This window comes from Pseudophryne corroboree, chromosome 11 (genome assembly GCF_028390025.1).
Source record: "Pseudophryne corroboree isolate aPseCor3 chromosome 11, aPseCor3.hap2, whole genome shotgun sequence".
Taxonomy (NCBI): domain Eukaryota; kingdom Metazoa; phylum Chordata; class Amphibia; order Anura; family Myobatrachidae; genus Pseudophryne; species Pseudophryne corroboree.
Genome location: NC_086454.1, coordinates 308,170,007 through 308,314,185, shown reverse-complemented (window position 1 = coordinate 308,314,185; position 144,179 = coordinate 308,170,007). Strand labels below are relative to the sequence as shown.

The following is a 144,179-nucleotide window of genomic DNA, read 5'->3' as shown; positions in this document are numbered from 1 at the left end:
GTATTACAGTATGTATGGACGCTGAGAGTGGGCATCTCAGTCCTTATACAGTCATACGCATGGATGTACACCAGGGAAGGGCTTTTTAGTGGCATTTCCATAAAGTGACTGACAAAAGCCGCATGGGCAGCCACATCTGAATCAGGCCCTATATGTGTGGGGTTTGTATGTTCTCCCTTTGTTGGTGTGGACTTCCTCCAGTTTCCTCCCACATTCTAAAAACATACTAGTAAATTAACTGGATTCTGTTGAAAAAATATATAACCCAAGTGTGTATGTGTGTCCATGTGGTAGGGAATATATATTGTAAACTCCATTGTGGTAGGGACTGAGGTAAATATTCTCTGTACAGTGCTGCAAAATATGTGTGCTCTACATACACTCTTAATAAAGCATTACATACAGTGGAAATCTCAAAATCAATTCAGCACAAGTCCGTCCACTAGTCCCATGTGCTGGCGGTTTCTTGCAAAAATATAGTCTGTGTCCATCAATAACCTACTATCGGTAGTTATACTCCCGACCAGTGGTGCAAGTAGAAAAAATGTCTTATAGGTACTGTGTGCGCGCTCCCAAAAAATTGGTGTGGCCAAATGCCACATGGGGCGTGGCCAATGAAAATGGGGGCGTGATACACATATGGGGGGGGGGCGATACACATATGACCCCAATAGTGCCAGATACACATTGCCCCACAGTGCCAGATATACATTGCCCCACAGTGCTAGATACACAAATGCCCCCACAGTGGGAGATACACAAATGCCCCCATAGTGCCAGATACACAAATGCCCCCACAGTGCCAGATATACATTGCCCCCCAGTGCCAGATACACAAATGGCCCCACAGTGCCAGATACACAAATGCCCCCACAGCGCCAGATATACATTGCCCCACAGTGCCAGGTACACAAATGCCCCCACAGTGCCAGATACACAAATGCCCCCACAATGCCAGATATACATTGCCCCACAGTGCCTGATACACAAATGCCCTCATAGTGCCAGATATACATTGCTCCACAGTGCCAGATACACAGATGCCCCCACAGTGCCAGATATACATTGCCCCACAGTACCAGATACACAGATGCCCCCACAGTGCCAGATACACAGATGCCCCCACAGTGCCAGATACACAGATGCCCCCACAGTGCCAGATATACATTGCCCCACAGTGCCAGATACACAGATGCCCCCACAGTGCCAGATATACATTGCCCCAGAGTGCCGCCCCCCCCCCCCCACCGCTCACCGTTGTCTCAGTCTGTTGCTGCTGTGTGAGGGGAGGAGTCTAGCGCAGCGGCAACTTGCAGGGCTGGGGTCACTCAGGGAAAGCCGCATTAGACGCTACCTTAGGAGCACCGCACGTCAACCCCCAGGGTCCTGTGTGCCTGCCGCCCCAGCCGCGGGGGCGTGATTACGTCACGATCACGCTCCCAGTAGGCTGGGAAGAGGAGACGCCGAGGCGAAGGCGGCAGCAGCACACAATTGGTGAGTGCAATGAGCGGCAGCCCAGCGGTGGTGGGTACGGCATACCCACGGCTAAATTCTTAATGGTACACCGTACCCGCCCGTACCTGCCAACTTGCACCGCTGCTCCCGACCCTGTCCCAGCATGAAGAAATGTAAGGCCTGATAACAATCAACTGCATTTGGAACTGGAAAATGTTTCACAAGATATGATACCATGTAGTGCGTTAGATCCGTCCTCTGCAGTTCTTTTTGAATAAAAACCAATGTCCACCATAAGTAATGGCTGCGATCAAAACAGAAATAATTTAATCTAAAGGATACAGATCATCAGAATGATTCATGTTTGTATGGAATTGCAGAGCCGTAAAGAAGCGGCTGTGCAATTCCATCTAATTAAAATTATAATGCAGCAGAGGGTGTCAGTAGGAGATAGAAGCCTCCTGTTAGCATCAGCGGGAATCCAAGTACTGTGTCCATCACCTCATGGTCGCAAGTCGCGATGTTTACAGGCAGTAGCGGATCTTGCCACGGGCAAGCAGGACTTTTGCCCGGGGCACCGCCTTCCGGAGGGCGCCGGCGCCATCCGGAGGGCGCCGCACCGTGGCAAAATCCGCTACTGTGCCCCCCGCCGCTGCGCCCCCCGCTGGTCCCCTGCTCTGAAGGGAACCAGACGCTACGCGTCTAGTTTCCCTTCGTGGAGAGGACCTTTGCTGTCCGGTGCGCGATAACGTCATCGCGCACCGCACAGCATTGTGGCACAGACGCTAGGGGTCATAATTGACCTCTAGTGTCTATGCTGATCCGAGGAGAGGAGCGGCGCCGGCGGCTGTCTGCAGCGGTCTGGATCAGGAACGGGGATAGTAAGTATACTTTTTTTTTTAAATTCTCTTCTAGCGGCGCTACAGGGATCACAAATCGGGGCGTAACTGACCACGCCCCCATGTGAAGCCACGCCCCTATAGTTTTGCCCGGGGCGCAACAACAGCAAGAACCGGCCCTGGTTACAGGCTCAGGCCAGCCTGCGTAAACCGAAACATACTCAAGCTGGTCATAGGATACGGACAGTAGCGGATCTTGCTACGGGCACACAGTACTTTTGCCCGGGGCACCGCCTTCCGGAGGGCGCCGCCGCCGTGGCAAGATCCGCTACTGGTGGTGCCGCCCCCTCTCAGTGCCGGTACTGAAGTCATCGCGCACCGCACTACATTGTGGGAGCGGCACTTAGACACTAGGGGTCATGATTGACCTCTAGTGTCTATGCGGTTCTATGGGAGAGACGTCACAACGTCTCTCTCCAATAGATCAGAGGAGCGGCGCCAGTGGCCAGAGACGGAGGGCAGCAGCGGTCGGGAATCAGGAGCGGAGATGGTAAGTATTATTTTTTTTTTTAAAGCGGCACAAACGGGGGCAATACTACTGGGGGCACAAATGGGGGCAATACTACTGGGGGCACATTGACCACACCACTTTATGAATCCATACCCCTATTTTCGCCCGGGGCGCCACAAGGGCTAGAACCGGCCCTGGATACGGACACCAGGGTTCAGGAAGTCTGCGTCCGATGACACAGACCCTGGACTCGTCACACCTTTAAATGATGATAGACCCATGTGGGGTCACTCGTCAGATGATTGACCCATGTGGGGGAGGGTCGTAATGTAAGACATCTGTGTAGTAAAATAGATGCAATATGTCTTTCCCATGCAGAAAGTTAATTAGTGAAGACAGAAAGGTCTGTGCAGTTGGTTCTATACTTAACTGTACTTTTCCTTTAAGTTCTTCAGTAGGTTGTGCTTGAAACTCTACCAATGGGACCGCCGCCTATCACTCTGTCTAATGTATCAGCCTTTAAATATTAATAGGGCTTCCTTACATAGAGCAGAACCGGCAAGAACGAAAACACGCAAGTGTTCTATATTGCTCAAAGAACTATCATCACATCCTATGCCGTTCTAATGAATGTAGTGACTGTAAAAGCGTTACTCAGACCACTAGATGAGAACGTGCATTGTTTCCACTTGTTCTTGGACATTTTCGTCATGGTACAAAAGGTATAAAGACTTGAGGATACACGTCATAGACTGCGAGATGCAGGAATCAGCTAGTTCCCGGCGAGTGTGCCCATTCTGGCGTCATGGTTTTGTCTTTTAAGTGATTGCCACTTTAAAACATGTGGCCTAATTCATATTTGTACATAAATGCAATTGCTATTTTCTAGACTGCGGAGCCGCCAATATTAGCAAATGAAGCTGCCGGACAGGAATAAAGCACTAACATAAACTAAGAAAGCACTTTACCCACAGTGGATGAAGTAACCGTGGGGTAAATTGTAAACCAATAGGCCCGACAGTGGTATGAGCTGGTCATTTATATAGTTTATTAATTTTGTTCCACATGAGTCACTTTTTTTTTTCACGCATAGTGGGGTGTGGGTGACCTTATGGGTGCCAAACCCCAAGATATAGTAGGAGGGAGATGGTGGGTCCATTTGGGTCATACCTCCATGAAAACCCCAGAGGGCTCACTCTTCTGGGAGAGATGCAAGAAACGTTGGACCCTGGGTAAAGACGCAGTGGATCCCAGGGTGCAGTAATCTCCCCTAGCCTTGTGGGCAAAGATATGTTTGAAACATCTCCCATAGGGGACTGTATGGTTACAGGGGGTCGGGATAAAGGAGAATGTCCCTTTTGAGGTTGGCCTAAAGTTCTGCACCCCATTGGAGCACTTTGTTTGCATTTTTTTACTTTTCTGAGTGCACTTTTGGGTTTTCCAGAGCGTCGTTCCAGGATTTCAATATAAAATGGTATGGGCTGTTCTGTTGGATAAATAAAGATTAGAAATTGCCTAAACTGTTAAAAGAGGAGTGAGCTACTGCGCAGACTCCAGTCTTCCTGTTCTCCGAGGAGGCTTCACGCCCTATCTCAGGATGGCCGCCAAGATCTACTGAGCATGTGCATGGGCTATCTTGTTCTTTACTGTGTGAGACTGTGTAGAGCAGGGATGGGGAACCTACGGCACTCCAGCTGTTGTTGAACTACACATACCTGCATGCCTTGCTACAGTTTTGCTATTTGGCCATGCTAAACCTGTTGAAGGGCATGCTGGGATGTGTAGTTCAACAACAGCTGTTGGGCCGTAGGTTCCCCATCCCTGGTGTAGAGTGACAGAGGTCTCCTGCTTTCCTCCTATGAGAGACTTGGTTCTTACCTGCTATGAAGCATACTTGCCTACCCTCCCGGAATGGCCGGGAGGCTCCCGAAAATCGGGTGACCCTCCCGGCCCCCCGGAAAGGTGGGCAAGCCTCCCGCTTTCCCCCTCGGCCGCCCGCAGCAGAGAACAAGCGGACGGCCCGAGGGGGTCCGATGACGCGATTCGCGCTGAATCGCGTCATCGTAGCTCCGCCCTCCGCTATGCAGCGGCTCGTTTCTCGGCACAGCACAGCGGGGGGCGGAGTCACGACGACGCGACCCTGATGTAACGCCCCCGGACCGCCCATCCTGCTGCCGGCCACGCCCCTGGACCGCCTATCCTGTGCCGGCCACGCCCCCCATACACCTACAACGCTGCCTCCTCCCGGAGGAGGAGGCAGCAAAGTAGGTAACTATGCTATGAAGCTGTTCCAGCATCCCTGCACCACTAACCGTTTGCTGCATACACTAACTGGCTGGTGAGCTGTATGAAACCTCACTCTGTTCCAGCTTCACTCCATCACCAGAGTATATGCAACAGTGAGTACAGGTGTATCTGCTATCAATAAACCAACACCACTGGTTAAGTACTGGGCTGTTTATAGTGTGAACCATCCACTGGTGTGTGCCTATATAACTCTGCAATATCAACACCTGCACACACATCATTCCCAACATAAATAAATGTTAAGTGTCAGTAAACATCACATTTAGGAGGGTAATTTATCAAACCATCTAAACAGGACAAGTGGAAATGTTTCTCATCTCACCCAATCAGATTCTAGCTATCTTTTATCTAGTACATGCTATATAACGAATTAACGATAGCTAGAATCGTTTGGTTGCTACGGTCCAACACCTCCATTTGTCATCTTTAGAAGGTTTGAAGAATCTTCCTTGATTCTAGAAAGATTATCTAAGGAACTATCGCTGCTAGCAATCCCCAGTACAGTTCCAATTATAGCAGCCGGCATTCCCCGCATCAGTCTGTCTACAGTCTCGATTGAGGTCTGGATTATACCGAAACGTTGACTATCCTATTGCGGCGGCCCTGTTTCTTAGTACAGGTAATACATTTTATCCATTGAAAAGTCTGATGAGGCCTCTTTTACGGTAATCCTCATTGGCAGCACTGACATTGCCTGCACTCCAGCATCTGTTTATCATTAATAATAAGATTGCTGACTGCTAACCTTATATATAAAGATGTTTATCCTCTGTACATAGCAGAACAGAGCTTTATACTTATGCGTAACTATAATGCACAGAAGATGGCGTGCGGTGAACTATGGCCCTAATTCCGAGTTGTTCTCTCGCAAGCTGCTTTTAGCAGCATTGCACACGCTAAGCCGCCGCCTACTGGGAGTGAATCTTAGCTTAGCAAAATTGCGAACGAAGGATTCTCAAAATTGCGAATAGAAATTTCTAAGCAGTTTCTGAGTAGCTCGACACTTACTCTGCCACTGCGATCAGCTCAGTCAGTTTCGTTCCTGGTTTGACGTCACAAACACACCCAGCGTTCGCCCAGACACTCCCCCGTTTCTCCAGCCACTCCCGCGTTTTTCCCAGAAACGGCAGCGTTTTTTCACACACTCCCAGAAAACGGCCAGTTTCCACCCAGAAACACCCACTTCCTGTCAATCACACAACGATCACCAGAACGAAGAAAAAAAACCTCGTAATGCCGTGAGTAAAATACCAAACTTCTTAGCAAATTTACTTGGCGCAGCCGCAGTGCGAACATTGCGCATGCGCAGTTTGCGGAAAATCGCTGCGATGCGATGAAAAAGAACGAGCGAACAACTCGGAATGAGGGCCCATGTCTTAAGCTCGGCTGCAATCCACTGACAATTTCTATATTTTTCTTGCTAAATAAGGGCTAACAGCTGCTGTAATTTTAAAGGGTCCGCTGAGAGCGTTTACTGAAATCAAGAAACCAAACACCTCCAAGCAGCACTTGTCTTCTGTGACTGCTGGCGTCCTAATGATAGAAACCTCCCTCAATTATTCATGGCCCATTTGGCTGAAGTGTCCTGAAACAGCCCGTCGGTGCAAGACTATGCATGTGCAGCCATTAAAAGACACAGCATGTATTTTTATCATATAGAAGCTTGCGTTTACATTTGTTTTATGCACAGTACAGATATAAACCCATCAAGCAGTGGGACAGCAATGTTCTGTAGAAGCCCCCCCCCCCCCCCCCCCCCCGGGATGGTATAAACTGCTCCGTACCAAATGTCTGCCTTGTTGAAATAATATGAGCTGCAGAATGAAATGTGCGGTATCAGGTTATACAGCTTTCAAGCTCAAAAAAAGTCAGTAAATTGAATTTATGATCCCTGGAAACCAACACCAGCTTACACCATGGGAAGAAGAGGCGCTATCTCCCCCCTTCCCCCCTCCCCAAAATACAAAACTGGTGACGACTTTAAAAGGACACTGCTGCTGGAATCTATTAAAGCAAATGAGCAGAATTTACATGACGAGTGTTTTTGTCCCTTTAAACAATAAAAAAAATATCTTCTTGCTCGATGTTTGTTTATATCCCAGAACAGGCTTAGGCAAACAGCGGTTCATCAGCTGTTGACGAACTACAAGTCCCAATATACCGCCAGCTGGAAAATCACAAAGAGACTCAAATTCCTTGGTTCTTGTTAAGACATTTTTTTAAGACATTAACTAAGAGTAGGGAGCCGTCACCTGTGGCCCCTACGGACGAACTTTGGTCAGCTTGTGGCTGAATCATACCTCCCAACATGACCTCTCCAGGAGGGACACAGTGCTCTGCTTCTGGACTTTTTTCTTAATTTGTGTTTGTGTGAGAGGTGCGGCTGCTGTGTGGTGGTGCCTGCTGCCGTGCAGGTGTAGACTCGGTACTCACCAGGCGCCGCTCTCTCTCTCACCTTCAGGTACCGGAACCTTCAACGGACCTGGAAATCTTCAGTCGGATCCGGACACGGCGATTCCCTCTCGGAGCTGACCGACGACCGAGCTGAGGAGAGAATAATATACCTTAAAGGGGGTATCGACCCTTCTTCCTCTGGAACAGGGGATACCCCAGGGGTGACCGCGACCTTCACCGGTTGGGTGAATGGTCATCACCGGCACGAAGCCTCAGCCACCCAGATTTCACACACTCGCGCTCTCGCACGTAGTGTGATGAAAAGGATTCTCACGTCCGTGAGCAATCCCGATTCCGGCGCTCGGGGACAGACAAGGGACAAACGCACACAGATGTTACTCACCGTCAGTTTCGCACTGCGAACGTCTTCTTCTCTTACAGGTCCCTGTAAGGAGGTAAACAAACAAGCAAACAGCCGTGCAGGGCCTAACTCTAACCTAGTGTCACACCCTATACTAACTACAACGGCAGAGCCCTCGAACTAGCTCTGTGGGTGTGGTGCAACAAAACTAAACACACTTAACGAGCTCACACTTTGCCCCGCACGGTAACATACATCACGATACACAATGCAAGCGATGGTACGGTCCCTTTAGTTACCCGACTCAGAACACCCAGTAGTGGGGGCCGCACAGCTCACCCACCTACCGTACTCTCTCCTTAGGGCTCAGGCCGAGCGGGCCTGCTTACCTAACACCTCAGGGTGGCCTGGGCCTAGTGCCCGGTGCCACCTTTATTCACCTCGGGGGCACTTGTTCACTGGGCCTAGCGCCCCCTAACTGCACACAGGCCGGAGGCCTGACTTCGCCCACGGGCCTAGCGCCCGCCTAACTTCCTGCCCATTGGGTGACCTGGGCCTTGTGCCCAGGGTCACCTTATATGTACCTACTGCCGAAATACACTAGGGCCTAGCGCCCTCTAATGCCCCACAGGCCTATCGCCTGATATGCCCCCGGGCCTAGTGCCCGCCTAACTGGTGCCCGTTGGGTGACCTGGGCCTAATGCCCAGGGTCACCTTAATGTACCCCTAATTGGCCACGGGCCTGGAGGGCCCGACTAAATGCCCCCACGGGCCAGGAGGGCCCGACTATGTGCCCACGGGCCGGGAGGGCCCGACTACGTGCCCACAGGCCGGGAGGGCCTGACTGTGCCCACGGGCCTAATGCCCGAACACCCGGTGGTCTAGGGAGGAGAGAAGGGGGCACCTTAGAAGGGCCTACCTGCGGTGGAGAAGGCTGCAGTGGGGAACTGCACAGCTCAATTGCTTCCCACCACTGCAGCGCTTCTCGGCCTGGATGAACTCTCGCCGCGTCCAGCCGCCGCTGGACATCTTCTTCCCGGAGCCGGACGTCTTCCGGCCTCTTCAGCGGCCACCGGAGCTCCTCTTCCCACGGCCGTGGTCTTCTCCTCGGCGCCGGACTATCTTCTGCGCTCCGGCGCGCCGACGACCTTCTCCGCTGCTCCCGCCCGTCCACTTCGCCGCTCTTCGGCGCGGCCTTTTCTTCAGGCTCCCGCCCGGCGTCTGACGTCAGACGCCGGGGGCGGGGCCTGTGACGCGGCGAGCGCCGATTGGCTCGCCGCGCCTGCTCCTGATTGGCCGGCGCCCCGCGAGCCGCGATTGGCTCGCTGGAGGCGCCGGATTCAAAAATCCGCGGGCGGCGCCTCTGATTGGCGTCCCGAGCGGCGCCAAGTTTAAATCGCCGCCGCGCCGCTCCCCGCCGCCGACAGCCTGGTGCAGGGAAACATCTGATCCCTGCACCAGACACCCGCCGCCGCACACTCAGCGCTGGGGACAGACAAGCTGCCCCAGCGCTGCCCCCAGCTAGGGACAGCAACACGGATGTGCCCACAGGGCACATCTTTACATTTGCCGGCACCTGTTTTGAACAGGTAAATGAATAAAGAAAGGTGTTTCAGCACAGGTGATAGCAATCATATATTAAGGGGGAAATCCGGGAGCAGAGCATTCTGTCCCTCCTGGAGAGGGTCATGTTGGGAGGTATGGCTGAATGGAGCTAGTAGTGTCCCCTGTGGCACGCAAAGGGTTGACAAGAGAGACGCAGTGTAACATGAGAGTGTGTTGTGTTGTGGCTGCACATTGTGAGTTGTATTTGCTGACGTTCCCATACCAATATGTTTCAGACGTGGCGTTAGGCAGTGCATCCTCATCAGGTGACAGTGAGTCATTGTGTTTTGGGGAAGGAATCCCTAGGTAAAGGCTGATGTAATCTCATTACAGCTCACACGCTAAGCTGGCTTGTCATACTTCTGGTATATTTGTCAGGAATCACAGACTATACCCTGTGGCCGTATTGAAGTACAGGTTGAGTATCCCATATCCAAATATTGCGAAATACGGAATATTCCGAAATACAGACTTTTTTGAGTGAGAGTGAGATAGTGAAACCTTTGTTTTTTGATGGCTCAATGTACACAAACTTTGTTTAATACACAAAGTTATTAAAAATATTGTATTAAATGACCTTCAGGCTGTGTGTATAAGGTGTATATGAAACATAAATGAATTGTGTGAGTGTAGACACACTTTGTTTAATGCACAAAGTTATAAAAAAATATTGGCTAAAATGACCTTCAGGCTGTGTGTATAAGGTGTATATGTAACATAAATGCATTCTGTGCTTAGATTTAGGTCCCATCACCATGATATCTCATTATGGTATGCAATTATTCCGAAATACGGAAAAATCCGATATCCAAAATACCTCTGGTCCCAAGCATTTTGGATAAGGGATACTCAACCTGTAATACTTAGCCCTCTCTAACCCACCCGCTGAAGGCTGTGCACAAAACTGCTTATCAGTGTTTACATCAGAGTTCTGCAACCCGAATAGTTGGGCTCTGCGCCAGCCAAAGCGTGTTCCCATGACCTGCCTATACGTACAGTTACATAGTATGGCTGCGAATAGACAAACGTTCATAAATTATATCAATATAAAAAATTGTGTGTGTGTGTGTATGTATGAGATGGGAGGGGGGGGGGGGGGGGTCGGGGAAATCCAAACCCCATTATGACTGTTTGGAATATAAGTTCTTCCTGACCCCAAAGATGGCAAATGCATAGATTCCCTGGATCAATTTTGTATTACCAGCTATTTATATAGCGCACACATATTTGACAGCGCTTTACAGAGTATTTAGTCATTCACATCAGTCCTGTGGGTGCAGAGTGTGAGGTGCACAGGAGACTGAGAGGTCTATTTATCGGGTGGTATTCATGTGACCGCCGGTCAGCTGACCGACAGTCACATGACCTCCTCCGTGAGCCCGACGGCTCACTATCCCGATGGTCGGCATGCCGACCAACAGGGACTATTTCCACTCGTGGGTGTCCACGACACCCATAGAGAGGGAATAGAACCCGTGGCGACCGCAGGTCGCCACCGAGCCCGCAGCGTGGCGAGCGCAGCGAGCCCGCAAGGGGCTTTCTGCACTCGCCCCTCCCCGCCGGGATCCCGGCGTCGGTATGCTGCCGGGATTCCGACGTCAGTAAGGTGACCGGCGGTCAGGAGACCGCCGGTCACCAGTACTACACCCCTATTTATCATCATCCGCAACTGATGATGCGGGTGACAGGTGAAAAACTCGACCAGACTCACACTGCGATAATTGAGTACATCGCAGGGATGTATCAATTATCGCATGCAGGGACAGAGCTTGCGGCCAAGCTCTGTCCCTGCGATGCCTCCCCACAGCATCATCAGGGTATTTCTCGTAAAAAATACCCGGATGTCCTGCTGCATGTGCGCCGCCCGTCGCGTCACTTTACTGCAACGGGGTCAAAGCGCAGCATATAGGGGTCCCAGCGCCCGGCAGCGCTCACCAGAGCAGGGGACACCAGATCCCTGGACTGGTAAGTATGGGTTTGTTTGTTTTTCAACTTTTTTTTTTTTTACACTGTGATCAGCTTGTGTGTCCATCAGACACACATAGCTGATCACTGAAGCCCACACAGCTTTCTCTGCCAGGGACCAGAGACAGCTGGGCATAGGCAGCATATTGCTGTGCTGCCCTGTGATCTCGCCAGTCTGAGCTGGCAAAATTATGCAGTGTTTTGGTTATTTTCAATTTTGTTTTTATTTAGTAAATTTGTCCACATCGCATTTCACATTATAACTTAGTATGCGGAATGCGATGTGGCTTACTAATAAAAATGACAATTAAAGAGTTTGGAGGAGTTTATCATGAAAACTGCGCCAAATGCCGGGCAGTAAGCAAAATCTATAGGTTTCTATGGGGGGCTGCTTTTTCGGTTGAATACGGGAGACTACAGGAGATCTCTCCGACCTGCTGCGTCCCCCTTGTAGATATATTTTGGGGATATTTATTATTTGCGGGTACCCCCCGTAAACTGATATTTTCAGGGGAGATATCCTGCAAATAATAATTGATGAATAGGCCCCTTTATCGTTAACCTTTTAATCAATTCTCTACCTATTTACGTACATTTCTCCTTAGTAGTCTCACCTTATGTACTAGCTTGTTATGTGGACCAGTACAGAACATGATCAGTCACATCACTTGCTGCCCCAAATTGTATCGTCTTACATAGATAAGACCAGCACTAGGGACAGGAGCAGGTGGGGGAAGTTTAAATTCCTAATTTTGGACCATACCAGCTACAGTGTGGCACATGGAATGCACTGAAGCAACTTACAGAGTGGCATGAGTATACTAGCCGGGACTGGTGTTTCCAAACTGGGTTCAGGATGGGAGGTGGACTCTCTGGGACAGAAGTGACCGGGTTGGACTAAGTTCTTGGACAGCACCGAGGTGTCGGCTGGTACCAATGCTTTTGAACTAAGTTCGGACTGAGCGGCAATCTCTGGGGGATGGAAGCGAGCTGGCTGAATGAAGTTCCTTCTCATGAAGTATATAATTGAAGACGTAGACATTGAAGATGAAGAAGAGGATGACGATACTGGATGTCACGATCCGGACTACTGGACATTATTTTTTACCTTTTAGGTGTCTTCTGAGGCTGGCTCAGCGTTCCAGGGCCGAGTCTCATTCATGTTGTTAAATGTCCTTACTTCATATTTCCTCTCTGCCAGTCTGCAGGTGCTGTCACAGGGAACTCTTAAATGGAATGGCGTTTCTAGCTCATCGCGGCCTCCGCCGCCATTACTATACTCTCAGCACTTGGATGGCTCTGCATTGCGTCTCCTGTCAGTTGCGGCCTCCGCCGCCATTGCTGCGCTCTCAGCACGTGGACGGATCTGTGTGGCGTCTCCGGTCAGCTGCGGCCATTGCCGCGATTACTACAGTAAAGCACTACAGGTCTGTGCGGCGCCTCTCACACGCTGTAGCTTCAGCCGCCATTACTGTGAAAGCTCCACATGGAATTACAAACCAGGTTTTCCTCCAAGAACCAGTATGGGTGCAGCCATGTTGGTTCTGATCACATGATGATAATTCCACCAATCTACAGTCTCGCCGAGCTCTGCCTAATTGCTGATCCAATCCCTGCACTGCTGAGGGTATAAAGGGACTGATCCTAGACCAGGAAGTTGTCAGTGATTTGGTTGTCATTACCAGTGTATCCTGTCTCTGCTCTCTGTGATTCTAACTGTGTTCCAGGTATTCCAGCTCCAGAAGTCTCCAGTTCTGCAGAGACCTGCACCAATCACCACCCTTCAGTGCCTGCCTGACTCCATAGTATCCTCATTGCCTTCTGCTATTGGCAGTGCTCCAAAAACACCAGCATCCAGCATTGGGCTTCCAGTGGTGTTCAGCTACCTATTGTCATCGGTGCTCCGCCATCGGTGTTCTTGATATCTACAGTATTCAAGTCATCTGTTTTCCCAATTCATCGATCTCTAGCATCACCAGTGTCATTCAACTCCGTTACTAACACTGGTTCATCCGCACTTCATTCACAGTTCTTCATTTTCCGTTCCATCCGGCAAAACCAAGTATCACTCATTTCACAGTACGTTCAGCCTCTGTACTACATCTGCTGACCAGTTCCAGCTTTCATCTACTCTACAGCACCTAGGTGTTGGTAAAAGGACTTTCCATCTCCTAATCCCCCAAGCTAGCTTTGTGCGGATACCACACCTAAGGGAATACTACAACTGCTATCTCTTGTGGAACTATGTACTGTTTTTAATCATTTCTCATATCATAACTGTGCAAATGCCGGTGTACCACCAGAACTGTGTTCAATAAACAAACATTCATTTTTATCTTTGTTGTCGTGGTCACATCTTCGGGCATTGGTGGTAGAAGTCATCTATATCTAGGAGTCCTATTCTGCCACCTAGATTCCCCTTTACACCAGCCCTTACAACAGGCTGTCCCAGACCAACACCAGCCCTCAGTTGTGAAACTAGAGAGCCGGATTGACTTTGCCGGGGTAGGCGTAGGAACCGGTACACCGTGATCAGAGGTTGAGTTGCTCCTGCACAGACTGAGGTGGTAACGGAGGCGGCTGAGACGGGATGACGTCAGCAGTAGACCACTCAGAGCCATTCGGATCTAGGAGTGTGGGAGTTAGGTAAATAACAGAACCAGGAGCAAGAGCATACACACTGGAAACTGGGAGCACAGAGCACTAGCATGCAGACTAGCTGCAGAAGACGTTGCCCTGGCATCAGAATAGCCCAGAATGCTTCCAGATATACTCTGCCTCTCACGAGGATTGTCTGCAGCAGGAATACAGTGAATCTGGCCTCTGTTTGGCCTTCCCTGGTCATGTGCCTATTTCCAAGATGGCGTTGCCCAGAGCCTGGCGCCACCCTAACTGCAGCCACACTGACTTCCCTCACCCCCTGCTCCCGGACCTCCGTCTGCTCCTTGCCGCCCGCTCCCGCCAGCCACCGCAGCACCAGCGGGGTTCCGTCCACAAGCCTCTGACGGGTAAGCCGCGGCTCCCTGGTGCTACACCTCTGACGGTCATGACACAGACCAGAAAATACGGCTGCTGGTAGCAATTCTCTATAAAGCAGCTTCTGTCCTTGGGCGATCCATCTTTTACATGGCTGTTGGATTACCTAAAATGCTTTAAAAAAACAGTTTGCTGGAGAAGAGATGAAGATAAAAAATACATGTGTGTTGGGAGAATGACTTATGAAGAGGTTTAGAGGCCATAAGCGAGACTTTGGGAATACATCCATATGAAATGATTGACATTCTAGAGGTCCGTGGAATTGTATCACCTGAGAACTGACAATCAGGATTAAAGATCTCTTCTAGCCACTTCTAAGGAATGTAACACTGTTTGCATATTTTCTGTTTGACATTAGTGAGCGCCTACATAAATTTCTCATGTTTCTCCTGATCTATCTATGGTATGTGTGCAGGGGCGGATCCAGAAGAAAATGATAGGTGGGGCACCATGGAAGGGGCAAGTACATTTGCGTGCGGCTTCGGTGCATGTGAGGTGGCGCTTCTTATACAATGCCCACAGTTGTAGCGCTCATTATGCAATGTCCACTGTACTGGTAGTGCCCCTTATATAGACAACATAGTAGTGGTGCTCCTTATGCAATGCCCGTATTGCCCCCAGTAGTAATGCGCCCAGTCATTTAGCGCCCTAGTAGTTATGCCCCCAGTGGCAATGCCCCTGCAGTTATGACCCCAGTAGTTTACCCCCCCCCACCTTTAGTTTAGCCTCCCAGTGGTAATGCCCCCAGTAGTTTGCCTGCTTGTAGTTTAGCCACCAGTAGTAATGCCCCCCTGTAGTTTGCCCCATTGTAGTTTAGACCCTGTAGTTATGCCCCCCTTGTAGTTTAGCCCCCAGTAGTTTGGCCACTGTAGTTATCCCCCAGTAGTTTGGCCCCTGTAGTTATGCCCCCCTGTAGTTTAGCCCCCAAGTAGTAATGCCCTTGTAGTTACGCCGCCAGTAGTAATGCCCCTGTAGTTACGCCGCCAGTAGTAATGCCCTCCTGTAGTTTGCCCCCAGTAGTTAGCCCCTTTGTAGTTGGCCCCCAGTAATAATGTCCCCCAGTAGTGTGCCCCCAGTAGAAGCCCCCCAGTAATAATGTCCCCCAGTAGTAATGCCCCCTAGGAGTTTGCCCCCAATAGATGACACCCCAGTAGATACCCCCCAGTAATAATGCCCCCAGTTGTAATACACCCAGTAGATGCCGCCAGTAATAATGTCCCCCAGTAGTTTGCCCCCAGTAGATTCCCCCCAGTAGCTGCCCAAGTAGTAATGCCCCCAATAGATGACCCCCCAGTAGTAATGCCCCCAGTAGATGCCCCCCAGTAATAATGCCCCCATTAGTAATGCCCCCCAGTAGTAATGCCCCTTGTTGATGCCCCCCAGTAGTAATGCCCCCAGTAGTAATGTCCCTTGTTGATGCCCCCCAGTAGTAATGCCCCCAGTAGTAATGCCCCTAGTAGATGCTCCCCCAGTAATAATGCCCCCAGTAGTAATGCCCCCCACCCACCCAGTAGTAATGTCCCTTGTTGATGCCCCTCAGTAGTAATGTCCCCCCCGTAGTTTGCCCCCAGTAGATGCCCCCGCTGCACTGAGGAAGAGAAAACAGAACATACTTACCAAGCCCCGTTCCTGCTTCCAGACCACTGCAGTCCTTCTCCTCCCTGGGCGTCCGCTCCTCAGTCAGCACTATGAGAGAGACGTCATAACTGATGTCTCTCCCATAGCGCACGCCGCACAGTGACAGCGCCGGAAGCCGGAGCTCAGTACTGAGCTCCTGCCTCCGGCTGCCACTGTGCAGAGAGACGGGCGCTCGCTGGTAACACAATCTCAGCGGGCGCCCGTCATCTCCCTGTGCGGCGCCGGCGCTGGGGGGGACGGAGGCCACAAATGACAGGGGGGGCATGGGCCCGAGTGCCCCCCCCCCTGGATCCGCCACTGTATGTGTGTTAAGTAAACTTGCTTCCATGTGCAATTACAGACATCATTTTCTGACTTATTTCTGATTGAAAATTACATTACATTTTGGCATTGACCCGGTTATGGGGGAGTCCATAAATATGAGAAATATGGGCTTATCAATTACTGGACTTAGGGCCTGTTTCAGCATGAGTTGCTGAAATACGGAAATCGCAGTCTAAGTGAGGGCGGTGACAGGGTGTTGTTGCGTTTTCTGGGCATCATTGCGGCGTTGGGGGGGGGCACGGTCCAGACAATGGAGGCGTGCCTGGACTGTTTGTGGGGCGGGCCGTGCCGGCTGCGTGACGTCACACGCAGCCGCTGCGACCCAAAATACGGCTGTCCAACGACTGTTTAGTGTGGGGAAGGAGGGGGGGACCCGGCGTGCGGGGCGGCCTTGCGCTGTGTTGGGCGGCCCCCGCATGCTAGTGGAAGAAGCTGTAGTTTTGCGAATTTTCGCAGAATTACAACTCATGCTGAATTAGGCCCCTGGGTGAATGCAAGCCTGCAATCAGGTTCTTTTTTCTATCCTAGTGTTCCCTATGTGTCACTGCACCCTCTCCTGTGTTAGACATGTAACATTTGATGGTTTTCATATTTTATTACTATACAACGTATTGTGCTGCCAATTTCTCATCACCGTGGTTACAGGGGAAATAAACCCATCTAATAAATCAACTTTTTTTTTTTTAGTTCTCTACTTAAAAAATGTTTTAGGATAAGACTTTTAGATTAGATTTTTAAATCCATGTTTCTTTCTTTTTAAACTTTATTTCTAAGTTGCACTTTATGAGACATTGCGTGTATTTCCTTAATTACTTTTCAGTCCCTCCTAACACTTGTTTTTTTCCGTTATAACCTACCAACTAATATTTACTGATTATTTAGTGTTCTTTTCTAAGCGTAACTGGAATCTCCACAGTGCCATCACAGGAGTGCCAAACTACCAAGCCTTCCAATGTAAACCACCTGTCTTCATGGATCAGCTTTGACCCAATGTGTGCAAAAGACATTGCTGAAATTGCCCAAATGTTGTGTCCTACCACCTGTGATCTTGACCCGGCCTCAACCAAGCTCCTCAAAGCCTCAACACCCTCACCCACTCTTCTCCATCTCATATATCTGACCTCCTCTCTCTCTACACTCCCACCCGTTCTCTTCACTCTGCTAATGCACGCCATCTCTCCTGCAACTCCTACCTACAAGATTTTGCACATGCTGCTCCCTATCGCTGGAATTCTCTACCTCTCCCTATCCGACTCTGCACCTCTCTACACAACTGCACACCCCTAGGGACCCTAGTGCCCAGAGCTAAGCGCTGCCAGCTAGAGAGGAGGGGGCTCAAACGGAACCTGCACACGGGCCTCCTCCTCTCTAAAAACACCCCCAATATATCAATCCTTCCTTTTCTAGGAAAGGTTATTGAGAAAGTGGTTTCAACTCAACTAGAAGCCCACCTGACACCAATGATATTTAGGATCCATTCCAGTCAGGATTCAGGAGAAGATATAACACTGAAACAGCCCTTGTAAGTGTGCTTAATGATCTTCTGATGGCAAGAGACAGAGGTGACTGTTCAATCTTAATCCTTCTGGATCTCTCTGCAGCATTTGATACTATGGACCATGGGATTCTAATTGAGCTCCTTAAAAAAGTCAGTGGACTGGATGGCACAGTCCGTAGCTGGTTCAAATAATTTCTCAGCGGCAGGTCGCAGACAGTTTCTTCTGGAGTATACTCTTCATCACCAGTGCCACTTCCAAGAAGTGTCCAACAGGGTTCTATACTATCCCCCATGCTTTTTGCGGTATACATGCTACCACTGGGTGAAATAATCAGACGTCATGGCCTGGTCTGCCACTGCTATGCACATGATACAAAACTGTACCTGTCCTTTGCGCCTGGTACTGAGAACCCAATAACAGTCCTAATTGGCTGTCTAGCTGAGCTCCAGGAGTGGATGGTGCCAGGTGGCTGCGACTGAACCCTGATAAAACAGAGGTCCTTATGATAGGACCTCAACATCAAAGAACAAGACTGCAGCATAGCCAACCAACTGGACTTATCCTTGGGGGTTCAGAACTGCAAAACACAGAATAGGGGATGAATCTTGGTGTTGTCCTGGATAGTGACTTGACACTTAAACATTGGGTATCAGCCATAATTAAATACTCATTCTTTCATCACAGGAACATACTGTAGCTAGAATCAAGCACTTAAATCCCTCAGAAGATCTACCTGAAGTCATGCACAGAGCTGGATTAAGGCTTTGGGGGGCCTGGGGTACTTACAACAGGGGGGCTCTAAGATCTAAAATTAAAATCATAATCACTACAAAGTATAACACACACACACACACACACACACACACACACACACACACACACACACACACACACACACACATATCTATGTCTACATTATATATATATATATATATATATATATATACACACACACACACACACACACATATATACGGCTCCCCGTGAACGTTGATGTGTTGCTATGGCAACCTCTCGGGACTGGAGTGAGTGACGTCATCATGGCCCGCCGCCCAGTAACCTCAACATGCGACCAGGGACCGGAGCAGCCTCTTTTTCACGTGGTGTGGGGTATAAGGTAAGAATCAATTACTTGTTGTAATGTTTGCTGTACCTTCCTGAAGACGGGGTGCGAGTCCCCGAAACGTTGAAGGATTAAATACTGATTGCTGTATCAGATCCTGCAGTGCCGTGTTTTGTGTTCTGCTGCATACAGAAAACGCTTGGACTCTATACAACTATACAAGGGCAAGCAGGCAGTTGCACATTTGTATTGGAGTACTGAACCAACTTGCGAACTATATATATCTCCTATATATGAGCCCAAGTCTGTGACTCTGTGCCTGGCCATAACGCTGGGCGGAGTCACAGATGTGGGATGATCAGAGTCACTCCCGCTCCCCACCTGAGCCTCGGCGCCTCTCCTCTGCCGCCTGCCCCAGCGAAGAGAGAGGCAACCCCCGCTCCTATTGCAGCCACAGCCCTCCGTCCGGTCCTCCCGGTACAGCCTGGCGGGGGGGGGGGGGGGGGGGAGGGGAGAGACGTGCCTGACCGGGGGAGATGTGCGGCTCATGCGGCAGCGGGGACAGCGCACACTGGTGTGCTCCCCGGCTGCCGAGGGACATGTGCCTGGCGGTGGGGGTCATTTGCCTGGCGGTGGGGGGCAGATGTGCCTGGCTGGTGGGGGGAGGGGGAAAATGTGCCTGGGGGGAGATGTGCCCAGGGGTGGGTGGGGGGGGGGGAATGTGCCTGGCTGGGGGGGGGATGTGCCTGCCTGGCAGGGGGGGGGGAGATGTGCCTTCCGGGGGGGGGAGAGATGTGCCTGCCTGGCGGGGGGGGGGGAGATGTGCCTGCCGGGGGGGGGGGGGGAGAGATGTGCCTGCCTGGCGGGGGGGGGGGAGATGTGCCTGCCTGGCGGGGGGGGGGGGGGAGATGTGCCTGCCTGGGGGGGGGGGAGAGGTACCCCACCCGCACAGCCCCGCTGCTCCTCCCGACCCCCTCCTCCATCTGCCCTCCCCCACCTGCCCCTCCCCCACGCGCATCGCTTCCAGACCCCTACCCCACCTGCGGCGCACTCGCCCCTTCACCACCCGCAGCACCTCCTGACCCCTTACCCCCCCCGCACAGCCCCGCTGCTCCTCCCGACCCCCTCCTCCATCTGCCCCCCCCCCCCCCCACCTGTCCCTCCCCCACGCGCGTCTCCTCCGGACCCCCTACCCCACCTGCGGCCCACTCGCCCCTTCACCACATGCAGCGCCTCCGGAGCCCCATCCACCAGATCCCCATACCTGCCCCTCCCCTACCCGCAGCAACCCCGCCCCTCCCCCACCCATACCGCCTCCGGATCCCACTCCCCCGCACATCCCCACCCGCAGCGCCTCACAACACCCTCCCCCATCCGCGTCCCCCCCCACACCCACTGCATTCTGTACAGTGTGCCCTGCAGGCGCTGTTCACACCGTCGCAAGGGGCTACGCCCCCTTCATCATCCAACTCCCTTTCATTGTGCAACATTTAACCACTCACAAAACTAGGAATGCAGGTAATACTTCATATAATACATATATTGAACGGCGTACAGGGGTTAAGGGGGCGTAGCCCCTTACGACGGTGTGAAGAGCGCCCGTAGGGCGCGATGAAGCACCTAGTATATATATATATATATATATATATAAAATAGGATTTTGATACCTACCGGTAAATCCTTTTCTCCTAGTCCGTAGAGGATGCTGGGGACGACATCAAGACCATGGGGTATAGACGGGATCCGTAGGAGACATGGGCACTCTAAAGACTTTTCATTGGGTGTGAACTGGCTCCTCCCTCTATGCCCCTCCTCCAGACCTCAGTTGTAGGAACTGTGCCCAGGGAGACTGACATTTAGAGGAAAGGAATTACTTAACTAGTGGTGAGATATCTACCAACTCACACCCTCTACCATGCCGCACACATGGCATTCAACATAACACACGCCAACAGGCATGAACCAATTGCAGCAACATGCTGAAGCCAAGATAACACAACTTGTGTAACTCTAATAACTAAACTGCAAGTAAAGTACGCACTGGGACGGGCGCCCAGCCTCCTCTACGGACTAGGAGAAAAGGATTTACCGGTAGGTATCAAAATCCTATTTTCTCATACGTCCTAGAGGATTCTGGGGACGACATCAAGACCATGGGGTCTATACCAAAGCTCCAGTACGGGCGGGAGAGTGCGGATGACCCTGCAGCACCGCTTGACCAAACTTTAGGTCCTCATCGGCCAAGGTGTCAAACTTGTAAAATTTAGCAAATGTGTTTGACCCTGACCAAGTAGCTGCTCGGCAAAGTTGTAATGCCGAGACCCCCCCGGGCAGCCGCCCAGGATGAGCCCACCTTCCTAGTGGAGTGGGCCTTTACCGACGTCAGTAACGGCAATCCTGCCGTAGTATGAGCTTTCGCAACTGCTGAGTAGCTCCCTGCGAAGGCAGGCGGCTACCTGCCATGTTTTTGGCCGCACTGGCTGTGTGTGACATCACGCCTGCGTTGTCCAGACCACGCCCCAAAAACGCTGCCACAACGCTGTCAACACTCCCTGCAAATACCTCTGCCTGTCAATCAGGCAGAGGCGATCGCACCAGTGAGATGCCAGGTCTGAATTAGCCCCTATGTTATTGACTGAAAACTGTACAACAGGATAACAAGCCATCAAGCAGATTAAATCACGGTTCTAGGCTGCATATGGTGACACATCTCCGGATTATAGTTTCCGAAAACATGCTTCATCAAGGCTGGTTTTAGCTTGGTGTCAGCAGGTTAACGGCTCGGGGCCCTAACTCCTACTCCCAGCATTTCCAATCTGCAGAATGCTGGCCACATTGTCTGTTGCAAATGCTCAGTCACTGGGAAGTATAAACATCTGGAGATTTGAAAGACCAATATACTGGGAAAATGCTGCATCAGTGGGCCTAGGGGCCTACAATGCTCACAATAGAATTGTATATTGTTATAAAGATGCTTCAAATAAACCAAACAATAGCATTCTCTAAAGCTCTCCTGCAGCCATTGTTTCCTTCAGACTGAAATTAAATGTTTGTTAAAATTGCTGCAAATAAATCCCACCCAAATCACCTTCTCATTCCGCTAAAGCAAAGACAGACCACTTGTGGCATTCCAGCTTCTCTAGAACAAGAAGTCCCAGCATGTTGGCTATTGTAGTTAGTTACACCAGCTGTCTGCGCCATGTCCAAAATAAATCTGGGCTGGATACACGATATTGGCCAATGAGAATACAGGACAAGATTTGGAATACAGGAACGATGAAGGTACTGTGTGGAGGGATTTTCATGGCAGCTCTCGGCAACATGCAGAGAGCAACTACTCTTTCACGTCTGATTCACCAGAGCCATTGGGGGTCATTCCGAGTTGATCGCTAGCTGCATTTGTTCACAGCGCAGTGATCAGGCTAAAAAACGGCAGTTCTGCGCACGCGTGACGTACAGGCACAACGAACTGCAGTTTTGCACAGGGTCTAGCGATGCATTTCAGTCGCACTGGTTGTCGCAGAGTGATTGACATGAAGTGGGCATTTCTGGGTGGCAACTGACCGTTTTCAGGGAGTGTTCGGAAAAACGCAGGCGTGCAGGGAAAACGCAGGCGTGGCTGGGCGAACGCTGGGCGGGTGTGTGATGTCAAATCCGGAACTGAATAGTCTGAAGTGATCGCAAGCGCTGAGTAGGTTTTGAGCTACTCTGAAACTTCAAAAATTTTTTGCAGGCGCTCTGCGATACAACCGTTCACACTTCTGCTAAGCTAAAATACACTCCCAGTGGGCGGCGGCATAGCGTTTGCACGGCTGCTAAAAACTGCTAGCGAGCGATCAACTCGAAATGACCCCCATTGTGACATTCAGTAAGGGGTAATAAGATACTTCTTACCCTCCTCTATCAGATTAAAAATATATATATATTTTCAAGTTTACTTTTAATTAAACCATGCAAAATAATTCAGAAACTATACAAACAAAATGGTTATTTTAAACGGCCTTATTTCACTTGTTTAACAAAGTTGATTTGGTTCTGAATTAGTAGGATAGCAGATCCAGGGTTATCTAGGGGCAAGGTTAATCTGCTGTGAGAAGTGTTTTCTAAATAAAGCCTGATTAATTATTTCCCCCACATGTTGTTTTACAGGCGGCGTCTAGAAATGATATTTGTAATAAGTACATTATAAACTGAGTTTCTGACTTAGACATTCCATTCTACAATAATAATATATTATACCTGTGTTGTTACTAAACAGAACCCAGCAGCCATATACACAGCAGCCCCTAACGCCCTCCCAGATACGGGGAAGTTTCCAGCTGCAAGCCGCAGCTTGTTCTAGGACCTGCCAGGTTTCGCTTGAAAACTGACATTGGTAATGGCAGTCAGAGGGGAGGACCTGTGGAAACTTTAGTTTTTATGAATTGTGACCATTATGGCGAGGAGTTCTGCATTATGTCAGAGTGATCGTAGGCACAGCTTGACGGGTGCTTATGTAAAGGAAAAACATATGTTTATTTTGTCGGGGGAAAAAAATCAGAAATCAGAAATAAGAGTGCGGCAATGGTATATAAATGATTATATGATAGTGCACAGACCATTACTCCACTATCAGCGTGATATTGGTGCATCGCAACGTAATGCTAGTGTTTCGTACACATCTTACACTTACTGTAGGTAAATTGTGAGGTTTGTAACGAAAGTAGAAATCAAAACAAAACATAGTAAAGCATATGCGCAGGTTTTATAATGCCCTCCGTATACTGCATGGCGTTACACACATTATACAGAGTGAAATATTACACTGCAGAATTCAAAGTCTAACATATAGGGCCTGACTCCACGCAGCGATTTTTTTTTTAATTCTATGCATGCATCCAGATAATGGGGGTGATTCCGAGTTGTTCGCTCGTTAAATTTTTTCGCAACGGAGCGATTAGTCGCAAACTGCGCATGCGCAATGTTCGCAGTGTGCCTGCGCCAAGTAAATTAGCACAAAAGTTTGGTATTTTACTCACGGCCTAACGAAGATTTTTCATTGTTCTGCTGATTGTAGTGTGATTGACAGGAAGTGGGTGTTTCTGGGCGGAAACTGGCCGTTTTATGGGAGTGTGCGGAAAAACGCTGGCGTTTCTGGGAAAAAGGCGGGAGTGTCTGAAGAAACGGGGGAGTGGCTGGCCGATCGCAGGGCGTGTTTGTGACGTCAAACCAGGAACGAAACTGACTGAACTGATCGCAGTGGCAGAGTAAGTCTTGAGCTACTCCGAAACTGCTAAGAATTTTCTATTCGCAATTCTGCTAATCTTTCATTCGCAATTCTGCTAAGCTAAGATACACTCCCAGTAGGCGGCGGCCTAGCATGTGCAATGCTGCTAAAAGCAGCTAGCGAGCGAACAACTCGGAATGAGGGCCAATGGTCCTAATTCAGACCCAGTTGCTCCTCTGCAAAAAGCAGAGGTCTGTGATCAGATAGTCGCCGCCCACAGAGAGTCAAAACCCGGGGCGCAAGTGTGCAAATGCATGCGTACGCCAGACAACGCACAGCTGCAAATCCGTTCGCAACTCACTCACCAGCAAATGATCTTTCCAGTGTGTGCAATCTGTGCGTAGCCCAGGACTTACTCCTACAGTGCGATACAAACAGGCTGTCCAGTGCCAGAGCTGACGTCACACACCCGCCCTGAAAACGCTTGGGAACGCCTGCGTTATTCCTGACACTCCCAGAAAATGGCCAGTTACCACTCCCAAACATCCGCTTCCTGTCAATCACTTTGTGTACGCCTAGCGATCTAAATTTTTGCACCAGTCTGTCGGTTTGGGCTCGCGCCTGCGCATTGCGATGCATATGCATGCGCAGACATTCGATAACCGGCCGCTGTGCGATTTCGCACAACAGCGATCAGGTCTGAATTAGGCCCAATGTGCGCACAGAGTCACAGTTGCGAATGAGGCGCACAGGAGACGCACGGTTTCAGAAATGCTTTGAAAATGTATTGGGAGTTCCTTGGCGGTGACAGCGAGGTGGCTAAGCGAACGCGTATTATGGTTCACATAGGAGGCCATGCTTGAACGGAGAGGCCGCACCTGCATTCATCTGTATTGCAGCATCTACAGATGGTGACAGTTTGGTGTCTCAGTCCTTGCACATTTAAACGCCTGGATGTACACCAGGGAAAGGGTTTGTAGTGGCATTTGCATACAGTCACCTTTACACCAACTGCTCTGCCCATACACTTGAGTACTACTATACTAGTGCAGACTATCCTGATTTCCTTGTGCTACAACCCAGTCTCACATTACAGATCAGTTGTTATCCTTATATTGGTAATGTTAGACTATCCTCATATTGAGTAGAAATCACACTTACCCTGTCTACCACATGCACCATCAGCAAGATGGCCTTATACCGACGTGTGTAGCCCCAGGATAATTAATGTGCCTGAAAATAAGCCTAGACTTTACAGAGCTACACACTGTCCAGTTTGTGCAACAGTATCTGCAGCAGTTTCTCTTCTGAATATGGTGTATGCTTGTATGCAGTGGCGGAACTAGCGAGCGGTGGGCCCAGGTGCGACAAAATGCTTTGGACCCCCCCATCCCATCCAAGTCCACCCCCTCACCCCTGGAGAGGATCTGGTGAGGGGGTCCTGCTCAGGGCCAGAGAAATGGATACCTAGCAACAGTGCCGTAACTAGACATTTTAGCACTGTGTGCGCAAGAAACGGCATCGAAGCCCCACCCCTGCATGCAAAACAGGGGCAGTGCACGCCGTAGGCGCGCGCAAAAATACATAGTGGCGTGGCTTCGTGGGGAAGGGGTGTGGCCACAAAATAATACCAATTCATAAAACGGTGCACAGTAGTCTCCATTATTCAAATTACGCCGCACAGTAGCACCACTACACCAGGTAGAGACCCTTTTACACCTTACGGCGGACAGATTCCTCTTTTTACACATTACAGCAGACAGCGTCCCCTTTTTACACATTACGGCAGACAGCGTCCCCCTTTTTACACATTACGGCAGACAGCGTGCACTTTTTACACATAACGGCAGACAGCGTCCCCTTTTTACACATAACGGCAGAAAGCGTGCCCTTGTTACACATAGCGGCAGACAGCGTACACTTTTTACACATAACGGCAGACAGCGTGCCCTTGTTAAACATAGCGGCAGACAGCGTCCCCTTTTTACACATAACGGCAGAAAGCGTGCCCTTGTTACACATAGCGGCAGACAGCGTACACTTTTTACACATAACGGCAGACAGCGTGCCCTTGTTAAACATAGCGGCAGACAGCGTACACTTTTTACACATAACGGTAGGCAGCGTGCCCTTGTTAAATATAGCGGCAGACAGCGTACACTTTTTACACATAACGGCAGACAGCGTCCCCCTTTTTACACATTACGGCAGACAGCGTCCCCTTTTTACACATTACGGCAGACAGTGTACACTTTTTACACATAACGGCAGACAGCGTGCCCTTGTTACACATTACGGCAGACAGCGTCCCCCTCTTTACACATTACGGCAGGCAGATTCCCCCTTTTTACACATTGCGGAAGGCAGATTCCCCCTTTTTACACATTGCGGCAGGCAGATTCCTTATTTTTACACATAGCGGCAGGCGGATTCACCCTTTTTACACATTGCGGCAGGCGAAAGAAAGAAAGAAAGAAAGAATGAATTATACTTACCCTCTCCGCTGGCTCAGGCTCCTCGGTGCAGCTTCTGACGATTCCCGGGCAGTAGAGGAGGAGGGAGGTGGAGGAGGGAGCCGCAGCAGCACTGTGTTATTGGTGGAGGCGCTGCTGCTGCTGCCCCTCTGCTTCACTATAGGCTGTTCTCGGAAGACAGCCTATAGTGAAGCAGAGGGGCAGCAGCAGCAGCGCCTCCACCAGTAACAAAGCGCTGCTGCGGCTCCCTCCTCCACCTCCCTCCTCCTCCTTACCCCCGTGCCGCTGCGCTCCTCTCCTCTCCGGGCTGCTGTGTGCTGCGGGCAGCGGTTGCCCGCAGCACACAGCGGCATGTAATGAGTCAGTTTGACTCATTACATGCTTTGGGCCCCTGGACAGAGGCGGGCCCCAGTGCATCGCACTGGTTGCACTGGCGGTAGTTCAAATGGGCCTATTTAACATAATAATTTACAATAGGATCCAAATTGCTATTGTGGTGTTTTTACCTATTTTACCGTACTTTGGGGGTCATTCTGAGTTGATCGCTAGCTGCATTCGTTCGCTGCGCAGCGATGAGGCAAAAATAATATTTTAAACCTACCGGTAAATCTTTTTCTCCTAGTCCGTAGAGGATGCTGGGGACTCCGTAAGGACCATGGGTATAGACGGGCTCCGCAGGAGACATGGGCACTATAAAGAACTTTTAGTATGGGTGTGTACTGGCTCCTCCCTCTATGCCCCTCCTCCAGACCTCAGTTAGAGAAACTGTGCCCAGAGGAGATGGACAATATGAGGAAAGGATTTTGTTAATCTAAGGGCAAGATTCATACCAGCCCACACCAACCACACCGTATAACCTGGAATATACGCAACCAGTTAACAGTATGAACAAAAAACAGTACAGGTTGAGTATCCCATATCCAAATATTCCGAAATACGGAATATTCCGAAATACGGACTTTTTTGAGTGAGAGTGAGATAGTGAAACCTTTGTTTTCTGATGGCGCAATGTACACAAACTTTGTTAATACACAAAGTGATTAAAAATATTGTATTAAATGACCTTCAGGCTGTGTGTATAAGGTGTATATGAAACATAAATGAATTGTGTGAATGTAGACACACTTTGTTTAATGCACAAAGTTATAAAAAATATTGGCTAAAATTACCCTCAGGCTGTGTGTATAAGGTGTATATGAAACATAAATGCATTCTGTGCTTAGATTTAGGTCCCATCACCATGATATCTCATTATGGTATGCAATTATTCCAAAATACGGAAAAATCCCATATCCAAAATACCTCTGGTCCCAAGCATTTTGGATAAGGGATACTCAACCTGTATCAGTCAAAGACCGATCTCAACTGTAACATAACCCTTATGTAAGCAACAACTATATACAAGTCTTGCAGATTTAGTCCGCACTGGGACCGGCGCCCAGCATCCTCTACGGACTAGGAGAAAAAGATTTACCGGTAGGTTTAAAATCTTATTTTCTCTTACGTCCTAGAGGATGCTGGGGACTCCGTAAGGACCATGGGGTTTATACCAAAGCTCCAAGCCGGGCTGGAGAGTGCGGATGACTCTGCAGCACCGATTGAGCAAACGCGAAGTCCTCATCAGCCAGGGTATCAAACTTGTAGAATTTTGCAAACGTGTTTGCCCCTGACCAAGTAGCTGCTCGGCAAAGCTGTAATGCCGAGACGCCTCGGGCAGCCGCCCAAGAAGAGCCCACCTTCCTAGTGGAATGGGCCTTTACCGAATTTGGTAACGGCAATCCAGCTGTAGAATGAGCCTGCTGAATTGTATTACAGATCCAGCGAGCAATAGTCTGCTTCGAAGCAGGAGCGCCAACCTTGTCGGCTGCATACAGGACAAACAGAGCCTCTGTTTTCCTAACCCTAGCCGTCCTGGCTACATAAATTTTTAAGGCCCTGACTACATCCAGGGACTTGGAGTCCTCCAAGTCGCCCGTAGCCACAGGCACCACAATAGGTTGGTTCATATGAAAAGAAGAAACCACCTTAGGCAAGAATTGAGGACGAGTCCTCAACTCTGCTCTATCCACATGGAAAATCAAATAGGACAAGGCCGCCAATTCAGACACCCGCCTTGCAGATGCCAAGGCCAATAACATGACCACCTTCCAAGTGAGAAATTTTAATTCCACCGTTTGAAGAGGTTCAAACCAGTTGTCACAACTGAGGGCCTGAGCTGACGGGAGGCAGCCTCAGTTGTAGGGGCTGAAACCTGGGAGGTTGTATCAGACCCCTGGACATGTAAGTTACACGTAGAGAGATTGCCCGAAGGCGTGACCACGACAACCAAGATAAAAGTCAATGATGTTTATTTGACAAACTCCATGCAACACAGCAGTAATAAAAGAGAAACGTAAAATCAGCAGTAATATAACACAGTTCCTGGGTACTACAGGATGGCAATGGCCACAGGGCTCTGGTAGTATGGGTACAGTTCTTATTGACCTCTAGATGGAAAGTCCTTACCAGACCCGACGGTAGTAATGGAGATAGCCCAGGATCATACCAGCTGATGTTCCATGGAAAGCTGGGCTGCTGTAGATAAAGTGGCTGCTGTGGGTACTGGTTGGAACCAGACAGATGTAGACACGGAGTGGATACTGGATGGAACCAGCCAAATAATAAATGAAGCTTGAGAGCGATGAAATACAAATGATAAATGAAGCTTGAGAACAGTGAAATATTAGTACCGGTGGTAAATGGAAATCTGCAGAAATGGTACCGGCACTTTAAGAAGAGCTGATCTCTGCTGGAAGCTAAATGCTGGAAGCAGGTGAATCTGTAGCTGGAAACAGATGAGTCCCAGAGGACTGGAGAGTCAGGCTGCACTGCAGGTGGTAGACTGGAGCAGGTCTCTTTAGTGGAAGCTTGGAGACAGGAACTGGAACCTGGAAAACAACCACAGGAGAGAGACAGACTGGAACAAGGTATGACAAACAAAGCACTGACGATTTCCTGACCCAGGCACAGGATACTTATACCTGCAGCAATGCAGGCATTGGCTGGGCAATTATGCAGATTTCCAGAGGCAGTGGATTGGTGGAACTGAGACATGTGATTGGATCCAACATGGCTGTGCCCATGTTAGAACTTGGAGGGAAAGCTGGTTTGGAAACCATGTGGAAACATAACAGTAATGGCGGCGCCGGCCGCAGAGGACAGGAGACGCCATGCAGGATTCAAACATGGCGCCGCTGTGACAGCGTCTCAGCGTGACAGGAGGGATATGCAAAATGTGGACACAGATGAGATCCGGCCTTGGAACGCTGAGCCAGCCTCAGGAGACATCTGAAAGGCAAGTAATGGCATCCAGATACCCGTCGTGACAGCACCCCCCCCTTTAGGAGTGGCCCCAGGACACTTCTTGGGCTTTAGAGGAAACTTCGAATGGAAATTCCGGACCAAGACAGGAGCATGGACATCTGAGGCATTGGTCCAAGAGCGTTCTTCAGGACCATAGCCCTTCCAGTCAATAAGATACTGCAACTGACCGTAACGGAAACGTGAGTCCAGAATCTTGGCCACCTCATACTCAACTCCCCGTTGAGTCTGAACTTTAGGAGCTGGAGGAAGTGCAGAATGAAACCGATTCAGGATCAGCGGTTTCAACAGGGAAACATGGAATGTCCTGGGTATTTTCAAGAAGGGAGGTAACTGGAGTCTGTAAGCAACGGGATTGATGACTTGTTCAATTTTAAAAGGATTGATGAAACGAGGTGCAAATTTCATGCTGGGAACTCTCAACCTCAAATTCTTCGTGGACAACCATACACGATCACCCACCTTGAGAGCAGGAACCGCTCTACGCTTCCTATCGGCAAACTTCTTGTACCTGAATGAGGCTTTAAGCAGGGCCGCGCGGACATTCTTCCAGTTATTTGAAAACTGACGCAAGGTGACATCCACTGCTGGAACAGAAGTTGCTGGAAGCGGTTGGAATTCTGGAACTTTAGGGTGGAATCCATAGTTGATGAAGAATGGTGTTGAAGAAGATGAGGAATGGTATTGATTGTTGTGGCTAAACTCGGCCCAAGGAAGGAGTTGAACCCAGTCATCTTGGGAGGAAGACACATAAATGCGGAGGAAGGCCTCCAAGTCCTGATTCACCCTCTCGGTCTGACCATTGGTCTGAGGATGGTAAGCTGTAGAAAACTTTAACTTGACTTGGAGGGCTTGACACAAACTTCGCCAAAATTTGGCTACGAATTGTACTCCACGATCGGAGATGATCTCTTCAGGAAGACCGTGAAGTCGGAAGATCTCTTGGATAAACACTTGAGCCAACTTGGAAGCTGACGGAAGACCGGTGAGGGGTATGAAATGTGCCATCTTGGTGAACCGGTCAACTACCACCCAGATGGTATTAAACTTGTTGCACATAGGCAGGTCTGTAACAAAGTCCATCGACAAATGGGTCCACGGTCGACGGGGAACAGATAATGGAACCAGTTGCCCTGCAGGCGACTGGCGGGAGACTTTGTGTTGGGCACACTTCGGGCAAGAAGCAATAAACTCCATGACGTCCTTCTTCAGAGTTGGCCACCAGTAGGACCTAGAAATAAATTCAAGGGTTTTCTGAATGCCTGTATGTCCGGCAAAACGGGAAGCATGGGCCCAATGCATGAGCTTCTTCCTTAACACCGGCTTCACAAAACTTTTCCCTGGTGGAGGCGTAGAGTCCATCCCTACCGTGGAGAATGCCAACGGATTAATAATAGGATGCTTGTCCGCAGACTCCGACTCATTTTCTTGCTCCCATGAGCGGGAAAGGGCATCGGCCTTGCGATTCTGAGAACCCGGACAGAACTGGAGTTTAAAGTCAAACCTGGAAAAGAAAAGTGCCCATCTGGCCTGACGAGGGTTAAGACATTGTGCGCTTTTCAGATATAAAAGATTCTTGTGGTCGGTAAGTATAGTAATTGAATGAGAAGCGCCCTCCAACAGATATCTCCACTCCTCTAGAGCGAGCTTGATGGCTATCAACTCCTGGTCGCCAATGGCATAGTTGCGCTCAGCTGGGGAGAACTTCCGGGAGAAGAAACTGCAAGGATGTAGATGGCCATCTTTAGCCCTCTGGGATAACACCGCTCCTACTCCAACGGAGGAGGCATCCACCTCTAAGATGAAAGGAGAGTCGATGTCGGGCTGTTTCAGAACTGGTGCAGAGATGAAACGTTGCTTTAGGAGATGAAAAGCTTGCGTAGCTTCTTCAGACCACTTGGACGGGTTAGCACCCTTCTTGGTTAATGCAGTGATAGGCGCCACAATGGTGGAAAAGTCTCGTATAAACTTTCTGTAATAATTGGCGAACCCTAAGAACCTCTGGACCCCTTTGATGGTTAAGGGTATCGACCAATTCTGGATTGCTTGTAGTTTCTCAGGATCCATCTCTAGTCCGGAACCGGACACAATGTAACTTAAAAACGGAATGGATTTAACTTCAAAAACACATTTCTCCAATTTGCAATAGAGATGATTGACACGGAGATGGGACAGAACCTCCTTTACCCAAAAACGATGTTCCTCTAGATTATTGGCAAAGATGAGGATATCATCTAGATATACCACGACATGGCGGTATAAGATGTCTCTGAAGATCTCATTGACGAAATGCTGGAAGACAGCTGGAGCATTGCTCAATCCGAAGGGCATGACGAGGTACTCATAATGTCCATCACGGGTGTTAAAGGCGGTCTTCCACTCGTCACCCTCACGGATCCGGATGAGATTGTAGGCACCCCTCAAATCCAACTTTGTAAAGATGGTTGCTCCACTGACTCTATCGAAGAGCTCTGTAATCAAGGGTAAAGGATACCGGTTCTTGACGGTAATGTCATTCAGACCTCTGTAGTCGATGCACGGCCGCAGACCACCGTCTTTCTTCTTAACGAAGAAGAAGCCTGCGCCAGCTGGAGAAGAAGAAGGTCGGATAAAACCCTTCGCCAGGTTCTCTTTGATGTATTCCTCCATGGAGTGCGTCTCAGGCAGAGACAATGGATAAGTTCGGCCTCGAGGTGGAACCTTCCCTGGAATGAGATCAATTGGGCAGTCCCATTCTCTATGAGGAGGAAGGATATCAGCAGAAGCTTTACTGAACACGTCCGTGTAGTCTTTTGATATGGAGGAGGTGGAACATCAGACGACCTGGGGAAAGAAGAACAAACAGGAAGCACTTTGGACAAACAGGTCTCAGCACAGGAGGGACCCCATGCTAGTATCTGCGTTGTCGTCCAGTCAATCGATGAATTGTGGAGGCGGAGCCATGGAAGGCCCAAAACCACTGGATGTGTGGCTCTTGGAATCACTAGGAAGGAAATAAATTCTGCATGAAGAACTCCCACTCTCAGACAAACTGGTAGAGTCCTTAGAGAAATAACTGCGTCAAATATCTTGCTGCCATCCACGGCAGTCAAGGAGATGGACGAGGAAAGTCTCTCGGTGGGTAGGGACCACCGTTTAACATAAGCTTCGGTTATGAAATTCCCAGCTGCTCCGGAATCGAGGAGGGCAATGACGTTCCTGTAACGTTGAGCAATTTGAAGCGAGACTGGGGGATTACAATCACGAGGAGATGGAGAGGAGAGCATTACTCCTAGCCGGCCCTCTCCTTGGCGAGCTAGGACTTGAAGTCCCGGACGTTTGGGACAGGCATTGATTGCGTGAGACGGAGCTGCACAGTAGAGACAGAGGAACTCGGAAAGACGTCTTCGGCGCTCAGCGGGAGATAGACGGGACCGGCCAATTTGCATGGACTCATCCTTGGATGGAGACGGTTGACGAAGAGGAGGAGCAGAAGATTTTGGAGCAGACGATCTTCCTCGCTCGGTTGCTCTCTCTCTCTGAAACGTAGATCAACCTTCGTGCATAATGAAATTAGCTCATCCAACTTAGAGGGCAAGTCTCTGGTAGCTAACTCATCCTTGATGCGCTCAGATAAGCCATGCCAGAATGCAGCATACAGGGCCTCGTCGTTCCATGCCAGTTCAGATGCCAGGATTTGGAACTGTATTAGATACTGTCCCACAGTACGTGTTCCCTGGCGTAAACGGAGAATCTCAGATGAAGCAGAGGTTACCCGGCCTGGCTCGTCGAAGATGCGCCTGAATGTTGCCACAAAGTCAGTATAGGAGGACAGCAGGGGATCAGACTTCTCCCATAAAGGTGATGCCCAGTCAAGGGCTGAGCCGCTGAGAAGGGAGATGATATAGGCAATTTTAGTACGGTCACTGGGGAAATTGCCAGGTTGAAGCTCAAAATGGATTTCGCATTGGTTGAGAAATCCCCTGCAGAACCTTGAAGATCCGTCAAATTTTGCTGGCGTTGGAAGATGAAGACGTGGAATGGAAATGGGCAAGGTGGGTGGGGTTACAGCTGGTGTCACTGTGGTGGACGCACCGGACGTGTCAGGTTCACGGAGGGTCATTTGAATCCCATCCAGCCGCGTAGAGAGATCCCGGAGACAGCAGATGATATGGCCTTGTGCAGCCTCCTGATGTTCAAGTCAGGCTGCTAGTTCATGCATCGGCCTAGCCGCTTGATCCTGGTCTCCGGCTGGATTCATATGGTCAGTGCTTACTGTCACAACTGAGGGCCTGAGCTGACGGGAGGCAGCCTCAGTTGTAGGGGCTGAGGTGTAGTGAAACCTGGGAGGTTGTATCAGACCCCTGGACATGTAAGTTACACGTAGAGAGATTGCCCGAAGGCGTGACCACGACAACCAAGATAAAAGTCAATGATGTTTATTTGACAAACTCCATGCAACACAGCAGTAATAAAAGAGAAACGTAAAATCAGCAGTAATATAACACAGTTCCTGGGTACTACAGGATGGCAATGGCCACAGGGCTCTGGTAGTACGGGTACAGTTCTTATTGACCTCTAGATGGAAAGTCCTTACCAGACCCGACGGTAGTAATGGAGATAGCCCAGGATCATACCAGCTGATGTTCCATGGAAAGCTGGGCTGCTGTAGATAAAGTGGCTGCTGTGGGTACTGGTTGGAACCAGACAGATGTAGACACGGAGTGGATACTGGATGGAACCAGCCAAATAATAAATGAAGCTTGAGAGCGATGAAATACAAATGATAAATGAAGCTTGAGAACGGTGAAATATTAGTACCGATGGTAAATGGAAATCTGCAGAAATGGTACCGGCACTTTAAGAAGAGCTGATCTCTGCTGGAAGCTAAATGCTGGAAGCAGGTGAATCTGTAGCTGGAAACAGATGAGTCCCAGAGGACTGGAGAGTCAGGCTGCACTGCAGGTGGTAGACTGGAGCAGGTCTCTTTAGTGGAAGCTTGGAGACAGGAACTGGAACCTGGAAAACAACCACAGGAGAGAGACAGACTGGAACAAGGTATGACAAACAAAGCACTGACGATTTCCTGACCCAGGCACAGGATACTTATACCTGCAGCAATGCAGGCATTGGCTGGGCAATTATGCAGATTTCCAGAGGCAGTGGATTGGTGGAACTGAGACATGTGATTGGATCCAACATGGCTGTGCCCATGTTAGAACTTGGAGGGAAAGCTGGTTTGGAAACCATGTGGAAACATAACAGTAATGGCGGCGCCAGCCGCAGAGGACAGGAGACGCCATGCAGGATTCAAACATGGCGCCGCTGTGACAGCGTCTCAGCGTGACAGCGTCTCAGCGTGACAGGAGGGATATGCAAAATGTGGACACAGATGAGATCCGGCCTTGGAACGCTGAGCCAGCCTCAGGAGACATCTGAAAGGCAAGTAATGGCGTCCAGATACCCGGATCGTGACACCAGTGAGAATTTAGGAACCTTAACACCATGTTAAGGTCCCATGGTGCCACAGGGGGCACAAAAGGAGGCTGGATGTGCAGCACTCCCTTCACAAAAGTCTGGACTTCTGGGAGAGAAGCCAATTCCTTCTGAAAGAATATAGATAGGGACGAAATCTGTACCTTAATGGAGCCTATTTGCAGGCCCATATCAACTCCTGTCTGTAGAAAGTGGAGAAAACGGCCCAGATGGAAATCCTCCGTAGGAGCATTCTTGGCTTCACACCAAGATACATACTTCCTCCAGATACGGTGATAATGTTTCGCCGTCACCTCCTTCCTAGCCTTTATCAGAGTAGGGATGACTTCCTCCGGAATACCTTTCACAGCTAGGATTCGGTGTTCAACCGCCATGCCGTCAAACGTAGCCGTGGTAAGTCTTGGAATACGCAGGGCCCCTGCTGCAACAGGTCCTCCCTGAGAGGAAGAGGCCACGGATCTTCTGTGAGCATTTCCTGAAGATCTGAATACCAGGCCCTTCGAGGCCAATCTGGAACAATGAGTATTGGCCCTCATTCCGAGTTGTTCGCTCGTTATTTTCCTTCGCATCGCAGCGATTTTCCGCTAACTGCGCATGCGCAATGTTCGCACTGCGGCTGCGCCAAGTAAATTTGCTAAGAAGTTTGGTATTTTACTCACGGCATTACGAGGTTTTTTCTTCGTTCTGGTGATCGGAGTGTGATTGACAGGAAGTGGGTGTTTCTGGGCGGAAACTGGCCGTTTTATGGGTGTGTGTGAAAAAACGCTGCCGTTTCTGGGAAAAACGTGGGATGGCTGGAGAAACGGGGGAGTGCCTGGGCGAACGCTGGGTGTGTTTGTGACGTCAAACCACGAACGAAACTGACTGAACTGATCGCAGTGGCAGAGTAAGTCTCGAGCTACTCAGAAACTGCTAAGAAATTTCTATTCGCAATTTTGCGAATCTTTCGTTCGCAATTCTGCTAAGCTAAGATTCACTCCCAGAGGGCGGCGGCTTAGCGTGTGCACTGTTGCGAAAAGCGGCTAGCGAGCGAACAACTCGGAATGAGGGCCATTGTCTGTACTCTTCTTCGTCTTATGATGCTCAACACCTTTGAGATAAGAGTCAGAGGAAGGAACACATAGACCGCCTGAAACACCCATGGTGTTACTAGGGCGTCTACCGCTACTGCCTGAGGGTCCCTTGACCTGGCACAATACCTCCGAAGCTTTTTGTTGAGGCGTGACGCCATCATGTCTATTTGAGGAATTCCCCAATGACTTGTTATCTCTGCAAAGACTTCTTGATGAAGTCCCCACTCTCCTGGATGGAGATCATGTCTGCTGAGGAAGTCTGATTCCCAGTTGTCCACTCCCGGTATGAAGACTGCTGACAGAACGCTTACGTGATTTTCCGCCCAGCGAAGAATCCTGGTGGCTTCCGCCATTGCCACTCTGCTCCTTGTCCCGCCTTGGCAGTTTACATGAGCCACGGCTGTGACTTTGTCTGATTGAATCAGCACCGGTAGGTCACGAAGAAGATTCTCCGCTTGTCGTAGGCCGTTGTATATGGCCCTCAATTCCAGCACGTTGATGTGTAGACAAGCCTCCTGGCTTGACCATAGTCCCTGAAAATTTCTTCCTTGTGTGACTGCTCCCCATTCTCGGAGGCTCGCGTCCGTGGTCACCAGAACCCAGTCTTGAATGCCGAACCTGCGACCCTCTAGAAGGTGAGCACTTTGCAGCCACCACAGGAGAGACACCCTGGCCCTGGGGGACAGGCTTATCTTCTGATGTATTTGTAGATGGGACCCTGACCTCTTGTCCAGAAGGTCCCACTGAAATGTCCTCGCATGGAACCTGCCGAAGGGGATGGCCTCGTAGGCCGCCACCATTTTCCCCAGAACTCGAGTGCATTGATGAACAGACACTCTTTTTGGTTTTAGCAGGTCCCTGACCATGTTCTGGAGGTCCTGGGCTTTTTCCATTGGGAGAAAAACCCTCTTCTGTTCCGTGTCCAGAATCATGCCTAGGAATGATAGTCGAGTCGTTGGAACCAATTGTGACTTTGGCAGATTGAGAATCCAACCGTGCTGTTGTAGCACTCTCAGGGAGAGCGACACACTCTTCAGCAATTGATCTCTCGATCTCGCCTTTATCAGGAGATCGTCCAAGTACGGGAAAATTGTGACACCCTGCCTGCGCAGGAGCACCATCATCCCCGCCATCACCTTGGTGAAAATCCTCGGTGCCGTGGAAAGCCCAAACGGCAACGTCTGAAACTGGTAATGACAGTCCTGTACAGCGAATCTCAGGTACTCCTGATGAGGAGGATATATGGGGACATGAAGGTAGGCATCCTTCACGTCCAGTGACACCATAAAGTCCCCCCCTTCCAGACTGGATACCACAGCCCGGAGTGATTCCATCTTGAATTTGAACCTTTTCAAGTACAGGTTTAGGGATTTTAGATTTAAAATGGGTCTGACCGAACCATCCGGCTTCGGGACCACGAACAGGGTTGAATAGTACCCTTTCCCCTGTTGGACCAGGGAAACCTTGACAATCACTTGCTGTTGACACAGCTTTTGAATTGCAGCTAATACTACTTCCCTCTCCGGGGAAGAAGCTGGCAAGGCCGACTTGAAAAATCGGCGAGGGGGCACCTCTTCAAATTCCAGTTTGTAACCTTGGGATACAATTTCCATCGCCCAAGGATCCACGTCTGAAAGAATCCAGACCTGGCTGAAGAGTCGAAGACGTGCCCCCACTGGTGCGGACTCCCTCCGTGGAGCCCCAGCGTCATGCGGTGGATTTAGCAGAAGCCGGGGAGGACTTCTGCTCCTGGGAACTAGCCGAAGCAGGTGTTCTCTTTCCTCTACCCTTACCTCTGGCGAGGAAGGAGGAGCCCCGACCTCTTCTGGACTTATGCGACCGAAAGGACTGCATCTGATATTGTGGAGTTTTCTTTTGCTGTGGGGGAACAAAAGGTAAAAAAGTAGATTTACCCGTGGTAGCTGTGGAAACCAGGTCCGCAAGACCATCCCCAAACAAAACTTCACCCTTGTAAGGTAAAACCTCCATATGCTTCTTTGAGTCGGCATCACCCGTCCATTGGCGGGTCCACAGAGCTCGTCTCGCAGAAATTGCCATGGCGTTGGCTCTGGAACCAAGCAGCCCAATGTCTCTTTGAGCGTCTCTCATATATAAGACTGCGTCTTTAATGTGACCTAAGGTCAGTAAAATGGTATCCCTGTCTAGGGTATCAATGTCAGCTGATAAGGTATCTGTCCACGCTGCAACTGCGCTACAAACCCATGTCGATGCTATCGCCGGCCTGAGCAAAGCACCCGTATGCGTATAAATAGACTTTAAAGTAGTTTCCTGTCTGCGATCAGCAGGATCCTTGAGGGCTGCCGTGTCTGGAGACGGTAGCGCCACCTTCTTGGACAGACGCGTTAAAGCCTTGTCCACCCTGGGCGAGGATTCCCACCGTACCCTCTCCTGTGCAGGGAAAGGATACGCCATAAGAATCCTCTTGGGAATGTGCAGTTTTTTGTCTGGAGTCTCCCAAGCTTTTTCAAATAATTCGTTCAGTTCATGAGATGGGGGAAAGGTTACCTCATGTTTCTTTCCCTTAAACATATGCACCCTCGTGTCAGGGACAGAGGGGTCATCAGTGATATGCAAAACATCTTTTATTGCAATAATCATATAATGAATACTTTTGGCCACCTTTGGGTGTAACCTTGCATCATCGTAGTCGACACTGGAGTCAGAATCCGTGTCGGTATCAGTGTCTGCTATTTGGGATAGGGGACGTTTTTGAGACCCTGAAGGGCCCTGTGACCCAGTCAAATCCGTGGATTGACTCCCTGCTTTTTCCCTGGACTCTGCTTTGTCCATTCTCTTATGCAATAAGGTCACATTTGCATTTAAAATATTCCACATGTCCAACCAATCATGAGTCGGCGTTGCCGACGGAGACACCACAATCATCTGCTCCACCTCCTCCTTGGACGAGCGTTCCGCTTCAGACATGCCGACACACGCCAACCGACACCCCCACACACATACAGGGTGATAAAACCTAATATATATCCTATATTAAACACTCTAAAAGGTTAATGAACACAGTACGCAATTGGCGTATGGAATACCGTAAGAGTACGCACGTAGCGTAACAAACGCTTAGCCGTGGACGAGACGCACGTGCGGCACGTTCGCTCACGGCTTAAAACGTAAAGGCAAGCATGCTATAGGCTGCCGGTTACCGTAATTATACGCTATCAGCGTAGCGGACGCTCGAGACCACGAGGAGATCACGAGCGGCGCTGACGCTCACAGAGTTAAACCTTTGTAACAGTGATAAGGTGTAAATGCAACACAGTGTAACCTTGTTAGTTTAAAAGCTGTATGAGCGACTCTTACGCTCTGAGAACCCTTTAGCAATATAATAAACACTCAAATACCGGTCTAAGGGTCTAACACCTTTTAAGGGAATGAATGAACGTTCAATCGCAAAAGAATACACAATACAAGTTATACACTACCAAACTAACATAAAATACCTAACCGAGTTACTACACATTAAAATACGACAAAGACATAATTACATTTAAAAGGGGGAAAGGAGAGAGAGAATGGCTTACAACAAAATAGGAGATAAATATGGTTGCAGAGAACTTACGCACAAGGGGAACAATCGCAAGCGCCTTTCTGGATATCCAGCTCCCGATTATCAGTGATGAGAACCGTTGAAAAGAGTAGAGAGCTGGCCCAGGTCGGCTTGTCTTTATATACACTTACACACAGTACAGTACAATGGTCCCTACATTCTTATTGTTCATTGGACACAGGAATCCGTCTCCGCATTATAACAAAAGGTCATAGGTTGGTTCATACAGGTGGGCTGTGACTATTTCAAACTGCTTAGGTGGGAGGGAAACTGGGTTTCCCACCGCATGGGTAATAAAGTGCAAATATAGTAAATGTCCATAAACTTCTTATGTCCATAACTATACGCACGAGCGAGTAATCCGCTTCAAACCAACACCGGAATATTGCTAATTATATTCTCTTCCGATGGATACTAAACACCACTGTGTAACCCCTGTCTGACCCTTCGTATCAAACAAAGAGGAATCTCTTTGTCCCCGAACATGCTATATTAACTAAACTTTCAGATTCTATCAAAGGGACCATAATCTACAAAATACATTATATGACTAAAATATGTTACGATTGAGTCGCCCGCTAGACGCACACAAACTCTACCGTAAATGCGCATACCGCGCGCCTGCGAGTGCACGCGACCGCGAGTATACGCACGCACGGGAGAGCTCATGCTCGTGCAGCGGGCACACGCATGAGGTGCATATATGGCAATGTGCAGCGTGATATTTTTCTGACTTTGACAGTCCACCCTTTGGCAGTCACCAATAACTGCCACTTCCTAAAACAGTTCAAAAAGAGAAAAATATATGTCATGTATAATACATTTCTATGATTGGGTAGGGGAGAAGAGAAGAAGGTGGGAAAACGGTATGACCTAGTGAGATAGTAGAAGCATGTGTGTATGAATCCATGTTCGGGGGGTCATGTATCATCGTGCCGTACGTGTTTTAAATCAAGCTTCGAGGTATTGCGAAGTATACATTTGAATTCCTTCTTATCCCGTGGTACGGGTCTGTGGATGGGCTGTCAAACTTTACCAAGCTCTTTTCGGCTTTTGGTTGCAACAAAATGGGGGAGCACATTTTAGTTGATGATACATGAATGGGGGGGATATGTGAGTGCTGATATCTGTGCCTATATTCCCTATCGACTATGTGTGTTATTACCTGAAGGTTGTAGAAATGAAGATAAAGAGCAATTATGGTAAATGCAGTCATAAACTATGTGAGTTTAATATACATTTGCCGATTGAGGTCTTGTCTTGTGTCTTGTCTTGTCTTGTCTCGATGTACATGTTGACTGTAGTCTCCCGATGCTTTTGCTATAAACGGTGTGCAAAAGGCTTTTTCAATGTCCATAGACTTACAAAAAGTGTTGGGCTAGCGTAAAATTAAAGGTACTAGGGATATGGGGGGTCTATGGCATAGTCCATCAGTTGTCTGTGTAAAAGGTTATCAAATTCTTCTTCCAAGCGGATGTCTTTGTACCTTGGAGGAAAACAAAGGAGAAACGGGTGAAAGAAACGGACCGTGGAATCACATTTTCATCACAACATTGTCTCAATAGTTGGGTCGTAAATCAAATCAGTCGTTGTTATTACAGTATCTTCACTTCTTAAACTCATCACTCGGGCGCTACGTTTACACTTTGTTAAAACCCGAACGCATCTAAATATCAGACCGACCAGTATGATGACACCCAGAATACACAAAAGAAATTTCCCTACATCCATGATAATTCCTTGAGCCCATTCTCCTAAACCAGAGAACCAATTTCGCGGGTTCAACCATGACACCCAACCGGTCAGCTCATTACCCACAGCGGCAAGGGTGAGATTGTGTTTCCTTCGGAACTCCCATTTTAATTGCAAAATGTCATCCATCTTTTGGTCTATGACCTCGGCCGGGTCCTCGGTGCTGTTTGTAATATACGTGCAGCACTTTATTCCATACTGAGTCGCTAGGGTAACACAATACCCGCCTGTCACAGCTGTGAGATAATTGAGAATCATCCTATGCTGAACCAGTTCTGTTTTATAAGCTTGGAGCTCCCTTCCGGTATACCTGAATGTGTCATCATACATTTCAGTGATATTGTCTAATAAATTTGCAAGTGCAGATATATATTTATAATTTATCACTCCTCTGGCGGTACGAATGATATCTAACGCGATTAGGAATTGAATCCCGGTGGATTCATGGATCAGGTCAGAGGCCGGATGCTCTGTTCTTTCTATCAGGTGCCGTTTAACGATGTGCTCGTAATGAATGTGAGTATAAGGAGCTTGGGCACTGCGGTGAATATCCTTCATTTTAGTGTGGGATACGGTCATTACCTCAGGCAGTACTTTTCCAATATAACATAACCCTTCTGAGTTTGGGGCAAGCCACTTATACGCCTTCCTCCCGCATATGAAGTATGCATCATCGGGGAGAACATATGGGACGGAATAGGACATTACCATATTACAAATTTTCCATATGAAATCTCCTAACCCTAATTCTCCCATCTGTTTAGTACACGTATCTGTTTGTACGATATGTGCACAGTATCCTGGTGATACTTCTCCAACTCTCATGATCCTACTTCCTAGGGTATACCTATATCGGAAATATTTTCCACTACCGGCTATGTGGCGTATAAGTTCTGTATCTGTAGGCATTCTATCGGCTCTGTATTAAAAGGTCATGGTTTGGTTGTTCCATGACACTTCCCAATTTCCCGGCTTTCGGGGATTGGAAATGTTAAAACATACTAGGGATCTATCCACATGATATTGGTGGAGCTTCAAACTAGGAGGACTGGAGATATTAAACCTCCTGTCCACCGGCCTCCCACCACTTAGCTCAAGTACCTCCCCTATAGTTAGAGGGAATGGTACTAACCCTGATTTGCTATGGCCTTGAGGTACTTGAGAGCATACCCAACAATCTGTCTGATTTAACACTTTACCCACTAAGGAGTGATAGTCACTCAATGGATGCCGGTCCATGTGGATATTAAAACTGGATTGGCATTTCTTGATACACCCATCCTCAACTACACTGTCACAGAGTCTACAGATACAGTTCTCTTCAGCTAACAATCCTTCACAATTCCTTCTATTGTCAATGCTACCAGATCGTTTTCTGATACTCGCCTTTACTCAGTGATTATGTTGTTCTTGGAAATCTACGCCTCCATCTCTGTCATCAGAACCCATTCCAGAACCTCTCTCGACCTCCATGGTACTCTCGCCGGAACAGACTGTTCTGGTCAACATCATGGTCAACAGGAAAATCCGGATCACAGTCTCTTGGGGCAAGTCCATCTTATAGGAGGAAATGGAGAAGAATGAGAAGGGGGAAAGAAATAATTGAGGGAGATGGGATGGGAAGTGGAGAAAAACAATAAAAGGGAACAGGGAATCGACAACTGCCTCCAATCTTATTATTCTCAATGCTCAGGTGCCGTCTCAGTCCTCCTGAAACAGACACTCCAGTGATACAACTTCCTCTACCGTCTGTTCTTTATCACGGGACCTCTCTGGATCAGCAACCTTCTTACAATGGGACGAATGAATCCAAGTCTCTCTCTCGGCAACCTTCAATGCTGTCGTACTAATCAATAAGACTTGGTATGGTCCTTCCCATCTGTCAATAAGGCAACCTGAGCGTAGAAAATTCCGTATCATTACATAATCCCAAGGTTCAATGTCATGACAATTACTATCTGGCAGATCAGGAATCACCAACTTCAAATTGTCATTCTGATTCCTTAGCTGTTTACTCATCTTAACCAAATACTTTACAGTCACTTCATTATTACACTTCAAATCATCCTGAGGGTTAATCATAACATGCGGTTGTCGACCAAACAGAATTTCAAAAGGGGACAGATTAAGAGGGGACCTGGGAGTGGTTCTGATGCTGTATAATACAAGGGGCAAAGCTTCTGGCCATGTCAATCCTGTTTCCGCCATAACTTTGCTCAATTTATTTTTAATAGTGCTGTTCACTCTTTCTACTTTCGCACTCGCCTGGGGGCGGTACGGAGTGTGCAGCTTACTATCAATTCCCATCAACTTACACATTCCTTGAAAGACATCACCTGTAAAATGGGTACCCCTATCGCTTTCAATTATCCTAGGGATACCGTATCTACACACAAATTCCTGTACAATTTTCTTAGCAGTAAACATTGCGGTATTTGTGGCCGCAGGAAATGCTTCGACCCAATTTGAAAACACATCTATACAAACTAGTACATACTTCAAATTTCGACAAGGGGGTAATTGTATGAAATCAATTTGTATTACCTGAAAAGGGCCGCCTGTAGGTGGGATATGAGATGGTTCTGTTGGTATTGCCTTTCCGATATTCTTCCTCAAGCAGGTGAGGCATGTCATTGCCCTTTTTCCCGCATGGGAAGAAAATCCTGGGGCGCACCAATATGCTCTTACCAACTTGCACATCCCTTCCTTGCCTAGATGAGTCAGCCCATGTGCTGCTTCCGCTAAACTTGGAAGGTATGCTCTGGGTGCCACTGGTTTACCCTGTCCATCTGTCCAGAGTCCTGAGGACTCCTGGCCATATCCTTTTGCCCTCCAAACTGCCTTTTCCTGTGTGGAACACAAATTTTGCATTTCACACAATTTCTGTGTGTTGACGGTATTAAATACCATCAGTTGTGTGGTGTCTGTCTGTCTGGGGGTACCAGCTGCTAACTTAGCAGCTTCGTCTGCTCGGCTGTTACCAAGTGATACCGGGTCTTGGCTATATGTATGTGCTTTACAATTGATAACAGCCACTCTGTCAGGTTCCTGTATCGCTGTTAGAAGCCTTTTGATGTGAGCTGCATGCGCTACCGGTGTACCAGCTGCCGTCATGAAATTTCTGAGGCGCCATAGGGCTCCGAAATCATGGACTACCCCGAAGGCGTATCTAGAGTCGGTATAGATATTGGCTGTTTTGCCCTTAGCCAATTCACATGCTCTGGTTAGGGCAACCAGTTCAGCAACCTGGGCTGAGTGAGGTGGGCCTAGCGGTTCTGCTTCTATGGTGCCTTGGTCATCTACGACTGCGTATCCAGTACACAAGTCTCCCGAGTCCGTCTGTCTGTGACAACTACCGTCAGTGTAGAAAGTAAGATCTACATCTTCCAGTGGGTTGTCACTGATGTCAGGCCTTGCCGTGAAATTTTGGGTCAAATATTCCATACAATCATGTGAGTCAGTGTCTGTACCAAATCCTCCTTCACCATCACTCTCATCCCCCACCCTTTGTGCCTGTCCAGGCACACCTGGGAGATACGTTGCTGGATTTAGTGCACTGCATCTCTTTATGGTGATGTTTACAGGGACCATTAGTGCTAATTCCCACCTTGTAAACCGTGCGGATGAGACATGTCTGGTTTGGGCAGAATTTAGTAATGCTGACACTGCATGAGGTGTATGGATTGTGAGGTTGTGTCCTAGCACTACATCTTCGCTTTTCGTTACTAGCAATGCTATTGCAGCGACACTTCGCAAGCATGTGGGGAGGGATCGCGCTACCGTATCTAGCTGAGCGCTGTAGTATGCTACCGGCCTGCTGGCATCACCGTGCTTTTGGGTTAGGACGCCTGCCGCGCAACCAGCACTTTCTGTTCCGTACAGCTCAAAGGGTTTCCCATAGTCTGGCATACCTAATGCTGGTGCCTGCGTTAGGCACTGTTTAAGTCTCTCAAATGCCATCTCGGATTCGTCTGTATGCGAAATCCGATCAGGTTTGTTTGATGAGACCATCTCCTGCAAAGGTAATGCTAGAATGGAAAAACCTGGGATCCAGTTACGGCAATACCCACACATTCCTAGAAACGTTCTGATCTGTTGCTGGGTTTGTGGCAGAGTCATGTCTCGAATTGCTTGAATTCTATCAGCGGTCAGGTGTCTCAGTCCTTGTGTCAGATAGTGTCCCAGATATTTTACTTTAGTCTGGCATAATTGCAACTTGTCTTTGGAAACCTTGTGTCCTGTGTCTGAAAGATGAAACACAGGAGCTGTTTCGTATCTTTCAGGGACGCTTCCAGTGAATCTGAACATAGTAGTAAATCATCCACATATTGGATCAATACTGATCCACTCTCTGGTTGGAAAGACTGTAAACAATCATGCAAAGCCTGTGAAAATATACTTGGACTGTCTATGAAACCTTGTGGTAATCGAGTCCATGTGTATTGGACTCCTCTGTATGTGAATGCAAACAAATATTGGCTGTCAGGGTGCAGAGGTACCGAGAAAAAGGCGGAGCAGAGGTCAATAACAGTGAAAAATTTCGCAGTGGGAGGGATTTGCATAAGGATGACAGCTGGATTTGGCACTACGGGGAACTGACTCTCAACTATTTTGTTAATCCCCCTTAGATCCTGCACTAGCCTGTAACCCCTCCCCCCACTTTTTTTCACAGGGAAGATGGGACTTTTGGCAGTGCTGGATGTTCTTACCAGAATGCCCTGTTGTAGCAAGCGCTCTATTACGGGGTACACTCCTAATTCCACCTCTGGCTTCAGAGGGTATTGTGGGATTTTTGGAGCTATCCTACCATCTTTTACTTGCACAACGACTGGAGCTACGTTTGCCATTAATCCAGTGTCTTGTCCATCTTTAGTCCAAAGTGACTCTGGTATTTGGGATGTCATTTCTTCTACCTGGGATGAACTCCTATTTATCATAACGGTATGTGACATTAATTTTGATGGGGAGTCTAGCATGTCTCGTACTTCCTGAGCGTGATTCTCAGGTATGTCTAAGAATACACCTTCAGGAGTACAATAAATGACGCACCCCATTTTACACAATAAATCTCTTCCCAGGAGATTAGTCGGTGCCGATGCAGCCAGCAAAAAGGAATGCTTGGTATGCAAGGGCCCTATTGTAATCTCTGCTGGTTTGCTAACAGGGTAGTGCTGTACTACTCCCGTTACTCCCATGGCTGGAATTGTCTTACCAGTGGTTCTCATGCCCACTGTCGAATTTATCACTGATTTGGCCGCCCCCGTATCTACAAGGAAATTTAATGATTTACCAGCTACATCAATTGTGATCTCGGGTTCACTTCCAAGACTTGCAATCAATTTCACTGGCTGCAGATTACAGGTGTGGCCACACCCCTATTGGGTATGGTGACCTCCCTGAATCGCGCTGGCAGCAATTACTTGTGGTGGGGGTAGATGGGAACTATCAGAGATTTGCCAGTCTCTTCTTGGGGGATACCTTTTTGTTTCCCCTGCATGTGGCTCATAGCTCCGCCCTTTCGGTCCTTGATCCCAATGTCTCGTATCAGGTCGTTGTCTAGGGGATTGATATGAATTTTGTATTTGTCTTGCTTTACAATCACGTGACATGTGTCCCTCTCTGTGACAACTATAACATTTTATACCTCTTGACTTACCCACAGGGGTCACAGTTCTGGGCTGAGGTGGCCGGGTAGTGAGGGCCTGTATGCTTACAGCCATTAACTTATCACTCTGTGACTCCCTGTGTCTGATGATATTCCGATCATGCCCTGCAGCAGCCTCTCCCAATGCATCCACCGACATACCTCTCCAATCAGGCCTAGTGGTTTGTATTCTATTCCTTAAAACCTCCTTTAGACCGTCCATTAATACTGAAACAGCTACTTCCCTGTGGTGTACATTAGTTTTAATGTCATCTATACCAGTGTACCTAGCCATATCCTGCAGAGCCCGGTGAAAATACTCTGGTGTGGATTCACCTTCTTTTTGTTTTATCGTAAAGATTTTATTCCACTTTACAACTGCAGGAAAATATACCCCTAACTGTAAGTTGATTCTCTTTACATTATCCTGATTATACTCGTCTGTTAGTGGTACTTCCTCATCTAACTTGCAATCAGCGATAAACTTTAACGGATCAACACTGGGGGGTAAACATGCCCTCAAAACTGTCCTCCAATCTTTGATATTTGGCTCTGCAGAATTTCCTAGCTCCCTAATATACTTTTGACATGCAACTAAGTCTTTCCTAGGATCAGGGAATTCAGACATCATTGATCTTAATTCTGCTCGGGAAAAGGGACAGTGCATGGCGATGTTCCTGACAGGAGTTGTTCCTGAAGTGTCAGTTTTCCCATTTGGCACTGCTATTACCCTAACAGGATTAAGTCCAACAACATCATTCTGAGTAGATTCTACAACATGTGGTGAAATGGTTTCAGCATAGTGTATGGTGCCGTACTTACCAGTTGATACGACCTCACCTGTCCCTCCGCTAGGGGCCTTTGATACTAATCTTACGGGTTGGGTCGTGCCTACTGCTGTTTCTGATATGGTGGCTGCTAGGGAGAGTGCTGATATTGTTGTGGGCTCATCCTCTTGGTCACAATCCTGGGGAAAGTTCAAAACAGGGTACAACTTGCACGGATTAGTGTTAGCATTAATTACTTTGGTTACATTATCCTTAACTTCTACACATTTAACATAACCCTGAGTGCCATTCTCTGCAACCAATTTCTCTCCAGGTATGTACGGTGGTGGGGGTGCAGTGGCTATCAGTTTCCTGATAGGGTTAGATCCAGTGGCTTGCGCCAACCCCCTTTGTATTTCAACTTCCTGTTGCCACAATGTTAAATAATCATAATGTTTAATACGCCTTTTTGAAGATTTAATCAGGCAAACTCTTGTCCTTAAATTCTGTAATACTTCTGGGTTAAAACTACCTACCCGGGGAAACTTTTCCCCGTCATGCACAGTCATCCTTTCCCATTCATTGCACAACATTTCTGTGTGATGACCATATTTCTCACACATGATATACCTTGCCGACCCGATTGGTCGGTTTACCAAATCAACCTGAACCTGGGTTGATCGCCCCTTACCTGAACAACTGGCCCCCATCTCTGCAGGTGCTGCTTTCACTACCTCTGACTTCAAATCAGGGTCTTCGGCAACCCTTACAAAAACCAAGATGCTCGGGGTAAGGCTGCGGTGGGGGTTTTGCAACGAGGTCCGCCCACTTAACTCCGCCCACGCTGGCCAATACGGCGACCAAAGTTCCCAGAGGTTCCGTACCCAACCTAGGGCACCTAAGTACGTCTACTTGCTCGGGCGTGTGGGAGTGTCTTACCTTCCCCAGCAAGTATCAGTCGCTGGAATGTCCCTGAGTGATCAGGCTACTTCCCTTAAAATAAAAAATATTACACAAATCACGTTAACAATGTGCAAGTAGCGTTCTTCTGAATTCAAGACACGCTAATGCACACAATCACATGCGGTACAATCGTATCTGCACACAAGCAACTAATCTTATGTGCGGAACGATCAGTGGAATCGAAAATTTCGGCTGCGAATTCCTTCAGCAATGAGCTTCTTTGGCCTATATGGGTCTCGCACCAACCCTCTTCGGTTGTGCTTCTCTACTTCTAGTCTGCTGTACCTGAACCTCCTGGTCCTTGACCTCCTGGTCTGTTATGTACAGCAGACTCTACTGCTCATAAATATGTCGAGATTAACAAGGGACGCCTCCCAAGCCACCCCACGCTATCACTCTCGCTGGTGTACCTCTTTCTACTGGCCTATGGTTCCCACTTCCGTAATAAAAGATAAATCTTATATATACACACTCTTACATTCGAACACTCTTATTTCTGTACAGAATTCCTTTCATTCAGTAATAGTCTAACCCAGAAGAATTACAACAGAGAAAGTCTTTTTCTTTTAACTTTAAACTTTTGGATTTGATATAGATTTGTGTTATTTTCGCGTTACTTCCTTATCGCCTATTAAAACAATACTACCGTGCGGTTTGTATTATGTGGGCGTATCCGAACGCTCCGTTGCGTGATATACGCTCCGTGCGTCGACCCTTGCGTTGCGTACGCCCTGCCCTTGTAAGGACACGTGTACGCAGACCAAGTACGTCCACAGTAACACACTACACGTTTATCAATGTGAATGATCTTTAACAGTAATCCTTCACTGAACACCACTCAAATCTCCCTTGTATTCTAGGCGAGATTGTGTGCGTGCCTTTTACAATTATTCCCTTAAATATTACTTTTTATCTTTTAACTATTAATAACAACAAATGTCTCAGCACGTTATCACTAGTGTGTGGCAATCAGGAGAATGAGGTACGGACAAATAATGCTAAACACGAAATACAGGTGTGTGTGCTTATGCGTACGTTCACAAAACAGAAACTAAACAGGTTTTAAAAGACAACAACGTACTGTTCCTACCTTCCGGTTCCGGATTCCTTCAGCACTCCTTACTAAGCAAAGCAGACGCTTATCTGGTCAGCACTACGAGGAATATTACCTCCCGCCTTTTGATGACCGATAATGTCTGCTGAAATTACCTAGTGCAGATATGTGATGAGCGGGCGAGTCCCCAATTGATAAAACCTAATATATATCCTATATTAAACACTCTAAAAGGTTAATGAACACAGTACGCAATTGGCGTATGGAATACCGTAAGAGTACGCACGTAGCGTAACAAACGCTTAGCCGTGGACGAGACGCACGAGCGGCACGTTCGCTCACGGCTTAAAACGTAAAGGCAAGCATGCTATAGGCTGCCGGTTACCGTAATGATACGCTATCAGCGTAGCGGACGCTCGAGACCACGAGGAGATCACGAGCGGCGCTGACGCTCACAGAGTTAAACCTTTGCAACAGTGATAAGGTGTAAATGCAACACAGTGTAACCTTGTTAGTTTAAAAGCTGTATGAGCGACTCTTACGCTCTGAGAACCCTTTAGCAATATAATAAACACTCAAATACCGGTCTAAGGGTCTAACACCTTTTAAGGGAATGAATGAACGTTCAATCGCAAAAGAATACACAATACAAGTTATACACTACCAAACTAACATAAAATACCTAACCGAGTTACTACACATTAAAATACGACAAAGACATAATTACATTTAAAAGGGGGAAAGGAGAGAGAGAATGGCTTACAACAAAATAGGAGATAAATATGGTTGCAGAGAACTTACGCACAAGGGGAACAATCGCAAGCGCCTTTCTGGATATCCAGCTCCCGATTATCAGTGATGAGAACCGTTGAAAAGAGTAGAGAGCTGGCCCAGGTCGGCTTGTCTTTATATACACTTACACACAGTACAGTACAATGGTCCCTACATTATTATTGTTCATTGGACACAGGAATCCGTCTCCGCATTATAACAAAAGGTCATAGGTTGGTTCATACAGGTGGGCTGTGACTATTTCAAACTGCTCAGGTGGGAGGGAAACTGGGTTTCCCGCCGCATGGGTAATAAAGTGCAAATATAGTAAATGTCCATAAACTTCTTATGTCCATAACTATACGCACGAGCGAGTAATCCGCTTCAAACCAACACCGGAATATTGCTAATTATATTCTCTTCCGATGGATACTAAACACCACTGTGTAACCCCTGTCTGACCCTTCGTATCAAACAAAGAGGAATATCTTTGTCCCCGAACATGCTATATTAACTAAACTTTCAGATTCTATCAAAGGGACCATAATCTACAAAATACATTATATGACTAAAATATGTTACGATTGAGTCGCCCGCTAGACGCACACAAACTCTACCGTAAATGCGCATACCGCGCGCCTGCGAGTGCACGCGACCGCGAGTATACGCACGCACGGGAGAGCTCATGCTCGTGCAGCGGGCACACGCATGAGGTGCATAGATGGCAATGTGCAGCGTGATATTTTTCTGACTTTGACAAGGGATATATCTATAAGGGGACAGTTCCCCAACAAGGCCCTTTGGAGAGACAGAGAGAGAGTATGCCAGCACACACCCAGCGCCAACTGACACTGGAAACAAATTCCCAGATATAGCGCTTTTATATACAATAATCGTATAATACACTCACTGCGCCTACAAGTGCCCCCCCCCTCTTTCCAGCCCTGTGTCACCGTGTTCAGCAGGGGAGAGTCCGGGGAGCCAGCTTCTCTGCGGTGCTCTGTGGAGAAAATGGCGCTGGTTAGTGCTGAGGGACCAAGCTCCGCCCCCTCCAGCGGCGGGCTTCGGTCCCGCTCAATTGTATAAAAAATGGCGGGATATTTATATATTAACTGCCTCCGCAGCCTATATACTTATAAATGCCAGTCCAGAGGTTTATATTGCTGCCCAGGGCGCCCCCCCTGCGCCCTGCACCCATCAGTGCCTGCTAGTGTTTGTAGTGTGTGGGAGCAATGGCGCGCAGCGTTACCGCTGCGCGCTTACCTCAGGGAAGATCTGAAGTCTTCTGCCGCCTTGAAGTCTTCTTTTCTTCTTATACTCACCCGGCTTCTATCTTCCGGCTCTGTGAGGAGGACGGCGGCGCGGCTCTGGGACGAACGGCGGGGGGAGACCTGCGTTCCGACTCCCTCTGGAGCTAATGGTGTCCAGTAGCCTAAGAAGCAGAGCCTATCACTTAAGTAGGTCTGCTTCTCTCTCCTCAGTCCCACGATGCAGGGAGATTGTTGCCAGCAGTGCTCCCTGAAAATAAAAAAAATAAGATTTTACTCACCGGTAAATCTATTTCTCGTAGTCCGTAGTGGATGCTGGGTACTCCGTAAGGACCATGGGGAATAGACGGGCTCCGCAGGAGACTGGGCACTCTAAAGAAAGATTTAGGTCTACCTGGTGTGCACTGGCTCCTCCCCCCATGACCCTCCTCCAAGCCTCAGTTAGGACACTGTGCCCGGAAGAGCTGACACAATAAGGAAGGATTTTGAATCCCAGGTAAGACTCATACCAGCCACACCAATCACACCATATAACTCGTGATAGGAACCCCGGTTAACAGTATGATAACAATGGAGCCTCTGAACAGATGGCTCGCAATAACAACCCGATTTTTGTAACAATAACTATTTACAAGTATTGCAGACAATCCGCACTTGGGATGGGCGCCCAGCATCCACTACGGACTACGAGAAATAGATTTACCGGTGAGTAAAATCTTATTTTCTCTGACGTCCTAGTGGATGCTGGGTACTCCGTAAGGACCATGGGGATTATACCAAAGCTCCCAAACGGGCGGGAGAGTGCGGATGACTCTGCAGCACCGAATGAGAGAACTCCAGGTCCTCCTCAGCCAGGGTATCAGATTTATAAAATTTTGCAAACGTGTTTGCCCCTGACCAAGTAGCAGCTCGGCAAAGTTGTAAAGCCGAGACCCCTCGGGCAGCCGCCCAAGATGAGCCCACCTTCCTCGTGGAATGGGCTTTTACAGATTTAGGCTGCGGTAGTCCCACCGCAGAATGCGCCAGCTGAATAGTGCTACAAATCCAGCGCGCGATAGTCTGCTTAGAAGCAGGTGCACCCAGCTTGTTGGGTGCATATAAAATAAACAGCGAGTCAGTTTTCCTGACTCCAGCCGTCCTGGAAATATAAATTTTCAGGGCCCTGACTACGTCCAGAAACTTGGAATCCTACAAGTCCCTAGTAGCCGCAGGCACCACAATAATAAGATTTTACTCACCGGTAAATCTATTTCTCGTAGTCCGTAGTGGATGCTGGGAACTCCGTAAGGACCATGGGGAATAGACGGGCTCCGCAGGAGACTGGGCACTCTAAAAGAAAGATTAGGTACTATCTGGTGTGCACTGGCTCCTCCCACCATGACCCTCCTCCAGACCTCAGTTAGGATACTGTGCCCGGAAGAGCTGACACAATAAGGAAGGATTTTGAATCCCGGGTAAGACTCATACCAGCCACACCAATCACACCGTATAACTCGTGATACTACACCCAGTTAACAGTATGAAATATAACTGAGCCTCTCAACAGATGGCTCAACAATAACCCTTAGTTAGGCAATAACTACATACAAGTATTGCAGACAATCCGCACTTGGGATGGGCGCCCAGCATCCACTACGGACTACGAGAAATAGATTTAACGGTGAGTAAAATCTTATTTTCTCTGACGTCCTAGTGGATGCTGGGAACTCCGTAAGGACCATGGGGATTATACCAAAGCTCCCAAACGGGCGGGAGAGTGCGGATGACTCTGCAGCACCGAATGAGAGAACTCAAGGTCCTCCTCAGCCAGGGTATCAATTTTGTAGAATTTAGCAAACGTGTTTGCCCCTGACCAAGTTGCAGCTCGGCAAAATTGTAAAGCCGAGACCCCTCGGGCAGCCGCCCAAGATGAGCCCACTTTCCTCGTGGAATGGGCTTTTACTGATTTAGGATGCGGCAATCCAGCCGCAGAATGCTCCAGCTGAATTGTGCTACAAATTCAGCGAGCAATAGCCTGCTTAGAAGCAGGAGCACCTATTTTGTTGGGTGCCTACAGGATAAAAAGCGAGTCAGTTTTCCTGACTCCAGCCGTCCTGGAAATATAAATTTTTAAGGCCCTGACTACGTCCAGTAACTTGGAATCTTCCAAGTCCCTAGTAGCCGCAGGCACTACAATAGGTTGGTTTAAGTGAAAAGCTGATACCACCTTAGGGAGAAACTGGGGACGAGTCCTCAATTCTGCCCTATCCATATGGAAAATCAGATAAGGGCTTTTACATGACAAAGCCGCCAATTCTGACACACGCCTGGCCGAAGCCAAGGCCAATAACATGACCACTTTCCACGTGAGATATTTCAAATCCACAGTTTTAAGTGGCTCAAACCAATGTGATTTTAAGAAACTCAACACCACGTTGAGATCCCAAGGTGCCACAGGAGGCACAAAAGGGGGCTGAATATGTAGCACTCCCTTTACAAATGTCTGAACTCCAGGCAGTGAAGCCAGTTCTTTCTGGAAGAAAATCGACAGAGCCGAAATCTGGACCTTAATGGAACCCAATTTTAGGCCCATAGTCACCCCTGACTGTAGGAAGTGCAGAAAACGACCCAGCTGAAATTCCTCTGTTGGGGCCTTCCTGGCCTCACACCACGCAACATATTTTCGCCAAATACGGTGATAATGGTTTGCGGTTACTTCTTTCCTGGCTTTTATCAGCGTAGGAATGACTTCTTCCGGAATGGCCTTTTCCTTTAGGATCCGGAATTCAACCGCCATGCCGTCAAACGCAGCCACGGTAAGTCTTGGAACAGACAGGGCCCCTGCTGTAGCAGATCCTGTCTGAGCGGTAGAGGCCATGGGTCCTCTGATATCATTTCTTGAAGTTCTGGGTACCAAGCTCTTCTTGGCCCATCCGGAACCACGAGTATCGTTCTTACTCCTCGTTTTCTTATTATTCTCAGTACCTTTGGTATGAGAGGCAGAGGAGGGAATACATAAACCGACTGGTACACCCACGGTGTCACTAGAGCGTCCACAGCTATTGCCTGAGGGTCCCTTGACCTGGCGCAATATCTAGTTTTTTGTTTAGGCGGGACGCCATCATGTCCACCTGTGGCCTTTCCCAACGGTTTACCAACAGTTGGAAGACTTCTGGATGAAGTCCCCACTCTCCCGGGTGTAGGTCGTGTCTGCTGAGGAAGTCTGCTTCCCAGTTGTCCACTCCCGGAATGAACACAGCTGACAGTGCTAAGACGTGATTTTCCGCCCATCGGAGAAACCTTGTGGCTTCTGCCATCGCCATCTTGCTTCTTGTGCCGCCCTGTCGGTTTACATGGGCGACTGCCGTGATGTTGTCTGATTGGATCAGTACCGGCTGGTTTTGAAGCAGAGGCCTTGCCAGACTTAGGGCATTGTAAATGGCCCTCAGTTCCAGAATATTTATGTGTAGGGACGACGCCTGACTTGACCAAAGTCCTTGGAAATTTCTTCCCTGTGTGACTGCCCCCCAGCCTCGAAGGCTGGCATCCGTGGTTACCAGGACCCAGTCCTGTATGCCGAATCTGCGGCCCTCTTGAAGATGAGCACTCTGCAGCCACCACAGTAGAGATACCCTGGTCCTTGGAGACAGGGTTATCAGCCGATGCATCTGAAGATGCGATCCCGACCACTTGTCCAAGAGGTCCCACTGAAAGGTTCTTGCATGGAACCTGCCGAATGGAATTTTGCTTCGTAAGAAGCTACCATTTTTCCCAAGACTCGTGTGCAGTGATGCACCGATACCTGTTTCTGGTCTCTGACTAGAGATGACAGCTCCTTGGCTTCCTCCTGCGGGAGAAACACTTTTTTCTGTTCTGTGTCCAGAACCATCCCCAGGAACAGTAGGCTTGTGGTAGGAACCAGCTGTGACTTTGGAATGTATAGAATCCATCCGTGCTGTTGTAGCACTTCCCGAGATAGTGCTACTCCGACCAACAACTGCTCCTTGGACCTCGCCTTTATAAGGAGATCGTCCAAGTACGGGATAATTAAAACTCCCTTTTTTCGAAGGAGTATCATCATTTCTGCCATTACCTTGGTAAAGACCCTCGGTGCCGTGGACAGTCCAAACAGCAGTGTTTGGAATTGGTAATGGCAATCCTGTACCACAAATCTGAGGTACTCCTGGTGAGGATGGTAAATGGGGACATGTAGGTAAGCATCCTTGATGTCCAGGGATACCATGTAATCCCCCTCCTCCAGGCTTGCAATAACCACCCTGAGCGATTCCATCTTGAACTTGAATTTTTTTATGTATGTGTTCAAGGATTTCAAATTTAAAATGGGTCTCACCGAACCGTCCGGTTTCGGTACCACAAACAGTGTGGAATAGTAACCCCGTCCTTGTTGAAGTAGGGGCACCTTGACTATCACCTGCTGGGAATACAGCTTGTGAATTGCCTCTAGCACAGCCTCCCTGCCTGAGGGAGTTGTCGGCAAGGCAGATTTGAGGAAACGGCGGGGGGGAGACGCCTCGAATTCCAGCTTGTACCCCTGAGATACTACTTGAAGGATCCAGGGATCCACCTGTGAGCAAGCCCACTGATCGCTGAAATTTTTGAGGCGGCCCCCCACCGTACCTGGCTACGCCTGTGGAGCCCCCGCGTCATGCGGTGGACTCAGAGGAAGCGGGGGAAGAATTTTGATTCTGGGAACTGGCTGACTGGTGCAGCTTTTTCCCTCTTCCCTCGTCTCTGTGCAGAAAGGAAGCGCCTTTGACCCGCTTGCTTTTCTGAAGCCGAAAGGACTGTACCTGATAATACAGTGCTTTCTTAGGCTGTGAGGAAACCTGAGGTAAAAATTTTTCTTCCCAGCTGTTGCTGTGGATACGAGGTCCCAGAGACCATCCCCAAACAATTCCTCACCCTTATAAGGCTCTATGTGCCTTTTAAAGTCAGCATCACCTGTCCAGTGTCAGGTCTCTAAGACCCTCCTGACAGAATGGACATTGCATTAATTCTGGATGCCAGCCGGCAAAATATCCCTCTGTGCATCCCTCATATATAAGACGACGTCTTATGTTCGCAAAATAGTATCCCTGTTTGACAGGGTTACAGACCACGCTGCAGCAGCACTATCTGCAGGTCTCAGTCTAGTACCTGAGTGTGTAAATACAGACTTCAGGATAGCCTCCTGCTTTTTATCAGCAGGTACCTTCAAAGTGGCCGTATCCTAAGACGGCAGTGCCACCTTTTTTGACAAACGTGTGAGCGCCTTATCCACCCTAGGGGATATCTCCCAGCGTAACTTATCCTCTGGCGGGAAAGGGTACGCCATCAGTAACTTTTTAGAAATTACCAGTTTCTTATCGGGGGAACCCACGCTTTTTCACACTTCATTCACTCATTTGATGGGGGAACAAAACACTGCCTGCTTTTTCTCCCCAAACATAAAACCCTTTTTTAGTGGTACTTGGGTTAATGTCAGAAATGTGTAACACATTTTTTATTGCCGGGATCATGTAACGGATGTTCCTAGTGGATTGTGTATATGTCTCAACCTCGTCGACACTGGAGTCAGACTCCGTGTCGACATCTGTGTCTGCCATCTGAGGGAGCGGGCGTTTTTGAGCCCCTGATGGCCTTTGAGACGCCTGGGCAGGCGTGGGCTGAGAAGCCGGCTGTCCCATAGCTGTTACGTCATCCAGCCTTTTATGTAAGGAGTTGACACTGTCGGTTTATACCTTCCACCTATCCATCCACTCTGGTGTCGGCCCCACAGGGGGCGACATCACATTTATCGGCATCTGCTCTGCCATCACATAAGCCTCCTCATCAAACGTGTCGACACAGCCGTACCGACACACCGCACACACACACAGGGAATGCTCTGACTGAGGACAGGACCCCACACAGCCCTTAGGGGAGACAGAGAGAGAGTATGCCAGCACACACCAGAGCGCTATATAATTTTGGGATTAACACTATATTGAGTGAATTTTTCCCAATAGCTGCTTGTATATACAATATTGCGCCTAAATTTTGTGCCCCCCCCTCTCTTTTTAACCCTTTGAGCCTGAAAACTACAGGGGAGAGCCTGGGGAGCTGTCTTCCAGCTGCACTGTGAAGAGAAAGTGGCGCCAGTGTGCTGAGGGAGAAGCCCCGCCCCTTTTTCAACTGACTTTCTCCCGCTTTTTCTGGAATACTGGCAGGGGTAATTTTACATCTATATAGCCTCTAGGACTATATATGATGTAGATTTGCCAGCCAAGGTGTCATATATTGCCCTCAGGGCGCCCCCCCCAGCGCCCTGCACCCTCAGTGACCGGAGTGTAAAGTGTGCATGAGGAGCAATGGCGCACAGCTGCAGTGCTGTGCGCTACCTTGGTGAAGACCGAAGTCTTCTGCCGCCGATTTTCCGGACCTCTTCTTGCTTCTGGCTCTGTAAGGGGGACGGCGGCGCGGCTCCGGGAACGAACATCAAGGCCAGTTCCATGCGGTCGATCCCTCTGGAGCTAATGGTGTCCAGTAGCCTAAGAAGCCCAAGCTAGCTGCAAGCAGGTAGGTTTGCTTCTTCTCCCCTTAGTCCCTCGATGCAGTGAGCCTGTTGCCAGCAGGCCTCACTGTAAAATAAAAAACCTAAAATAAACTTTCTTTCTAGGAGCTCAGTAGAGCCCCTAGTGTGCATCCAGCTCGGCCGGGCACAGAAATCCAACTGAGGTCTGGAGGAGGGTCATGGTGGGAGGAGCCAGTGCACACCAGATAGTACCTAATCTTTCTTTTAGAGTGCCCAGTCTCCTGCGGAGCCCGTCTATTCCCCATGGTCCTTACGGAGTTCCCAGCATCCACTAGGACGTCAGAGAAAGGTTGGTTCAAGTGAAAAGCTGATACCACCTTCGGGAGAAACTGAGGACGAGTCCTCAACTCTGCCCTATCCATATGGAAAATCAGATAGGGGCTTTTACAGGACAAAGCCGCCAATTCTGACACACGTCTGGCCGAAGCCAGAGCCAACAACATAACCACTTTCCACGTGAGATATTTTAAATCCACAGTCTTAAGTGGCTCAAACCAATGTGATTTCAGAAACTCCCAAAACCACATTGAGATCCCAAGGTGCCACTGGGGGCACAAAAGGAGGCTGAATATGCAGAACTCCCTTGACAAAAGTCTGAACTTCAGGCAGTGAAGCCAGTTCTTTCTGGAAGAAAATCGACAGGGCCGAGATCTGGACCTTAATGGACCCCAATTTGAGGCCCAACCTGCTTGCAGGAAATGCAGGAATCGACCCAGCTGAAATTCCTCCGTTGGGGCCTTCTTGGCCTCCCACCAAGCAACATATTTTCGCCAAATGCGGTGATAATGTTTTGCGGTGACATCCTTCCTGGCCTTGATCAGGGTAGGGATGACTTCCTCTGGAATGCCTTTTTCCTTTAGGATCCGGCGTTCAACCGCCATGCCGTCAAACGCAGCCGCGGTAAGTCTTGGAACAGACAGGGTCCCTGCTGCAGCAGGTCTTGTCTGAGCGGCAGAGGCCAGCATCTCTTGAAGCTCCGGGTACCAAGCCCTTCTTGGCCAATCCGGAGCCACGAGAATAGTTCTCACTCCTCGCTTTCTTATTATTCTCAGTACTTTGGGTATGAGAGGTAGAGGAGGAAACACATAAACCGACTGGTACACCCACGGTGTCACTAGAGCGTCCACAGCGATCGCCTGAGGGTCCCTTGACCTGGCGCAATATCTTTTTAGCTTTTTGTTGAGGCGGGACGCCATCATGTCCACCTGTGGTTTTTCCCAACGGTTTACCAGCATCTGGAAGACTTCTGGATGAAGTCCCCATTCTCCCGGGTGGAGGTCGTGCCTGCTGAGGAAGTCTGCTTCCCAGTTGTCCACTCCCGGAATGAACACTGCTGTCAGTGCTAACACATGATTCTCTGCCCATCGGAGAATCCTTGTGACTTCTGCCATTGCCCTCCTGCTTCTTGTGCCGCCCTGTCTGTTTACATGGGCGACCGCCGTGATGTTGTCTGATTGGATCAGTACCGGCCGGTTCTGAAGCAGGGGTCTTGCTTGGCTTAGGGCATTGTAAATGGCCCTTAGCTCCAGAATATTTATGTGAAGCGAAATCTCCTGATTTGACCACAGTCCTTGGAAATTTCCTCCCTGTGTGACTGCACCCCAGCCCCGAAGGCTGGCATCCGTGGTCACCAGGACCCAGTCCTGTATTCCGAATCTGCGGCCCTCTAGTAGATGAGCCCTCTGCAGCCACCACAGCAGCGACACCCTGGTCCTTGCCGACAGGGTTATTCGCTGTTGCATCTGGAGATGGGACCCGGACCATTTGTCCAACAGGTCCCACTGGAAAGTCCTTGCGTGGAACCTTCCGAATGGAATCGCCTCGTACGAAGCTACCATTTTTCCCAGGACTCGTGTGCATTGATGTACCGACACCTGTCCCGGTTTTAGGATGTCTCTGACTAGAGATGACAACTCCTCGGCTTTTTCCATTGGAAGAAACACTTTTTTCTGGTCTGTTTCCAGAATCATTCCCAGGAACAGAAGACGTGTCGTCGGGACCAGCTGTGACTTTGGAATTGAGAATCCAGTCCTGCTGTTGCAGCACTTCCGGAGAAAGTGCTACCCCCTTACCAACTGTTCCTTGGACCTCGCCTGTATCAGGAGATCGTCCAAGTACGGGATAATTAAAACTCCCTTCTTGCGAAGGAGTATCATCATTTCGGTCATTACCCATGGTAAAGACCCTCGGTGCCGTGGATAATCCAAACGGCAGCGTCTGGAACTGATAGTGACAGTCCGGTACCACAATCTTGAGGTACTCCTGGTGAGGAGGGTAAATGGGGACATGCAGGTAAGTATCCTTGATGTCCAGAGAGACCCTGTAATCCCCCTCGTCCAGGATCGCAATAATCGCCCTGAGCGATTTCATCTTGAACTTGAATCTTTTGTTATATGTGTTCAAGGATTTTAAATTTAAGATGGGTCTCACCGAACCGTCCGGTTTCGGTACCACAAACATTGTGGAAAAGTAACCCTTTTCCTGTTGAAGGAGGGGTACCTTGATAATCACTTGCTGTGAATACAGTTTTTTGGATAGCCACCAACACTGCCTCCCTGGCAGAGGGAGTTGCCGATAAGGCAGATTTTAGGAAACGGCGGGGGGGAGACGTCTCGAATTCCAGCCTGTACCTCTGAGATACTGTTTGAAGAACCCAGGGATCCACCTGTGAGAGAGCCCACTGTGCGCTGAAATTTCTGAGACGGGCCCCCACCGTACCCGGGTCCGCCTGAGCAGCCCCAGCGTCATGCTGTGGACTTACCGGACGCAGGGGAGGACTTCTGCTCCCGGGAACTAGCTGTGTGCTGCAGCTTTTTCTCTCTACCTTTTCCTCTTGGCAGAAAAGATGAGCCTCTAGCCCTCTACTTTTCTGGGGCCGAAGGGACTATACCTGATAATACAGTGCTTACTTTTGCTGTGGGGTAGCTTGTGGCAAAAGTTTTGATTTCCCAGCCGTAGCTGTGGAAACGAGGTCTGAAAGACCATCCCCAAACAGTTCCACCCCCTTCTAGGGCAAACTTCCATGTGCCGTTTTGAATCGGCATCGCCCGACCATTGCCGAGTCCATAACCCCCGTCTGGCGGCAATGGTTTTACATAGCGCTTATTAGTGATGCCAGTCGGCAAATATCCCTCTGTGCATCACGCATGTATAAGACAGCGTCTTTTATATGCTCTATTTTCAGCAAAATATTGTCCCTATCTATAGTATAAATATTATCCGACAGGGAATCTGACCACGCAGCTGCCGCACTGCACATCCATGCCGAGGCAATAGCAGGTCTCAATATAATGCCCGTGTGTGTGTATATAGCTTTAAGGGTAGTTTTCTGCTTTCTATCAGCAGGTCCTTCAGGGCGGCCGTATCCGTGACGGTAGTGCCACCTTTTTTAATAAGCATGTAACCGCTTTATCTACCCTAGGGGTTATTTCCCAACGTGACCTATCCTCTGGCGGAAAAGGGTACGCTGCTTAGAAATTATCAATTTCTTATCGGGGGAAGTCCACGCTTCCTCACACACCTCATATCAATTCCTCAGATGCAGGAAAACTACTGGTAGTTTTCTGTCACCAAACATAATACCCTTTTTTTGTGGTATCTGGGGTATTATCAGAAATGTGTAATACATTTTTCATTGCCTCAATCATGTAACGCAGGCCTGGCCAACCTGTGGCTCTCCAGATGTTGTGAAACTACACATCCCAGCATGCCCTGCCATAGTTTTAGCATTCCCTAATAGCAAAACTGTGGCAAAGCATGATGGAATTTGTAGTTTTACAACAGCTGGAGAGCCACAGGTTGGCCAGGCCTGATGTAACGGGTGGCCCTATTGGAAGGTACACTAGTCTCATCGTCGTCGACACTGGAGTCGGTATCCGTGTCAACATCTGTGTCTGCCATCTGAGGTAGCGGGCGTTTTAGAGCCCCTGATGACATGTGAGACGCTTGGACAGGCACAAGCTGAGCAGCCGGCTGTCCTATGTCGTCAAACCTTTTATGTAAGGAGTTGACACTGTCACGTAATTCCTTCCATAAGTCCATCCACACCGGTGTCGACCCCGCAGGGGGTGACATCCCATTCACAGGCATTTGCTCCGCCTCCACATCATTATCCTCATCATACATGTCGACACAGCAGTACCGACACACAGCACACACACAGGGAATGCTCTGACAGAGGACAGGACCCCACAAAGCCCTTTGGGGAGACAGAGGGAGAGTATGCCAGCACACACCAGAGCGCTATATATCACAGGGATATCACCTATAGAGAGTGTTTTCCCTTATAGCTGCCTAATATATATATACTGCGCCTAATTAGTGCCCCCCCTCTCTGCCCCCCCTCTCTTTTTAACCCTTTTCTGTAGTGCAGGACTGCAGGGGAGAGCCAGGGAGCGATCCCTCCAGCAGAGCTGTGAGGGAAAATGGCGCCAGTGTGCTGAGGGAGATGGCTCCGCCCCTTTTTTGGCGGGCTTTCTCCCGCTATTGTAAAAGTTCTGGCAGGGGTTAATAAACACCTATATAGCCCCTGGGGCTATATATGGTGTCAGTTCGCCAGCCAAGGTGTTAATATTGCTGCTCAGGGCGCCCCCCCCCCCCCAGCGCCCTGCACCCATCAGTGACCGCAGTGTGTGGTGAGCATGAGGAGCAATGGCGCACAGCTGCAGTGCTGTGCGCTACCTTGGTGAAGACAGAAGTCTTCAGCCGCCGATTTTCTGGACCACCTTCTTGCTTCTGGCTCTGTAAGGGGGACGGCGGCGCGGCTCCGGGAACGGACGACGAGGTCGGGTCCTGTGTTCGATCCCTCTGGAGCTAATGGTGTCCAGTCAGGGCCGGATTAACAATGGGGCGGATGGAGCTGCAGCTCCAGGCCGCCCCATCAAAATAGGCCCACAGCATCTGCTGCATTGCGCTGCTGTACACAGGAATGTTTTTCTTTCCTGTTACAGCAGCCTAAGGCCCCGCCCACTGAAACAGCAAACCCCTTTCCCCTGCTTTTCTTGCCCGGGGTTGAAAAGACGGACTTAATAATTGTGCTAATAGCGGCGCAGTGGAAGGCTTCACAAGCCCTCCCTGCGCCGCACAGTATCTGAATCTCCAGCGCGGCAGCATCGTGACGGCGTTGCATCATCTCCTCCTCCTCCTCCCCCCCCCCCCCCCCGCATCCTGTCACATCCAGGGCCCCGTCGGGACATCGCATCCCGCCGTGAAATGGTAACTACGTCCGCGCCGCCGCCCCATTACCGCTTGAATAACTGCTGTGCAAGTGTGCACTGTATGCAGCAGCCAACCCAGCTCTGCTCCGTGAAGGCGGCCCTGACACTTGCTGTGACTGAGCTACCCAGCAGCTACTGATCACAGGTGACGGGCTGCAGCCGCTGCTGCTCAGAGAAGGGATGTCAGTGTCCTGCAGTGCCTCTGGAAAAGGTATGCACTGCCTCTGACTAAACATGTGCCTAATTATATTATCTATATATTATTTATCTATCTAGCTATCCATCTAGTAATGTATTACTGTCTAGCTTGTCATTTTTTGCCAAATATCTACACACACACACACTAGTTTAACAGTCTCCGCCCTGCTCTGGCTGGGATCAGTACGAAATCCCGCTGTACGGGATCCCGGCGGTCAAAATACCGACACCGGAATCCCGACCAGCACAATCCCGACAGGGGTGGTGAGCGGAACACAGCCTCTTGCGGGCACGGGGCCTCGCTACACTCGGCACACTATTATATTCTCCCTCTATGGGTGTCGTGGACACCCACGGAGGGAGAATATGTCGGGATTGTGCCGGCGGGATCTTGACCGCATTCCCTCTGGCTGGCACCATTTCCTCTACTTCATAGCCCCCTCCACCACCACCACCTCCAGGTGCGGCTATGATCCCTCTCCCACTGCAGCTTCTTTCCGACTCCCCCAACACATACCTCCCAACTGTCCCCATTTTGGCGGGACAGTCCGTTTTTCAGGTCGCAGTGTCCCGCGGGTGGGGGAAGTTGGGAGATTATCCCCCCCCCCCCCGTCACTCGCTGCTCTGATCAGAGCAGCGGTGAATAGATGCTGTGTGCATGCGTACAGCGTCTATTCCCCGACAGAGAGGGGCAGGGGGCATAGCCAGCAGCTCACTGAGCACTGTCCATGCCTCCATAATGACAAAAATGGGCTGCGTGGTTTTCAATAGCGGCGTTTGCCATGAGGCCACACCCTAACTGATAGGCCATGCCCCCTTACTGTGAGGTCACGCCCCTAAATTCGGGCTCGCGCCGAAGGCATTCGTTGCTGTCCCTCCTTATGTGGAGGTAAAGTTAGGAGGTATGCCAACAGCTTAGTCGTCCTGCACATCCATTGCAAATATTCCCGCCCTATTCCCCGTCACAGTTCTGTCCAGAACCACTTGCTCCCACACTGAAATCGGCTTTTCTTCCTCTCCTAATATACAGTTATTATGTCTGTCTATCTATCTATCTATCTATCTATCTATCTATCTATCTATCTATCTATCTATCTATCTATCTATCTATCTAATCTATCTATCTATCAAGTGGAGAAGTAAGCGCACAGGTATCAATAATAATGCACCCTAACCCAAACCCCCCTTCTAATGCCTAAACCTAATCTCCCATCCCCCGGGGTGGGACACAAGCACGTCCTGCTAAAAGAACGTTCGGGATTCCAGGCAGCAGTATTTTGACGCCAGGATCCTGAGCTCCGTCTGGATTTTGATGCCAGCATAATGTCTCCATTCGGGATTCTGGCATCGGTATTTCGACCGCTGGGTTCCCGTCTGGTGGCATTGTAACTACATCCCTTCCCAAGTGCCTTATAGTGTTAAAGAATCAACAATCAACGTAAAAAATAATGGTTGGCATTAGCAGTCGGCTCGGTCAGTTGACCAATAATGATTCATGATACATGAAATGAAAAAATAGGCAATACATCACGTGTAACGTTTTAACACTGCATATCTAATAAAATACTGTGCTAGTTGGAGTTAGGAGCTACGGCGAGTTCCACAAATACATATACAACTCCAATATTTTTTTAAGATTTTTATACACCATTTTATTTAACAATGGGGGTCATTCCGAGTTGTTCGCTAGCAGATTTCGGAAGCAGCGCAGCGATCAGGCAAAAAATCGGCACGTCTGCGCATGCGGTGCAATGCGCACGCGCGTCGTACTATTACAACAAACAATGTAGTTTCATAAAAGGTCTAGCGAAGCTTTTCAGTCGCTCTGCTGGCCACAGAGTGATTGACAGGAAGTGGGCGTTTCTGGGTGTCAACTGACCGTTTTCAGGGCGTGTGCAGAAAAACGCAGGCGTGCCAGATAAAAACGCAGGCGTGGCTGGGGAAACGGAGGCATGGCTGGCTGAACGCAGGGCGTGTTCGTGACGTCAAAACAGGAATTGAACAGTCTGAAGTGATCACAAGCTAGGAGTAGGTCTGGAGCTACTCTGAAACTGCACAAAATTATTTTGTAGCCGCTCTGCGATCCCTTCGTTCACACTTCTGCTAAGCTAAAATACACTCCCAGTGGGAGGCGGCATAGCGTTTGCACGGCTGTTAAAAACTGCTAGCGAGAGAACAACTCGGAATGACCACCAATATCTACAATATAAAATGCAGGTAACAAACATACAGGAGATAAAATATATGAAAGCTTATCTTAAAATAAGCTGAAACTGCAATTTCCACATAACACAGAATGGACAAATTGGGGGGATAGAGGCTTTTGAAGGCAGGTTATAGTCACACCCTACAGCACACACTGCACCCCCTATGCCGACCATACCTCCACAACATTGGTCACAACCCCTATATCACTAGTAACACCCCTGCAGCACTGATCACATCCACTACAGTGGCTCACAAATTAGGCCCTTCATAAATTTCAGCTCCAGGCCCATGTGGACCTTAATCTGGCACTGTGTCCAGTAGCCTAAGAAGCCCAAGCTACCACCACTTAGGTAGGTTCGCTTCTTCTCCCCTTAGTCCCTCGGTGCAGTGAGCCTGTTGCCAGCAGGTCTCACTGAAAATAAAAAACCTAACATATACTTTCTTCCTAGGAGCTCAGGAGAGCCCCTAGTGTGCATCCAGCTCAGCCGGGCACAGAAATCTAACTGAGGCTTGGAGGAGGATCATGGGGGGAGGAGCCAGTGCACACCAGGTAGACCTAAATCTTTCTTTAGAGTGCCCAGTCTCCTGCGGAGCCCGTCTATTCCCCATGGTCCTTACGGAGTACCCAGCATCCACTAGGACGTCAGAGAAACTAACAAAATTCTTTTTTAGAGAAACTCAGGAGAGCTCCCCTGTAGTGCACCCAATCTCCTCTGGGCACAGGATCTAACTGAGGTCTGGAGGAGGGGCATAGAGGGAGGAGCCAGTGCACACCCATACTAAAAGTTCTTTATAGTGCCCATGTCTCCTGCGGAGCCCGTCTATACCCATGGTCCTTACGGAGTCCCCAGCATACTCTAGGACGTAAGAGAAAAAGGGCACTGCTGCGCATGCGTATGCGGTGCAATGCGCATGCGCGACGTACTATTACAACGAACGATGTAGTTTTACACAGGGTCTAGCGAAGCTTTTCAGTCGCACTGCTGGCCGCAGAGTGATTGACATGAAGTGGGCGTTTCTGGGTGTCAACTGACCGTTTTCAGGGAGTGTTCGGAAAAACGCAGGCGTGCCAGGAAAAACGCAGGTGTGGCTGGGCGAACGCAGGGCGTGTTTGTGACGTCAAAACAGGAACTGAACAGTCTGAACTGATCGCAAGCGCTGAGTAGGTTTAGAGCTACTCAGAAACTGCAAAAAAAAAATTTGTAGCCGCTCTGCGATTCTTTCATTCGCACTTCTGCTAAGCTAAAATACACTCCCAGTGGGAGGCGGCATAGTGTTTGAACGGCTGCTAAAAACTGCTAGCGAGCGATCAACTTGGAATGACCACCTTTGTATCTACAGCATACTTGCCTAACTTTAAAATCTTGTCTCTGGGAGAAGCCCGGGGAGGAGACACCACTTGACAATGCGTGGGGGCGGGGCCAGGTTGCATTTCACTATGCTCCTCCCCCATAATGATGTGATTCGCGAGTCAGCAGGGAAGGGTTAAATAATACAAATTTGCATCATTAAGCCCCACCTCCTGCATACGGCACCCCAATTTCCCTGCATGGTCTCCTCATCCTGTCCGCCCCACTAGGAAGCGGGTGGAATGCGGGAGATCTGGAGAATCTTCCATGGGTGCTGGAGGACTGCCGAAAAATTGTGTCTCCCGGGACTTGCGGGAAAGTAGGCAAATATACTCTACAGTAGTATGCTGAAACGTGTGTGCTTTCCTTTGAACGTAACATTATGTATCTACCTTTGGCAACTTATAATTAGAGCTAGAGATGGTTAGGTTCGGATTTACTCTATCCTTTTTTACCAAACCAGCGCAAGTTTGGATTTTTCCGGATTTATCTTATTGGCTGTCCAAAACATGTGAGAGCCGATAGCCAATAAGATGCCGAAAAAATCTGAACCACTCATCTCTAATCAGAGCTATGCACTAATAATGGCCCTCATTCCGAGTTGATCGGTCGCAAGGCGAATTTAGCAGAGTTACACACGCTAAGCCGCCGCCTACTGGGAGTGAATCTTAGCTTCTTAAAATTGCGACCGATGTATTCGCAATATTGCGATTACTAACTACTTAGCAGTTTCAGAGTAGCTCCAGACTTACTCTGCCTGTGCGATCAGTTCAGTGCTTGTCGTTCCTGGTTGACGTCACAAACACACCCAGCGTTCGCCCAGGCACTCCCACCGTTTCTCCGGCCACTCCTGCGTTTTTTCCGGAAACGGTAGCGTTTTCAGCCACACGCCCCTGAAACGCCGTGTTTCCGCCCAGTAACACCCATTTCCTGTCAATCACATTACGATCGCCGGAGCGAAGAAAAAGCCGTGAGTAAAAATACTTTCTTCATAGTAAAGTTACTTGGCGCAGTCGCAGTGCGAACATTGCGCATGCGTACTAAGCGGATTTTCACTGCGATGCGATGAAAAATACCGAGCGAACAACTCGGAATGAGGGCCAATGTCTTTGTTTTTTTTTTCCTTGCAGACACAATGCTGTCTTTGTGGGTAACATGCAAAACACCCCTCTCCTTTCACAAGAGTTAAAGATTTACTCATCCATCTGAGTTGAAACAGACATGTAATGATTTTATAGTAAACAGAACAGATTCCGACATAAAGAGGTTTTCTGTCTCCGGCTTACGGAGCTGTTCTCAACCTAGACTAGTAAAGGGAAATAGATGAGCCCAAAACAGAAATGAGTAATATCAATTTCACTTTGACTCATTAAGATTTATGTGTGAGAAGCAGATCACCCAGGGACATGTATATCTCTATATCTCAGACATGGGTAGTGAGCCCTGCACTATATAGAGCCAGTCGAGCGTGGAATCCTCTTTCGCAATACAATCAGCTCTCACAGTGTTTATTTAATCACTGCGCTGATACGTCGCTCCGGAAATGTCTTGTTTAAATGGAGAGGCTCAGAATATCTAAAAATAGCCTGAAAAGCAATTATTAGAACTCGCTGCAACAACAAAAGTGCACTGAAATATTGCTCTCCTTTCAGAGCAAACCTTTATACAGTATATGGTGATATGTTCTCTATTCCTAAATACAAAGAGTCTGATTCTTTCACAGACGCAAATAACAAATTTTAGGAGATTTCTGGCACATTCGGGACGATTTCGCTTTGCCGTGGAACTGTGCAGCGCTAAATGTGATTGTGTGGAGCTGTTCCGTCTTCTGGGAGTGTCATGGGAATGTCCTGTAGCTAGAGTTCTGTGCTATCCTGACTTGTGCATACAGAGAAGGAAGCCTGATTTAGACGGGATCCGGTCAAAATGCCGGCTGGCAGGATCCCGGCAGTCGGAATCCCGCCGCCGTAATCTCGACACCCAACGGACAACCGACACTGGAATTCCAAAAAGGTCAGGACACCAACGTCGGAATCCCAACAGCCGGCATCCTGACCGTGAGTACAACGGAAGGGTTTGATTTAGGGCCGGGGGAGGGGGGAATTAGGTTTAGGCGACACCCCAGGAGGTAAAGGTTAGGCTGCGGGAGGGGAGAGGTTAAGGTTAAGCAGCGGAGAACTGTGATCAGGGTTAGGCACCTCTGGGCGGGGAAGTTAGGTTTAGGTACCAAGAGGGGAGGGTTAGCTTTAGGCTGGAGGAGGGGAGAGGATAGGTTTAGGCAACAACGAGGGAGGTTAAGGTTAGGCTGCGATAAGGGAGGGTTAGGTGGTAGGGGAGAATAGCCCTACCTCACCCCTGTCAGGTTTAATTGTCGGGATGCATCCCAACCACTGGTCATTCCTATCTAACCCATTTCAGACGGATCTCTTGTACCCAGCAAAGGACAGGTGCAAGTGGAGATACTGAGGTGATGATTTTGGATGTGGATGGAAAAACAGTGAGCATGGCCAGATTCACATTTGAAGCCGCACGGATCCTCGTGTTAGCCCTACGGAAAATCAATTCCTTTGATGCTGGAAAAGTAGCTGAGGATTTCGTTTTTACATTAAAATATGATTCCTCATCCACCTCCGCCACCTTGTCAGGAATGTGCAGGCCATCTCTAATAGCTTCTGTCAGGGCCTGTATTCCGCATCCCCCCCACTCACATCCGCTTCACCCTCTTCTGTGTCAGATGCATCGTCATCAGTATCAGCCTGCATGAGCTGGGCCAGAGTATGCTTTTGTGAAAAAATGGCAGGGGTTTGAGACGCTGGTATGGGAACTGAATCTCTATTCATCGGGTCATCCATAGACCGTCTTATGTATTACGTCTCTTTCTCAGTATGGGGCAATTTATTAGAAATAACAGAGATCATCCCCTTAATGGAATCTAACCATGGGGGTTCTGACCCACTGGCCTGAGAATGTGTACTATCTTGGGTACACGGTATTGAGTCTCCCGGGAAGGACAGACATTCTGCTGTGCAGGAGACACAGTCCCGTGACATGGCAACGTGAAGGGACACACACACAGAAGGTGAAAACACAGTTTAGCCCACACAGAGCCCGCAGGGAGACACAGAAAATGGAGCCAGCCACACCGCGCCCTATTAGCTAAGTAAACTCAGCTGGGTGGGCAAACTAAGTCCCTGAAGAGGACTTAGTATTCTAGAACGCCCCCCCCCCCCTCCCCCCCCCTTCTGAGACGCCCTGGTACATCTGAGGAGACGTTGAGACTTTGTGGAGGAGCTGCGCTTTTCTGCGATGCCTGTCAGTGTAAGCTGCAGAGGGAAAATGGCGCTGATGAGCTGCTGGATCCGCTCATAGTGAAGCCCCTCCCCTGTAATGGCGCGTGGCTTCCCGTTTTTTTTTATACTGGCCTGAGGTATGTGTTTTGCTTAACAGTGGGTTAGAAGCCATGTGAAGCTATTTGGCCATTGTGGGTATTCATCAGTGGCTCAGCGCGCCCCTCACAGCGGGACACACTCACCGCATGTCATCCTGAGCCCTGGAGCGCAGCCTGCATGTCAGCGCTGCACTCCATACCCTGATGCCGCCATTACAGCCGGCGACCCGCTAACCGGGACGCCGGCCATCCACTCACCACTCTTCTTACTTCTGGCTGTTAGGGGTGGCGGCGTGCTGCGGGAATGTACGCTCGCCGTGGTGGGGATTTCGAATAGGTCCCTCAGGAGCGATATCCTGTCAGCGGGGAACGGGACCATTATCCCTATAGGAGGTTGGGCCGTTCCCCCCTTAAGTCCCACGAAGCAGGCAGGCTGGTGCCAACCAGTCCTACCTGAAAATAACAAACAGAAAAATAAATGCAGAAAACTCTTCAGAAGCTTCCCTAAGCTCCTCCGGGCACTTTTCTAAACTGAGTCTGGTAGGAGGGGCATAGAGGGAGGAGCTAGGGCACACTATTGATTTCTTAAAGTGCCCAAGGCTCCTAGTGGACCCATCTATACCGCATACCTCCCAACTTTCCTATGGTCTAAGGAGGGACACACGCGCGGCGAAGCCGTGCGCGCTCCCGAAAAGGGGTGTGGTCTGTGAAAAGGGGTCGTGGCTTCGCGGGAGGACCCCACGATCGCTAGCCATGCCCCCATTTTCGTCACTGAGGGGGGCATGCCCAGCGCTCTGTGAGCTGCTGGCATGCCCCCTCTCCTCCTGTCTCCCCTGAATAGATGCTGTGTGCATGCGCACGGCGTCTATTCACCGCTGCTCTGTTAAGCAGGGCAGCGAGAGACAGAGACTCCCAACTGCCCCCCCCCCCCCCACCGCGGGACACTGTGGCCCGCGGGTGGGACAGCGGGACAGTCCCCAAAAAACGGGACTGTCCCGCGAAAATCGGGACATTTGGGAGGAATGATACCGCATGGTACTAATGTGGACCCCAGTATCCTCTAGGACGTATAAGAGAAACATAAGATGTGTCTATTTTAAATTAGATAGAGGCAATATGTTGCTGTTGTATGGGGGCCTTTAGTCAAAACTGGGATAGTCCTGGGCACACCATTGCGGTTGGTCACCCAGCTGTCTAAAATGTGCCTTAACTGTTGTCTCTAGTGCATCATGGCTCCATAATTTATATTAAAAGTACATTTAAAAAAATAAGACCGGATCCATCGGGCATGCTAATTCATCTTTTCTAAAGATGCTCATCCCTAGGGATTGCCATCGACAGTTGCCAAACAGCGATGACTAACTACCGATGGTTTTGCCATGGATGGCAGAGAGCCAAAGGTTATCTGCCATCAATGGCTGGGTGGAACTGAAGTTTTTGTTTTTTTTTGTCCATCAGGGAACGGCGCTCAGACCCTCAACCCAGTGGCCCACTAAGCCCCACCCCCATTTTTGATTGGCCCGCACATGTATAGAAGATCTACAGCAGTGGTGGCCAACGCGTGGCTCTTGAGCCACATGCGGCTCTTTCTTCATTCAAATGTGGCTCCCAACACTCAAAGTCACGTGACCACAAGAGATCTGTAAACCGCTGCACTCCAGCCAGACATGCAGCAGCACTACGTAGACTGAGAACTGAGGGAGCCAAATACACATGGAGGAGCTGGCTGGAGTGACACATTGGGGAACTGAAATGTATTATGTGAATCTGGCTTTTCAATATATTTTATGCGGATCTGGCTTTTTAAATTATTTGATGTAGAAGTGGCTTTTTTATTGTATTTTATGTTGGATCTGGCTTTTTCAATGTATTTTATACCGGTGCGTGGCCTAGCAGGCACAAGGTCACACCCCATTTTTGCAAGTGCGCCTTCGGCTCGAAGTCGGCTCTTTGATGTACCTAACAAGATTTCTTGGCTCTTTGTCTCTGACTGGTTGGCCACCCCTGATCTACAGTAACTAGATAGAGAGTAGGGATGGCCCAATCATCCGTATACCACCTGCACATGGACTGGGGCATCTCATGCGGGTGTGGCTCATAGCATGGACAGTCATTAGGTTGACAGTGACTAGGTCGACACCTGAAATAGGTCAACACGGTCATTAGGTTGACATGGAAAAGGTCGACATCAGTTTTTTTTGGGCGGTGTCGTTTTACTCGTAAAGTGACCCCCAATTAGTGCACCGTGTCCCCTTGCTTCGGGCAGGTAACTATTCCCAATCGTAGTGCACATGGATCGTAAAGTATGAAAAAGTACAAAAAAATGTAAAAAACTCATGTCTGTTGACCTTTGCCATGTCGACCTAGTGACCATGTCGATCAATAGCGGTCGACCTAAATGCTGTCAATCTAAAGACCAAATACCCCTCATGCCATTGTAACATACTTTTTCACTTTCAAAACCTTTTGCCCCAGCACATGTGCCCCCTGCATGAAGCCTGGGGAGATTCTAACAGCAATATGCATTCTGGGAGCGCAACACGATTACTAGTACAGAGACTCTATAGAGCGGCGGGGACGGGAAAAGGCGGGAAGCGGCGCGCGCGGACACTCTCAAGCTAAGGAGTAAGGGGCGGGGCCAGCGGGAACGCACTGCCCGGGAGGCGGGCCTCTGTGGGCAGGGGAAGGGGGCTGGCCTCTTGCGGGAGGAGAAGGGGGCGGGGCTGGTGGGCGGAGTCATCAGTCTCATCCCATCGGCTAAAACCGTCTCTATATAAATTGCCGCCGTGCGCGCTCCCGCTCTGACGCCGTCCGCCGCGCTCGCACCCTCCTCCCTTTCTCCTGTCCCCGGCCTCGCGCACGCGCAGTGTCTCTGTTTTGTGTGTGTGTGTGTTGTGGTTTTTTTTTTTTTTTTTTTTTATCTTCCTCCCTGTGGGGCTGAGGGGCGGCCGCGCGCTGGGCACGGTAACGGCTGGGAGAGCTCTGACCGGGGGGAGGAGGCGGCGACGGCGGAGGATACCGGGCATTCACCTCACAGGAGCACCGCGGCGGGGGCCGAGCAGAGGTGAGTCGCCCGGTGGCTCGGGGTATGGGGGAGGGGTGCGAGAGAGGCCTCACACCATCCTTGTAAGTGTGATGTCAGACTGGGACACCCCCCAATCCCCCCCACCCCACACCGGCCGCCGCATTGTCCTCAGGCTGCGGCCTAACCCCCCCCCCCCCCTCCTCTATTCCCATGCCCCCCTCCCACTAATTCCTCATCCCTGGCCTGGCCTACGTGTGTATGTGGTGCCTCCTGTATGTGTTACATGACGTATGTGGTGCCTCCTGTATGTGTTGGAGGTGTGTGGTGCCTCCTGTATGTGTTGGAGGTGTGTGGTGCCTCCTGTATGTGTTGGAGGTGTGTGGTGCCTCATGTACACGTTACATGTATGTATCACTGCAGCATGATTGATTGCTCCATGGCCATAGTGCTAGAATAAGGAATAATTTACATCTGTATGTGTTATTTATAATTTAAATAGCACACACCGTGCAAATGAGGTGTTTCTCCGTGATAGGGAGATAGATAAAAATGTATTTAGTTAATTTTATTCTGATAGGATACACCAGTGAAATAAAAAATATTATCTGTGACCTTATAGGGAGCCGCAGACCACTGGCGACCGTGTATGTGTTCCTGCCGTGTGGCGCTGGCTGTGTTAATCCCCAGTGATGTGTCCCTGTAGTACCCGGCTTTATTGTGGTGCTTTTGCAGAGCAGTGTTTGTGCCAACATGGTGGGGTCCTGAGCTGCAGGCTTGCAGGGGTCTTGCAATGTGTGTGTCCCCTCAGTGACACATCTTTTGTTCTCAGCAGCATGTGGCGGCGAGGGATAACCTCTCCTTGCACAGGACTGAGCCTGGCAGTGTCTCCTATGTAGTGTGTTATGTGACTTGCCAGGTCATTGCAATCCATCCGAACTGTGACAGGCCAGTCCTTACACTTCTCTCGCTGCTTCTAGAGACTCCTATTGTTGCTAGTGTTGTGGCTGATCTCCGGGAGCTCTAGCTGTATGGGCTCCTGTGCAGAATGGGATACCGCCGGAGATGGTCAAGGTACTGGCGTTGTCCTGGGAGATAAAAGCGTTGTGACAAGCTTTGAAGGTTACATCTGAAAGCATTTATCAGCACAGAATGACTTGCAGTATGATTGCATTGTTTCTATTTAGCAGACGGTGTAATAATTCAGTTATGGGATATGTTATACATAAAGCGTTACCCAGATAGTGCTGAAACGGAAAGGTCACACGGCGTCTCTATAGTAATATCCTATGCAGATATGATCACTGAGGGCCTACTCATAAGGCAAGTAGCACACATCTCTCCCCCCCACTCAGCACAGCGCGATGTGTGATCAGCGTGTGGGGGGAGCCGCTCATTTCACCTAGCGGGTGAAGTGAGTGACCCGTCTAGCACCAGCGATAGCGATGCGCGGGGCTGCGCATCGCTATCGCTGTGAGGTGTACACACTGAGAGATCACTGCTTAAAATCTAAGCAATCTAGTCAGATTTTAAGCAGCGATCGCTCCGTGAGTACCCCCTTATACAGTCACTGTGACCAGCGCTGCCACGCAGAGGGAGATGCCAGGGGGTGTGCAGAACGGGACAGGACTTCTGCAATGTAATACAGTATTTCTCTATCGTCCTAGTGGATGCTGGGGTTCCTGAAAGGACCATGGGGAATAGCGGCTCCGCAGGAGACAGGGCACAAAAAGTAAAGCTTTTCCAGATCAGGTGGTGTGCACTGGCTCCTCCCCCTATGACCCTCCTCCAGACTCCAGTTAGATTTTTGTGCCCGGCCGAGAAGGGTGCAATCTAGGTGGCTCTCCTAAGGAGCTGCTTAGAGAAAGTTTAGCTTAGGTTTTTTATTTTACAGTGAGTCCTGCTGGCAACAGGATCACTGCAACGAGGGACTGAGGGGAGAAGAAGTGAACTCACCTGCGTGCAGGATGGATTGGCTTCTTGGCTACTGGACATTAGCTCCAGAGGGACGATCACAGGTACAGCCTGGATGGTCACCGGAGCCGCGCCGCCGGCCCCCTTGCAGATGCTGAAGTTAGAAGAGGTCCAGAATCGGCGGCTGAAGACTCTGACAGTCTTCTAAAGGTAGCGCACAGCACTGCAGCTGTGCGCCATTTTCCTCTCAGCACACTTCACACGCTGTCACTGAGGGTGCAGGGCGCTGGGGGGGGGCGCCCTGGGAGGCAAATGTAAACCTATATACTGGCTAAAAATACCTCGCATATAGCCCCCAGAGGCTATATGGAGATATTTAACCCCTGCCAAACTTCACTAAAGAGCGGGAGACGAGCCCGCCGTAAAAGGGGCGGGGCCTATCTCCTCAGCACACAGCGCCATTTTTTCTCTCACAGAAAGGCTGGAGAGAAGGCTCCCAGGCTCTCCCCTGCACTGCACTACAGAAACAGGGTTTAAACAGAGAGGGGGGGCACAAATTGGCGATATAAATATATATATAAAGATGCTATTGGGGAGAAACACTTATATAAGGTTGTCCCTATGTAATTATAGCGTTTTTTGGTGTGTGCTGGCAAACTCTCCCTCTGTCTCTCCAAAGGGCTAGTGGGGTCCTGTCCTCTGTCAGAGCATTCCAGGTGTGTGTGCTGTGTGTCGGTACGTGTGTGTCGACATGTATGAGGACGATGCTGGAGGAGGCGGAGAAATTGCCTGTAATGGTGATGTCACTCTCTAGGGAGTCGACACCGGAATGGATGGCTTATTTAGGGAATTACGTGAGAATGTCAACACGCTGCAAGGTCGGTTGACGACATGAGACGGCCGACAAACAATTAGTAACGGTCCAGGCGTCTCAGAAACACCGTCAGGGTTTTTTTATAAAAAACGCCCATTTACCTCAGTCGGTCGACACAGACACGGACACTGAATCCAGTGTCGACGGTGAATAAACAAACGTATTCCTCATTAGGGCCACACGTTAAGGGCAATGAAGGAGCTGTTACATATTTCTGATACTACAAGTACCACAAAAAAGGGTATTATGTGGAAGTGAAAAAACTACCTGTAGTTTTTCCTGAATCAGATAAAATAAAATGAAGTGTGTGATGATGCGTGGGTTTACCCCGATAGCAAATATTGGCGTTATACCTTTTCCCGCCAGAAGTTAGGGCGCGTTGGGAAACACCCATTAGGGTGGATAAGGCGCTCACACGCTTATCAAGTGGCGTTACCGTCTCCAAATACGGCCGCCCTCAAGGAGCCAGCTGATAGGCAGCTGGAAAAATATCCTAAAAAGTATATACACACAGACGGTGGTTATACTGCGACCAGCGATCGCCATCAGCCTGGAGATGCAGTGCTGGGTTGGCTTGGTCGAATTCCCTGACTAAAAATATTTTATTGATATAGAGCATTTAATAGGATGCATTCTATATATATGTATGCGAGATGCACAGAGGGATATTTGCACTCTGGCATCAAGATAAGTGCGTTGTCCATATCTCCCAGAAGATGTCATGGACACGACAGTGGTCAGGTGATACAGATCCCATACGGCACATGGAAGTATTGCCGTATAAAGGGAAGGAGTTATTTGGGATCGGTCCGTCGGACCTGGGGGCCACGGCCACAGCTGGGAAATCCAACTTTTTACCCCAAGTTACATCTCAGCAGAAAAAGACACTGTCTTTTCAGCCTCAATCCTTCCGTTCCCATGTGGGCAAGCGGGCAAAAGGCCAGTCATAGCTGCCCAGACATAGAGGAAAGGGAAGTAGACTGCAGCAGGCAGCCCCTTCCCAGGAAAAGAAGCCCTCCACCAGTGGGGGGGTAGTCTCAAGAGTCTCAGCGCGCAGTGGGATCACTCGCAAGTTGACCCCTAGATCATACATGTATTATCCCAGGGGTACAGATTGGAGAGTCGAGACATTTTTTCCTCACAGGTTCCTGAAGCCTGCTTTACCAACGGCTCCCTCCGACAAGGAGGCAGTATTGGGAAAAAAATTCACAAGCTGTATTTCCAGCAGGTGATAATCAAAGTACCCCTCCTACAACAAGGAAAAGGGTATTAGTCCTCCACACTATATTGTGGTACTGAAGCCAGACGGCTTGGTGAGACATAGTCTAAATCTGAAATCTTTGAACACTTACATAAAAAGGTTCAAATTAAGATGGAGTCACTCAGAGCAGTGATAGAGAACCGGAAAAAAGGGGACTATATGGTGTCCCTGGACATCAAGGATTACCTCCATGTCCAAATTTGCCCTTCTCAACAAGGGTACCTCTGGTTCGTGATACAGAACTGTCAATATCAGTTTCATACGCTGCCGTTGAATTATCCACGGCACCCCGGGCCTTTACCAAGGTAATGGCCGAAAAGATGATTCTTAAAAGAAGAAAGGCATCTAAATTATCCCTTACTTGGACGATATCCTGAAAGGGACAAGTTTCCAGAGAACAGTTGGAGGTCGGAAAAGAACTATCTAAAGTAGTTCTACGACAGCACGAGTGGATTCTAAATATTCCAAAAATCGCAGCTGTTTTCCGATGATACGTCTGCTGTTCCTAGGAATGATTCTGGGCATAGTCCAGAAAGAGGTATTTCTCCTGGAGGGGAAAGCCAGGGAGTTATCCGACCTAGTCAGAAACCTCCTAAATCCAGGCCAAGTATCAGTGCATCAATGCACAGGAGTCCTGGGAAAAATGGTGGCTTCTTACGAAGCGATTCCATTCGGCAGATCTCACGCAAAAACTTTTCAGGGGGATTTGCTGGACGAATGGTCCGGATCGCATCTTCAGATGCATCAGCGGATAACCCTGTCTCCAAGGACAAGGGTGTCTCTTCTGTGGGGGCTGCAGAGTGCTCATCTTCTAGAGGGCAGCACATTCAGCATTCAGGACTGTGTTCTGGTGACCACGGATGCCAGCCTGAGAGGCTGGGGAACAGTCACACAAGGAAGAAATTTCCAAGGAAGTGTGGTCAAGTCTGGAGATTTCTCTCCACATGAATATACTGGAGCTAAGGGCAATTTACGATGCTCTGAGCCTAGGAAGACCTCTGCTTCAAAGTCAACCGGTGATGATCCAGTAGGACATCATCATGGCAGTCGCCCACGTAAACAGACGGGGCGGCACAAGAAGCAGGAGGGCAATGACAGCAAGGATTCTTCGCTGGGCGAAAGATCATGTGATAACACTGTCAGCAGTGTTCATTCCGGGAGTGGAAAACTAGGAAGATTTCCTCAGCATAAATGAATTCCACCCGGAAAAGTGGGAACTTCATCTGGAAGTTTCCACATGTTGTAAACCGTTGGGAAAGACCAAAGGTGGTTATGATGGCGTCCCACATGAAGCGCCAGGTCTAGAGACCCTCAGGCAATAGCTGGGACGCTCTGGTAACACCGTGGGTGTACCAGTCGGTGTATGTGTTCCCTCCTCTGCCTTTCATACCCAGTGTATGGAGAATGATAGGAAGGAGAGGAGTAAGAACTATACTCGTGGTTCCGGTTTGGGCCAAGAAGAACTTGGTACCCGGAACTTCAAGAGATACTAGAAAGGATCTTGATTCAGCAAGAATCATGTCTGTTCCATGACTTACCGCAGCTGCGTTGACGCCAGGGCGGGTGAATGCCGGATCCTAAGGGAAAGAGGCATTCCGGAAGAGGTCATCCCTACCCTGGTCAGAGCCAGGAAGGAGGTGACCGCACAACATTATCACCGCTTAGGTGAAAATATGTTCCATGGTGTGAGGCCGGGAAGGCTCCACGGAAGAATTTCAACTAGGTTAATTCCTACATTTCCTGCAAGCAGGAGTGTATATGGGTCTCAAATTGGGGTCCATTAAGGTTCAAATTTCGACCGGTCGATTTTCTTCCAGAAAGAAATTGGCTTCAGTTCCTGAAGTCCAGAAGTTGTTAAGGGAGTACTGCATATACAACCCCTTTTTGATGTCTCCAGTGGCACTGGGCGATCTCAACGTAGTTTGGGATTCCTAAAATCACATTGTTTTAAACAACTCAAATCTGTGGATTTGATATATCTCACATGGAAAGTGACCATGCTGTTGGTCCTGGCCTCGGCCAGGCGAGTGTCAGAATTGGCGGCTTTATCTCACAAAGCCATATCTGATTGTCCATTCGGACAGAGCAAAGCTGTGGACTCGTCCCCAGTTTTCTCCCTAAGGTGGTGTCAGCGTTTCACCTGAACCAGCTTATTGTGGTGCCTGCGGCTACTAGGGACTTGGAGGACTCAAGTTGCTGGATGTTGTCAGGGCCCTGAAAATATAGTTTCCAGGTCGGCTGGAGTCGGGAAATCTGACTTGCTGTTTATCCTGTATGCACCCAACAAGCTGGGTGCTCCTGCTTCTAAGCAGACTATTGCTCGTTGGATTTGTAGTACAATTCAGCTTGCACATTCTGTGGCAGGCTTGCCACAGCAAAAAATATGTAAATGCCCATTCCACAAGGAAGGTGGGCTCATCTTGGGCGGCTGCCCGAGGGGTCTCGGCATTACAACTCTGCCGAGCAGCTACGTGGTCGGGGGAGAACACGTTTGTAAAATTTTACAAATTTGATACCCTGGCAAAAGAGGACCTGGAGTTCTCTCATTCGGTGCTGCAGAGTCATCCGCACTCTCCCGCCCGTTTGGGAGCTTTGGTATAATCCCCATGGTCCTTTCAGGAACCCCAGCATCCACTAGGACGATAGAGAAAATAAGAATTTACTTACCGATAATTCTATTTCTCGGAGTCCGTAGTGGATGCTGGGCGCCCATCCCAAGTGCGGATTATTCTGCAATACTTGTACATAGTTATTGTTACAAAAATCGGGTTATTGTTGTAGGAAGCCGTCTTTCAGAGGCTCCTTTTGTTATCATACTGTTAACTGGGTTTAGATCACAAGTTGTACGGTGTGATTGGTGTGGCTGGTATGAGTCTTACCCGGGATTCAAAATCCTCCCTTATTGTGTACGCTCGTCCGGGCACAGTACCTAACTGGAGTCTGGAGGAGGGTCATAGGGGGAGGAGCCAGTGCACACCACCTGATCTGGAAAAGCTTTACTTTTTGTGCCCTGTCTCCTGCGGAGCCGCTATTCCCCATGGTCCTTTCAGGAACCCCAGCATCCACTACGGACTCCGAGAAATAGAATTATCGGTAAGTAAATTCTTATTTTCTCTAACGTCCTAGTGGATGCTGGGACTCCGTCAGGACCATGGAGAATAGCGGGCTCCGCAGGAGACAGGGCACATCTAAAAAAGCTTTTAGGTCACATGGTGCGTACTGGCTCCTCCCCCTATGACCCTCCTCCAAGCCTCAGTTAGGTTTTTGTGCCCGTCCGAGAGGGTGCAATCTAGGTGGCTCTCCTAAAGAGCTGTTTAGAAAAGTTTTTTTTTAGGTTTCAATCTCAGTGATTCCTGCTGGCAACAGGATCACTGCATCGAGGGACTTAGGGGAGAGATTTCCAACTCACCTGCGTGCAGGATGGATTGGAGTCTTAGGCTACTGGACACTTAGCTCCAGAGGGAGTCGGAACACAGGTCAGCCTGGGGTTCGTCCCGGAGCCGCGCCGCCGATCCCCCTTACAGACGCTGAAGAGACGGCAGAACGGAGGTCCGGAAAGCAGGCGGCAGAAGACTCCTCAGTCTTCTTGAAGGTAGCGCACAGCACGGCAGCTGTGCGCCATTGTTGTCACACGGCTCACTGACTCAGTCACGGAGGGTGCAGGGCGCTGCTGGGGGCGCCCTGGGCAGCAATATAATTACCTTTAGTGGCAAAATAAATACATCACATATAGCCATTAAGGCTATATGTATGTATTTTAACCCAGGCCAGTTTCTTAAAAACCGGGGAAAAGCCCGCCGAAAAAGGGGCGGAGCTTATTCTCCTCAGCACTCAGCGCCATTTTCCTGCTCAGCTCCGCTGGTGAGGAAGGCTCCCAGGTCTCTCCCCTGCACTGCACTACAGAAACAGGGTAACAAAGAGAAGGGGGGCATAAATTGGCGATATTTATATATTAAGAGCGCATATATAGTAAACAACACCTTCTAGGGTTGTTTATATACACTTATAGCGCTTTTGGTGTGTGCTGGCAAACTCTCCCTCTGTCTCCCCAAAGGGCTAGGGGGTCCTGTCTTCGATTAGAGCATTCCCTGTGTGGCTGCTGTGTGTCGGTACGTGTGTGTCGACATGTATGAGGACGATGTTGGTGTGGAGGCAGAGCAATTGCCGATGATGGTAATGTCACCCCCTAGGGAGTCGACACCGGAATGGATGGCTTTAGTTATGGAATTACGTGATAATGTCAGCACATTACAAAAGTCAGTTGACGAAATAAGACGCCCGGCAAACCAGTTAGTACCGGTTCAGGCGTCTCAGACACCGTCAGGGGCTGTAAAACGTCCTTTACCTCAGTCAGTCGACACGGGTACCGACACAGATGAATCTAGTGTCGACGGTGAAGAAACAAACGTATTTTCTCTATCGTCCTAGTGGATGCTGGGGTTCCTGAAAGGACCATGGGGAATAGCGGCTCCGCAGGAGACAGGGCACAAAAAGTAAAGCTTTAGGATCAGGTGGTGTGCACTGGCTCCTCCCCCTATGACCCTCCTCCAAGCCTCAGTTAGATTTTTGTGCCCGGCCGAGAAGGGTGCAATCTAGGTGGCTCTCCTAAAGAGCTGCTTAGAAAAGTTTAGCTTAGGTTTTTTATTTTACAGTGAGTCCTGCTGGCAACAGGATCACTGCAACGAGGGACTTAGGGGAGAAGAAGTGAACTCACCTGCGTGCAGGATGGATTGGCTTCTTTGGCTACTGGACATTAGCTCCAGAGGGACGATCACAGGTACAGCCTGGATGGTCACCGGAGCCTCGCCGCCGGCCCCCTTGCAGATGCTGAAACAAGAAGAAGGTCCAGAATCGGCGGCATGAAGACTCCTCAGTCTTCTTAAGGTAGCGCACAGCACTGCAGCTGTGCGCCATTTCCTCTCAGCACACTTCACACGGCAGTCACTGAGGGTGCAGGGCGCTGGGAGGGGGGCGCCCTGGGAGGCAATGAAAACCTATTTTTGGCTAAAAATACCTCACATATAGCCTCCGGGGGCTATATGGAGATATTTAACCCCTGCCAGAATCCGTTAAGAGCGGGAGACGAGGCCGCCGAAAAAGGGGCGGGGCCTATCTCCTCAGCACACAGCGCCATTTTCCCTCACAGAAAGGCTGGAGGGAAGGCTCCCAGGCTCTCCCCTGCACTGCACTACAGAAACAGGGTTAAAACAGAGAGGGGGGGCACTAATTTGGCGTTAAAAATATATAAAAAAGATGCTATAAGGGAAAACACTTATATAAGGTTGTCCCTATATAATTATAGCGTTTTTGGTGTGTGCTGGCAAACTCTCCCTCTGTCTCTCCAAAGGGCTAGTAGGTCCTGTCCTCTATCAGAGCATTCCCTGTGTGTGTGCTGTGTGTCGGTACGTGTGTGTCGACATGTATGAGGACGATGTTGGTGAGGAGGCGGAGCAATTGCCTGTAATGGTGATGTCACTCTCTAGGGAGTCGACACCGGAATGGATGGCTTATTTAGGGAATTACGTGATAATGTCAACACGCGGCAAGGTCGGTTGACGACATGAGACGGCCGACAAACAATTAGTACCGGTCCAGACGTCTCAAAAACACCGTCAGGGGTTTTAAAACGCCCGTTTACTTTAGTCGGTCGACACAGACACAGACAGGGACACTGAATCCAGTGTCGACGGTGAATAAACAAACGTATTCCTTATTAGGGCCACACGTTAAGGGCAATGAAGGAGGTGTTACATATTTCTGATACTACAAGTACCACAAAAGAGGGTATTATGTGGGATGTGAAAAAACTACCGTAGTTTTTCCTGAATCAGATAAATTAAATGAAGTGTGTGATGATGCGTGGGTTCCCCCCGATAGAAAATATGGGCGGTATACCCTTTCCCGCCAGAAGTTAGGGCGCGTTGGGAAACACCCCTTAGGGTGGATAAGGCGCTCACACGCTTATCAGAACAAGTGGCGGTACCGTCTATAGATAGGGCCGTCCTCAAGGAGCCAGCTGACAGGAGGCTGGAAAATATCATAAAAAGTATATACACACATACTGGTGTTATACTGCGACCAGCGATCGCCTCAGCCTGGATGTGCAGAGCTGGGGTGGCTTGGTCGGATTCCCTGACTAAAAATATTGATACCCTTGACAGGGACAGTGTTTTATTGACTATAGAGCATTTAAAGGATGCATTTCTATATATGCGAGATGCACAGAGGGATATTTGCACTCTGGCATCAAGAGTAAGTGCGATGTCCATATCTGCCAGAAGATGTTTATGGACACGACAGTGGTCAGGTGATGCAGATTCCAAACGACACAAAGGTGTATTGCCGTATAAAGGAAGAGGAGTTATTTGGGGTCGGTCCATCGGACCTGGTGGCCACGGCAACTGCTGGAAAATCCACCGTTTTTACCCTAAGTCACATCTCTGCAGAAAAAGACACCGTCTTTTCAGCTTCAGTCCTTTCGTCCCTATAAGAGTCATATCTGCCCAGGGATAGAGGAAAGGGAAGAAGACTGCAGCAGGCAGCCCATTCCCAGGAACAGAAGCGTTCCACCGCTTCTGACAAGCTCTCAGCATGACGCTGAGACCGTACAGGACCCCTGGATCCTACAAGTAGTATCCCAGGGGTACAGATTGGAATGTCGAGACGTTTCCCCTGCGCAGGCTCCTGAAGTCTGCTTTACCAAGGTCTCCCTCCGACAAGGAGGCAGTATGGGAAACAATTCACGAGCTGTATTCCCAGCAGGTGATAATTAAATTACCCCTCCTACAACAAGAAAAGGGGTATTATTCCACACTATATTGTGGTACTGAAGCCAGAAGGCTAGGTGAGACCTATTGTAAATCTAAAAAAATTTGAACACTTACAAAGGTTCAAATCAAGATGGAGTCACTCAGAGCAGTGATAACGAACCGGGAAGAAAGGGACTATATGGTGTCCCGAGACATCAGGGATGCTTACCTCCATGTCCCAAATTTGCCCTTATCACTAAGGGTACCTCAGGTTTGTGGTACAGAACTGTCACTATCAGTTTCAGACGCTGCCGTTTGGATTGTCCACGGCACCCCGGGTCTTTACCAAGGTAATGGCCGAAATGATGGTTCTTCTTCGAAGAAAAGGCGTCTTAATTATCCCTTACTTGGACGATCTCCTGATAAGGGCAAAGTCCAGGGAACAGTTGGAGGTCGGAGTAGCACTATCTCGGATACTGTTACAACAGCAGGGGTGGATTCTAAATATTCCAAAATCGCAGCTGATCCCGACAACAAGTCTCCTGTGCTTAGGGATGATTCTGGACACAGTCCAGAAAAAGGTGTTTCTCCCGGAAGAGAAAGCCAGGGAGTTATCCGAGCTAGTCAGGAACCTCCTAAAATCAGTGCATCATTGCACAAGGGCCATGGTAAAAAAATGGTGACTTCCTTCGAAGCAATTCCAGTCGGCAGATTTCATGCAAGAACTTTTCAGTGGGATCTGCTGGACAAATGGTCCGGATCGCATCTTCAGATGCATCAGCGGATAACCCTATATCCAAGGACAAGGGTGTCTCTCCTGTGGTGGTTACAGAGTGCTCATCTTCTAGAGGGCCGCAGATTCGGCATTCAGTTTTGGATGTTGGTGACCACGGAGGCCAGCCCGAGAGGCTGGGGAGCAGTCACACAAGGAAAAAAATTTCCAGGGAGTGTGATCAAGTCTGGAGACTTTTCTCCACATAAATATAGCTAAGGGTAAATTTATAATGCTCTAAGCTTAGCAAGACCTCTGCTTCAAGGTCAGCCGGTATTGATCCAGTGGGATAAAACATCACGGCAGTCGCCCACGTAAATAGACAGGGCGGCACAAGAAGCAGGAGGGCAGTGGCAAAAACTGCAAGGACTTTTCGCTGGGCGGAAAATCATGTGATAGCACTGTCAGCAGTGTTTCATTCCGGGAATGGAAACTGGGAAGCAGACTTCCTCAGTAGGCACGACCTCCACCCGGCAGAGTGGGAACTTCATGGGGAAGTTTTCCACATGATTGTAAACCGTTGGGAATTACCAAAGGTGGACATGATGGCGTCCCGTCTGAACAAAAAACGGGACAGGTATTGCGCCAGGTTAAGAGACCCTCAGGCAATAGCTGTGGACGTTCTGGTAACACCGTGGGTGTACCAGTCGGTGTATGTGTTCCATCCTCTGCTTTTCATACCTAAGGTACTGAGAATTATAAGACGTAGAGGAGTAAGAACTATACTCATGGCTCCGGATTGGCCAAGAAGGACTTGGTACCCGGAACTTCAAGAGATGCTCACAGAGGACTTATGGCCTCTGCCGCTAAGAAGGGACTTGTTTCAGCAAGTACCATGTCTGTTCCAAGACTTACCGCAGCTGCATTTGACGGCATGGCGGTGGAACGCCGGATCCTAAGGGAAAAGGCATTCAGGAAGAGGTCATTCCTACCCTGGTCAAAGCCAGAAAGGAGGTGACCGCACAACATTATCACCACATGTGGCGAAAATATGTTGCGTGGTGTGAGGCCAGGAAGGCCCCACGAAGAAATTTCAACTCGGTCGATTCCTGCATTTCCTGCAAACAGGAGTGTCTATGGGCCTCAAATTGGGGTCCATTAAGGTTCAAATTTCGGCCCTGTCGATTTTTCTTCCAGAAAGAATTGGCTTCAGTTCCTGAAGTCCAGAAGTTTGTCAAGGGAGTATTGCATATACAACCCCCCTTTTGTGCCTCCAGTGGCACTGTGGGATCTCAACGTAGTTCTGGGATTCCTCAAAACACATTGGTTTAAAACCAGTCAAATCTGTGGATTTGAAGCATCTCGCATGAAAAGTGAACATGCTCTTGGACCTGGCCTGGACCAGGCGAGTGTCAAATTGGTGGTTTTTTTCTCAAAAAAGCCCATATCTGTTTGTCCATTCGGACAGGGCAGAGCTGCGGACTCGTCCCCAGTTCTCTCCCTAAGGTGGTGTCAGTGTTTCACCTGAACCAGCTTATTGTGGTGTCTTGCGCCTACTAGGGACTTGGAGGACTCCAAGTTGCTAGATGTGGTCAGGGCCCTGAAAATATAGGTTCCAGGACGGCTGGAGTCAGGAAAACTGACTTGCTGTTATCCTGTATGCACCCAACAAACTGGGTGCTCTTGCTTCTAAGCAGACTTTTGCTAGTTGGATGTGTAATACAATTCAGCTTGCACATTCTGTGGCAGGCCTGCCACAGCCAAAATATGTAAATGCCCATTCCACAAGGAAGGTGGGCTCATCTTGGGCGGCTGCCCGAGGGGTCTCGGCTTTACAACTTTGCCGAGCGGCTATTTAGTCAGGGGCAAACACGTTTGTAAAATCCTACAAATTTGATAACCTGGCTAAGGAGGACCTGGAGTTCTCTCATTCGGTGCTGCAGAGTCATCCGCACTCTCCCGCCCGTTTCGGAGCTTTGGTATAATCCCCATGGTCCTTTCAGGAACCCCAGCATCCACTAGGACGATAGAGAAAATAAGAATTTACTTACCGATAATTCTATTTCTCGGAGTCCGTAGTGGATGCTGGGCGCCCATCCCAAGTGCGGATTATCTGCAATACTTGTACATAGTTACAAAAATCGGGTTATTATTGTTGTGAGCCATCTTTCAGAGGCTCCGCTGTTATCATACTGTTAACTGGGTTCAGATCACAGGTTGTACAGTGTGATTGGTGTGGCTGGTATGAGTCTTACCCGGGATTCATAAATCCTTCCTTATTGTGTACGCTCGTCCGGGCACAGTATCCTAACTGAGGCTTGGAAGAGGGTCATAGGGGGAGGAGCCAGTGCACACCACCTGATCCTAAAGCTTTACTTTTTGTGCCCTGTCTCCTGCGGAGCCGCTATTCCCCATGGTCCTTTCAGGAACCCCAGCATCCACTACGGACTCCGAGAAATAGAATTATCGGTAAGTAAATTCTTATTTTCCAATAGGGCCACACGTTATATGATCACGGCAATGAAGGAGGCTTTGCAGATCTCTGATACTGCTGGTACCTCAAAAAGGGGTATTATGTGGGGGGTGAAAAAACTACCTGTATTTTTTCCAGAATCAGAGGAATTGAATGACGTGTGTGATGAAGCGTGGATTAACCCCGATAGAAAACTGCTAATTTCCAAGAAGTTATTGGCATTATACCCTTTCCCACCAGAGGTTAGGGCGCGCTGGGAAACACCCCCTAGGGTGGATAAGGCGCTCGCACGTTTATCAAAGCAAGTGGCGTTGCCGTCTCCTGATACGGCCGCCCTCAAGGATCCAGCAGATAGGAGGCTGGAAACTACACTGAAGAGTATATACACACATACTGGTGTTATACTGCGACCGGCAATAGCCTCAGCCTGGATGTGCAGTGCTGGGGTAGTGTGGTTGGATTCTCTGACTGAAAATATTGATACCCTGGATAGGGACAGTATTTTATTGACTCTAGAGCAATTAAAGGATGCTTTCCTTTATATGCGAGATGCTCAGAGGGATGTTTGTACTCTAGCATCAAGAGTAAGCGCGATGTCCATATCTGCCAGAAGAAGTTTATGGACGCGACAGTGGTCAGGTGATGCGGATTCCAAGAGGCATATGGAAGTATTGCCATATAAAGGAGAGGAATTGTTTGGGGTCGGTCTTTCGGACCTGGTGGCCACGGCAACTGCCGGCAAATCCACTTTTTTACCTCAGACCCCCTCCCAACAGAAAAAGACACCGTCTTTTCAGCCGCAGTCCTTTCGCTCCTATAAAAAGCGACCAAAAGGACAGTCTTATCTGCCGCGAGGCAGAGGAAAGGGTAAGAAAGGGCAGCAAGCAGCCCCTGCCCAGGAACAGAAGCCCGCCCCGGCTTCTACAAAGCCATCAGCATGACGCTGGGGCTTTACAAGCGGACTCAGGAACGGTGGGGGGTCGACTCAAGATTTTCAGCAATCAATGGGTTCACTCACAAGTGGACCCGTGGGTCCTGCAGATAGTATCTCAGGGTTACATGCTGGAGTTCGAAAGGTCTCCCCCTCGCCGGTTCCTAAAGTCTGCTTTACCAACGTCTCCCTCAGAAAGGACGTCGGTTTTGGAAGCCATTCACAAGCTGTATTCTCAGCAGGTGATAGTCAAGGTACCCCTCCTACAACAGGGAAAGGGGTATTATTCCACACTATTTGTGGTACCGAAACCGGACGGTTCGGTAAGGCCTATTCTAAATCTGAAATCCTTGAACCTGTACATAAAGAAATTCAAGTTCAAGATGGAGTCACTCAGAGCAGTGATAGCGAATCTGGAAGAAGGAGACTTCATGGTGTCCTTGGACATAAAAGATGCTTATCTACATGTCCCGATTTACCCCTCACACCAAGGGTATCTCAGGTTCGTGATACAAGACTGTCATTATCAGTTTCAAACGCTGCCGTTTGGGTTGTCCACGGCCCCTCGGGTCTTTACCAAGGTAATGACCGAAATGATGGTTCTTCTACGAAGAAAAGGCGTATTAATTATCCCTTACTTGGACGATCTCCTGATAAGGGCAAAGTCCAGAGAACAGCTGGAAGTCGGTGTAGCGCTAACACAAGTAGTGCTTCAGCAACACGGGTGGATTCTAAATCTTCCAAAATCTCAATTGACCCCGACAACACATCTGCTGTTCCTGGGCATGATTCTGGACACGGTTCAGAAAAAGGTATTTCTCCCGGAAGAGAAAGCAAGGGAGTTATCCGAACTTGTCAAGAACCTCCTAAAACCAGGAACTGTGTCAGTACATCAATGCACAAGAGTCCTGGGAAAGATGGTGGCTTCGTACGAAGCGATTCCATTCGGCAGATTCCATGCACGAACATTTCAGTGGGATCTGCTGGACAAATGGTCCGGATCGCATCTGCACATGCATCAGCGGATAACACTGTCACCGAGAACAAGGTTGTCTCTCCTGTGGTGGTTGCAGACTGCCCATCTGTTAGTGGGCCGCAGATTCGGCATACAGGACTGGGTCCTGGTGACTACGGATGCCAGCCTACGAGGTTGGGGAGCAGTCACAAAGGGAAGAAACTTCCAGGGCGTGTGGTCAAACCTGGAGACGTCTCTTCACATAAATATGCTGGAGCTAAGAGCGATCTACAATGCTCTAAGCCTGGCAAAATCGCTGCTTCAGGGTCAGCCGGTGTTGATCCAGTCCGACAACATCACGGCAGTCGCCCACGTAAACCGACAAGGCGGCACGAGAAGCAGGAGTGCAATGGCAGAAGCTGCAAGGATTCTGCGCTGGGCGGAGAATCATGTCGTAGCACTGTCAGCAGTGTTCATCCCGGGAGTGGACAACTGGGAAGCAGATTTCCTCAGCAGACACGACCTTCACCCGGGAGAGTGGGGACTTCATCCAGAAGTTTTCCACATGATTGTGAACCGTTGGGAAAAACCAAAGGTGGACATGATGGCGTCTCGCCTCAACAAAAAATTGGACAGGTATTGCGCCAGGTCAAGAGACCCTCAGGCAATAGCTGTGGACGCTCTGGTAACACCGTGGGTGTACCAGTCAGTGTATGTGTTCCCTCCTCTGCCTCTCATACCAAAGGTACTGAGAATTATACGGAAAAGAGGAGTAAGAACAATACTGGTAGCTCCGGACTGGCCAAGAAGAACTTGGTATCCGGAACTTCAAGAGATGCTCACGGAGGATCCGTGGCCTCTACCTCTAAGAAGGGATCTGCTTCAGCAGGGACCTTGTATGTTCCAAGACTTACCGCGGCTGCGTTTGACGGCATGGCGGTTGAACGCCGGATTCTCAAAGAGAAGGGCATTCCTGAGGAAGTTATTCCTACTTTAATTAAAGCCAGGAAAGAAGTGACCGCACAACATTATCACCGCATTTGGAGAAAATATGTTGCGTGGTGTGAGGCCAAGAAGGCTCCAACGGAAGAATTTCAATTGGGTCGATTCTTACATTTCCTGCAAGCAGGATTGTCTATGGGCCTCAAATTGGGGTCCATTAAAGTTCAAATTTCGGCCTTATCAATTTTCTTCCAGAAGGAATTGGCGTCAGTGCCTGAAGTACAAACTTTTGTCAAAGGTGTACTACATATACAACCCCCAATAGTGCCTCCAGTGGCACCGTGGGATTTGAACGTGGTTCTAAATTTTCTCAAATCTCATTGGGTTGTGCCTTTAAAATCGGTAGATTTAAAATACCTTACATGGAAGGTAACCATGCTGTTGGCCCTGGCTTCAGCCAGGAGAGTTTCGGAGTTGGCAGCTTTGTCATACAAAAGCCCATATCTGATATTCCATTCGGACAGGGCAGAATTGAGGACACGTCCTCAATTTCTCCCTAAGGTGGTTTCGGCATTTCACTTGAACCAGCCTATTGTGGTGCCTGCGGCTACTAGCGACTTGGAGGACTCCAAGTTACTGGACGTTGTCAGAGCATTAAAAATATATATATTTCAAGGACAGCTGGAGTCAGAAAATCTGACTCGTTGTTTACATTGTATGCACCCAACAAGTTGGGTGCTCCTGCGTCTAAACAGACGATTGCACGTTGGATATGTAGTACAATCCAACTTGCACATTCTGTGGCAGGCCTGCCACAGCCTAAATCTGTAAAGGCCCATTCCACAAGGAAAGTGGGCTCATCCTGGGCGGCTGCCCGAGGAGTCTCGGCATTACAACTTTGCCGAGCAGCTACGTGGTCAGGGGAGAACACGTTTGTAAAATTTTACAAATTTGATACTCTGGCTAAAGAGGACCTGGAGTTCTCTCATTCGGTGCTGCAGAGTCATCCGCACTCTCCCGCCCGTTTGGGAGCTTTGGTATAATCCCCATGGTCCTGACGGAGTCCCAGCATCCACTAGGACGTTAGAGAAAATAAGAATTTACTTACCGATAATTCTATTTCTCATAGTCCGTAGTGGATGCTGGGCGCCCATCCCAAGTGCGGATTGTCTGCAATGCTTGTACATAGTTATTGTTACAAAAATCGGGTTATTACTGTTGTTGTGAGCCATCTGTTCAGAGGCTACTTCGTTTGTGTTATCATACTGTTAACTGGGTTCAGATCACAAGTTGTACGGTGTGATTGGTGTGGCTGGTATGAGTCTTACCCGGGATTCAAGATCCTTCCTTATTGTGTACGCTCGTCCGGGCACAGTACCTAACTGAGGCTTGGAGGAGGGTCATAGGGGGAGGAGCCAGTACGCACCATGTGACCTAAAAGCTTTTTTAGATGTGCCCTGTCTTCTGCGGAGCCCGCTATTCCCCATGGTCCTGACGGAGTCCCAGCATCCACTACGGACTATGAGAAATAGAATTATCGGTAAGTAAATTCTTATTTTCTCTTATGTCCTAGAGGATACTGGGGTCCATTTAGTACCATGGGGTATAGACGTGTCCACTAGGAGCCATGGCACTTTAAGAATTTGATAGTGTGCACTGGCTCCTCCCTCTATGACCCTCCTACAAGACTCAATTTAGAAAATGTGCCCGGAGGAGCCGGTCATGCTGAAGGAAGTTTTCTGCATTTATTTTATGTATGTTTATTTTATGTTTGTTATTTTCAGGCAGGGCTGGTTGGCACCAGCCTGCCTGCTTCGTGGGACTTAGGAAGGGGGTCGGATGGCCCAACCTCTTAAAGGGTTAATGGTTCCGTTTCCCACTGACGGGACACAGCTCCTGAGGGAACTATTCGCAAGCCCCACCACGGCGAGCGTACATTCCCACAGCACGCTGCAACCCCTAACCGAGCCAGAAGATTGAAGAGTGGTGAGTACTGAGCCGGCGTCCCGGTTAGCGGTGCGCCAGCCATTATGGCGGCACGAGGGTACGGAAACGCACAGCTTCTAAATGGGGCGGAATACACCTCCAGACACAGTACACAGCTGCATCTCCGTACACAGCTGCATCTCCGTACACTGTACCCATACTGGCAACACAGCCTTAAAACGGTTTATGTCCATTTTAAGCACCAGATTCCTCAGCCAGTATAAAAAAAGCGGTAAGACCGCGCGCCTTTGAAGGGGTGGGGCTTGATTATGAGAGAATCCAGCAGCTCACAAGCGCTATTTTTCCAATGCAGTGGACACAGATGCTGACTGACAGGGACGGGCAGCTCCTCCAGTGTGACTCCAAAGTACCTCAGCGCTACCAGGGGGTCATAGCAGGGGGGGGAGCGTTTACTAGTGTACTAAGTCCCCTATCAGGGTACTTAGTCTGCAACCCGGCTAAGCTTCGCATCGGCGTTATGGGTGCGGTGGGGGCTGGCTCCAAGCAACTCTGTGTCTCCCTGAAGGGCTCTTTGTGGGTTATTTGTGCTTAACCTTTTCCTGTGTGTGCTGTCACATTTACATTGTCAGGCAAAGAGTTTTTTTTTTTTTTTTTTTGTACAGCGGAGTGTTCCTCTTCACCAGGGGGCTCACTACTGGGTACTCAGGGTTCACAGAATAGCGGGACTGAACAAAAGTGGTTTAATTATCTGAAAGGAATGATCTCCACTCTTTATACAAAACTGTCCCGCAATGAGACAGAGACGCAATACATAAAGACTGTGAATGAGTTTATGAGCAGAGACTCAGTCCCCAAAACAGCGTCTCAATACCCTCCCATTTGTACGCAAAAGCCATCTCTGGCCCATGTCCTGCAGTCTGACTGACACTGAAGGGTCAGACTTGGATGGGGGGCATGCGGCTCTGTCACAGGGAATAGAGGCTCTTATAGAAGCTATCCGAGATGTTCTGCAATATCCTGATAAGGTGTCAGGAGTGTGAGGAATCTTATTTTAATGTAAAAAAGAAGTCCTCAGTCACTTTTCCTGTGTCAAAGGAATTGAATACCCTGTTTGAAGAACCATGGGTGAATCCTGATAAAAATTTCAGATCCTTAAAAGGTTGCTCTCCTCTTTTCCCTTTCCTCTGGAGGATAGGAAAAAATGGGAAAATCCACCGATAGTGGACGCATCAGTCTCTAGGCTGTCACAAAAAATTGTATTGCCTGTTCCTGGTGCAGCCTCCCTAAAAGACAAGGCTGATTGTAAAATTGAGACTACACTCAAATCATTGTAAACAGCTGCTGGGGTGGCCCAAAGACCCACTATTGCATGTGTGTGTATCACAAAAGCCATTGCAAAATGGTCAGGTAACCTAATTGAGGGATTAGATTCCTTGTCTGGGGGGATGTTCTACTCCTGCAGCATATACAGGACTCTGCAAACTTTATGGTGGAAGCCATAAAAGAGATGGGCTTGCTTAACGCACGCACCACCGCTATGGCAGTGTCGGCACGCAGGGGCTTGTGGCTACGCCAGTGGACTCCAGGAGAGGCGTGGAAGGCCTACCATTCACAGGAGAGGCCTTGTTTGGAGATGAACTAGACAAATGGATCTCCACAGCTACTGCGGGTAAGTCTACGTATCTTCCCTCCGCAGCCCCCACCCCCCCCCAACCAAGAAGACTTATTCAGCTTTTAAGTTAGTCCTTTCGGGCAGCCAAGTTCAAGGGCAAATCCAGAGGTGCTTCTACGTCCTCCAGCGGCGCTAGAGGTGAACCATGCAAACCAGCAATTGCAGATGCTCAGGAACAGAGCTCCGGCTCTGCTTCCTCACAGACTTCAGCATGACTGTGGGACGGTGAGGAATGCCTGGAAGACTGTCAGGTGGGAGCCCGACTACAATTCTTCAGTCAGATCTAATCAAGTTCGTGCCAGGATCCCTGGGTTATAGATCTTATTTCCCAGGGCTACAGACTGGAGTTCCAAGAGCTCCCACCTCACAGATTCTTCAAATCAGGCTTGCCAGTTTCACAAGAGGCTTACAGTATGCCATCTAAAAAGACTCGGGTCATTGTTCCAGTTACACCTCATCTGCTCAACAAGGGGTACTATTCCAGCATGTTCGTAGTACGGAAACCAGACTGTTCGGTAAGACAGATTCTGAACCTCAAGTCTTCGAACCCATACTTATGAGTGTTCAAATTCAAGATGGAGTCTCTGAGAGCGGTGATCTCGGGTCTGGAGGAGGGGAAATTCCTAGTGTCTCTGGATATCAAGGATGCGTACCTTCACATTCCGGTCTGGCCGCCTCATCAGGCTTATCTACGGTTTGCACTGCAGGACTGTCACTACCAGGCCCTGCCTTTTTTTGTCTCTCCACGGCACCGAGGGTGTTCACCAAGGTGAAGGCAGAGATGTTTCTACTCCCCAAACAGGGAGTGAACATAATTCCGTACCTGGACTATCTCCTGATAAAAGCATCATCCAGGGAGAGGTTGCTGTACAGCATTGGTCTCTCTCAACCAAACTCCTCCAGGATCACGGGTGGGTTCTGAACCTTCCGAAATGTCACCTAGAGCCAACAAGGAGGCTCCCATTCCTGGGAATGATACTGGATACTGAGTCGCAGAAAGTGTTCCTTCCGTTGGAGAAGGTATTGGTGATCCAGTCGATGGTTCGGGACGTCCTGAAGCCAACCTGGGTGTCTGTGCATCTGTGCATTTGTCTTCTGGGGAAAATGGTGGCCTCTTAAGAGGCTCTTCAATACAGAAGGTTTCACGCAACACCCTTCCAGCTCGATCTGTTGGACCAATTGTCTGGATCGCATCTTCATATGCACCAGAGGATCTGTTTGTCGCCAAAAGCCAGGATCTCCCTTCTGCGGTGGCTACAGGCTTCTCACCTCAACGGAGGTTCGGAATTCAGAACTGGACGCAAGCCTCAGGTTGGGGAGCAGTCACTCAGGGGGTGCAGTTTAAAAAAAGATGGTCGTCATGAAGTCGTTCTTCCAATCAACATTCTGTAACTCTGGGTCATATACAATGCCCTTCTGCAGGCCTCGCATCTTCAAGATCGAGCCATTCAGGTCCAGTTGGACAATGTGATGGCAGTGACGTACATAAACCGACAGGGCGGAACGAAGAGCAGAGCAGCGATGTCAGAGGTGTCAAGAATTCTCCTCTGGGCAGAAAGAAACGCTGTGGCGTTGTCAGCGGTCTTCATTCCGGGAGTAGACAACTGGGAAGCAGACTTCCTCAGCAGACACGACCTGCACCTGTGGGAGTGGGGCCTTCACCTGGAAGTGTTCAGGTGCTTGACAAGTCAATGGGGATATCCACAGATCGACATGATGGCCTCTCGGCTCAACAAGAATCTCAAGCGGTATTGTTCCAGGTCGAGAGACCCACAGGCAGGGGCGGTAGACGCCCCGACGACTCCGTGGGTCTATCAGATGGTGTACGTGTTTCCTCCACTTCCTGATTTCAAGATTTCTAAAGAGGATAAAAAGGGAAAAGGTTCAAGCAATACTCATTGCTCCGGACTGGCCAAGACGGGCCTAGTACGCGGACCTTCTGGAGATGCTCCTCGAAGATCCGTGGTCTCTACCTCTTTGCAAGGATCTTCTGCAACAAGGCCCGTTCATCTATCAGGACTTACCGCGGCTACGTTTGATGGCATGGACGTTGAACGTCTGATTCTAGCTGGGAGAGGGATCCCTAACTAGGTTATCCCGACTATGCTCTAAACCAGGAAGGGGGTAATGTCTAAGCATTACCATCGTATGTGGAAGAAATATGTCTCTTGGTGTGAGAGCAGAAACATATTCTGCGGTGGAATTTCATCTGGGACGTTTCCTGCTTTTTCTGCAGGCAGGTGTGGATGTGTGTCTGCGTCTGGGCTCCATAAAAGTCCATATTTCGGCTTTGACCATTTTCTTTCCGAAACAATTGGCTTCTCTCCCTGAGGTCCAGATGTTCTTGAAAGGTGTTCTGCACATCCAACCTCCCTTTGTGCCTCCCACGGCACCTTGGGATCTCAACGTGGTGCTGCAGTTCCTCCAATCGGACTGGTTTGAGCCGTTACAGGAGCTGGACGGAAAATACCTTGCGTGGAAGACCGTCACACTGTTGGCCTTGGCTCCAGCAAACCGTGTGTCGGAGTTGGGGGGCTTTGTCTCATAAAAGTCCCTATTTAATTTTCCATGAGGACAGAGCTGAACTCAGAACACGTCAGCAATTTCTTCCTAAAGTGGTGTCTGCATTTCACATCAACCAACCTATTGTGGTTCCGGTTGTCACTGACACCTCTGTTACTTCAAAGTCTTTGGATGTTGTGAGGGCTTTGAAGGTATATGGGAAGCGGACAGCTTATCACAGAAAATTGGACTTGCTGTTTGTTTTCTATGATCCCAATAAGATTGGGTGTCCTGCTTCAAAGCGGACAATTGCATGCTGGATCAGACTTACTGTCCAGCATGCTTATTCCACAGCAAGTTTGCCATGTCCAAAATCTGTACAGGCCCACTCAACTAGGTCGTATCCTCTAGGACATAAGAGAAAATAGGATTTTAATTCCTTTTCTCGTAGTCCGTAGAGGATACTGGGCGCCCGCCCAGTGCTTCGTTTACTTACTTAAGTAATGTTGGTTCAGCTGTTGCAAGTTTGGTTAGCATGGCTTTCCTCTTGGGGTGTGTGTGTGTTGTGGTTCGGAATCTCACCACTATCCTTACCTATCCTTCTCTCAAAGTATGTCTGTCTCCTCGGGCACAGTTTCCTAGACTGAGTCTGGTAGGAGGGGCATAGAGGGAGAAGCCAGCCCACACTCTCATTCTTAAAGTGCCCATGGTTCCTAGTGGACCCATCTATACTCCATGGTACTCTAGGGACTACGAGAGAAGGATTTACCGTAGGTAATTAAAATCCTATTATATTCGGCATAGTGCTTCATATGATTGGTAAATAACTCTTTATCCAGAAACCCCCACATACCAGTCAGTTTAGATATTAGACAATTTCCCAACATCCCCCCCCAACAAGTTGTTTCCTTGTGTCTGATGGTTCAGCATGTTCTATATGGGTATTATGGGCAGTTTTCATGTAAAGTAACTAACTCATGCAATTCCACTGTTGTAATTTCCGAGTTAGAAAAAGCTGTGTTTATTATAAGGAATACTGTACCAACTATTAGATGTTATAAGTTCCCTTTAGTTCCCACGTCCTCATGGTTTTTATATGTTCTCAGATCTTCTGGGACTTCTGATATCCCTAGGATTTACTGTAAGGCGTATGTTGTTGTTTTATTCCAGTTTATCTTTTCCCTAAATATCAGTAGTGATGGTCATGTCATTTACATACATCCTATATGACAGGGGTGGACAGCTTGTGGCTCCAGCTGCTGTGGAACTAAACATCCCAGCATGCCTTGCCGTGGTATTGCTGTTAGGGCATACTTAAACTGTGGCAGGGAATACTGCAATGTTGCCAACTCCTGCTGTAAGATATTACATGATGTTTATTGCCAGTTATTTATATAGCGCACACATTCCGTAGCGCTATACAGAGAATGTTTGCCCATTCACATTAGTCCCTGTCCCAGTGGAGCTTAGTCTATATTCCCTATCACATGTACACTCAGACACTCACTCTAGGGTTAATTTTGTTGGGATCCAATTAACCTACCAGTTTATATTTGGATTGTGGGAGGAAACTGGAGTACCCACAGGAAACCCACGCAAGTACGGGGAGAGTATACAAACTCCACACAGTTAGGTCCATGGTGGGAATCGAACCCATGACCTCGGTGCTGTGAGGCAGTAATGAATCCATCATTGCATTGAGGGCACCCTAAAGCTTCTGTGTTTGTGGCATTGCGCTCTTTCTCTTGCTTAGTTGACTGGGCTTTTGCCTAACTTTTTATTGTATTTTAAGTTGATGTACACAGAGACTGCATCCATCTTGTTGTTGTTGTGCTGACCACTTGAATGTGCCTGATGTACTCCTGGGAATAAACAATACAGGCTGGAAAGGCATGCAGGTAGCTGGAGCTATGTTGGTGTTAGCCTTGTTGCATCACAAGCTGCTCTCCAGACATTTGTTTTGTTGCGTCAGTGAGTCACTGGTGGTTTCCATAATTATCATATCTGTCCAGGGAAGTTTTTCTAATATGGTCTATGCTGTCATCAGATTGTACTGGTGATGTCAGTAACTGTCTTATGTTAATTATCTTCGTATTTTCATGCTGGGGACTCCGTAAGGACCATGGGGAGGAGACGGGCTCCGCAGGAGACATGGGCACTTTAAGAAAGAACTTGACTCTGGGTGTGCACTGGCTCCTCCCTCTGTGCCCCTCCTCCAGACCTCAGTTTGAGACTGTGCCCAGAGGCAGATGGGTGCACTGCAGGGAGCTCTCCTGAGTTTCCTGCTAAAGTATATTTGTTAGGTTTTTTTATTTTCAGGGAGCACTGCTGGCAACAGACTCCCTGCATCGAGGGACTGAGGAGAGGGGAACAGACCTACTTAAATGATAGGCTCTGCTTCTTAGGCTACTGGACACCATTAGCTCCAGAGGGAGTCGGAACACAGGTTCGCCCTGGACGTTCGTCCCAGAGCCGCGCCGCCGTCCTCCTCACAGAGCCAGAAGAAAGAAGCCGGGTGAGTATGAGAAGAAAGAAGGCTTCAAAAGGCGGCAGAAGACTTCGTGAGCTTCACTGAGGTAACGCACAGCACGGCAGCTGTGCGCCATTGCTCCCATACACCTCACATACTCCGGTCACTGTAAGGGTGCAGGGCGCAAGGGGGGGGGCGCCCTGGGCAGCAATATAAACCTCTTATTTGGCAAAAAGAGAGCATATATACAGCTGGACACTGTATATATGCATGAGCCCCCGCCAATTTTACACTTTTAGCGGGACTGAAGCCCGCCGCCGAGGGGGCGGGGCTTCTCCCTCAGCAATCGCCAGCGCCATGTTTTTCTCCACAGCACCGCTGAGAGGAAGCTCCCTGGACTCTCCCCTGCTTATACCACGGTAGACGAGAGGGTTTTAAATAAGAGGGGGGGCACATAATTCGGCGCAGATATTAATAACAGCGCTACGGGGAAAACATTAAATTGCTGTTTCTCTATCGTCCTAGTGGATGCTGGGGTTCCTGAAAGGACCATGGGGAATAGCGGCTCCGCAGGAGACAGGGCACAAAAAGTAAAGCTTTTCCAGATCAGGTGGTGTGCACTGGCTCCTCCCCCTATGACCCTCCTCCAGACTCCAGTTAGATTTTTGTGCCCGGCCGAGAAGGGTGCAATTCTAGGTGGCTCTCATAAAGAGCTGCTTAGAGAAAGTTTAGCTTAGGTTTTTTATTTTACAGTGATTCCTGCTGGCAACAGGATCACTGCAACGAGGGACAGAGGGGAGAAGAAGTGAACTCACCTGCGTGCAGGATGGATTGGCTTCTTGGCTACTGGACATGAGCTCCAGAGGGACGATCACAGGTACAGCCTGGATGGTCACCGGAGCCGCGCCGCCGGCCCCCTTGCAGATGCTGAAGTAAGAAGAGGTCCAGAATCGGCGGCTGAAGACTCCTGCAGTCTTCTAAAGGTAGCGCACAGCACTGCAGCTGTGCGCCATTTTCCTCTCAGCACACTTCACACGCAGTCACTGAGGGTGCAGGGCGCTGGGGGGGGGGCGCCCTGGGAGGCAAATGTAAACCTATATAAAGGCTAAAAATACCTCACATATAGCCCCCAGAGGCTATATGGAGATATTTAACCCCTGCCTGTATTCACAAAATAGCGGGAGACGAGCCCGCCGAAAAAGGGGCGGGGCCTATCTCCTCAGCACACGACGCCATTTCCTCTCACAGCTCCGCTGGTCAGGACGGCTCCCAGGTCTCTCCCCTGCACTGCACTACAGAAACATGGTAAAACAGAGAGGGGGGGCAAATTTAATGGCAATATCTTGATATATATAAAGCAGCTATAAGGGAGCACTTATTATAAGGCTATCCCTGTCATATATAGCGCTTTTTGGTGTGTGCTGGCAGACTCTCCCTCTGTCTCCCCAAAGGGCTAGTGGGTCCTGTCTTCGTTTAGAGCATTCCCTGTGTGTCTGCTGTGTGTCGGTACGTGTGTGTCGACATGTATGAGGACGATATTGGTGTGGAGGCGGAGCAATTGCCAAATATGGGGATGTCACCTCCTAGGGGGTCGACACCAGAATGGATGCCTTTATTTATGGAATTACGGGATAGCGTCAACACGCTAAAGCAGTCGTTTGACGACATGAGGGGCCGGACAATCAATTAGTGCCTGTCCAGGCGCCTCAAACACCGTCAGGGGCTGTAAAAATAAGAATTTACTTACCGATAATTCTATTTCTCGGAGTCCGTAGTGGATGCTGGGGTTCCTGAAAGGACCATGGGGAATAGCGGCTCCGCAGGAGACAGGGCACAAAAGTAAAGCTTTCCGATCAGGTGGTGTGCACTGGCTCCTACCCCTATGACCCTCCTCCAAGCCAGTTAGGTACTGTGCCCGGACGAGCGTACACAATAAGGGAGGAATTTTGAATCCCGGGTAAGACTCATACCAGCCACACCAATCACACCGTACAACTTGTGATCTAAACCCAGTTAACAGTATGATAACAGCGGAGCCTCTGAAAAGATGGCTCACAACAATAATAACCCGATTTTTGTAACTATGTACAAGTATTGCAGATAATCCGCACTTGGGATGGGCGCCCAGCATCCACTACGGACTCCGAGAAATAGAATTATCGGTAAGTAAATTCTTATTTTCTCTATCGTCCTAGTGGATGCTGGGGTTCCTGAAAGGACCATGGGGATTATACCAAAGCTCCCAAACGGGCGGGAGAGTGCGGATGACTCTGCAGCACCGAATGAGAGAACTCCAGGTCCTCCTTAGCCAGGGTATCAAATTTGTAGAATTTAGCAAACGTGTTTGCCCCTGACCAAGTAGCTGCTCGGCAAAGTTGTAAAGCCGAGACCCCTCGGGCAGCCGCCCAAGATGAGCCCACCTTCCTTGTGGAATGGGCATTTACATATTTTGGCTGTGGCAGGCCTGCCACAAAATGTGCAAGCTGAATTGTATTACACATCCAACTAGCAATAGTCTGCTTAGAAGCAAGAGCACCCAGTTTGTTGGGTGCATACAGGATAACAGCAAGTCAGTTTTCCTGACTCCAGCCGTCCTGGAACATATTTTCAGGGCCCTGACAACATCTAGCAACTTGGAGTCCTCCAAGTCCCTAGTAGGTGCAAGGCACCACAATAAGCTGGTTCAGGTGAAACACTGACACCACCTTAGGGAGAGAACTGGGGACGAGTCCGCAGCTCTGCCCTGTCCGAATGGACAAACAGATATGGGCTTTTTTGAGAAAAAACCACCAATTTGACACTCGCCTGGTCCAGGCCAGGGCCAAGAGCATGGTCACTTTTCATGTGAGATGCTTCAAATCCACAGATTTGACTGGTTTTAAACCAATGTGATTTGAGGAATCCCAGAACTACGTTGAGATCCCACAGTGCCACTGGAGGCACAAAAGGGGGTTGTATATGCAATACTCCCTTGACAAACTTCTGGACTTCAGGAACTGAAGCCAATTCTTTCTGGAAGAAAATCGACAGGGCCGAAATTTGAACCTTAATGGACCCCAATTTGAGGCCCATAGACACTCCTGTTTGCAGGAAATGCAGGAAACGACCGAGTTGAAATTACTTTGTGGGGCCTTCCTGGCCTCACACCACGCAACATATTTTCGCCACATGTGGTGATAATGTTGTGCGGTCACCTCCTTTCTGGCTTTGACCAGGGTAGGAATGACCTCTTCCGGAATGCCTTTTCCCTTAGGATCCGGCTTTCCACCGCCATGCCGACAAACGCAGCTGCGGTAAGTCTTGGAACAGACCTGGTACTTGCTGAAGCAAGTCCCTTCTTAGCGGCAGAGGCCATAAGACCTCTGTAAGCATCTCTTGAAGTTCCGGGTACCAAGTCCTTCTTGGCCAATCCGGAGCCATGAGTATAGTTCTTACTCCTCTACGTCTTATAATTCTCAGCACCTTAGGTATGAGAAGCAGAGGAGGGAACACATACACCGACTGGTACACCCACGGTGTTACCAGAACGTCCACAGCTATTGCCTGAGGGTCTCTTGACCTGGCGCAATACCTGTCCCGTTTTTTGTTCAGACGGGACGCCATCATGTCCACCTTTGGTATTTCCCAACGGTTTACAATCATGTGGAAAAAACTTCCCGATGAAGTTTCCACTCTCCCGGGTGGAGGTCGTGCCTGCTGAGGAAGTCTGCTTCCCAGTTTCCATTCCCGGGATGAAACACTGCTGACAGTGCTATCACATGATTTTCCGCCCAGCGAAAAGTCCTTGCAGTTTTTGCCATTGCCCTCCTGCTTCTTGTGTCGCCCTGTCTGTTTACGTGGGCGACTGCCGTGATGTTTTTCCCACTGGATCAATACCGGCTGACCTTGAAGCAGAGGTCTTGCTAAGCTTAGAGCATTATAAATTTACCCTTAGCTCCAGTATATTTATGTGGAGAAAAGTCTCCAGACTTGATCACACTCCCTGGAAATTTTTTCCTTGTGTGACTGCTCCCCAGCCTCTCGGGCTGGGCTCCGTGGTCACCAGCATCCAATCCTGAATGCCGAATCTGCGGCCCTCTAGAAGATGAGCACTCTATAACCACCACAGGAGAGACACCCTTGTCCTTGGATATAGGGTTATCCGCTGATGCATCTGAAGATGCGATCCGGACCATTTGTCCAGCAGATCCCACTGAAAAGTTCTTGCGTGAAATCTGCCGAATGGAATTGCTTCGTAGGAAGCCACCATTTTTACCAGGACCCTTGTGCAATGATGCACTGTTTTTAGGAGGTTCCTGACTAGCTCGGATAACTCCCTGGCTTTCTCTTCCGGGAGAAACACCTTTTTCTGGACTGTGTCCAGAATCATCCCTAGGCACAGCAGACGTGTCGTCGGGATCAGCTGCGATTTTGGAATATTTAGAATCCACCCGTGCTGTTGTAGCAGTATCCGAGATAGTGCTACTCCGACCTCCAACTGTTCCCTGGACTATGCCCTTATCAGGAGATCGTCCAAGTAAGGGATAATTAAGACGCCTTTTCTTCGAAGAAGAATCATCATTTCGGCCATTACCTTGGTAAAGACCCGGGGTGCCGTGGACAATCCAAACGTCAGCGTCTGAAACTGATAGTGACAGTTCTGCCCCACGAACCTGAGGTACCCTTAGTGAGAAGGGCAAATTTGGGACATAGAAGGTAAGCATCCCTGATGTCCCGGGACACTATATAGTCCCCTTCTTCCTGGTTCGTTATCACTGCTCTGAGTGACTCCATCTTGATTTGAACCTTTGTAAGTGTTCAAAAAATTTTTTTAGAATAAGTCTCACCTAGCCTTCTGGCTTCAGTACCACAATATAGTGTGGAATAATACCCCTTTTCTTGTAGTAGGAGGGGTAATTTAATTATCACCTGCTGGGAATACAGCTTGTGAATTTTTTCCCATACTGCCTCCTTGTCGGAGGGAGACCTTGGTAAAGCAGACTTCAGGAGCCTGCGAAGGGGAAACGTCTCGACATTCCAATCTGTACCCCTGGGATACTACTTGTAGGATCCAGGGGTCCTGTACGGTCTCAGCGCCATGCTGAGAACTTGTCAGAAGCGGTGGAACGCTTCTGTTCCTGGGAATGGGCTGCCTGCTGCAGTCTTCTTCCCTTTCCTCTATCCCTGGGCAGATATGATCTTATAGGGACGAAAGGACTGAGGCTGAAAAGACGGTGTCTTTTTCTGCAGAGATGTGACTTAGGGTAAAAACGGCGGATTTTCCAGCAGTTGCCGTGGCCACCAGGTCCGATGGACCGACCCCAAATAACTCCTCTTCCTTTATACGGCAATACACCTTTGTGCCGTTTGGAATCTGCATCACCTGACCACTGTCGTGTCCATAACATCTTCTGGCAGATATGGACATCGCATTTACTCTTGATGCCAGAGTGCAAATATCCCTCTGTGCATCTCGCATATATAGAAATGCATCCTTTAAATGCTCTATAGTCAATAAAATACTGTCCCTGTCAAGGGTATCAATATTTTTAGTCGGGGAATCCGACCAAGCCACCCCAGCTCTGCACATCCAGGCTGAGGCGATCGCTGGTCGCAGTATAACACCAGTATGTGTGTATATACTTTTTATGATATTTTTCCAGCCTCCTATCTATAGACGGTACCGCCACTTGTTTTGATAAGCGTGTGAGCGCCTTATCCACCCTAAGGGGTGTTTCCCAACGCGCCCTAACTTCTGGCGGGAAAGGGTATACCGCCCATAATTTTCTATCGGGGGGAACCCACGCATCATCACACACTTTATTTAATTTATCTGATTCAGGAAAAACTACGGTAGTTTTTTCACATCCCACATAATACCCTCTTTTGTGGTACTTGTAGTATCCGAAATATGTAACACCTCCTTCATTGCCTTTAACGTGTGGCCCTAATAAGGAATACGTTTGTTTATTCACCGTCGACACTGGATTCAGTGTCCCTGTCTGTGTCTGTGTCGACCGACTAAAGTAAACGGGCGTTTTAAAACCCCTGACGGTGTTTTTGAGACGTCTGGACCGGTACTAATTGTTTGTCGGCCGTCTCATGTCGTCAACCGACCTTGCAGCGTGTTGACATTATCACGTAATTTCCTAAATAAGCCATCCATTCCGGTGTCGACTCCCTAGAGAGTGACATCACCATTACAGGCAATTGCTCCGCCTCCTCACCAACATCGTCCTCATACATGTCGACACACACGTACCGACACACAGCACACACACAGGGAATGCTCTGATAGAGGACAGGACCCACTAGCCCTTTGGAGAGACAGAGGGAGAGTTTACCAGCACACACCAAAAACGCTATAATTATATAGGGACAACCTTATATAAGTGTTTTCCCTTATAGCATCTTTTTTATATATTTCTAACGCCAATTTAGTGCCCCCCCTCTCTGTTTTAACCCTGTTTCTGTAGTGCAGTGCAGGGGAGAGCCTGGGAGCCTTCCCTCCAGCCTTTCTGTGAGGGAAAATGGCGCTGTGTGCTGAGGAGATAGGCCCCGCCCCTTTTTCGGCGGCCTCGTCTCCCGCTCTTAACGGATTCTGGCAGGGGTTAAATATCTCCATATAGCCTCCGGAGGCTATATGTGAGGTATTTTTTGCCAAAATAGGTATTCATTTGCCTCCCAGGGCGCCCCCCTCCCAGCGCCCTGCACCCTCAGTGACTGCCGTGTGAAGTGTGCTGAGAGGAAAATGGCGCACAGCTGCAGTGCTGTGCGCTACCTTTAGAAGACTGAGGAGTCTTCTGCCGCCGATTCTGGACCTCTTCTTACTTCAGCATCTGCAAGGGGGCCGGCGGCAAGGCTCCGGTGACCATCCAGGCTGTACCTGTGATCGTCCCTCTGGAGCTGATGTCCAGTAGCCAAGAAGCCAATCCATCCTGCACGCAGGTGAGTTCACTTCTTCTCCCCTAAGTCCCTCGTTGCAGTGATCCTGTTGCCAGCAGGACTCACTGTAAAATAAAAAACCTAAGCTAAACTTTTCTAAGCAGCTCTTTAGGAGAGCCACCTAGATTGCACCCTTCTCGGCCGGGCACAAAAATCTAACTGGCTTGGAGGAGGGTCATAGGGGGAGGAGCCAGTGCACACCACCTGATCGGAAAGCTTTACTTTTGTGCCCTGTCTCCTGCGGAGCCGCTATTCCCCATGGTCCTTTCAGGAACCCCAGCATCCACTAGGACGATAGAGAAACGCCCTTTGCCTCAGTCGGTCGACACAGACCCAGACACAGGCACTGATTCCAGTGGTGACGGTGACGAATCAACCGTATTTTCCAGTAGGGCCACACGTTATATGATTTTGGCAATGAAGGAGGCGTTACATTTAGCTGATACTACAGGTACCACTAAACAGGGTATTATGTGGGGTGTGAAAAAACTACCTATAGTTTTTCCTGAATCAGAAGAATTAAATGACGTGTGTGATGAAGCGTGGGTTGCCCCTGATAAAAAGCTGATAATTTCAAAGAAATTATTGGCATTATACCCTTTCCCGCCAGAGGTTAGGGAGCGCTGGGAAACACCTCCTAGGGTGGACAAGGCGCTAACACGCTTATCAAAACAAGTGGCGTTACCTTCTCCTGAGACGGCCGCACTTAAAGATCCATCAGATAGGAGGATGGAAAATATCCAAAAAAGTATATACACACATGCAGGTGTTATACTACGACCAGCTATAGCGACTGCCTGGATGTGCAGTGCTGGGGTAGTTTGGTCAGAGTCCCTGATTGAAAATATTGATACCCTGGACAGGGACAATATTTTACTGTCGTTAGAACAAATAAAGGATGCATTTCTTTATATGCGTGATGCACAGAGGGATATCTGCACACTGGCATCACGGGTAAGTGCTATGTCCATTTCGGCCAGAAGAGCTTTATGGACGCGACAGTGGACAGGCGATGCGGATTCAAAACGGCATATGGAAGTTTTGCCGTATAAAGGGGAGGAGTTATTTGGAGTCGGTCTATCAGATTTGGTGGCCACGGCTACAGCCGGGAAATCCACCTTTCTACCTCAAGTCACTCCCCAACAAAAAAAGGCACCGACTTTTCAACCGCAGCCCTTTCGTTCCTTTAAAAATAAGAGAGCAAAGGGCTATTCATATCTGCCACGAGGCAGAGGTCGAGGGAAGAAACAGCAACAAGCTCCTTCCCAGGAACAGAAGCCCTCCCCGGCTTCTACAAAAGCCTCAGCATGACGCTGGGGCTTCTCAAGCGGACTCGGGGACGGTGGGAGGTCGTCTCAAAAATTACAGCGCGCAGTGGGCTCACTCGCAGGTAGATCCCTGGATCCTGCAGATAATATCTCAGGGGTACAGGTTGGAATTAGAGACAGATCCACCTCGCCGTTTCCTGAAGTCTGCTTTACCAACGTCCCCTTCCGAAAGGGAGACGGTTTTGGAAGCCATTCACAAGCTGTACTCTCAGCAGGTGATAGTCAAGGTACCTCTTCTACAACAAGGGAAGGGGTATTATTCCACTCTATTTGTGGTACCGAAGCCGGATGGCTCGGTAAGGCCTATTCTAAATCTGAAGTCCTTGAACCTGTACATAAAGAAGTTCAAGTTCAAGATGGAGTCACTCAGAGCAGTGATAGCGAACCTGGAAGAAGGGGACTTTATGGTATCCTTGGACATCAAGGATGCGTATCTTCACGTTCCAATTTACCCCTCACACCAGGGGTACCTCAGGTTCGTTGTACAAAACTGTCACTATCAGTTTCAGACGCTGCCGTTTGGTTTGTCCACGGCACCTCGGGTCTTTACAAAGGTAATGGCCGAGATGATGATTCTTCTTCGAAGAAAAGGCGTATTAATTATCCCATACTTGGACGATCTCCTAATAAGGGCAAGGTCCAGAGAACAGCTAGAGATGGGATTAGCAATATCTCAAGAGGTGCTAAAGCAGCACGGATGGATTCTGAATATTCCAAAATCCCAATTAATGCCGACAACTCGTCTGCTGTTCCTAGGGATGATTCTGGACACGGTTCAGAAAAAGGTTTTTCTTCCCGAGGAAAAAGCCAAGGAGTTATCCGACCTGGTCAGGAATCTCCTAAAACCAGGAAAGGTGTCTGTACATCAATGCACGCATCTTCAGATGCACCTGCGGATAACCCTGTCTCCAAGGACAAGGGTATCTCTTCTGTGGTGGTTGCAGAGGGCTCATCTATTGGAGGGCCGCAGATTCGGCATACAGGATTGGATCCTGGTGACCACGGACGCCAGCCTGAGAGGCTGGGGAGCAGTCACACAAGGAAGAAACTTCCAGGGAGTGTGGTCGAGCCTGGAAAAGTCTCTTCACATAAACATTCTGGAACTAAGAGCAATCTACAATGCTCTAAGCCAGGCGGAACCTCTGCTTCAAGGAAGACCGGTGTTGATCCAGTCGGACAACATCACGGCAGTCGCCCATGTAAACAGACAGGGCGGCACAAGAAGCAGGAGTGCAATGGCAGAAGCTGCCAGGATCCTTCGCTGGGCGGAGAATCACGTGATAGCACTGTCAGCAGTGTTCATCCCGGGAGTGGACAACTGGGAAGCAGACTTCCTCAGCAGACACGATCTTCACCCGGGAGAGTGGGGACTTCATCCAGAAGTTTTCCACATGCTAATAAACCGTTGGGAAAGACCAATGGTGGACATGATGGCGTCTCGCCTCAACAAAAAACTGGACAGGTATTGCGCCAGGTCAAGAGATCCGCAGGCAATAGCTGTGGACGCGCTGGTAACACCTTGGGTGTACCAGTCGGTGTATGTGTTTCCTCCTCTGCCTCTCATACCAAAGGTATTGAGAATCATACGGCAAAGCGGAGTAAGAACGATACTAGTGGCTCCGGATTGGCCAAGAAGGTCTTGGTACCCGGAACTTCAAGAGATGGTCACGGACGATCCGTGGCCTCTACCTCTAAGACAGGACCTGCTTCAGCAGGGACCGTGTCTATTCCAAGACTTACCGCGGCTGCGTTTGACGGCATGGCGGTTGAACGCCAGATCCTAAAAGGAAAAGGCATTCCAGAAGAAGTCATTCCTACCTTGATTAAGGCAAGAAAGGAAGTCACCGCGAAGCATTATCACCGCATTTGGCGGAAATATGTTGCGTGGTGCGAGGATCGGAGTGCTCCGACGGAGGAATTTCAACTGGGTCGTTTCCTACGTTTCCTGCAATCAGGATTGTCTATGGGTCTCAAATTGGGATCTATTAAGGTTCAAATTTCGGCCCTGTCAATATTCTTCCCAAAAGAATTGGCCTCAGTTCCTGAGGTCCAGACTTTTGTCAAAGGAGTACTGCATATACAGCCTCCGGTGGCACCGTGGGATCTAAATGTAGTTTTAGATTTCCTCAAATCCCATTGGTTTGAACCACTAAAAAATGTGGATTTGAAATATCTCACATGGAAAGTGACTATGTTACTGGCCAGGAGAGTATCTGAACTGGCGGCTTTATCTTATAAAAGCCCTTATTTAATTTTCCATTCGGATAGGGCAGAGCTGCGGACGCGTCCGCATTTTCTCCCTAAGGTGGTATCAGCGTTTCACCTGAACCAGCCTATTGTAGTGCCTGCGGCTACAAGCGACTTGGAGGACTCCAAGTTGTTGGACGTTGTCAGAGCTTTAAAAATATACATTTCAAGGACGGCTGGAGTCAGAAAATCTGACTCGCTGTTTATACTGTATGCACCCAACAAGTTGGGTGCGCCTGCTTCTAAGCAGTCGATTGCTCGTTGGATTTGTAACACAATTCAACTTGCACATTCTGTGGCAGGCCTGCCACAGCCTAAATCTGTTAAGGCCCATTCCACAAGGAAGGTGGGCTCATCTTGGGCGGCTGCCCGAGGGGTCTCGGCATTACAACTCTGCCGAGCAGCTACGTGGTCAGGGGAGAACACGTTTGTAAAATTCTACAAATTTGATACCCTGGCAAAGGAGGACCTGGAGTTCTCTCATTCGGTGCTGCAGAGTCATCCGCACTCTCCCGCCCGTTTGGGAGCTTTGGTATAATCCCCATGGTCCTTTCAGGAACCCCAGCATCCACTAGGACGATAGAGAAAATAAGAATTTACTTACCGATAATTCTATTTCTATTTCTCGGAGTCCGTAGTGGATGCTGGGCGCCCATCCCAAGTGCGGATTATCTGCAATACTTGTACATAGTTATTGTTAACTAATTCGGGTTATTGTTTAGGGAGCCATCTTTCAGAGGCTCCTCTGTTATCATACTGTTAACTGGGTTTAGATCACAAGTTGTACGGTGTGATTGGTGTGGCTGGTATGAGTCTTACCCGGGATTCAAAATCCTCCCTTATTGTGTACGCTCGTCCGGGCACAGTACCTAACTGGAGTCTGGAGGAGGGTCATAGGGGGAGGAGCCAGTGCACACCACCTGATCTGGAAAAGCTTTACTTTTTGTGCCCTGTCTCCTGCGGAGCCGCTATTCCCCATGGTCCTTTCAGGAACCCCAGCATCCACTACGGACTCCGAGAAATAGAATTATCGGTAAGTAAATTCTTATTTTTTCTTGGGTCATATTGCACTGGGGTGTGTGCTGGCATACTCTCTCTCTGTCTCTCCAAAGGGCCTTGTGGGGGAACTGTCTTCAGAAGAGCATTCCCTGAGTGTGTGGTGTGTCTGTACGTGTGTCGACATGTCTGAGGTAAAAGGCTCTCCTATGGAGGAGATGGAGCAAGTGTGTGGTGTCTCCGTCGACCACGCCGACGCCTGATGGATATGTGAAATTAAGGGCTAACCCATGTCTGTCCCTATGTCACAGAGACTTTCAGTCTCACAACGCTCACTATCCAAAATAATACACTGATATCGACACGGAGTCTGACTCCAGTGTCGACTACGATAATGCAAAGTACAGCCAAAACTGGCAGAAAAGTATTCAATATATGATTATTGTAATAAAAGATGTTTTGCTTATCACTGATGACTCCTCTGTCCCTGACACGAGGGTACACATGTTTAAGGGGAAGAAAGCCGAGGTAAATTTCCCTCCTCTCATGAAGAAAAAGAGCGGGAATCTCCAGACAAGAAGCTGCAGCTTCCCAAAAAGAATTCTCAGGGAGTATGCTTTCCCTAATGGGGCCAGGATAAGATGTGAATCTTCCCCTAGGGTGTACAAGGCATTGACACGTTTACCCAAAAAGGTAGCGCTGACTTTACAGCTATCCTCAGGGATCCTGCAGATAGCATGCAGTAAAAGTACTTTTGAAGGCCATTTACACACATTCTGGTTAGTGATGAGCGGGTTCGGTTCCTCGGAATCCGAACCCCACCGAACTTCACCCATTTTACACTGGTCCGAGGCATACTCGGATTCTCCCGTATGGCTCTGTTAACCCGAGCGCGCCCGAACGTCACCATCCCGCTGTCGGATTCTCGCGAGATTCGGATTCTATATAAGGAGCCGCGCGTCGCCACCATTTTTCACTCATGCATTGGAAATGATAGTGAGAGTACGTGGCTGGCGTCCTCTCACTTTGTTTCAGGGGGCTGCAGTGCAAATATCTTTATTCTGGGGATCAGCAGTATTATAGGAGGAGTACAGTGCAGAGTTTTGCTGACCAGTGACCACCAGTATTATACGTTGTCTGCCTGAAAAACGCTCCATATCTGTGCTGCATTGTAGTATATAGTAGGAGTACAGTGCATAATTTTGCTGACCACCAGTATATAATATATAGGAGTACGGTACAGAAGGCCACTGCTCTACCTACCTCTGTGTCGTCAAGTATACTATCCATCCATACCTGTGGTGCATTTCAGTTGTGTGCAGTATATATAGTAGTAGGCCATTGCTATTGATACTGGCATATCATTCCACACATTAAAAAATGGAGAACAAAAATGTGGAAGGTAAAATAGGGAAAGATCAAGATCCACTTCCACCTCGTGCTGAAGCTGCTGCCACTAGTCATGGCCGAGACGATGAAATGCCATCAACGTTGTCTGCCAAGGCCGATGCCCAATGTCATAGTAGAGAGCATGTAAAATCTAAAACACAAAAGTTCAGTAAAATGACCCAAAATCAGAATTAAAAGCGTCTGAGGAGAAGCGTAAACTTGCCAATATGCCATTTACGACATGGAGTGGCAAGGAACGGCTGAGGCCCTGGCCTATGTTCATGGCTAGTGGTTCAGCTTCACATGAGGATGGAAGCACTCATCCTCTCGCAAGAAAACTGCAGTGCCACTCCTAGATGGGCCAGGTGTTTGTGTTGGCCACTTGGGTCGCTTAGCTTAGTCATCCAGCGACCTCGGTGCAAATTTTAGGACTAAAAATAATATTGTGAGGTGTTCAGAATAGACTGGAAAGGAGTGGAAATTATGGTTATTGAGGTTAATAATACTATGGGATCAAAATGACCCCCAAATTCTATGATTTAAGCTGTTTTTGAGGGGTTTTTGTAAAAAACACCCGAATCCAAAACAAACCCGAATCCGACAAAAAAATTTCAGGGAGGTTTTGCCAAAACGCGTCCGAATCCAAAACACGGCCGCGGAACCGAATCCAAAACCAAAACCCGAAAAATGTCCGGTGCACAGTGTAATTCTGGTACACTAAGACCGGCGATTGTGTTGGCAGGGGTTTATAGCGCTGTAGCAGCGTAGACAGATATCTTATCTGCGGAGATTGAAACCCTAGATAAGGATACCATGTTATTGTCCCTAATAAATAAATAAATATATATATATATATATAATCTCCAAAGAAACGTTAGTCTACTGGGTTCTAGAGTCAACGCTATGTCTATTTCTGCTAGACGTGTTCTGTGGCACATGCAGTGGACAGGTGATGCCAACTAAAAGAGGCATATGGAGTTGTTGCCTTACAAGGGTGAAGAATTGTTTGGAGGAGGCCTCTCGGATCTCGTCTCCACGGCTACGGCAGGTAAATCAAATTTTTTGCCATATATTCCCTCACTATCTAAGAAAGCGCCTCATTATCAAATGCAGTCCTTTCGTTCCAATAAAAGCAAGAGAGCACGTGGTTCGTCCTTTCTTGCCAGAGGTAAGGACGGAGGGAAAAAGCTGCACAACACAGCTAGTTCCCAGGAACAGAAGTCCTCCCCGGCCTCCGCTAAATCCACCGCATGACGCTGGGGCTCCCCTGAGGGAGTCAGCTCCTGTGGGGGTACGTCTTCGACTGTTCAGCCACGTCTGGTTCCACTCACAGGTGGATCCATGGGCAATAGAAATAGTTTCCCAGGGTTACAAGCTGGATTTCGAAGAAGTGCCTCCTCGCCGGTATTTTCAAATCGGCCCTACCGAAACAACCCCTGGAAAGGGGGAGAGTGTTGCATGTGATTCACAGATTGTGTCTGCAACAAGTGGTGGTAGAGGTTCCCCTGCTTCAAAGAGGGCAGGGGTACTACTCAACTCTGTTTGTGGTTCCGAAACCGGACAGTTCGGTCAGACCCATTTTAAATTTAAAACCCCTGAACCTTTACTTAAAACGGTTCAAGATGGAATCACTCAGGGCGGTCATCGCCAGCCTAGAAGGGGGAGATTTTTGGGTATCTTAGGACATAAAGGATGCATACCTACATGTCCCCATATATCCTCCTCATCAGGCGTACCTGAGATTTGAGGTACAGGATTGTCATTACCAATTTCAGACGTTGCCGTTTGGGCTTTCCACGGCCCCGAGAATTTTCACCAAGGTAATGGCGGAAACGATGGTGCTCCGGCGCAAGCAGGGTGTCACAATTATCCCGTACTAGGACGATCTCCTCATAAAAGTGAGATCACGGGAGAAGTTGCTGAGCAGCGTATCACTTTCACTGAATGTGTCACAGCGACACGGCTGGATTCTCAATATTCCAAAGTCGCAGCTGAATCCTACAACTCGTCTGCCCTTCTTGGGCATGATTCTGGACACAGACCAGAAAAGGTTTATCACATAAAAGCCCCTATCTGGTTTTCCATGTGGATAGAGCGGAATTGCGGACCCGTCCTCCATTCCTACCTAAGGTGGTCTCATCCTTTCATATGAACCAACCTATTGTCGTGCCTGTGGCTACACGTGACTTGGAGGATTCCGAGTCCCTTGATGTGGTCAGGGCTTTGAAAATTTACGTGGCCAGAACGGCTAGGATCAGAAAAACAGAAGCACTGTTTGTCCTGTATGCAGCCATCAAAGTTGGCGGCCCTGCTTCAAAGCAGACTATTGCTCGCTGGATCTGTACCACGATTCAGCAGGCGCATTCTACGGCAGGATTGCCGTTACCAAAATCGGTTAAGGCCCATTCCACTAGGAAGGTGGGCTCTTCTTGTGCGGCTGCCCCGAGGGGTCTCGGCACTACAGTTGTGCTGGGCTGCTACTTGGTCGGGGTCAAACACCTTTGCAAAGTTCTATAAGTTTGATACCCTGGCTGAGGGGGACCTCCTGTTTGCTCAATCGGTGCTGCAGAGTCATCCGCACTCTCCCGCCCGTTTGGGAGCTTTGGTATAATCCCCATGGTCCTTACGGAGTCCCCAGCATCCTCTAGGACGTTAGAGAAAATAAGATTTTGAACCTACCGGTAAATCTATTTCTCGTAGTCCGTAGAGGATGCTGGGAGCCCGTCCCAAGTGCGGACTACTTCTGCAAGACTTGTATATAGTTATTGCTTACATAAGGGTTATGTTATAGTTTCATCGGTCTTGGACTGAGGCTATGTTGTTGTTGTTTTCATACTGTTAACTGGGTAGTTTATCACGAGTTATACGGTGTGGCTGGTATGGATCTTGCCCTTGGATTAACAAAAATCCTTTCCTCGTACTGTCCATCTCCTCTGGGCACAGTTTCTCTAACTGAGGTCTGGAGGAGGGGCATAGAGGGAGGAGCCAGTGCACACCCAGAGTCAAGTTCTTTCTTAAAGTGCCCATGTCTCCTGCGGAGCCCGTCTATTCCCCATGGTCCTTACGGAGTCCCCAGCATCCTCTACGGACTACGAGAAATAGATTTACCGATAGGTTTAAAATCGTATTTTTTCTGGCGAGACACCACGTGTTGCTTTTATGTCACTGGCTGTTACCACGTTGTTGACACAAGGTTCCCATCACGGGTGGGCTACCTTTATTTATTATTTATATAGCACACACCTAATCAGCAGCGCTTTTACAGAGAATTTTTGGCCATTCACATATGTCCCAGTGGAGCTTACAATCTATATTCCCTACCACATGTACACAAGCACACATTCATACTAGGGTTAATTTTTGTGTGTTGGGATCCAATTGACCTACCAGTATACTTTTGGATTGTGGGAGGAAATCGGAGTACCCAGAGCAAACCCATGCAAGTATGGGGAGAATATACAAACTCAGCACAGGTAGAGCCATAGTGGGATTCGAACCCATGACCTCAGTGCTGTGAAGCAGTAATGCTAACCATTACACCGTCCAATTTTGATGAAATAAAGCCTTTTATGTTGAGTTAAAAAATGCATGTAATGCTTACATTGATTGGGTAAGGGTGAAATATTCTGTTAGTCATGCATGGGCATAACTATAGTGGGTGCAAGGGGTGCCACTGTTATGGGGGTAAGAGGGTTACGGGGGCCTGGACCCAGGTTATAAAGTTGCATACCACTTTCCCAGATTTACCTGGTAAGCAGTTGGGTCTGATCTATTGCCCAGCCTGATTGTGTGACATTACATTGTCAGTGAGAGGGGTGTTATAATGGTAAGGGGGCACTGTAATGTGGCACATTATGAACTGGAGGGCACTGTAATGTTTGCTAATCTGCTAGGCTCATTGTAATGTGGAGGGCACTATAATGTTACGTAATGAGATCTGGGGTGCTTTAATGTGGCACAATATGAAATGGAGGCACTGTAGTATGGCATAATATGAACTGGGGCACGGTAACGTGGCATAATATAAACTCGAGGGTACTCTGTGACACATTAGGAACTGGGGCACTGCAATGTGGCATAATATGAACTGTCCTAGTGGGGAATTCAATTGTTAAATTGCGCCGACCTCCCATCTAAAGTGACGGGAGATCGCGGGGTGATATTGAATTGTGCCCTTTAGAGTTGGGTGTAAGCGAGCAAAGCACCAAAATGTGACTAAATTAATGGGCGCGAGTGTGAAAAGGTCTGTTTGGTCGACCAAACGGGTCTCTTTATGCGCATTTCAGCTCACCCCTGCCAGGGTAGCGAGCTGAAATGAACCTCTCATGCCCGCCGGCAGCAGCATTTGAATAGTTGCCGGCTGGCACTCGCGGGTGCCGGGACCCACGATTAGATTTGAATTTGGCCCATAATGTGAATTGGGGATACCGTGTGGCATAATGTGTACTGGCAGCCCTCCAATGTGCCATCATAAACTAGGGACCTATGATGGTTCATAAAACAAACTATGGCACTACTATGTGGTATAACATTAGCTAGGGCACTACTATGTGGTATAACATTAACTAGGGCACTACTATGTGGTATAACATTAACTAGGGCACTACTATGTGGTATAACATTAACTAGGGCACTACTATGTGGTATAACATTAACTAGGGCACTACTATGGTTCAGAAAATTAACTTGGGCACTATTATGGGGCATGAAATTAATACCTGCTGGAGAGGTGTCTCTCAAGAGGCATTAGGACAGAGGCCCCTTCAGTATGTTGCTATAGGGCCCACAAAGTTCTGGTAACACCCTTGTTGTGTATTAATATATGATATGATAGAACCCCACTATGGGCTTTTTTCAATTCGGAGTGTATTGAATAGTGCTGGAAGGGAGCTCCTGGCGTTACTAAAATCAGTGCAATGTGATGCCCGACAAGAGGATTTCTTCTAGCGCCCCTCCGTGTGTGCTAGCAGAAACTGATTAGTACTGGCGTGATGCTGTTTTCTGCCCTTAATGCTGTTTCCACCACTCTGTGCCAGTCGAAGAAAGCCAGTTTTCATGACTAAACACCCTGTTTAGTCTGCAAGAAGTGTCCTTTTCTGACATAACAGCGCAATGAAGTGAATAGCACCAGGAGCTCCTTCCCAGAACTATTTAATCCGCACTGAATTGACCCCAATGATGTGCGGTTTCCTTATTCTTTATTTGTGATTCCAGCTATCTTGTGGGCTGAACCAATCCTCACCCGCTAATATGGGCCAGGTGCTGGTAACTTGCGTGGTGTATGAGGTTCCTCAGTGAAGCTTTTAACTCCTATTGAAGTTATAAACTGTGTTCTCATGAGTTTTGGTTGATCTGTGTCCTGATACAGTCACTGTATTTGTGGTTAGTTTTTGAAGAGAATCCATTTCTTTGCGTTGTGCCATAGGGCCTTTCCGTGTTGCCCGACTGTGCACAGATCAGAAAGTTATGGTCGTGCCGACGTTACAAGTTTTACCTTGCACCGCGATGTGCGTTGTTCATTGGGAATTCCCTCCTTTGTGTCAGAATTTGTGGATGCCTTTCAGTTCTGTTGTTAGGAATGCTAGAGGTACTTCTGTGCAGAAATCTTGTTATATGGTCTGTTTACAGTTTATTGCCTTTTATTTTGTTTCCTAGCATCATACCTTTTCATTTCCTGCGGGTTGTTTTTTTTTCTTCTTTTTTCTCAATGTACCTCAATGTGCCACAGACTGTCCTGATCTCTAGGTTTAAGGCTGGGTACACACTTGGTGGCAGTGAGACCCAGTGACTGGATGTAATGATCCATCACACTGCTGTACACCTTACATGATCCGCTGTATGACAGCGCAATGTATTGTTTCATGCTGCATGTAACAACACTGCGTTGGCTGTGGAATCGTCCCATTGGATGTGCAGGGCATCCAATGGGATGATGCAGTCACTCAGTTCGTAAAATTATGAATTGGGTGGATTTGAGTGTACACGCGTTATGATGGTCATTGTGTTCCATTGCAAATTGCAGCATCGTCCTGTATCATCATATAGTGTGCACTGATCTTAAAAACCAAGCAATACGTAGTCATCTTATGCTTACCTCCAGTCTGGATTTGACTGATGGCTTTGGTATTTATCTAGAACGTAAACCATGCTTTAACTCCTTTTGTAGTTCTCAAAAATGTGTATGTTAAAATGTAATGGCTGCCCAGTGGAAACACCCACGAAGGAAACATTGAAGCCGGATCAGATAAGAGGATATGCTTTTGCGTTAGATGATTAGAATCCGTGATCATTAACCAATGCTATAGAGTTTGTATTCCACAAGCCAAGATCTCCGTCATGTCCTGTTCTTTCGATGCTATGGGGATCTTCATAACACAGTGCATTGGCATGCAGAGCCAGGCCTAAGGAAATCTAATGATTGCCCGTACAATACTTCATAAGCACAGCCTCTATTTGCATAGTATGGTTAAACCATCTTAATTTGCTTTATAGTACTCCTTTTCTGAACTACCGAATATAGGGTATCCACAGCTAATGAGCAGTGTAGGAATTTTAGCCCACCCATAAACGTGACCTACTATACCAGAAGTTAAGATCAGCCGTCACCCTGGATTATACACCTTCAGCTTGTAGTTGCCTTTGTGCAGTGGGATATGGTGGGGAAGTGGCAGGGTTACTGACACATACATGGAACATTCTGGGAAGTTTGGGTCTGCTGATAAACCAGGACAAGCAGATTTAACTCCTGGAAGAAACTGTTTGGAACAGATGTTCTTTCTTACAGTCAAAAAGTGCCAAATGTGGAGACAAATGGTCTCTGCTAAGGCAGCACTGCAATCAGAGAAGGAGAGGAAGAGCCCCTAGGCAAGCGGAAGTCAATCGAAAACCTGATCAAAGGAGTTCCCTGGGTAATGGAAGGTCCCCTTGTGATTCTTTGAGGCTAGGTACCGCCTCTGGAAGTGTTCTGCTGTTGATGGACCTGGAGAGGAGAAACCCCCCCCCCCCCCCCTCCCCATACACCCTCTTTCCGCAAGGGGTTACTGTTGGAGGGATAAAGTGTCCTCAGGAGACTAGATTCATAAAATAACAATCCATTTCAGAGACTGTAACAACTCTGGCATCGCTAACAGACAGACGCATGAAGTCTGCTGCTTTACCTGTCTACTGGTCTATAATTTCACCAACGCTATCCCCAAAGGTTAATAAAGAAGCTATGAGGTGAAAGGATAGGGTCATTACCGTAGTACGTGTTTACCCAAAGTGGGCCTGACTTGCTTGGCAACAGTAATTTACCCTGGCTTTTTGCACATTGCACAAATAAAAATCACAAAGCTCCGCGCTCACCATAATAGACTCATTCAGCATAATAAACAGTGGGGTTTTAGTTCATGAATTGATCAATGCATTTAAGCTTGCAGCCCAGAGTCAAGGGACCCCATCTCACTGCAAGTCTTAACATACACACAATGCGATGTGTGCTTACGATTTCTCTGACGTCCTAGTGGATGCTGGGGACTCCGTAAGGACCATGGGGAATAGCGGCTCCGCAGGAGACTGGGCACAAAAGTAAAGCTTTAGAACTACCTGGTGTGCACTGGCTCCCCCCCCCCCCCCCCCATGACCCTCCTCCAAGCCTCAGTTAGATTTTTGTGCCCGAACGAGAAGGGTGCTCACTAGGTGGCTCTCCTGAGCTGCTTAGTGAAAAGTTTAGTTTTAGGTTTTTTATGTTCAGTGAGACCTGCTGGCAACAGGCTCACTGCATCGAGGGACTAAGGGGAGAAGAAGCGAACTCACCTGCGTGCAGAGTGGATTGGGCTTCTTAGGCTACTGGACACCATTAGCTCCAGAGGGACCGATCACAGGCCCAGCCATGGAGCTCAGTCCCAGAGCCGCGCCGCCGGCCCCCTTACAGAGCCAGAAGACAGAAGAGGTCTTCAACAAGGTAGCGCACAGCACTGCAGCTGTGCGCCATTGCTCTCAGCACACTTCACACTCCGGTCACTGAGGGTGCAGGGCGCTGGGGGGGGGCGCCCTGAGACGCAATAGAAACACCTTGGATGGCAAAAAAATGCATCACATATAGCTCCAGGGCTATATGGATGAATTTAACCCCTGCCAGAATACACAGAAAAACGGGAGATAAGGCCACCGAGAAGGGGGCGGAGCCTATCTCCTCAGCACACTGGCGCCATTTTCCCTCACAGCTCCGTTGGAGGGAAGCTCCCTGGCTCTCCCCTGCAGTCACTACACTACAGAAAGGGTTAAAAAAGAGAGGGGGGCACTAATTACGCGCAGTATTAAAAATACAGCAGCTATAAGGGGAAAAACACTTATATAAGGTTATCCCTGTGTATATATATATATATATATATATATATATATATATATAGCACTCTGGTGTGTGCTGGCAAACTCTCCCTCTGTCTCCCCAAAGGGCTAGTGGGGTCCTGTCCTCTATCAGAGCATTCCCTGTGTGTGTGCTGTGTGTCGGTACGTTTGTGTCGACATGTATGAGGAGGAAAATGATGTGGAGACGGAGCAGATTGCCTGTAATAGTGATGTCACCCCCTAGGGGGTCGACACCTGAGTGGATGAACTGTTGGAAGGAATTACGTGACAGTGTCAGCTCTGTATAAAAGACAGTGGTTGACATGAGACAGCCGGCTACTCAGCTTGTGCCTGTCCAGACGTCTCATAGGCCGTCAGGGGCTCTAAAGCGCCCGTTACCTCAGATGGCAGATATAGATGCCGACACGGATAGTGACTCCAGTGTCGACGGTGAAGAGACAAATGTGACTTCCAGTAGGGCCACACGTTACATGATTGAGGCAATGAAAAATGTTTTACACATTTCTAATAATACGAGTACCACCAAAAAGGGGTATTATGTTCGGTGAGGAAAAACTACCTGTAGTTTTCCTGAATCTGAGAAATTAAATGAGGTGTGTGATGATGCGTGGGTTTCCCCCGATAACAACTGATAATTTCTAAAATGTTATTGGCATTATATCCTTTCCCGCCAGAGGTTAGGGTGCGTTGGGAAACACCCCCTAGGGTGGATAAAGCGCTCACACGCTTGTAAGAACAAGGGCTCTACCCTCTCCTGAGATGGCCGCCCTTAAGGATCCTGCTGATAGAAAGCAGGAGGGTATCCTAAAATGTATTTACACACATACTGGTGTTATACTGCGACCAGCAATCGCCTCAGCCTGGATGTGCAGTGCTGGGTTGGCGTGGTCGGATTCCCTGACTGAAAATATTGATACCCTAGATAGGGACAGTATATTATTGCCTATAGAGCATTTAAAAGATGCATTTCTATATATGCGTGATGCACAGCGGAATATTTGCCGACTGGCATCAAGTCTAAGTGCGTTGTCCATTTCTGCCAGTAGAGGGTTATGGACACGACAGTGGTCAGGTGATGCGGATTCCAAACGGCATTTGGAAGTATTACCTTATTAAGGGGAGGAGTTATTTGGGGTCGGTCTTTCAGACCTGGTGGCCACGGCAACAGCTGGGAAATCCACGTTTGTACCCCAGGTCGCCTCTCAACATAAGAAGGTTCCTCATTTCTGCCCCGTGACAGAGGGAGAGGAAAAAGGCTGCAGAAATCAGCCAGTTCCCAGGAACAGAAGCCCTCTCCCGCCTCTGCCAAGCCCTCAGTATGACGCTGGGGCTTTACAAGCAGAATCAGGCACGGTGGGGGCCCGTCTCAATGAATTTCAGCGCGCAGTGGGCTCACTTGCAAGTAGACTCCTGGATCCTTCAGGTGATATCTCAGGGGTACAAATTGGAATTCGAGACGTCTCCCCCTCGCCGTTTCCTAAAGTCGGCTTGACCGATGTCTCCCTCTGACAGGGAGGCAGTTTTGGAAGCCATTCACAAGCTGTATTCCCAGCAGGTGATAATCAAGGTACCCCTCCTGCAACAGGGAACGGGGTATTATTCCACACTGTTGTGGTACCGAAGCCGGACGGCTCGGTGAGACCGATTTTCTAGATCTAAAATCTTGAACACTTACATACGGAGGTTCAAATTCAAGATTGAGTCACTCAGAGCAGTGATTGCGAACCTGGAAGAAGGGGACTACATGATGTCTCGGGACATCAAGGATGCTTACCTTCATGTCCCAATTTACCCTTCTCACCAAGGGTACCTCAGGTTTGTGGTACAGAACTGTCACTATCCGTTTCAGACGCTGCCGTATGGATGGTCCACGGCACCCCGGGTCTTTACCAAGGTAATGGCCGAAATGATGATACTCCTTCGAAGGAAGGGAATTTTAGTTATCCCTTACTTGGACGATACCCTGATAAGGGTAAGATCCAGGGAACAGTTGGAGGTCGGTGTAGCACTATCTCAGGTAGTGTTGCGGCAGCACGATTGGATTCTCAATATTCCAAAATCGCAGCTGATTCCGACGACTCGTCTTCTGTTCCTAGGGATGATCCTGGACACAGTCCAGAAAAAGGTGTTTCTCCCGGAGGAGAAAGTCAGGGAGTTATCCGAGCTAGTCGGGAACCTCCTATAACCGAGCCAAGTCTCAGTACATCAATGAAAGGGTTCTGGGAAAAATGGTGGCTTCCTACGAAGCAATCCCATTCGGCAGATTCCACGCAAGAACTTTCCAGTGGGACCTGCTGGACAAATGGTCCGGGTCGCATCTTCAGATGCATCAGCGGATAACCCTGTCACCAAGCACAAGGGTCTCTCTCCTGTGGTGGTTGCAGAGTGCTCATCTTCTAGAGGGCCGCAGATTCGACATTCAGGACTGGGTCCTGGTGACCACGGATGCCAGCCTGCGAGGCTGGGGAGCAGTCACACAGGGAAGGGATTTCCAGAGCTTATGGTCAAGCCTGGAGACATCACTTCACATAAATATCCTGAAGCTAAGGGCCATTTACAATGCTCTAAGCTCAGCAAGACCTCTGCTTCAAGGTCACCCGGAGTTGATCCATTCGGACAACATCACGGCAGTCACCCACGTAAACAGACAGGGTGACACAAGAAGCAGGAGGCAATGGCAGAAGCTGCAAGGATTCTTCGCTGGGCGGAAAATCATGTGATAGCACTGTCAGCAGTATTCATTCCGGGAGTGGACAACTGGGAAGCAGACTTCCTCAGCAGACACGACCTCCACCCGGGAGAGTGGGGACTTCACCCAGAAGTCTTCCACATGTTTATAAAACTCGACAAGTATTGCGCCAGGTCAAGGGACCCTCAGGCAATAGCTGTAGACGCTCTGGTAACACCGTGGGTGTACCGGTCAGTGTATGTGTTCCATCCTCTGCCTCTCATACACAAGGTACTGAGAATTATAAGATGGAGAGGAGTAAGCACTATATTCGTGACTCCGGATTGGCCAAGAAGGACTTGGTAACCGGAACTTCAAGAGATGCTCATGGAGGATCCGTGGCCTCTACCTCTAAGAAGGGACCTGCTCCAGCAAGGACCCTGTCTGTTCCAAGACTTACCGCGGCTGCGTTTGACGGCATGGCGGTTGAACGCCGGATCCTGAAGGAAAAAGGCATTCCGGATGAAGTCATCCCTATCCTGATCAAAGCCAGGAAGGATGTAACCGCAAAACATTATCACCGCATTTGGCGAAAATATGTTGCGTGGTGCGAGGCCAGTAAGGCCCGACGGAGGAATTTCAACTGGGTCGATTCCTACATTTCCTGCAAACAGGAGTGTCTATGGGCCTGAAATTGGGGTCCATTAAGGTTCAAATTTCGGCCCTGTCAATTTTCTTCCAAAAAGAACTAGCTTCAGTCCCTGAAGTTCAGATGCTTGTAAAAGGGGTACTGTATATACAGCCTCCTTTTGTGCCTCCAGTGGCACCTTGGGATCTCAATGTAGTTTTTTGGGTTCCAAAAGTCACATTGGTTTGAACCACTTAAATCTGTGGAGTTAAAATATCTCACATGGAAGGTGGTCATGCTGTTGGCCCTGGCCTGGGCCAGGCGCGTGTCAGAATTGGCGGCTTTATCCTGTAAAAGCCCTTATCTGATTTTCCATTCGGACAGGGCGGAATTGAGGACTCGTCCTCAGTTTCTCCCTAAGGTGGTTTCAGCGTTTCACCTGAACCAACCTATGGTGGTGCCTGCGGCTACTAGGGACTTGGAGGACTCCAAGTTGCTAGACGTTGTCAGGGCCCTGAAAATATATGTTTCCAGGACGGCTGGAGTCAGAAAATCTGACTCGCTGTTTATCCTGTATGCACCCAACAAGCTGGGTGCTCCTGCTTCTAAGCAGACTATTGCTCGTTGGATTTGTAGTACAATTCAGCTTGCACATTCTGTGGCAGGCCTGCCACAGCCAAAAATATGTAAATGCCCACTCCACAAGGGAGGTGGGCTCATCTTGGGCGGCTGCCCGAGGGGTCTCGGCTTTACAACTTTGCCGAGCAGCTACTTGGTCAGGAGCAAATACGTTTGTAAAATTCTACAAATTTGATACCCTGGCTGAGGAGGACCTGGAGTTCTCTCATTTGGTGCTGCAGAGTCATCCGCACTCTCCCGCCCGTTTGGGAGCTTTGGTATAATCCCCATGGTCCTTACGGAGTCCCCAGCATCCACTAGGACGTCAGAGAAAATAAGAATTTACTTACCGATAATTCTATTTCTCGTAGTGACTCCAGTGTCGACGGTGAAGAAACAAACGTATTTTCCTTTAGGGCCACACGTTACTTGTTAAGGGCAATGAAGGAGGTGTTACATATTTCTGATACTACAAGTACCACAAAAAAGGGTATTATGTGGAGTGTGAAAAAACTACCTGTAGTTTTTCCTGAATCAGATAAATTAAATGAAGTGTGTGATGATGCGTGGGTTTTCCCGATAGAAAATTATTGGCGGTATACCCTTTCCCGCCAGAAGTTAGGGCGCGTTGGGAAACACCCCTTAGGGTGGATAAGGCGCTCACACGCTTATCAAAACAAGTGGCGGTACCGTCTCCAGATAGGGCCGCCCTCAAGGAGCCAGCTGATAGGAGGCTGGAAAATATCCTAAAAAGTATATACACACATACTGGTGTTATACTGCGACCAGCGATCGCCTCAGCCTGGATGTGCAGCGCTGGGGTGGCTTGGTCGGATTCCCTGACTGAAAATATTGATACCCTTGACAGGGACAGTATTTTATTGACTATAGAGCATTTAAAGCAGGGCTGGCCAAACCGGTCCTCGAGATCTACCAACAGTTCATGTTTTCCAGGTCTCCTGGAGATCTGTAGAATTGTCAGTTAGGAATGAATGCAGCACATCCTAATTAGTAATGACTACACCTGTGCACCAGCTAGGTGGCCTGGAAAATGTGAACTGTTGGTAGATCTCGAGGACCGGTTTGGCCAGCCCTGATTTAAAGGATGCATTTCTATATATGCGAGATGCACAGAGGGATATTTGCACTCTGGCATCAAGAGTAAGTGCGATGTCCATATCTGCCAGAAGTTGTTTATGGACACGACAGTGGTCAGGTGATGCAGATTCCAAACGGCACATGGAAGTATTGCCGTATAAAGGAGAAAAAGACACCGTCTTTTCAGCCTCAGTTCTTTCGTCCCCATAAGGGCAAGCGGGCAAAAGGCCAGTCATATCTGCCCAGGGGTAGAGGAACGGAAGAAGACTGCAGCAGGCAGCCCCTTCCCAGGAACAGAAGCCCTCCACCGCTTCTGCCAAGTCCTCAGCATGACGCTGGGGCCGTACAAGCGGACTCAGGTGCGGTGGGGGGGGTCGTCTCAAGAGTTTCAGCGCGCAGTGGGCTCACTCGCAAGTGGACCCCTGGATCCTACAAGTAGTATCCCAGGGGTACAGATTGGAAATTCGAGACGTCTCCCCCTCGCAGGTTCCTGAAATCTGCTTTACCAACGTCTCCCTCCGACAGGGAGGCAGTATTGGAAACAATTCACAAGCTGTATTCCCAGCAGGTGATAATCAAAGTACCCCTCCTACAACAAGGAAAGGGGTATTATTCCACACTATTTGTGGTACTGAAGCCAGACGGCTCGGTGAGATTTATTCTAAATCTGAAATCTTTGAACACTTACATACAAAGGTTCAAATCAAGATGGAGTCACTCAGAGCAGTGATAGCGAACCAGGTAGAAGGGGACTATATGGTGTCCCTGGACATCAAGGATGCTTACCTCCATGTCCCAAATTGCCCTTCTCACCAAGGGTACCTCAGGTTCGTGGTACAGAACTGTCACTATCAGTTTCAGACGCTGCCGTTTGGATTGTCCACGGCACCCCGGGTCTTTACCAAGGTAATGGCCGAAATGATGATTCTTCTTCAAAGAAAAGGCGTCTTAATTATCCCTTACTTGGACGATCTCCTGATAAGGGCAAGGTCCAGAGAACAGTTGGAGGTCGGAGTAGCACTATCTCAAGTAGTTCTACGACAGCACGGGTGGATTCTAAATATTCCAAAATCGCAGCTGATTCCGACGACACTTCTGCTGTTACTAGGGATGATTCTGGACACAGTCCAGAAAAAGGTGTTTCTCCCGGAGGAGAAAGCCTGGGAGTTATCCGAGCTAGTTAGGAACCTCCTAGAACCAGGCCAAGTGTCAGTGCATCAATGCACAAGAGTCCTGGGAAAAATGGTGGCTTCTTACAAAGCGATTCCATTCGGCAGATTTCACGAAAGAATTTTTCAGTGGGATCTGCTGGACGAATGGTCCGGATCGCATCTTCAGATGCATCAGCGGATAATCCTGTCTCCAAGGACAAGGGTGTCTCTTCTGTGGTGGCTGCAGAGTGCTCATCTACTAGAGGGCAGCAGATTCGGCATTCAGGACTGGGTCCTGGTGACCACGGATGCCAGCCTGAGAGGCTGGGGAGCAGTCACACAGGGAAGAAATTTCCAAGGAGTGTGGTCAAGTCTGGAGACTTCTCTCCACATAAATATTCTGGAGCTAAGGGCAATTTACAATGCTCTGAGCCTAGGAAGACCTCTGCTTCAAAGTCAACCGGTGCTGATCCAGTCGGACAACATCACGGCAGTCGCCCACGTAAACAGACAGGGCGACACAAGAAGCAGGAGGGCAATGGCAGAAGCTGCAAGGATTCTTCGCTGGGCGGAAAATCATGTGATAGCACTGTCAGCAGTGTTCATTCCGGGAGTGGACAACTGGGAAGCAGACTTCCGCAGCAGGCACGACCTCCACCCGGGAGAGTGGGGACTTCACACGGAAGTCTTCCACATGATTGTGAACCATTGGGAAAAACCAAAGGTGGACATGATGGCGTCCCGCCTGAACAAAAAACTGGACAGGTATTGCGCCAGGTCAAGAGACCCTCAGGCAATAGCTGTGGATGTTCTGGTAACACCGTGGGTGTACCAGTCGGTGTATGTGTTCCCTCCTCTGCTTCTCATACCTAAGGTACTGAGAATTATAAGACGTAGAGGAGTAAGAACTATACTCGTGGCTCCGGATTGGCCAAGAAGGACTTGGTACCCGGAACTTCAAGAGATGCTCACAGAGGACTCAGGGCCTCTGCCGCTAAGAAGGGACTTGCTTCAGCAAGTACCATGTCTGTTCCAAGACTTACCGCGGCTGCGTTTGACGGCATGGCGGTTGAACGCCGGATCCTAAGGGAAAAAGGCATTCCGGAAGAGGTCACTCCTACCCTGGTCAAAGCCAGGAAGGAGGTGACCGCACAACATTATCACCACATGTGGCGAAAATATGTTGCGTGGTGTGAGGCCAGGAAGGCCCCACGAAGAAATTTCAACTCGGCCGATTCCTGCATTTCCTGCAAACAGGAGTGTCTATGGGCCTCAAATTGGGATCCATTAAGGTTCAAATTTCGGCCCTGTCGATTTTCTTCCAGAAAGAATTGGCTTCAGTTCCTGAAGTCCAGAAGTTTGTCAAGGGAGTACTGCATATACAACCCCCTTTTGTGCCTCCAGTGGCACTGTGGGATCTCAACGTAGTTCTGGGATTCCTCAAATCACATTGGTTTAAACCGCTCAAATCTGTGGATTTGAAATATCTCACATGGAAAGTGACCATGATGTTGGCCCTGGCCTCGGCCAGGCGAGTGTCAGAATTGGCGGCTTTGTCTCACAAAAGCCCATATCTGATTGTCCATTCGGACAGGGCAGAGCTGCGGACTCGTCCCCAGTTTCTCCCTAAGGTGGTGTCAGCGTTTCACCTGAACCAGCTTATTGTGGTACCTGCGGCTACTAGGGACTTGGAGGACTCCAGGTTGCTAGAGGTTGTCAGGGCCCTGAAAATATAGGTTTCCAGGACGGCTGGAGTCAGGAAAACTGACTTGCTATTATCCTGTATGCACCCAAAAAACTGGGTGCTCTTGCTTCTAAGCAGACGATTGCTAGTTGGATGTGTAGTACAATTCAGCTTGCACATTCTGTTGCAGGCCTGCCACAGCCAAAATATGTAAATGCCCATTCCACAAGGAAGGTGGGCTCATCTTGGGCGGCTGCCCGAGGGGTCTCGGCTTTACAACTTTGCCTAGCTGCTACTTGGTCAGGGGCACACCCTGGCTGAGGAGGACCTGGAGTTCTCTCACTCGGTGCTGCAGAGTCATCCGCACTCTCCCGCCCGTTTGGGAGCTTTGGTATAATCCCCATGGTCCTGACGGAGTCCCCAGCATCCACTTAGGACGTCAGAGAAAATAAGAATTTACTTACCGATAATTCTATTTCTCGTAGTCCGTAGTGGATGCTGGGCGCCCATCCAAAGTGCGGATTGTCTGCAATACTTGTACATAGTTATTGTTACAAAAATCGGGTTATTATTGTTGTGAGCCATCTTTTCAGAGGCTCCGCTGTTATCATGCTGTTAACTGGGTTCAGATCACAGGTTGTACAGTGTGATTGGTGTGGCTGGTATGAGTCTTACCCGGGATTCAAAATCCTTCCTTATTGTGTACGCTCGTCCGGGCACAGTATCCTAACTGAGGCTTGGAGGAGGGTCATAGGGGGAGGAGCCAGTGCACACCACCTGATCCTAAAGCTTTTACTTTTGTGCCCTGTCTCCTGCGGAGCCGCTATTCCCCATGGTCCTGACTGAGTCCCCAGCATCCACTACGGACTACGAGAAATAGAATTATCGGTAAGTAAATTCTTATTTTTCTGCTGCGGGGTGTACTGGGCTCCACAGGGAATGACATTGGGGTGTAGAGTAGGATCTTGATCCGAGGCACCAACAGGCTAAAAGCTTTGACTGGTCCCAGAATGCATAGCGCCGCCTCCTCTATAGCCCAATGCAGTGCAGGCATACAACAGGGGGTCTGCTCCAGCAGCCCTGAGAAGAGCTTTTAAAGTGAAAAATGAACACTTCAAGGGCTGCAGCAGAGGCACTGTAAGTGTTAATGTCAGTCGGACATCTCCTGCTGCAGCTCCATCACCTCGCCCAGCGGCGCTGTACACTCCTGCGCCCTGGTTACCTGGTACCTACAGCGGAGGCTCCGGTTTCTCTCATGTTAGTCACATACACCACCGCTGCTCTCCAGGATCGCGTGGTTGCAATCAGGGAGGAGGTAAGTGGGTTCACCAGACTGGTATTTTTCTCTGTGATTTTTAGTCACCATATACCTCTTGAATTCCCTGTTTGTGCTGTTACATTGTACAGGGGGTTCTTGTCTGGTATTGTGCTGCTGATATTGTACTGGGTTGCCTTGCATTGAGCTTTCGAATATGTCGGCTACAAAGGGCAATGGTGCTGGGGCTGAACCCACATTATGTGGTAGTGACGCTGCAGGGTGGTACAGTCCCTCCTGGACACAGGAGTGGTAGTACAGGTGCCTCGGCCTCAGAGAGGCAAGAGGTACTATTCACCACTATTCCTAGTCCCAAAACTGAATGGGTCATCCCAGCCCATTCTCAACCTCAACTCCTTGAACAAATTTGTGAGGGTCTCCAAGTTTGGAAACTCTTCGCTCTATTGTTCTGGCCTTGGAACCTGGGGATTATATGGTCTCCTTGGACATACAGGATGCTTACCTGCATATTCCCATTGCAATGTCGCATCAGCAATACCTGAGGTTTGCGGTTGGCAACCTCCATTACCAATTTCGGGCGTTACCTTTTGATTTGACCACGGGTCTGCGAGTCTTCACCAAGGTCATGGCGGTAACGACGGCTGTACTCTGCCGTCAAGGGGTCAGGATCCTACCGTACCTGGACGACTTGTTCCTGGCAAATTCCCCAGAAATTCTCCTATGCCATCTGGATCTGACTATCCAGTTTCTGCAAGCCCACGGGTGGCTCATCAACTGGAAGAAATCTTCCCTGGTCCCTGCTCAGAGCATGGTGCACCTGGGGGCGTTGTTGGACACTCACAACCAGCGGTTGTTCTTGTCTCAGGAGAAAGTCCTGAAGCTTCAGGACAGGATTCGATGCTTCCTATCTCATCCGCAAGTGTCGATACATTCGACAATGCAAGTGCTAGGTCTCATGGTGTCTGCTTTCAACATGGTGGAGTACGCTCAATTCCATTCCTGCCCTCTGCAGAAGCTGATTCTTGCCAGGTGGGATGGCCTGCTCACCGGATCAGGTCGCAAATGATCTCCTCGTCTCCGGCGGTCCGTCTGTCACTGAGCTGGTGGCTTCAGGACCAACGATTGAGCAGGGGTCGTGCCTTCTGGATCTCCAGCTGGGTCCTTCTGACAACGGACGCCAGTCTGAGAGGTTGGGGCGCGGTGTTGTAGCAACACTCCCTTCAGCGTCGGTGGACCAAGGAGGAGTGTCTCCTCCCGATAAACATTCTGGCATTGCGGGCGGTGTTCAACTCATTGAACTTAGCCCAGCATTTAATACAGAACAGACCTGTTCAAGTACAGTCGGACAACACCACCATGGTGGCATACATCAATCATCAAGGCGGCACTCGAAGCCGCATGGCAATGAGGGAAGTAACACGGATTCTTCAGTGGGCGGAACGCCATCTGCCAGCCATATCGGCAGTATTCATTCCAGGAGTCCTAAACTGGGAATCGGACTTTCTCAGTCGTCGGGACATACACGCCGGAGACGTACACGCCACACTGCCTGTGGTTCTGGAGGCATTGCAAGGGTCTCCGTTTGAGCCTCTTGAATCTGCAGACCTTAAGTGGCTTTCTCTTAAGGTAGTGTTTCTGCTGGCTATTGCCTCTGCTAGATGGGTGCCTGATTTGGATGCCTTGTCTTGTAGGTCACCATATCTGAATTTTCAGTGATCGGGTGGTTCTTATAACACGTTCCGGGTATGTACCTAAGGTGGTATCTTCTTTCCACCTTAATCAGGAGATTGTGGTTCCGGCCTTTGCCTCTCCTGAGTTGTCTTCCAAAGAGCGGTCTTTGGATGTGGTACGGGCTCTCCGTATCTATGTGAAGACTGCTTCCCTTCGGAAGTCGGATTCTCTCTTTGTACTGTTTGGTTTTCACAAACGTGGTTGGCCTGCTCACAAGCAGACCCTGGCCAGATGGATTAGAATGGTGATTTCACATGCTTATGTACAGGCTGGTCTTCCAGCCCCTGCTACCATAATGGCCCATTCTACTCGGTTGGTTGTACCTTCTTGGGCGGCCCGCCGTGGTGCGACCCTTGAACAGTTGTGCAAGGCAGCTTCATGGTCCTCAGTGAACACGTTCATACGATTCTATTCCTTAGATACTTCCGCCTCCCAGGATGCTTCCTTTGGACGCCGGGTTCTTGTGCCCGCTACAGTGCGTCCCCTCCCATAAGGAACTGCTTTAGGACCTCCCCAATGTCATTCCCTGTGGAGCCCAGTGTACCCCGCAGCAGAAAACGAGATTTATGGTAAGAACTTACTGTTGTTAAATCTTTCTGCGAGGTACACCGGGCTCCACAGGGCGCCCACCCTGACGCACTTGGCTTCTTTCGGTTGGTATGGCATTAGCTGCTGACACTTTCTCCTGTCGTGAGAGTGTGGTGTATGTGGCTACTAACAGTTGTCGTCTCTTTTTCCTGCTACTGCATTGGACTGGTTAACAAAAACTGAGCTCCTGTGCACGGAGGCGGGCTTATAGAGGAGGCGGCGCTGTGCATTCTGGGAACAGTCCAAGTTTTTGGCCTGTTGGTGCCTTGGATCAAGATCCTACTCTACACCCCAATGTCATTTCCTGTGGAGCCCAGTGTACCTCGCAGAAAGAGATTTAACAACTGTATTCTTCTTACCATAAATCTTGTTTTTGACTATTTAGTCAAATTCGTAAGAAAAGTTAGCACACATCACACCTTGTGTATACAGCTTGCGATACCGATGCATGCTCTCGCTGGGTTGGTATCGCAAGAAAAAATAGACTGTGCAGGCATGACAACTTTGACTATATAGTGTACAATCTAGTTTCTAGTATAGTCAAAATTGAACATAGCCAAAATCGCACCGTGTGTACAGTCAATATCAGTGGTTCTGGGCTCCAGGGAGTTTAAGAGAAATCGCAGAGTCAAAATCTGCCGTTAGCCAGAATCGCACTGTGTGTATGCCCCTTTCTCTATCACTTAGCAGTTACCAAGTCTATGATTCTATCACAGTAGTAGTAGTTTTGCAGCAGCTGTGCTTGTTCTCACCTTTTACAAGCCAAGTTAGTTGGCAGGTGAGCTTTAAACCAGTGGGCATACCTCAAGTATAAATCTCGTGATAGCAGTTACCAGTTCTTTGATTCTAAGTGATCGAGTAGGACTTGAAGAGAATTGGGGTCCCTTGACGTTGAGCTGCAAGCTTAAATGCATTGATCAATTCATGAACTAAAACCCCACTGTTTGTTATGCTGAATGAGTCTACTATGGTGAGTGCTAAGATTTTGTTTATATGTAATACCGAACTTCATGAGCGTACACTACTATTACTTAAACAGAGATGGAACCCCCGTCTTGTGCACTAACGTAATTTGTTATCTTCATCACATCACTTTATTTTTCCATCACAAAGAATTTGAATTCTATATCTCGGCGTACCTTTTGTCCCTAGTGGATACTGTATGTGTGCTTCTGTTGCAAATGTAGCCTTTACGTGTCTTTGGAGAAGCACCCCATCCCATGTAATTTAATAAATGAATAGCCACTCGTAGCATATATAATAGTTGGGCAGGGTAATCCACTGCTTTTCCTTTGCAAAGAGTATTTCCATTTCAGTCACGTGTGAGATCAGTGTGTCTATAGTTACCTGTGGTCAAGTATCAGTAGGTGAGATGACTCTGCTAATCTTGTGGGAACTGATGCGAGAAGGTTGTGGAGATAAACACACATTATATACATATGTATCTGCTCCTACATCCTGGATGTTATAAAGGGTTTTGTACGGGAAGATTTGCACAGAACCCTATTATAAGGATAGTAGTTGTTTTTTGAATTATTATTTATGGACTTTTGTTATGTTAGCTCTCCGGTTCTTAACTCTCGCAGTGCTGACTGGAGGTTTCACAAGCAGTGTAGGCAGCTGTGGTTTTGTAAAACCAATATTGGTTTCGGGAGCAGGCTGAGGCCATTGCCAGCTGTTTTGGTTATTCCGTGTCGTACATGGATGTAATAAGGATTACTTCATTCAGACTTATTTACCCATAAACTGTTATTACGCTTATTTGCAAATATTTGCATTTCACCTAAGCAGACTGTTCGCCCCGGTTTATTGACATCTGTGTGGGAAATGAGGGTAAGACCATAAGTTTATATGTATGGAAAGAGTTCATGGTCTACTAGTGACTGAAGTTTATATTTATTTGCTGTGGTGATCTTACACAGAGGATGCACTCGCTCACCATAGTGCACTAAATACTTCACATTGTTTTTTTTTTTTTTCGTCCAAGGCATTGGTGCAAGGTAGCAGATTAAGCACAAGGATGCAAGGCATGAGTTGCTTGTATAGGATCTGTCTTTTTACCCACTTTGTGGAATTTTTCGGCTTAATTCTCTAAAAAGCGATTCAATTGTTTGGGTGCCAGTTGGGGCAATTCAATTGTTGCTCTGATCAGGTCTCCGTTAAATTTGGTGCACCAGTTTAAGCTACACAAAGTTGCTAAACCTGACTATGAAGTCCTGCCTAAGCCACGAGAAAGGGCTGTTTGGGCGTCCAAACGGGACACTTCACACATTTCTGCTTGCCGACTCTGGAGGCTGCAAGGAGAAATGAATGTCTGTGCGCTGCACTCGCCACAGGATAACAATTGAATCGCCCCCTCATAGTTTAATAAATATGAAAAATATTAATGATGAAAGTCGCATGGCTCTAAGCCACAAAGTCTGACGCGCCAAACGGTGCTATTTGAGGATAGGGGTATCTGTAGACGGATCAGCATCATTCTAGAAAGTAAGGCACGTGGTTTTTATTCGCCTCGCCTGTATAAAGACAGCGCTTGCGGTGTTATGGCAGTAGGGTGGGTGATATCCAGGTTTATTGTCAATCAAAAGTGGTGTCTCAATTTTTACAGATGAGGCAACATTCAGAAGGTAATAACTGACATGGTGATCCCTACAGAAGGACTGCAGTGAGCCACTGTTGGGTAAGTAGATGTGTGCTGCCTGGTATATTACAGCCCCCTCTTACAATCGGAATCTAAACTTTTATAACCAGCTGCAATGGGCATTCACAGTTCGCTAAAAAAACGAAACAAATGGGGTGTGGTATTGAAGGTCGACAGTAACTAGGTCGACAATGTCTAGGTCGACCACTATTGGTCGACAGGGTCTTTAGGTCGACATGTTCTAGGTCGACAGGTCAAAAGGTCGACGTGAGTTTTTTATGTTATTTTGGTGTCGTTTTCTTCGTAGTGACCGGGGACCCCAATTAGTGCACCGCGTCCCCTCGCTTCGCTCGCCATGCTTCGGGCATGGTGCCTACGCTCCGCTACCGCTTCGCTCGGCACAGATTACCGTTCCAATCGTAGTCCACGTGGATCATTAAGTACGAAAAGGTTCAAAAAGAAAAAAATTGTGAAACTCATGTCGACCTTTTGACCTGTCGACCTAGACACCCTGTCGACCTAGTTACTGTCGACCAATAGTGGTCGACCTAGTTACTGTCGACTTAGAGACCGGATCCCAACAAATGTGTGATAGTGTTTTTTGTGGTAGCTGTGCTGTTTCTGGAAGCTTTCTCCATTAGATGAGCCTTTAGCTTGGCTGGTTTACCAGTAGATGCGAAGTTAAAGCTTCTGCTTCTATTACATAAGCAACTCATTAAGTGTCCGCTCGCTAGAGAACAGTACCTCGATTATGTCACTGGTTCCTAGTGAATGGATAAGCTGCACTCTCAGTGATGTCATTGGTTCCTAGTGAATGGATAAGCTGCACTCTCAGTGATGTCATTGGTTCCTAGTGAATGGATAGACTGCATTTTCAGTGATGTCACTGGTTCCTAGTGTGTGGGTTGCCTTATTCTCGGTGATGTCACTGGTTCCTAGTGTGTGGGTAAGCAGCATTGGCAGTGATGTAATTAGCTCCTAGCTTGTTGGTTGGCTGCATTCTCAGTGATGTCACTGGCTCTCACTGAGCCGTAAATATTTAACTGCCCCTGTGCTTATTCTGTGTATGTAGATCTCCAGAATTGTTAACTTATTCCTCTATACACCTCACTTGCAGAACGCATTTGTATAGAGGGAATGTATCTCTTTGGCTAAAGGCCCATACACACTTGACATCACTCTGTGAGCGACGTTGTCTAGTGTTTCACCTCCCGGGCAGGGCGGTCAGCGGCCTCCTGTACACTGAGCGATATGACCGCTCATATTGCTCAGTGACGTCACACAGCCGCCGGATGACAGTCCAGATCGAGCTTTCATGCACTGCCGACTGCGACGATCGTTGCAGGGCCGCACATCGTTCGCCGCTGGCGGCATACACACTTGTCGATACAATGAGTGATGTCGCTCAGGAAGAGGGAAATAAGCGACGTCGCTCATTTTATCGGCAAGTGTTTATGGGCCTTTAGGCACCAATATAAGGGCCTATTTACCAACAAGTGATAAAACTTGTGTATGATAAATGGTGCTACCCATTGATAAATGAGCACCTAAGTTCATTATTTATTGCGGCTTAAAAAAAAAAAAAGCTAAAGCTTAGCGCTGTTACTTGGTGCGGTCAGGGTTCCCGCTAGGACGCACGCAGGGCTGAAAAGGGGGCATGGTACTATCTGCATCCCTGCTGGCGGCGTGCCCGTGCGCCGTGTGAATAGATGCGTGTGGCATCTATTCACACGGCGGCGATAGGAAACAGCAACTTTTCCCACCCGCTGGAGACTGCAACCCACGAGTGGGGACGGCAGTGTTCCACGATTAGGGCAGTGGGTGCATTTTGCCAATTTTAAAATTGGACAAGGCGCAGTGCCCTGCTAAAACAACCTTGCGTCAACGCTAGGTCATGTCATCCAGACCTGTGCCTACCCCAGTGCTGGGCAGGTGGCAGTGCTGCTTCTCTGTGCGGTGCCAGGTATCTGGGCTATATGTCCTGTCTGGTGACTCCTGGGCTGCTACATGTACTGTAGTAGTTGTACTGGTGGCTCCGAGGTTTCCTGGCTGACGAGTGCTGGGACCCTGTGCTGTGTAGTGTGAGCCTGTGCAGGACGGCACATTGGGAGGACAGGTACTGTAGGTCGGTGACAGTGGCCCAGGTAAGGAAGAGATGGGGCGCACAGTGTGCGGCTGATGGCTGGGGAGTCGCTGGACGCTGCAGGGCTCGGTGTCTGGCGCAGAATAGCAGCAGGGAAGGGGGAGGGCGTCGCAGGAAGACGTCACACGTCGGGCTGATGCTCCGGCCAGTAAGCTGAGAGCAGCTGCCGGGGTGGGATGGGACGCGGAGGGAGGGCACGGCGCATGCGCCTCCCGCTGCGGGTGTGGTCGGTGCTGGGATCCGAGCTGCAGTGAGAGTCCCGGGGAAGCAGCTAGGACGCTGCGGCCGCAGTGTGTACTGTGTCAGCGCCCTACACGGATCGGGGTCCCGGGACGGTCAATGTGTGTGTGCCCACTGCCGAGGCTTCACCCCGGGATCCGATATGAACTGTCCAACCCATGACTGGCAAAGCCACCCACAGCGTGCTCTACTCGTGGAAAGGGGTGCTCCTCACCTGCCTGTCCGGGGGTGACCCCAGGAGGAGGAAAGGTAACCTGGCACCAAGGGAGGAGGCTGCATGTGTGTATACAGGGATATCTATCCTGTACTAAGGGGTGCTAGTCACCTGCCTGTCCGGGGGTGACCCCAGGAGGAATAAAAAGTAGCCTGGCACCAGGGGAGGGGGCTGCATGTGTGTATACAGGGAAATCTATCCTGTACTAAGAGGTGCTAGTCGCCTGCCTGTCCGGGGGTGACCCCAAGAGGAGGAAAGGTAACCTGGCACCAGGGGAGGAGGCTGCATGTGTGTATACAGGGATATCTATCCTGTACTAAGGGGTGCTAGTCGCCTGCCTGTCCGGGGGTGACCCCAGGAGGAGGAAAGGTAACCTGGCACCAGGGGAGGAGGCTGCATGTGTGTATACAGGGATATCTATCCTGTACTAAGGGGTGCTAGTCACCTGCCTGTCCGGGGGTGACCCCAGGAGGAATGAAAGGTAACCTGGCATGGTGGGGGCTTTGTGTATGTATAGGGATATCTGTACTGTACTAAGGGGTTTTCCTCACCTGCCTGTCTGGGGGGTGATCCCAATGAGGAGGAAAGGTAACCTGGCACCAGGGGAGGAGGCTGCATGTGTGTGTATATATAGGGATATCGATCCTGGACTAAGTGATGCTTCTCACCTGCCTGTCCTGGTGGCAACCCCAGGAAAAGGAAAGATAACCAGGTAAGAAATGCTGATAATCAGTGGTGGGCTTTAAATTCTGCACAAAGCCATATACATAGGACTGTGTATGTGTGCGTGTGTTTGTATATTTGCATGCATACTATAGCCTGTACTTGGAGACAGGCCATCATGGGCTGGGTACTCCCCATTGTTGTGGATTTGGCACCATTGCACAAAGGAATTTCTATATCGGAAGGAAAGGGTGGGGGGGCTCTGAGTTTGTTTACAAGTGAAAATGAGGGGATAGATTTCCATGCTAAAGGCTCCAGTTGTCCTAATTGCATGTGTCAGGGATGCATGCTGCCTTCAGGTCTACTTAAGGGGCAAGTCTCCCACTCTTGTGTTTTTTTTTTTTTGGACAACTGCAAATGCTGAGTCTCCTGTCTTCTAGGAAGACACCCCCTCCCCCCTTAAAGAAGAAGCAGATGGTGGTAGAACCTTTGTAGATCCCATAGTCATGTTTGTCTGGGAGATGGTTACACCGGTGGCTCTGTGTAGCCTCTCAGGCATAGTTCTGGTGAGAAAGATGTGTGTGTGTGTGTGACCTGTTGTGCTTCTAGTGTATGTTACTTACTGCGGGCCTAGCCTGTCTGGTGTGTCAGCTGCAGGAGCTATGTCTGGCATCACTAACCCTTACATGGAGAGCTTGTTAGTACTATATCCTGTAGTTGCGCCTCTCTCTGTGGCAGACTTCCAGGAGATGTAGCTCTTACTGGTGTGTACCGTGGTTGAGCTTTGCTGATAATGGCGTGTTTGCGTCTTCCCTGGTTCCTGGAACCTTGCAGTGCCTGACTCCTGTCCTGAGTGTGCGGCGATGTCTGAGGTCTCAGGGGCTGTCAGAACACTTAAGTGAAAGTGCAAGCAGAATTCGCAGGCCTGTATGCAAGAGCTTCATATCTAGCCTGGACTCAGATATGCGGAGTAACCTTACCCTGCGCTCCTAAGGCTATTTATAGAAGCTTCTCAAAGCTCACTGCAAGGGAATCTGGTGTACGTACAGTCCCAGCCTCTGCATCGCTGTGTGTTCATGTTCCTGGATAATTATGTAATGGTCGGCTTGCAGCGTTCCTGCGGGCTGAGGACACCTTTCTAGTTGTTCCTTTGTAAGGAAAGAATAGTATAATGGCAGAAGAAGCATTATTACTGTGCTCGTGCACATATTTTATTTATTTATTTACAGTTTCTCATATAGCGCAGAGAATTCCGTTGCGCTGTACTTATGTCAGACCCGTAACTACTGCTTCATCTGATTTTTGTATATATATTTTTTGAGGCATTGTAAAATAATACATCTATCGCCAACATAAACGCAATCCTTTATAACGCATATGAACGTAAGTGACAAATGTATGATAAAATTCATATATGGTCACATGTAGACCAAAAGGGACATACAAAAATGTATCGTAGCAGCATGAAGTAACCGTGAAGACAGTCACAGCATGACGTACATGTAGCGATGTTTGTGTATTTGTTTGTGGACCGGTTGTTGCACTCTACACCAAGTGCAATGACTTATTTTAGTTACAGAAGAGGTAATGCAGAGTACTGTTACAGGCAGCAGTCACGTAACACAACTCTGCAGAGCCCAGCGCTCTTCCCTAGGACCTGGTGTCTTGTGTCTGCGGAGCCCAGCGCTCTTCTCTAGGACCCCATAGCTTGTATCTGCAGAGCCCAGCGCTCTTCCCTAGGACCCCATAGCTTGTGTCTGCAGAGCCCAGCGCTCTTCTCTAGGACCCCATAGCTTGTGTCTGCAGAGCCCAGTGCTCTTCCCTAGGACCCCATAGCTTGTGTCTGCAGAGCCCAGCGCTCTTCCCTAGGACCCCATAGCTTGTATCTGCAGAGCCCAGCGCTCTTCCCTAGGACCCCATTACTTGTGTCTGCAGAGCCCAGCGCTCTTCCCTAGGACCCCATAGCTTGTCTGCAGAGCCCAGCGCTCTTCCCTAGGACCCCATAGCTTGTGTCTGCAGAGCCCAGTGCTCTTCCCTAGGACCTCATAGCTTGTGTCTGCAGAGCCCAGCGCTCTTCCCTAGGACCCCATAGCTTGTATCTGCAGAGCCCAGCGCTCTTCCCTAGGACCCCATTACTTGTGTCTGCAGAGCCCAGCGCTCTTCCCTAGGAGCTTGTGTCTGCAGAGCCCAGTGCTCTTCCCTAGGACCTCATAGCTTGTGTCTGCAGAGCCCAGTGCTCTTCCCTAGGACCCCATAGCTTGTGTCTGCAGAGCCCAGCGCTCTTCCCTAGGACCCCATAGCTTGTCTGCAGAGCCCAGCGCTCTTCCCTAGGACCCCATAGCTTGTCTGCAGAGCCCAGCGCTCTTCCCTAGGACCCCATAGCTTGTGTCTAGAGCCCAGTGCTCTTCTCTAGGACCCCATAGCTTGTGTCTGCAGAGCCCAGCGCTCTTCCCTAGGACCCCATAGCTTGTGTCTGCAGAGCCCAGTGCTCTTCCCTAGGACCTCATAGCTTGTGTCTGCAGAGCCCAGTGCTCTTCCCTAGGATCTCATAGCTTGTGTCTGCAGAGCCCAGCGCTCTTCCCTAGGACCTCATAGCTTGTGTCTGCAGAGCCCAGCGCTCTTCCCTAGGACCTCATAGCTTGTGTCTGCAGAGCCCAGCGCTCTTCCCTAGGACCCCATAGCTTGTGTCTGCAGAACCCAGCGCTCTTCCCTAGGACCCCATAGCTTGTGTCTGCAGAGCCCAGCGCTCTTCCCTAGGACCCCATAGCTTGTCTGCAGAGCCCAGCGCTCTTCCCTAGGACCCCATAGCTTGTGTCTGCAGAGCCCAGCGCTCTTCCCTAGGACCCCATAGCTTGTGTCTGCAGAGCCCAGCGCTCTTCCCTAGGACCCCATAGCTTGTGTCTGCAGAACCCAGCGCTCTTCCCTAGGACCCCATAGCTTGTGTCTGCAGAGCCCAGCGCTCTTCCCTAGGACCCCATAGCTTGTGTCTGCAGAGCCCAGCGCTCTTCCCTAGGACCCCATAGCTTGTGTCTGCAGAGCCCAGCGCTCTTCCCTAGGACCCCATAGCTTGTGTCTGCAGAACCCAGCGCTCTTCCCTAGGACCCCATAGCTTGTCTGCAGAGCCCAGTGCTCTTCCCTAGGACCCCATAGCTTGTGTCTGCAGAGCCCAGCCTGGACTGTTTGTTTGGGGTTAGGGACCACTAGCCTGTACTAGATTACCAAAAGCCTAGTAGCCATTTTATTGTAAGAAGAAATATAGATCAGTTACTCAGCAGGGAAGTGCCCAGGCTTGGTTGCTGGTAAAGCATGGGTACTTGTTACACTGGTGGTCAGGTGCCACGTTTTGTCTGAAAGAGTGCCACCAGTTTCTTGCATCCTGGCTGGTAGCTCAGCTTGGACTTCCTTAGGTGGTGTAAGATGGCACAGTCAGTGGTGTGTATAGTTGTAGTTTTGTCATAGCTCACTATGCGGTCCCTCTCTTACCTGACAGCTAATTATTCTCTTTGTGTTCCAGAAATGAGCCGTCAGACCGCTGCAGCCATCCCAACTGGTACTTCAAAGTGTCCACCTTCCCAGCGTGTGCCAGCTCTGACTGGAACAACGGCTTCAAACAATGACTTGGCGAGCCTCTTTGAATGCCCCGTGTGCTTTGACTATGTTTTACCACCTATTCTTCAATGTCAGAGTGGACATCTGGTGTGCAGCAACTGCCGCCCGAAACTCACATGTTGCCCCACGTGCAGGGGCCCCCTGGGATCCATCCGGAACCTGGCAATGGAAAAAGTTGCCAACTCTGTCCTCTTCCCCTGCAAATACGCTTCTTCCGGCTGCGAGGTAACTTTGCCGCACACCGAGAAAGCAGACCATGAGGAGCTGTGCGAGTTCCGACCGTACTCCTGTCCCTGCCCAGGGGCTTCTTGTAAATGGCAGGGCTCCTTGGATGCGGTGATGCCACACCTTATGCACCAGCACAAATCCATAACTACATTACAAGGAGAGGATATAGTGTTTCTTGCCACAGACATTAACCTTCCTGGAGCTGTGGATTGGGTCATGATGCAGTCTTGTTTTGGATTTCATTTTATGCTGGTCTTGGAGAAACAGGAAAAATACGACGGTCACCAACAGTTCTTTGCAATTGTACAGCTAATAGGGACACGCAAGCAGGCGGAAAACTTTGCTTACCGACTGGAGCTAAATGGTCACCGGCGACGCTTGACTTGGGAAGCGACTCCTCGCTCTATTCACGAGGGTATTGCAACCGCCATAATGAACAGCGACTGTCTGGTGTTTGACACGAGCATTGCACAGCTCTTTGCGGAAAACGGCAATTTAGGGATAAATGTGACAATCTCCATGTGTTAGAATGGCAATGGCAGACCTCCAGGCCAGTGTTTAAAGGCTTTTTTTGCTTTATATTTCACGTATTACAGTTACTATGGACCTATCGCAGCCGGCCGTGGACTGGGGCGTGGATGTGTGGCCAAGAGAACAGTAACTTGAAGTACAGGAAAACCGCTGCATGTAAAACAAAAACACTAATATTTAAAAATCAACCACTGAAAAAATAAACGTATAGACCCTGTACCCGGGCATTTTTTTTTTTATATATATATTATTCAAAAAAGTTTTGAAGAGAAAAAAAAACAGTAAAATAACCCTGAATTAATTTGTGTTGGTAGTTTGTACAGTGAAATACTGTCTGTTTCCTTTCCCTTTACCTGTTGATGGACAAGCCATTCTGCGTGGCCCTGTGGCTGCTGCGTTCCTCATCTGTACGTCACTATATAGAATTGCTGCTGTTTGTGTACATTTTCTGTGTATTGCTAACTTTTATTAACTTAGTTTTTCACTCAATAAATTTGACTTTTCCGTAATGAAGTAAATATTTCCCAAAAACACTATATATATATATATATATATATATATATATATATATATATATATATATATATATATATATATTCCCCCCCCCCCCCCCCCCCCCGTTTTCAGTCATTAAAGGGTTCCCTAAGAAAGCATTGTTTTTACTTGGTGGTTGGAATTTACCATGATTGATCCGACCAAATGCTTGAGTCTCTGCCTTTTTGCTGAGAAAAAATGACTAGGGCCCTATCTAACTTACTGTCTGAAATATTAGTTGCAATTTTTTTTTTTTTTTACTTTAGTGGGTGTGTCGCATGCACCCAAGGCTGTCACTCTGTGCTTTGAACCAATAACATGGCTAGGAATTGATGTCACTCTCCCATTTGGCTTGGTCCAGTCCATAAGATGGCTGCCCTCCCAGCGTGTAGCCGATGGGTACACTACGTAACTGAAGATTGCCCTTTCTGCTAAAAAAAAAAAAAAAAAGAGCTAGCTTTGTGTCCTACAGATGAGATTGTACGTCCTGCGCCTCGTTTGTTTCTGATGGTTAGAGAGGTATCAGAGAATGGCTTTAAAGAGACGTGAAAGATTTTGGTGCAGAAGGGTGTGTTTTGTAGTGCAAAACTCCATTGTCTGACAAGTGTACCTGAAAACAAATATTGTTAATGAGTAGTCTCAAAATGAGATGTTCTCCATCTTTTTATAATTGTCATTAAAATAATACTTGGTAAAAGACTTTATCCACTGTAATTTATGCTGCTGCTTGTGGTTCTTACACATTCGTAGCACCTGAGTAATTTGGACTGGGTTCAGCGGTGAGTCTTCCACCTTGCGTTACCCACAGGAGCAGCTCGGTAAGCGCTGGTAAAACACATTACCATAGCCAGATTTCATACTAAGTGCAGGATGTGTCATTGTTCTGCTAACTCTGCCGTGCTGTTCCGTTGTCCTACAATGGCCTTGTGCTGTTAGATGTGAGAATACGCAGCTTGGTAATGCACTGCAACAGTTTAT

The 144,179-nt window shown here is 48.9% G+C and overlaps 1 protein-coding gene across 5 annotated transcripts; it reads left to right on the top strand.

The window, feature by feature from the left end:
- The first annotated feature begins 74,039 nt into the window (after positions 1-74,039).
- SIAH1 (siah E3 ubiquitin protein ligase 1) lies at positions 74,040-143,900 on the top strand. 5 transcript variants are annotated; one of them, XM_063945581.1, is made up of 3 exons: positions 74,040-74,363; positions 135,007-135,078; positions 141,814-143,900. In XM_063945581.1, exon 3 carries the CDS (start codon positions 141,816-141,818, stop codon positions 142,662-142,664), a length of 849 nt encoding a protein of 282 aa, XP_063801651.1. In that variant the 5' UTR covers positions 74,040-74,363; positions 135,007-135,078; positions 141,814-141,815; the 3' UTR covers positions 142,665-143,900. The 5 variants fall into 5 exon arrangements, with proteins under 5 accessions (XP_063801651.1, XP_063801650.1, XP_063801649.1 ...); XM_063945580.1 differs by lacking the exon at positions 135,007-135,078 and having other exon boundaries at positions 74,041-74,363; XM_063945579.1 differs by lacking the exons at positions 74,040-74,363; positions 135,007-135,078 and adding an exon at positions 137,373-137,671.
- Positions 143,901-144,179: the final 279 nt, after the last annotated feature.

Coding starts and splice junctions, on each gene's coding strand:
- SIAH1 (XM_063945579.1), top strand. CDS start 137,581: ATGACTGGCAAAGCCACCCACAGCGTGCTCTACTCGTGGAAAGGGGTG. Junction 137,672..141,813: donor TGACCCCAGGAGGAGGAAAG/GTAACCTGGCAC, acceptor TTTGTGTTCCAG/AAATGAGCCGTCAGACCGCT.